This window comes from Peromyscus leucopus, chromosome 8b, assembly GCF_004664715.2.
Source record: "Peromyscus leucopus breed LL Stock chromosome 8b, UCI_PerLeu_2.1, whole genome shotgun sequence".
In the NCBI taxonomy this organism is placed as follows: Eukaryota; Metazoa; Chordata; class Mammalia; order Rodentia; family Cricetidae; genus Peromyscus; species Peromyscus leucopus.
Window position 1 is genome coordinate 649,944 of NC_051086.1, and position 127,250 is coordinate 777,193.

Genomic DNA, 127,250 nt, shown 5'->3' on the forward strand with positions numbered 1-127,250 from the left:
TAGTGAGTTCTAGGCCAATCTGAGATACATTCGATCCTGTCTCAGAAAACAAATTTTTTTTTTTTTTTTTTTTTTTTTTTTTTTTTTTTTTTTTTTTTTTTTTGGTTTTTCGAGACAGGGTTTCTCTGTGTAGCTTTGCGCCTTTCCTGGAACTCACCTGGTAGCCCAGGCTGGCCTCGAACTCACAGAGATCCGCCTGGCTCTACCTCCCGAGTGCTGGGATTAAAGGCGTGCGCCACCAACGCCCGGCTAGAAAACAAATTTTTAAAATTCAAAGAATAGGGGCCTGCGAGAAGTCTAAATGGTTAGTGGTGTTTGCTTTAAGCTGAGTGACTTAAGTTCAATCCCGGAGACTCACATGGTAGAAAAGGGAAGGGACCACTTCCCATAGTGGTCCTCTGACCTCCACACAAGTCTCTCTCTCTCTCTCTCTCTCTCTCTCTCTCTCTCTCTCTCTCTCTCTCTCACACACACACACACACACACACACACACACACAAAGGAAAACTAAATGTAATTAAAATTTTAAGTAAACTACTTATCATGAGAGTTTTGTTGTTGTTTGTTTGGTTGGTTTTTGAGCCATGGTCTATCTACATAGCCCTGGGTGTCCTGGAACTCACTGTAGACTAGGCTGGCCTCAAACTCGTAGAGATCCCCCTGCCTCTGCTTCCCAAGGGCTGGGATTAAAGTTATGTGCCACCATGCCCATCCTTATGAGATATTCTTAAAAGTTTAAAGAAAACACGAGGTGGTCAGTTCAATTTGCCTGTTAGTTATAAGGGCTCAGCCCTGCTATTTACTCCCTGGATATAACTGTCTCCTTCCTAAGTAAGATATTTGATAATACTAACATCATATTCTCTCTCTCTCTCTCTCTCTCTCTCTCTCTGTGTGTGTGTGTGTGTGAGTGTGTGTGAATTCGCACTGGGGAATCAAACTCAGGGTCTTGTTCATGCTAATCCCTGAGCCACACCCTTTCCCCCAGGACTCTATAATGAATGTGGGGTTAACAGCAACACCGTTTCCTTGGGTTACGCTGCTAACACTTAACTATGCTGGGCACATCACCATTGGTGAACAGTCCTGCATCAGCATCATGTGTGCCCCCATTTTGTAGAGGTGAGGGTAGCATGAATTCCATGGTATATTGCAACTTCCTAGTTTCATGTGCCAGCCTCCTGCCTCAGTTTCCTCTCCCTTGTCTCTTAGGAGCAGATCCCTTTTGCTGTGGTCGGGGCTGATCGAGAGCACCTGGTGAATGGGAGATGTGTCCTGGGCCGGAAGACCAAATGGGGCATCATTGAAGGTAAGTTTGGGGACATGGTAGCATGCAGTGCGTATGGGGGTGGAAACAGGGCATCCCCTACATCCATAGCCTCTTCCCACCCCTTGCCTGGCAGCTGCCCACACCTAGAAGGCAACCTTGAGCTTGCCAAAATTTAATGTAGCCCCTCCATGTGCATGGAAGTCGGATTTACTCCTACCTCAGCTCCCTGATTTATTATTATCATTATTAAAAACCTATGGAGCCAAGCACGGTGGCACACTTGTAACTCTAGCACAGGGAGGTCCTGGAGACAGGGGGTCAGAAGTCTAAGGGCATCCTTGGCTACATAGCAAGTTTGAGGCCAACCTGGTCTATCTGGGATCCTGCCTCAAAAAGAAAAAAAAGCATGAATTTTGTCTTCGGTGAATGCTGCATTCAACAGTTTAGCAACTATTTGTAGGAGCCAGGCCCCAGAGATGAATGAATGAATGAATGAATGAATGAATGAATGAATGAATGAATGAACTAATGAACGAACGGGGGAGGAAGAGGTAGTGGGGCAGGGCAATGGCAGGTCTCAGAAGGCACCGTAACGTGTAGCAGCTGTGTACTCGTACTGCGAGTGCAGAGCCGTGCCAGGCCCCATGTCTTGCAGTGGAGAACATGGCACACTGTGAGTTTCTTCTCCTGAGAGACCTGCTCATCCGGTGAGGTGTGGGGTACCTGGCATTCGGGTGGCTGAAAAGGGGGGTCTAGGACCATTCTGGCCTCGGCTGACTGGCCTCCTATCATTCAGCTCCCATCTCCAGGACCTGAAGGACATCACCCACAATGTCCACTATGAGAACTACCGGGTCCTCAGACTCAATGAGAGCCACCTGCTGCCCCGAGGGCCGGGCTGGGTGAACCTGGCCCCAGCCTCCCCAGGACAGCTCATGTCCGCGGGACCGGGGAAGACCCGAAAGCGAGCTACCAAGGATTCCAGGGAAGACGAGTGCTGAGTGGGCGTGGCCCTGGCCTGCTCGGCTTCACCACTCCTCAGCCCCCAACTCAGACCCCAGTGCTAGAGCATCTATGAGAAGCCGATGTTACTTTGTACAAAAAGCTGTGCTTTGACAACTAAAGGCTTTGTAAATGAGTCCTCGGAGCCAGTCTGATAGAAAAATATGATTCTTGGCGCTGTGGATGGGGCTCAGTTGGTAGAATGATTGACGTGCCTGAGCCCTGGGCTTGATCTCCAGCACCACGTAAAGGCAGCAGAGTGCACATCTTCAATCCTAGCACTCTGGAGGAGGAAACAGGATAAGAAATTCAAGGTTTGCCGGGCGTTGGTGGCGCACGCCTTTAATCCCAGCACTCGGGAGGCAGAGGCAGGCGGATCTCTGTGAGTTCGAGGCCAGCCTGGGCTACCAAGTGAGCTCCAGGAAAGGCGCAAAGCTACACAGAGAAACCCTGTCTTGAAAAACCAAAAAAAAAAAAAAAGAAATTCAAGGTTTAGTGGCTCATTGCTCCAGGGGTATGATTCTCCCTTACCATGTGAGAGGTTCCTGGTTTATATCCAGGATGAGCCCAACTTTTGACTAGTAAGTTCTCTTTGAAAAAAGAATCCAAATTGGGCAGTGGTAGTACATGCCTTTAATCCCAGCACTTGGGACTCTCTGAGTTCAAGGCCAGCCTGGTCTACAGATCAAGTTCCAAGACAGCCAACACTACACAGAGAAGCCTTATCTCGGAAAAAAATAAAATTAAAAAAATAAAAATAAAGAACACACACACAAGGAATTCAAGGTTATCCTCAACTAGATAGCCAATCTGAAGCTATCCTGGGCTACAGTACAGTGTGTGTGTGTGTGTGTGTGTGTGTGTGTGTGTGTGTGTGTGTTCTTGGACTGAGGATATAGTTCAGTAGAACAGTACTTACCTTAGAATATGGTAAATATGCTGGGTGATGGTGGCGCACGCCTTTAATCCTAGCACTCTGGAGGCAGAGGCAGGCAGATCTCTGAGTTCGAGGCCAGCCTGGTCTAGAGAACAAGTCCAGAACAGCCAGGGCTACCCAGAAAAACCCTGTCTCAAAACACCAAACCAAACCAAATATGATGAATAAAGCAGGGTGGTAGTGGCACACACCTTTAGTCCCAGCCCTGGAGGGGGCTGGGGGGGAACAGAGGCAGGCAGATCTCTGAGTTTGAGGCCAGCCTGGTATACAGAGCAAGTTCCAGGGCTACACAGAGAAACCTCATTTCAAAAAAAAAAAAAAAAAAAAAGAGCCGGGCAGTGGTGGTGCAGCAATCTGGAGGCAGAGGCAGGCAGATCTCTGTGAGTTTGAGGTCATCCTGGTCTACAGAGTGAGTTCCAGAAAAGGTACCAAAGCTACACAGAGAAACCCTGTCTCAAAACACCAAAAGAAAAAAAGAGAGAGAGAGAGATGATAAATATATGTATTTATATATTGCTACTCAGAGGATGAGACATATTATATGTCCTCCCACTATACTTTATATACATATATATATATTAGTATTTTAAATATGTATTTATTTAAATATTTAATTATTTGTGTGTGTGTGTGTGTGTTTTCAAGACAGAGTTAAGATATTTAAGCTTTTAAATACACTTTAATAACTGGCCCTCCTGCCTCAGTCTCCCTGTTTCTGAGATTTGAGACCCATGACTCTTTCAACAGTGTGAGAGTAGAGATCCGAGGCAGGAGGAAGGATGACCCCCTCCATCCTGTGCCTCCTTTCTTCCCCCAACCCCTCAAACCAGAGCCTAGGTTCCAGTCCGGCTCCTCCTGCTGTCACGACCTCTCACCCTTGGCCCAGGCTAAGCCCTGAGAACTTATGGCTGCCCTGCCCCAACGTTACTGGTGGCCTGACCTTTGTCTCCCCTGGATCTGAGCCACCAGTGCATTGTAGTTGGTGGGAAATCCCCAGGGCACAAGACGCTTATTCTTCCTTTGCCTTAGTCTCCAAATCCATGCTGTGACCCCATCGCAAGACCCCCGAGTAAGACCACCACAGAGCCGATAGCCGATGCAGAACACACAGGGGTTTATTACAAGCCCGGGCTTGGTCCACGTCCAACACACTGGCTAGCCGGGTGAAGGAGGATGGCCCTGAGCTCTCAGGGTGAGGGGTTTTTAAAAGGAAAAACCACAAGCAGGGTGGCCCAAGCCTTGCCATCATATGATTGGGTGAGGGTGTGTAACCTTTGAATTTAATGGTTGAGGGTTACAGTTATCACCTTTCGGGCAGGCCTGGACAAGTTCCAGGCTCTGTCCTTGAGCTGCCGTGGGAGCTGCCCTCACACATTCACATTGACTCATGCACGTAGCTCTATGTTGGTGAGGGGTCCCAGGCAGTAAACCACTGGCTGAACCTTGAGCAGTCAGAATACGTGCAGAAAGGGAGCTACTGCAAGGACTATGTCTTTTGTTCACGGCCCTTCCAGAAACTGCTTGCTCAAGTCTCAGGAAACTGAAATTGAGGCCTGACCTCTGAGAGGAGACTGAGCAGTGTGTCATGGAGTCCGCTTGGCCCTTCACCCACACAGCAGGGATGGCAGTACCACACTGAAGTACCATGTCTTTTTCAAAGTGAGTCCTAGAACTTACCTGCCACACTCAGTACACCTGGAAGGGAGACAAGGCTCCACCAAGGATGGACCGTGGGCCCAGGGCTCAGGGCCCATGGCAGAGCCTATGAGTTGTGCTCTCATAGAACTCTCTGGAACTCTCAAAAATAGATGGGCTGGGCTGGGGAGAGGTCTGCTCAGTAGGTCATGTATTTGTTAAAGAATCATGCAGATTTGAGTTTGGATCATCAACACTCATGTAAAAGAAACTGCCGCCCAAGCACTGGGGGGCGGGGGGCGGGGGGGGGGGGGGGGGGAGTGACCAGCCATCCTAGCCCAACAGGTGAGCTCCAGGTTCAGTGAGAGAACCTGTCTTAAAAAATGAGGTGGATCGAGGCCAGCCTGGGCTACAGAGGGAGTTCCAGGAAAGGCGAAAAGCTACACAGGGACACCCTGTCTCAAAAAACAAAAACAACAAACAAACAAACCAAAAAAACAAGGTGGAGAGTGACTGAGAGACACACCTGACATCTACACCTGGCCTCCACATACATGTGCATGCACACACACACACTACATACACACACACACACACTACATACACACACACACTACATACACACACTACATACACACACACACTACATACACACACACACTACACACACACACATACTACATACACACACACACACTACATACACACACACACTACATACACACACACTATACACACACACACACACACTACATGCACACACACACACACACACTACACACACACACACACACTACATACATACACACACACACACACACACACACACACACACACACTACATACGCATGTAGCACCCATGCACAAAACAGATGAGCCTCAGACCTGGGCCTGCAGCTCATGGGTGGAGCTCTTGTCCAGCATGCACAAAGCCATGGGTTTGATCTGCAGCACTGAGAGCAAGACAGAGACCCAGCCAGGAAGAGACAGAGAAACGTGCTGAGGTGCACAGATCCACGCGGCTGGGCTACTTCCAGAACCCAAGAAGCAGAGATGACACTTCACATCCAGGAGTCAGGGGACACTGGGTGGCCATAGTTAGCAGCAGTATTGTCCCAGCTACCAAAGTCCTACCTACCCACTTGAAGAGATGCTTCAGCTGTTAAGAGCACTTGTCATTCTTGTAGAGGACCCAAGTTTAGGTCTCAGCCCCCACATGACAGTAATGACCGTGGGTAACTCCAGTTCCAGAGGATCTGACACTTCCTTCTGGCCTCTTAGGGCCCTGTACACACACGTGTGCACCCACACCTGTGCAGGCAAAACATCTATCTAAATAAAATAAAAATAGATCCCTTAAGAACTCGTATCCTTTCATGAAGTCCTCTGTGCTAAATAGTTTTATATCAACTTGACACAAGCTGAAGTCATCTGAGTGGAGGGAGCATCAGTTTGGAAAATGCCTCCATACGATCAGGCCCCAAAACTACACTGAAAAACACTGTCTCCAAAAACAAAATAAAACAAAACAAAAAAGATCAGGCTGCAGGCAAGTTTTTAAGGCATTTTCTTAATAAGTGAATGATGGGGGAGAGCCCAGCCCATTGTGGGTGGCTGTCCCTGGGCTGATAGTCCTTGGTTCTATAAGAAAGCAAGCTGAGCTGGGCAGTAGTGGCACATGTCTTTTAATCACAGCACTCGGGAGGCAGAGGCAGGCAGATCTCTGTGAGTTCAGGCCCGATTGGTCTACAAAGTGAGTTCCAGGACAGGTTCCAAAGCTACACAGAGAAACCCTGTCTTGAAAAAACCAAAACAAAAAAAAAAAAAAAAAAAAAGAAAAAGAAAAGAAAAGAAAAGAAAAGAAAGCAGACTGAGCCATGGGGAGCAAGCCAGTGAGCAGCTCCCTCCATGGCCTCTGCATCAGCTCTGCCTCCAAGCTCCTGCTCTAGCTTCCCTCAGTGAACTATGTTTCAAGAAACTCAAGCCAAATAAACCCTTTCCTCATGGAGTTGCTTTTGATCACATTGTTTCATCACAACAATAGAAACCCTAACTAGGACATCCTCCTTAACTTAAAAAAAAAAAAGTTGAACTGGACGTGGTGGCACACACCTTTAACCCCAGCACTCTGGAGGCAGAGGCAGGTGGATCTTTGTGAGTTCTCTGTACTGGGAATCAAACCCAAGGCTTTGGGCATACTAGGTAAGCACTCTTCCAAGTGAACTGCATTCCCAGGATTCCTCCTGGCTGTGCTCAGGCCTTGCTGTGTGTGTGTCCTGCGGGTTTTTTTTTTGTTTTGTTTTGTTTTTTTCTCATTAGTCTCCCAGGATTGGGGAGTTATGTGTCTTAGTTAGGGTTTCTGTTGCTGTGAAGAGATACCATCATCATAGCAACTCTTAAAAAAGAAAACATTTAGCCGGGCGGTGGTGGCGCACGCCTTTAATCCCAGCACTCGGGAGGCAGAGGCAGGCGGATCTCTGTGAGTTCGAGGCCAGCCTAGGCTACCAAGTGAGTTCCAGGAAAGGCGCAAAGCTACACAGAGAAACCCTGTCTCGAAAAACCAAAAAAAAAAAAAAAAAAAAAAGAAAACATTTAATTGGGGTGGCTTACAGTTTTAGAGGTTCAGTCCATTATCATCATGGCAGGACATGGTGGCATGCAGGCAGACGTGGTGCTGGAGGAGCTGAAAGTCCTACATCTTTTTTTTTAAAGATTTATTTATTTATTATGTACACAGAAGAGGGTGCCAGATCTCATTACAGATGGTTGTGAGCCACCATGGGGGTGCTGGGAATTGAACTCAGGACCTCTGGAAGAGCAGTCGGTGCTCTTAACCACTGAGCCATCTTTTCAGCCCCAAGTCCTACATCTTGATCAGAAGGCCACAGGAAGTAGACTGTGACACTGGGCTTAGCTTGAGCATAGGAGACCTCAAAGCCCACCTCAACAGCGACACACTTCCTCTAACGAGGCCGCACCTCCTAATAGTGCCACTCCCTTCAGGGTCCATTTTCTTTCAAACCACCACACTGTGGGAGGACAAACATTTGTAAGTTTCATCCCTGTATCTGTCTTCATCCCTGTCTAACACACAGATGGTGCTCGGGAAACAATGGACCCTGAACTGCTTTTTCTTAACTGTTTGCTTAGTGAATTCACAAGCCTGCCTCTCCATCCTTGCCCTTGGCTGACTCCAGGCTTAGGGAACCCCTATCTCTAGGGCTCAAATGGACACACACCACTCATAACCACCATCTCAGAGGTGGCATATTGCCACACAGAGGTTGAGACATTACCCACGAAACAATAGGTTCGGAAGCTTCAGATGCGCTTCGGGCAACTTGGCAAAGCCCGTAGTATTTCAAGAACACCCGCCCTTTGGCTCAGCAATTGCATTTCTAGGAACGGGTATTACACACACCCCTGGCGGTCATGGCCTCAGCACTGCTCCCCAGTCTCGGCGGTAAAGGGGCTGCCCTTCACTCCTGCAGGATGGTTACCACCACCCCTGCCTTTCACCTGCAGGATGCCAGTGCTAACTTCCTGTTCTGACAACTGAAAATTAACCAGGACATTGCCACATGTTCCTAAGGCTATCCAGTGTAATAAAAGGTGGGGAACAGCCTATCTGTCTGTCCAAGGACAGCAATGCCATGAGGATTAGTAACCCGTGGTTACTCTGACAAATTAGCACAAACGGGAGGTTTGTCCGCAGAAATAACTCAGTCGTCGCTGGGCCAAAACTAAGGTTTCAGCTGGAAGTAGGAGAAAGGCATCAACCCGCAGCTTACATTTGTGCTGGTTTTGGGTTTTGAGACAGGCTCTCACAATGTAACCCACGGTGGCTTTGAAATTGCAGAAAACCTCCTGACATGAGAGGCATGAGGCCCTCAGCTCGGTCAGTGTGCACTTCTGTTTTGCCTTTTGTTTGTTGGTTTGTTTCCAGACAGTGTTTCTCTGTGTAGCCCTGGCTGTCCTGCTCTGTAGCCCAGGCTGGCCTCGAACTCAGAGATCCCCCTGCCTCTGCCTCCCAAATGCTGGGATTAAAGGCATGCCACCACCACCTGGCATGGAGGCATGGATTTTCTTTTGAAACAGAGGTCTCACGTATCCCTGGCTAGCTCCAAACTCAATAGTTGATGAGCTTGAACTTGGCATATGTGTGTGTGTGTGTGTGTGTGTGTGTGTGTGTGTGTGTGTCCGTGTGTGTCCAGTGTTTCTTTGTTTCCCAGGTGGTGTTCCTCAGGATCCATTTATTGAGTTTCTGTGCTTTGGCCTGGGACTTGTCAGGAAGGCTAGGAAGGCTGGATACAGAGCCTCAGGCATCCCCCTGTCTCCGCCCTCCTCCTGCTGAGATTGCAAGAGCAGGCTGCCACAGCTGATTTGTTCCGTTCTGACATGGATGCTGGGACTCAGACTCAGGTTGCCATGCTTCCATGGCGAGGCCTTTAGCCCTTGAGCAATATCCTCAGCCCAGTGAGACCGCAGACAATTTCAGGATGAGTCATCGTGATACAAAGTTAGAGTTTCTTAAGAAGAGAGTTTACAGGGCTGGAAAGATGGTTCAGCAGCTAAAACACTAGCTGCTCTTCTAGAGGACCTGGGTTCAATTCCCAGCACCCACATGGCAGCTCACACCTGTCTATAACTCCAGTTCCAGGGAATCTGACACCCTCACCAGACATACATGCAGGCAAAACACCAATGTACATAAAAATAAAATATTTTTAAAAGAAAAGGAGACTTTACAGGCAGGCATGGAGGCATACAACTTTAATCCCAGCATGTGGGAGGCAGAGACAGGTAGGTCTCTGATTTCAAGGGCAGCCTTCTCTACACATAGAGTTCCAGGTATGCCAGGTTACATAGCGGGACCCATTTTCAAGACAAAATTTTTTGAGCTGGGTGGCATTAGTGCACACCTTTAATCCCAGCACTCGGCAAGCAGAGCCAGGCAGATCTTGGTGAGTTCGAGGCCAGCCTGGTCTACAGAATGAGCTCCAGGACAGGCACCAAAACTACACAGAAAAACCCTGTCTCAAAACCCCCCCAAAAAATTGTTTTTTAAACATAGATTTAAGTACAGAAGTTGATAGGCACTCAGGGAGAGTACACACTCAAGTATGGGTGTGGGGTTCTCAAGGTACAGTCATGCCTAAGTGTCTTAGCAGTAACCATATACAGTCTCAGTAGTTTCTGAAATTACACTGTCCTCAATGATTCTAAAGGAGTTTTTTCTTTCTTCTTCTTTTTTGGGAAATGAAATCACAGAGTGGTTCTTGGGGTGCATAGGCTTTGAATAGGATTACAATAAAGGAAAAACCATGGGTCATAAGGTTGCATAAGGGAATTCAGACATCTTTTACTGTAAATAGTCTTAGAAAACTGCCTGTTTGTAGCTGGGAAAGGGGCCATCTTTGTCATGTGTGCTTAGGCATCAAGCAGCTCATCGCATTTGTATTTGAAGCGTCTATGGAAGGAATATTGTCTCCATGGGGGGTGATCTTCACGGCATTTTTGAAAATTGAGCCGGGTCCCCTCCTCTGTCTCTGAGTGCATAGACCCTGGGCTTCCACCCCAGCTCAGGAAAAGGAAGAAGAGGCAGGCAGAGCTGATCTGGGAAGGGACAGTCAGGGTGGCACTCGCTGAGGGCACATGGGAATTGACCCGAGGGACCACTGTCTCTGGGCAGATGGTGGCAAAGGCAGTTAGCATCCATTTCTTTTGCTTTGCTGCCAACTGGTTCTCTGTCACTCAGGCTACTCAGCCATCCTCCTGCCTCATCCTCAGGAGTAGCTGGAACCAGAGGTGTCTGGCATTGCTCCCAGTTTATTTTGAAGTTTTACTTTTTGGAAATGAGAGCCTCAAGGGGGCATTTCCTACTTCCTGAGAACAGTCTACATGCCCGATGGGAAGAGGAAAGACTCTCATGCCTAGGTATATCCCTCGGGTATACACAGCCTCCCGGCCTCTGCAGAGTGCTTCAGTCCCTAGCAGGGTCCCGGGGAAGCCCGCTCTTGTTTCTTTCCCTTAGTCCTGACACCCACCCTTTCTAAGGAAGCCTTTAAAGAATTAAAGCTTCCCTTCTGAAGTAGCGTTTAAGTGAGTTGGGGGTCCTTTCTGTAGTTGGATTGTTCTTTGGGCCACCAACCAGCCTCCCAAATAAAGACACAGATACTTACTATTGATTATGAATGCTGGGCCTCAGTTTAGGCTTCTCCCACTAGCTCTTATAACTTAATCTAACCTGTTTCTATTCATCCATGTTTTGCCTTGGGGCTTTTTAACCATTCTTTCATTCTGTAAGTCCTACTTTCCTGCTTCCTCTGCGTCTGGCTGGCCAGCCTCTGGCATCTCCCTCTCCTCCTCTTTTCTTTCTTCTATTCCCTCTGTCTCCCTCTGTCTCTGTCCAGCCTAGATTCCTCCTCTTACTTACTCTGTCTGCCCAGAAGTCCCGCCTATACCTCCAGCCTAGCTATTGGCCATTCAGCTTTTTATTAGACCAATCAGGTGCCTTAGTCAAGCAAAATAAACAAATGCAACACATCTTTACATAGTTAAACAAATATTCTGCAACACCTTTTCTCTAATATTTTCTCTCTCCCAACAACATCCTTCCTTTCTCTCCCCCTGCTGTATATTTACTCCCAATGCCAACCCAGTCACATCATTTTATATGCTCGTGTGCACAAGTTTGTTTGAATATGTAGATACAAATTACAAGTGTACTTCTGTGTATTTCCCACAAGACTTAAAAATGGATGTCCAAAATAAAGAGACTCACCAAAGAAATTTGAAATGGGACTGGAGATGTAACACAGGTAGAGTGCCTGCCCAGCATACACAAAGGTCTGGGTGAGATCCCCAGCACTCTACGGACCAGTTGTGATAGAGAGTGCAGGTAATCTTAGCACTTGTGAGGTCGAAGCTGGAGGATCTGAAGTTCAAGGTTAGATTGACAACATAGTTAATTTGAGGCCTGCATGGGTTGCATGAGACCATCTTTGAAGAAAAAAAAAATCAACATGCACGCCTTTAATCCCAGCACTCAGGAAGCAGAGGCAAGAGGACTTTTGTGAGTTCGAGACCAGCCTGTTCTACATAGTGAGTTCCAGGGCAGCCAGAGTTACAGAGAAAGACCCTGTCTCAAAATAAATGAATAAGTAAATAAATAACAAACTTTCAAGGTTTCTTCCATTACGATTTTCCTACCCCCACTCAGGAATGGATGAAATGGAGATTGAGTGACTTAGCAACTGAAGTGTATTACCCACAATGCATACTGTGGATCCACCTGTAACAGCCACACAATGTATTGTAGGCAATGTAGTCCCCTTCATGGGCTGAGCAGCCTGTCAGGTCTAGAACTGAGGCCTCAGGAGCCAGTCTATGACAGGCATTATGGGCAAGGTAGTCCTTACGTTGTTGGCTGAGTCCGCTGCTGAAGGTTACCACCTGGTACCCCTGAGACGACTGCGCAAGGAAAATCAGTCCCATGCCAGCCACTGTGCCTCGTCCATTCTGCAATACAACCCCAGTGTGCAGACCAGGATTCTCTAGGCCAGAGCCTGAACAATAATGCATGATGCTCTCCACAGCCAGAACTTCTCCAGAAGCCACCAGGCCCAGAGTCAGTGCAGCAACCCGGACCTGGAAATATCTTTGGACTACCTCTCTGTGTCCTGTGGCCACCATGAGGACATTGCAAAGTACCTTCAGTGTACCCAGGGCCCAGAGCAGGAAGGAGTATCTCCTGCATTACAGGACCACATAGCCTAGTGGCTTCTAGAACGGAAACCTCTCATCGTTCATCACGATGTTGGCAGTGACGGTTGTCCCCACAGGACATGGTAGAGAATCCATCCCCTTTTCAGCTTAAAGTGGCTACTGCTGCTAATGGCCCTTTAATTGGGCCCCACGACACCTTCCTTTTTTTTTTTTTTCCCATAGGGTTTCTCTGTTCTGGAACTTGCTCTGTAGACCAGGCTGGCCTTGAACTCTGGGGTCCACCTGGCCTCCCAAGTGCCAGGATTAAAGGTGTGTGCCACCATACCCAACTTTAAACTTGTGTTCTGAGGACTAAGGGGGTATGAATTTTTTTGGGGGGGGGGTCTCTGCAGTGAACTCAATGGCAAACGTAAGAGCTGTGGGTGTTTATACTGTGGTATTGTGTAGCTGACCCTGACTGCTGCCCAACCAGCATTCTCCAGCCAGAACGCAGACTCTCCTTCCAGACATTACAAAAAGAAAATGTAGGGCTTGTTCAGGAGCCAGTAGGGTATTAGGTGAGTTTGGGTCCCCTTTGCAGATTCAGAGCTGCTCTGTAAAAAGGGGGTGGCTGGGTGGGAATACTTTCCCAAGATCTCATCCTCCTGGGAAGCCTGGGGATTGAGGACCTGTCCCTGGGGTGAGGAGCCTGGGTTGCCTTGACCCTCATTATCCTCTTCTTCTCCAAGCCTCATTGGCCTGTGATCAGTCCACACCCATGCTTGGGTGAATGACTGAGAGCTGAAGTAGACGCCTTGGTAGTAGTTACTGAAGTTATGAGGCAGCTTTTGAAGCTGTGAAGTTCTGGGATGTTCCATCCAGGTAGTATGTCTCTTCCTCATGGCTGAATACATTTTTTAAAAAACATTTATCATGTGAAGGGTCCAGAGAGATGACTCAGCAGTTAAGAGCACTGGCTGCTCTTCCAGAGAACCAGGGTTCAATTCCCAGCACCCAAAAGGCAGCTTACAACTCTAACTCCAGTTCCAGGGGATCCGACACCCTCACACAGGCATACATATATGCAAAACACCAATGCACATAAAATTTTAAAAAAAAATGTAGTTGAGCTGAAGAGGTGGCTCAGTGGTTAAGAGCACTGGCTGCTCTTTCAGAGGACCAGAGTTCAATTCCCAGCACCCACATGGTTGTTGCAGAATATTTGTTTACACTGTGAAGATGTGTGTCTTTGCCAAGGTGCTTTCTGATTGGTTTAATAAAAAGCTGAATGACCAATAGCTAGGCAGGAGGAGGTTAGGCAGGACTTCCAGGGACAGAGAGGATTCTGGGAAGAAAGGCAGAGTCGCCAGCTAGACGCAGAGGAAGCAGCATCAGCAGTACATGAGGATGAGGTAACGAGCTGCGCTGCAGAATGTAGATTAAACTAAATGGGAGACAGGCGATGGCGGTGCACACTTGTAATCCCAGCACTCCAGAGGCAGAGCCAGGCGGATCTCTGTGAGTTTGAGGCCATCCCAGTCTACAGAGCGAGTTCCAGGACTGTTACACAGAGAAACCCTGTCTTGAAAAACAAAAAATACAACAACAACAACAACAACAAAAAAAAATGGGTTAAATTATAAGAGCTAGTTAGGAACAAGTCTAAGCTATAGGCCAAGCTTTCAAGTCTCCATGTCATTATTTGGGAGCTAGCTGGTGGGACAGAGAAAGACTTGTCACACACAGTGGCTCACAACCATCTATAACTGTAGTCTCATGGGATCAGATGACCTCTTCTGATGTGCAGACAGATGTACATGCAGACAGTGTCCATATACATTAAATAAATCTTATTAAAAAACATTTATTATGTGTATGTATGTGCAGGAGGTGTGTGCACCGTGTGTATATGTGGAGGTCAGAGGCCAGCTGGTCGGATGTCTCCATCGGCCTGTAGGTCTCAGGGAGCAAACACAGGTTACCAGACTTAGCAGCTGGTGCCTTTACCTGCCGAGCTCTCTCCCCAGGGTGTCATTTTTGATGTTTCCTCCTGTTTGTTCTGTCACCCACCTTGTGCTTTCCCCATCACTCAGGCCCAGGGTTGTTCCTTGATTTTCTTCACTCCCATAATAGATGCCGGCCCTCGCCCTGACCCCATGTGCTCTGCCTCTTCTCTAGAGAATGAAGCTTTGGTATGGCGTTTCTCTCCTACACCAGCCTCAAGAGCACTAAGGATGCGCATGGGAACAACAGAGGCTCCCAGCCCCGCCCCCCACCCTCCTGAGCTAGCAGACGTGCAGCATGATGGGCATGTGCATTTCTTGGGCTTCTCATATGGAGCCCCCCCCCCCCCCCCCGACACACACACACCACCAACAGGGCCCTTCCTGTTTGGGATCCCATCTTCACCTCATGGCCTTGTCATTCCTGATGTTTCCGGTGCTAGGTGTGTTCCATGATGGCACTTCACCTGGTCCTATAGGTGACCTCAGTTGTTTTTTTTGTTTGTTTATTTTTTGGTTTTTGAGACAGGGTTTCTCTGTGTAGCTTTGCGCCTTTCCTGGATCTCAATCTGTAGATCAGGCTGGCCTCAAACTCACAAAGATCCGCCTGCCTCTGCCTCCCGAGTGCTGGGATGAAAGGTGTGCGCCACTACCGCCCAGCTCTGACTCGGTTTTATAACCCCCAAGACTCCCACCTTTAGTGTCCTTTTGTACTTGTTTTCTCAGCCATCTCCTGCATGATCTTCTGAGGCATGATGACGTTGCCCAGGCGGTAGATCTGGCTTTGAACCTATGTCTGCCTGCCCACCCACACCCTCCAGCATTCCTTGAAAGCCAGTGATTGACAGGCACAGTGGAATTGCAGCAGAATTTATTTCCTACCACTAGGATTCATTTCCAGCGGGTTTTCTAACATCAAGTGGGGTGGGGCTGGGAGAAAGCAGGGTTAGGAATAATGAGGCACTTTTGTTCTTGATGGCTAAGTGGCTGAAGCAGAAGCTGCTGGGCAGAGCAGGGAGCCATGCTGCCCTGGAGTTCAAGCAAGGCACCTTTGCACTTGGACAGGGCAGCCTGCCCTGCACAGGGAGGCTTCCTGTGGCCTTGGGGGAGGCCTGACTTGCACGTGGCTTCTAAAGGATATGTCTTGGGGTTGGGATTAATGGTTCAGTCCCTATGGCCATATCAGACAGGGTCTGTGGGTCAGGATACTGTGGGCTTGATGCTGGCTACCAGTGACAACAGTGATCTGTTTGTGATCCTGCCATAGGACCTGTCTGTCCTTTGTGTGGCTCAGGACTTGACACTAAGATCTTTGCCTATCTTCAGCAGCAGGGCAGCTGGCAGTGACAACCACCACCACAGCTGACTGCTAAAACATTTGTCAGATGCCAAGTATCCTGCCCTGTGACTTGAACTCTGCCATGCCACCCAAGCCCTGCCTTGGTAGTGGTTTCTCTGCTCATCCACAGAACAGGTGGGGAAGACTCACGAGAGATGAGGTGGCATGAAATCAAAGGGGCTGAGAAAGCAGGTACAAAAGACTCTAAAGATGGAGTCTGGGGGTGAGATGGGGGAGGGGGCAAGCTTGCAGGTAACCAGGTGGAGGAAGTTCAGGTGTTCCCTGTGGGGTCAGGCCTTGGCTGGTCACACAGCTTTCACTGGATACCAGGGAGGGAGAGTGGGTACCATTGCATTTCACACAGAGTGACTTCTGGTGTTGGAACTTCTGGTAGTATCCTGGATACAGTTCCCAATGCCACCACAACAAAAAAGTTTACATATGCTTAAACTGGCTGGGTGGGGTCCAGAGCGAGGGTCTCAGCCTCCAGAGGCAGACTATAGAGGGAGCACCAGGGCTGTGTGGATCGAAATCTGCCACCCAACCTGCTTTTCAGGTCCTTTACCTGAGTTGAATATAGCTGGCCCGTAGCAGGTAGCAGCACCTCTCTGGAGGGCTGTGTCCCAAGAGGGTCCCCTAGATCCAGGGCTTTCTGCTTCCCAGCCCCGAGTTTTATGTGTTTCTTCCTCCTAGTGTGGGATCCTGTATCTTCTGGGGCCTGAGCCTTCTGGCCTCTAGGACTGTCGCTGGTGGGCCGATGGGATGGAACAGCCCCCTTCCGAAACGCCCTCAGCTGCTGGAGAAGCTGGCTCTTCCCAGTACAGTCCCTGTGACACAGGAAAACCAACCTAACCCCTGCCACCTGAAGGCCAGACCTCCCAACCCGGAAAAGAGGAATATCGTATGTGGTTTCAGCTCCCATTCCAAAGTAAGGGCATGCTTGCAGCAATGTCTACAGCCACTGCAATCTGGTTGGGAAGCATGTGAGATGATAATCCTTCTGGATTTCCCCTTAGCAATGGGCATTGTTCTGGCTAGTTTTATGTCAACATAAGCTAGAGCCACCTGAAAGGAGGGAACCTCAATTAACAAAATGCCTCCATAAAATCCAGCTGTAGGGCATTTTCTTAGTGACTGATGGGAGAGGGCCCGGCCTGTTACAGATGGTGCCATCCCTGGGCTGGTGGTCCTAGGGTCTATAAGAAATCAGTCTGAGCAAGCCGTGAGGAGCAAGCCAGTAAGCAGCACTCCTCCGTGGCCCCTGCATGGCTCCTGAGTAAATTCCTACCCTCACTGCTTTTGACAATGAACTATTATATGAACTACGAGTGAAATAAACCTTTTCCTTCCCAAGCTGCCTTGGTCATGATGTCTCATTACAGCAACAGCAACCCTAAGATAGGCAGCAAGCCTTTGTCAGAAGCAGCTGCACAGTGACTCCACCCCACAGGAGAGGCAACCGAACAAATGTTCTCAGCTGGGCTAACTCCAACCGATGGAAATGTCTGGAAAGCATGTGGGCTGGCATGTGACACAGGGGGACTGCTGTGAGTCTGAGGCCAGCCTGGCTACAGAGTGAGACTCTTATCTTGAAAGAAAGAAAAAACCAAAACCATGGACCAGAAATGTTCTTATGGCAAGCCTTCTCCACAGATGTATGGCTAATTTCCCATCTGCACAAAAGGGAACATTTCTAACATCCAAATCCTGGGCCACCACAGTTGCCACCAACAGCATTTCCCATGTGCATTGCCTTGGGGTCCTCTAAGGTAGGAACTAGTTTTCTCCTGTATCTGAAGAGATGAAGTGAGAAGCTGAAGGGCCAGTTTTGGGTGTGGCCCAGATCTAGCTGGAGCTGCAGCCTTCAGAGGAGGACCTGGGCCTGGTGCCTGGCAACCAGGCAGCCAGCATCTCAGAGCAGGACAAAGGGCCACACTGACCTTGACTCCCTCTCCTTGAATGAGCAAGGCCTTACCAGGGGTGTGTAGGAGGAGGAAGGGACGTCTATGGGCAGGTGCAAAGGAAAAGCCAAAACTTGGTGTGGCTGAGGCTCCCTGGGGTGCTGCTGTACCACAGGCTACGGCAGGGGACCTTCCAGCACTTCCCACCCTGTCTTTCTGGACGTCCACATCCCATGTCTGAGCTGTTACATCGTCCTGCAGCCTGGCTCTGACATTCCTGGTGCTTCAGGCAGCTGTGACCCACAGTTCTCGTTCATCCTGGGCCACAGTGGGGCCCCGATTGGACACTGCTCTTTAATTTACCAGCTCTTTTTACATTTGGCCAACAGCTGGCCCTACACTTTCTCTTTACTTCTGCTGGGACCAGCAGCAGGGGCAAGATAAATTGGGGAGCTGTTTTCAGGGGCTGGACTAAGATGCCATGGAGTGGGAAGCCTGATGTCACTCACAAGGCCTGGGAACAGCAGGTCTGGCCACACCGGCGTCCCCTATGCCAGATTATAACACAATGATACCCATTCTCACCACACCACTGCTGGCCCACGTCTGGGGGCCTACAGCACGGGAAGGGGAGACCCCGGAGTTACCTCCGCTCTTGGGAGGATGGCCCCTGCCCTGGGCCTGCTGTCTCCACGTCTGCCTCCTCGCTGTCAGAGGAGCTATGTTCAGAGCTGGAAGTGGAAGAAATGGCTTCTCAGGATGCGCCCCCGCCACCCTGCCAGGCCTGCCTCTCGCCTAGGGACCTCCCTGGGTACCCAAGAGGAGTGGTAGCCAGCCATAGCTAAGGGGCCCCTGGGTTTCCTGCCATGTGCTGAAGGGAAAGCCAATGTGCTCAACCCTGATGAGCTTTGCCTGTGTCCCTCCTCTCCACCTGCCGGCAGTTCTTAGCATCACTTTGTACCTCTCCTGGGACTGGCGCGCTTGTGGTTCTGACGGCTCCGTCTGCCGTAGGTCAAGGAAGATGGTGGGAGGCTCTGTCTTCAGCCTCCTGCTCTCTGCCCAAGCACTTCTGCAATGGAGGGTGAGGTGGCCCCTCTGTGACTCCTGCCGATTGCTAGGCAGGTCCCACCACTGTGCTCAGGGCAGCTACTCAAGGTGTGTCTTTTGTGTGCTGGTGGGTACTTGGAACCCATCTGTTCTCAAGGCCACCTCCGGGACAGGCTAGCACTTCCTCATAGAACTGGGCAAGTCTGACATGCTGTGTATCAGCTAGGCTGGTGGGCAGGCCTGTCCAAGTGCTCAGGAGGCTGAGGCAGGAAGACAGAAAGTTCAAGGCCAGCCTCAGCAACTTAGCAAGACTTTATTTTATACATGTACTTTTAAAAAGATTTTTGTGTATGAGTGTTTTGCCTGCATGCATGTTTATCCACTATTTGTATGCCTGTTCGTGGAGGCCAGAGAGGGCATCAGATACCTGGAACTGGAGTTGTAGACAGTTGTGAATCACTATGTGGGTGCTGGGAATCAAACCTGTGTCCTCTGGAAGGTGCCCCTAACCACCAAGCCATCTCTCCAGCCTTAGCAAGACTTTAAAGATAAAAAATAAATGGGAATGGGGGGGGCGTGTTGGAAGGGGAAGGCTGGGGGGCGGGAGGAGGGAGGAGAGGGGAATCTGTGGTTGGTATGTAAAATGAACAGAATTTTTCTTAATAATAAAAAAAAACCCAAAAAGATAAAAAGTAAAAAGAAGACCTGGAATGCCACGCACTGGTAGAGCATGTGTCTAGCATGTGTGAGGCCCCGAGTTCAGTCCTCAAATCATAAATAAACTGTCCACTAAGTTGGGGACGGCTTAGCACAAGCTAAATCATCCAAATAGATCCATAAAATTCAACAGCTCTCCTCCCATTAGCCACATTTCCAGTGCTTAGCAGTCATGTGGAGCTGCTGAGTCTCATACCGGGAAGCACAGGCCTAGCCATGTCTGTTCCTTCCGCCAGCCAGGCAGAACCCACAACAACTTCGGGGAAAAGTCCCCAGACTCCTGAAAACTGTGGAGGAAAACTGTGGGAAAGGGGACCCCCATCTCCATCTCTGCCCCCCCAGCCTCACTCTGTCCCAGCCTGCGCTCCTCCTTGTCACAGGACAGGCGGCTGCCACGGCCCTTCAACCCAAGCCAAGCTACAAGGCTCCAGGGAAAGGTTCCCACTGGCCTGGCTGGGTTCACCAAGGTCAGACTAATCAACTTGGCCAGAGGGGCGGGTTATGTGATAATTCTGTTGTTCCCAGGGAAGTCAGGTGGGTATAATGTTATCGAATGAGACAGCTTTGGGGCTCAGTACACAGCTCTGTCATTAATGGCCTGGAGAAGCATAGCAATCTGAACCTCAGTTTCCCCATCAGTAAAAATAGAGATAATGGAGCATTTGCCTAATTAGATTCCCTATTCAAAGAGAAAGTGCATGCCAAGTGTCCCACTAATGTCCCAATTAACACTGCCTAGAGGCAGGCTGGCTCTAAAGAAGCGGCCGGGGGTGTGGGTGGTGGGGAGTCCCACCTGCTTCTGGCTTCCTGTTCTTCTGGGTCTTGGGGCTTGTCAACAGGTACCTTCCAGGTATGGTTGCAGACTCTGGACTGAGTGGCACACAGGAGGGCCAGCTGCTCCAGGATTGTGTCCTGGGATAGTCCACTGGTGTGCCCTGGGGATTGCCAGGAGAGGGAGTTACTTAGCTCGGGGTCTGCCTCTCAGTGGCTAATCTTCAGGCTCCAATGTGCCTCACCCCAGATCTTTCTAACACTTCTAGCTCCACTTGGCAAAGTCAGGGATAGTCATGGCTTCAACAGAGGCTGATACACTGCATTGTGACACAGGGGTCACAGGTGACCACAGTGAACAGATGTTTGTACCTTTCAAAAAGTAGCAAACAGGCTTATATAGGGGTGTGTGTGTGTGTGTGTGTGTGTGTGTGTGTGTGTGTGTGTGTGTCAGGGATGGGGGCACTAGGGATTGAACCTAGGGCCTTGTGCATGCTACCAAGCAGTCTGTTGCTGAGCTACATCCCCAGTACCCCATTCATCTTTTTACACACTACATATTCTATGGATAGACTTTGTTCATTGAGCTGAGTACACTCTCTGCTTTAGCTAGACCCCTATTGAATATAGGCTGTTCCCAAGTTTTCGGAGTTTTTTTTGGAGGGTTTTTTTGTTTGTTTTTGTTTTTGTTTTTTTGAGACTGGATTTCGCTGTGTAGCCCTGGCTGTCCTGGAACTCACTCTGTAGACCAGGCTGGCCTCGAACTCAGAGATCTGCCTGTCTCTGCCTCCCGAGTGCTGGGATTAGACACATGCCACCACCGCCCAGCAAGTTTTCAAGAGCACAGCAGTGAACATCCTGGCGTATGTGTTTATACAAGAGCTTTTCCAAATGGAACAGCTTGTCTGGTGGAAGTGGCAATCATCTCACCACTTGGGAGGTAGAAGCAAGATCAGTTCAAGGCCAGTTTCAGCTACATAATGAGTTGAGCCAGCTTGGACTACATGTCTCAACAAAATAAAACCCAACAAAAGGAATAGCTTATCAAAGAGCCATTAGCATTTCAACAGAGACCAGAGAAGGTGCTTGTTATACAAGCCTGCCAACCTTGTGGACCACTCCACCACACCCTGAAGCTCTGCTGAAGCAGGACATGCTGTCACATGCTTATTAGTGGCAGCACTTTGACGTCTGAAGCAGGAGAATTGCCAAAAGTTCCAGCCAGTCTGGGCTACCATATAAGACCTTGTCTCAAAACAAAAGCCATGGTGGTGCACACCTTTAATATCAGCACTCAGGAGGCAGAGACAGGCGGATCTCTGCGAGTTCAACATACCTGGCCAACATATCAAGTTCCAGGTCAGCCAAGGCTTACCAGTGAGATCCCATCTCAAAAACAAAACAGAGGTAGGGCTGGGAAGAGATGGCTCAGTGATTAAGAGTACTTGCTGCTCTTGCAGAGGATCTAGGTTCAATTCCCAGCACTCACACAGTGGCTCACAACTGTATCTAACTCCAGTTCCAGGAGATTTGCTGCCCTTTCCTGGTGCATGCATGGATGTGCATGTGGTACATAAACGTATATACAGGCAAAACAATTATACAGATGAAAAATAAAAATAAACTTAAAAAAAAAAAACCTTCTTGCTTCAAACATCCCAGTGGCTGTCAGTCTAGTGTGTAGCTAGAGTTTTCCTGCCTGGCCCACAGCCTCTCAGACCCAACCAAGTAAATACACAGCGACTTATATTGTTTACAAACTGTATGGCCATGGCAGGCTTCTTGTTATCTACTTCTTCTATCTTAAATTAACCCATTTCTATTCATCTATACTTTGCCACATGGCTTGTGGCTTACCAGTACCTTACATCTCCCTTGTCATGGCGGCAGCTGGCAGTGTCTCTCTGCCTCAGCCTTCCACTTCCCAGAATTCTTTTCTCTCCTCATCCTGCCTATACTTCCTGCCTGGCTACTGGCCAATCAATGTTTTATTTATTAACCAATCAGAGCAATACATTTAACATACAGAACATCCCACAGCACTAGTGAAGTCTGTGGTCTGGAACTAACTGGTCACTGACATCTAGGCCATCCTTGCTCCTCAGCTCAGACATGCGTCCATCTGCTCTTAGGGCCTGCATGGGTGGGGAGAATGTGGGGAGGTTTGCCTTTTACAGAGCTACTCATAAGCCAGGTAGTGGTGGCACATGCCTTTAACCCCTGCACTTGAAAGCAGAAGCAAGGGATCTCTGAGTTTAAGGCCAGCCCAGTCTACAGAGAGTTCCAGGACAGCCAAGGCTACAAAGAGAAACCCTGTCTCAAAAAATTAAAATAAACAGAGCTGTTTGTAGCAAGGCCGTGAGCACAGTGAGAGTATATCCTCAGCCTTCACTTTCAAATAGGATGAGGGATGTATGAGTGTTAAAGCTGCCTGAAAGGGAGCAAGAGACAGGTTCTGCTCCCCCCAGAAGAGGAGGAGGAAAAGGAAGGAAACTGGAGGAAGAAAAAGGGTGGACCACAGGGCAAGTCCAGTTGAAGGCCTGAACATCTGGCTGAGCAGGCAACCACATGTATGATGAACGACTGAAGTCTTTTGTAAGACTGGCAGTGAGTGTGCTGAGGACAGTAAGGGCACAAGAGCTCTTCCCATCCCATACCCTTGCCACTGAGAGACTAGGAAGGGGATCTTTATGGGGATTCACTTGGACTTCAGTGCTGAAGGTCAGACCTTGGTTTTGGTAGCGTTCAGCTAACCACCATGCAGTCCTGGGAGCACTGTCACCCTGGCTGTCTTGTCGCCCTGGCAGGCTCTGAAGGATGTAATCCAAATCCCAGTCTTCCAGTTGCTGAAATGATAAAACTGGTCATTCCGAGGCTGCAGGAGGGTCCTGCAGTAGGAGCCCCGGCTTTCACAGCAGCTGCAGCCAGCAGAGGGTATCATGAGTCATCATCCGCTGTAGTGAGGCAGGCAAACATAGGAAACAGCCCCATTTGGTTTTGGGTTGTCCACACATAATAATTCAATTGGCAGTACAGTTCCTTCACCTGCATGTATTAGACAGACACACACTTCTTCAAACATTGCACCTAGCAACCTCTGAACCCCCCTGACACCCTACTACCTGCATTAAGCTACAAATATTCCCATCTCTCTGGACTATGGTATAAATCTTCCCTTCTCAACTCTGTAATAATCAAATTTAGACAGCTGCCATTCAAGTGTATTTCCCAGTGTATCTAGGTATGAAGAAGAGTGGGTTATCCTGCCTGAACTGGTGTCTAGGCAGTAAGGAAGAACTGTGTCTAGGTGTGAAGAAGAGTGGGTTATCCTGCCTGAACTGCTTTGGTGTCTAGGCAGTAAGGAAGAACTGTGTCTCCACTGGTCCTTCAGGGAAAACCCCCTATTTACTGCAGCCTTGTACCTATGCATAACTAGGCAGTCAGATGATTACAATCTGATGCATTATGGGAAAGGGACATGTGCAGTAGGAAAAATGATTACACGATCTAAATAGAGAAGCATCCTAATTATGCCCCTTAGTAGCCAGCCCCTTTCCTTTAGACCCCATAAAATGAAGCCCCATTAATCCCGACAGTATGTAGCTCTTTAATCTGTTGTCACGTAGCTCCACCAAAGTAGTCATGCTTCTTTTGCACATCTGTATGAAACTTGTTTTCAATTCTTTGAATAAGAGGCCAAGAGCCTGAAAGTACCCAGGCCAGACTCCAAACACCGAAAGAGAGTGGTATTGGAGGTTGGGTGCATCTGGCACATGAACGCACTGTCTGTTGTAAATGATTACGCACTAAGCCCTTCCTTTAAGGTGAGCCCTGCATTCTTTCCCCTGCATTCTCCCCTCCCCCACTCCCACCACATAAACACACAGGGTCTCTTTGTGTAGCCTTGGCTGTCCTGTCTACTCACTCTGTAGACCAGGCTGGCCTCTGCCTCCTGACTGCTGGAATTAAAGGCATGCGCCACCACCGCCCAGCTAGATCTGCATCTCTTGACACCTCCTTCCTTAAGCTTTTTTTTGGGTCAATATTTTTGGGCACAAAGGTGACTAACCTGGAGGAAACCCCATTTTTTTTCAAACAAGATCTCATTATGGCTGGCCTTGAACTCTATGTAGCCAAGGATGACCTTGGATGTCTGATTCTCTTACCTTCACCCCCAAACTCTGGGATTACAGGCCTATATCACCACATACATTTGATGCATAAAAGACAAGCACTCTACCAGCCAATACACTTTCTGGCCTTCTCCTCTGTCCGAACTGTCTAGGTTCATACCAATGTAAGATGTTTAAAAAGTTTTGCAACTTTAAGAACCTGGTGGTTCTAGCAGGAACTGGAGAGCTTGGCCCAAATGGCTCTGCAGACATAGGTGGAGGGAGGAAGCCAGGAACCTACAATGGACGCTTAAGTGAAACCTTTCAAATTTCTGCAGCCATATAGGTGTGGAAGAATTAAAGATGTGAGGGTGGACAGAATGAAATGGCTGGCTTCTATAAATAGCAATGGAGAATTCTGTGCATGTCTGTGGGCTCACATTCTGTAAGTTGTTAAAGAAAGTGATGCAGGGTTGCTTGGCCTTCCCCTGCTAGGCTGGAGCATCTTTCAATATGTCCACCTCCACCTGGAAGGAACTGAGCTTGCACAGCTAACCAGGGTATTCTTCATAGCCTTTGAAAACGGGGCAAGTATGACAGGCTTCTTTCCTGTCCAGTGGGCAGGGTGGCCTCACAGACCACAGTTGTGGGTCCCAAGGCTACCCACCCACCATAGGGGAAACAGACTTACCACCAAGGGACAGGGGGGCACTGCTGTGCTTTACAGACCCACTCTCTTCAGACTCCTTTCTAGTCTGCAGTAGCTCCCAGAATCCTCTCCTCTCCCAACCCCTGCCTGTCTCCTGCCACTTCTCGCTAATGTCTTCAGTCTGAGCAGTTGGGCAGCTGCTCCCAGTGTGTAGGGTCTGCCCACGGGGAGGACTGCACTCCAGCAGCACCTGCTTCTGTCTTATGCATGACTGTGAATTCAGCATTCATGCTTGGGGTCATCTGTGTTCTCTCTAAAGAAGGTTCGAGTTGCCTTCTCCTCCTCCTGTCACCAATTCTCACTGAGGGTGAGCTCCATGCCAGCGTCCCCACATCCTGTGACAGGAGCAGCTTCTTGCTGGCCAGTGGACCTGGGATTTGGGCCTAAGGTCCTAGAGGAGACGCTGGTTCCAGCCTCAGTAGTGTGGCAGGACTGTGGCCATGCTGCAGGGGAGAGGCCAGAGGGCAGCCTGAGCAGTGGAGACAACCTACCTGGAGTGAGAGCACTGGACATCCTTCCCGAGGCTGCTCCGAGGAGGCTTCTGGCCGGGGTCCTGACTCTGCAGCCTGGCCCTGGTCTCCACAGGCTGGGTTCTGGGCAGCCTGGGTCACTTTCTGAAGGATATCCTTCTCTATCATCCTCTTCCTCTCCCTGCGGAGGGCTTGGAGCTTTGTAGAGTTTCTAAAGTCAGTATCTGTGGGCTCTATCTTCAGCTTTCCTTCCAAAGGAAAGGTGGCCTCTTCTCCCTGGGAAGTCCATGGGGGACTCTGGGGTCCTTTGGGGTAAGACAGGCTTCTAAGGTTGCCTTCCAGCCAGGATGGGTCCTCCTCAGCCTCCACAAGAATAGGGCTGATTTTGACACAGCTCTGGTGAGACCAGCCAGGGCCTCCTCTTTCCTGAGGGGCCAAGTCCTCCTGTCTTACCTTCTGTCCACTTCTGGGTTCTATGGCTAGTCTCCCAGGAATCGGAAGTGGCTAGAGAAAAAAGGTATCCTCTGTGACAACCTGCAAAGACATACTTGAGACAGACAGACAGACAGACACACACACACACTATGCACGATTAAGTGGAGGTCAGAGGGTGGCTGAGAGTCACTTTCCTTCTACTATGTGGGTTCCAGGTATGGAACTCAAGAGTATCAGGCTGAGCAGCATGTGTCTTTTCCCATCGAGGAATCTCATGGGCCCCATTTTGACCCTTTTTAGTTCAATAACTTGTCCGTCATATAGACATCACCACTATTTCCAAAATGATTCCACTCCCTATTGCCCGTCTCCCAGAGGATATGGTAGTCCTTACAGAAAAGGAGAAAACATCTCATGAAAATCATGTTGCCTAAACTGACTAGAGTCCTAGTTGCCTTTCAGGTTCTCCTGGGGAGAATGAGGGGTATTATTTTACACTTGCTCCTATGAGGGCTGGGCTTCACACAGTGTTGTGGTGGAGAGGGATCAGGTGGTCTCCCACCTTCAGTCTTTGCATACCCAGTTTGCCACAGTGATGCCAGAAAGACCTGAACAGAGGGAGGTTACCCAGGGCTGAGTGGCTTCTGAATCCTAGCCTGGCCTTTAGAGATGGGTATTGGCCTCTGCAGCAACTTCATTGGAAAGTATGTTTAGCCACAGCACATCAAGAAGAGTTAACAGGTCTGACAGGTTGGGGTGGCCAAGGATAAAGGCTGCAGATGGGATCTATTAGTAATTCATTCTCACCATCAAGTCACTGATATGTTTTGGAGTTTGGGTTTATTTATATTTTTATATGTGTGTGTGTGTTTATGTGCACCGTGTATGCAGGTCCACAGAGGCCAAAGGTGGGGCATTGGATCTGCTGGAACCAAAGTTACATGTGGTTGTGAGCTACCATGTAGGTGCTGGAAACTAAACCTGGGTCTTCTGCAAGAGCGGCCAGCTCTCTTAATTACTGAGCCATCCTTTCCAGCCCCTGCCTCGAACTTTTGATGCTCCTGCCTCAGCTTCCAAGTAGCTCAGATTGCATGTTCATACCATCAGGTCTGGAGGGATCATTGGGTTTAGATAGAGGCATTGGTCTCCCCCAGGGACCTGAGAGACAGAGATGGGTGCAGGCAGTTCTTGTGACTGGGAAGCCCAAGCCTGTGCTGTTTCCACTCCTCCCCTCCCCTGCTACTAGGCAGCCAGCACTGGGCACCACTGTGAGGGCATTTATGGAACACTTCCCTTCCACTTTCTGCTCGAGCACTTAGTGGCTGAATATTCAGCAAGCTTGAGTGGCTATGGATTAGCTAGTTTAAGGAGACATTTGAGAGGGCAGTTGTGACAATGGCCAGGCAGTACAGAGTGTCTTGGAAGAAAACAAGAAAGGTAGCAGGTGGCAAAAATCAGAGAGAAAATCAAATGTGCTTACAGTGTTGGGGGGTGCCATGCTTACGTGCTGAATACCCCAACACTAGGCTGTCCTTGAGGGAGGAAGAGGCAAAAGCAGTGGTTTTAAGCATTTAGATCTTTGCTGTTGGTGGAATCCTTTGGAGACTTGCAATCACCATCCCTACCCAGCTCCAGGGTACTTAGCTTAGTAGGTCCCCAAAGCGTGTGTCCCACAGACCTCAGGTGAAGAACTCCTCCCTACAGCAATCCAGGTCCCAGATTCAATACCAAAAGGGTCTTCAGCCAGCTCCTCGGCCAGGTCTGGAATCAGGACAGGCTGGTTTCGCTGAAAGATGAAGGGTTCTTCCTCCTCACAGTCAGACTGCAGAGACCAGGGTGGTTGAGAGGAAAAGGCAGCCATGCTTTGCCCACCCTCCCCAGGCCCATCTGGGGAGGTCAGTTCTCTACAAAGGGTCAAGCCCAAACGAGGCTCAGCAGCACCACCTCCTGTTGGTGAGATGGGAGCTTCCCCTTTCACAGGCTGTGCTCAAGATCTTGCACACAGCAGGCACTGCATTAATGCTGGCACTGAATTACGGTAGTGAAGGGGCAGCTAACAGTGGAGGTCAGCTCACTTTCACACTGACTTATCACTTAACACAGGAGCTTTGGTTGGCTGTCTCTAATGGAGAGAGGCTGGCACTGGCCTGCCACCTCAGAGGGACTTCTTCACAAAGCGATGACAGCGCTGGGCACTGAGGTACTGTCATCATCTGCTTCTGCTGCTGCACCAAGCACTGGGTGATGCCCGAGTCTCAACTCTGCCGTGTTCATCTTTCCAAATGCCCAGGTAGGGCACACTCAGCTGTCTTGCTTCTAAACCCTTGTCCTTCACTCTAAATATCCTATGCCAACCTGTGTGCCGCGTCTCTGACCAGTGGACAACCAGGGGTCCCTTGCACCTGTGCAAGTGGACACGGGTACTGTCAGTGTTCCTCAGGTGGCAGAATCCCTCCAGGACCATACCATGGTGTCCTGGCAAGGTTACTACTCTCAGAGGTTGGCACTGGTCCCAACCTCACCCAACCGAGCTGAGAGCAGCACAAGAGCAAGTTGGAGAGACCTGGGGGTCAGGACCACTGCAGGGGAGGACACAGAACACCAATACCCACACTCAAGAGCTCTGGCAAACCCAGACGGAAGCCTGAAGGAAGTAGGTACCCAAGAGCAATCCCAGGGACTGGTGATGAAAAGCAAGCCTATAGAGAGGAGTGCCCAAAGCTGTCCTTGCCCAGGCTGGACAACTGACATCCAGGAAGAAGAGCTTGCTCACCGGGGAGGAGTCTGAATCCAGGGATGGCAGCTGGTCTTTGGCAGCCTTAAGGATGGCATCCCAGGGAGAAACCGGCAAGGACACCATGTCTTTGTCTTTAGATGTCATGAGGGACCAGGCTCAAAGGATCCTTTCTTTGTATATCGTCATCAGAGGAGCCCTGTGGAGCACACGGGGTGAGGTGGCAGTGTCTAGGTGTCCAAGGACAAACTAGCATGGGTAGCCTTCCCAAAGCCTTGATCATCTGAAGATGAAAACACATCTGTAGCTTTCTATTTTCCACCAATTTCCTTCTGGTTCTGCAAGCTTGTGTTACTGTGGGTGTGTGCAGTGATGAGTGCACAGGAACATGGCATCTGTACATATATGCATGTGATGTGCTTAATGATGTGCATGTGAAAACAGAGGTACATATACTGATAAGAGATATATGTATAAATAAAAATGACATATATAGTGGATATATATACATGTATATTTGTGGTGGTTTGAAAGAAAATGGCCCCCATAGGGAGTGGCACTGTTAGGAGGTGTGGCTTTGTCAGAGTAGGTGTGGCCTTGTTGGAGGAAGTGTGTTGGCTCTGAGGTCTCCAGTGATCGAGCTACACTCAGTGACACAGTTCACTTCCTGTTGCCTGTGGATCTCTCAGATGTAAAACTCTCAGCTCCTTCTCCAGCACCATGTCTGCCTACATGCCACCATGTCCGCCTACATGCCACCATGTCCCACCATGATGACAATGGATTAAGCCTCTGGAACTGTAAGCCAGCCCAATTAAATGTTTTCCTTTATAAGAGTTGCTATAATCATGGTATCTCTTCACAGCAATAGAAACCCTAACTAAGACATATTATTATCTCCATTTTATAGGCATAGAGAAGTTGATAAATACCAAAGAGAGGTTGAATCAAAGTTAAGGTCTGGGAATGCACCTCTTTGGTAGAGCATTTGACTGGCATATATAATGGACAGGACATGAATCCAGTCCCCAGCAATGAGAAAAAGGATTTAGGGCCTGAAGAGATGGCCCAACAGTTAAGAGTGTCCTCTACTACCCTTGTAGAGGACTGGAATTTGGTGCCCAAAACCACAACTACTTGTAACTTCTACTTCAGGGAGAACTTATGTCTCTGGTGTCCACTGGTACCTGCACCGAAGTGCATAGATACCTACCTTCACACATATACATATAATTAAAATATAAACTTTAAAAGTTAGGGGTTTAAGATCCATTATCCAGAAGATTTTGTTAGTTATCATTCAAATATTTCGCTGGCTCAGCCCCGCTCCCCTTTGTATCTCACCCTAAAAAAAATTTGCTTGGCCCTCAGTGGACAAAGGGACTTTAGGATTGTGGGGTGAAGGCCAAGCGGACCAGGCAGATCAACTAGCGGTGCCAAACCAGGGCAGCGGCAGGGAGGTCAGTCGGGGCTTTAAGCCTCTGAATCTTGTAACCAAGGACAGGTGTTTGGCGATCCTGAATTGAGAGCGCAGGTGGGACCGCTTCTGGTATACCCACCAGCCGGATGTTTCCTAACAGGGGCTCTGGCAGTGAGGTACAGAATCACGGAGGTGAAGAGCGCCATCCAAGACTGATCGTCCTTTAGGTGCGCAAAGCGTTGGGGTTAGAGGAGGGCTTGACCACAGAGGGAAGAGCATGGGCGGGATCGGAGGACCAAGGAGCTCACGGTTTCTCCCCGAAGCCCGTTGGCCCCGCCTCGCTCCGCCCCGCGCCAGGCGTCGTTGTCAAGGGGACTGGAAGGCGGCGGGACAAACCTGCTGGCGCTGAAACAGGAGGATCGCACTCCCCGCCACCCGCAGCGGGATCAACCCCTCGCCTCGTGGGTTTTCGCGGTCTCCCACTCGCTTCCGGCCGCTCCGCTTGTCCACTTGCCCTGTCTCCGGGCTGACCAGGGCCACCGACCGCGGCCGGGCGACCCGGCCCTGGCAGCGCCAGTCGCGCCTCTTCTTCGCTGGGCTCCGCCCACCTCCGGGCCTCAGGCTCGGCTCGTCGTATCTGCCATCTCATTGGCCGTTGTGGCGGGCCAATAACAGGACGCCCGCCTCTTCCCGGGGTGCTTCGCGCGCTCCGGCAGTCACTTCCGGGGTGGGCCGGGCGTCGGGCCGTGGGCCGGTGAGGGGACGTGCCGCGGCATCTGTCTGAAGGGTGGCGCGGGAAGCCGAGGCCTTGCAGGTAGGCCGGGCCCCGGCGGGGCTCTCCGAGAGGCGCTGCCTGAGGCGCCCTGAGTCCGCTCCGGCGCCCAGCCCTGGCGCTCGCCGGGCTTGGGGACGCGGGCCCGGTTCCTTGGTTGCAGAGCGGAGGGGTCACGCGAGACCCTGCCAGAGTGTTCCGCCACCCGGGAGCCTGTGGTCGCGCACGGTCGCCGGGACCGCGTCACGCGTCTGGGCTGCAGGGGCTCCCTCGAGTCCTTGACGGATCTCTTGAAGGAATGGAGTGGCATCCAGTTGCCACCAGGATGTGTTGTTGTTGTTGTTTTAAAGAAGATAATTTTTTTTTTTTTTTAAAAGAGTAACGTATCATCGCTGCTACTGAAGCTCTGGTAGTGAGGTGCAGAAGACATAGAAACATTTGGTTTACTCGAATCGAATTTTGGGGAGTTGTTTTTTGAGATTGGGTGGGTGGGGTTCTGTGTAGACCAGGCTGTCCTGGAACTGACAGAGACCTGCCTCCCAAGTGCTGGGATTAATGGAGTGTGTCACTACGCCCGGCAGGTTGTGTGTTTTTTGAGTAAGCATTTCATGTATCCCAGGTTGGCCTTGAACTCCAAGGTAGTCCTGTCTCAGCCTCCCAAGAGCTGGAATTAGAGATGTGACCTTGCCAGGATTCTGCTAATGTTTCTCCGTTGGGGGAGCATGTGTCTGCTCTGTTGGTTCAGGTTCAGGAGTATCCCCGTGAGCCTGAGGTACTACTTGAGCTCAGGTTGTGCAGTGTGAGAAGCTAGTGGTTCCAGAAAGCAGTCTGTTTTTCCCCTCAGCACACATGCACATGTATCACTCATCGGGGGTTTGCAAACTCACCCCCAGATTGGTGGTTTGTGTGTGTTGTCCTTTTTTTTTTTTTTTTTTAAACTTAGGGGCTTGCAAGCTATTTATATGTGATTCTTATCACTGAGATAAATCTACATCCTCAGCTGTCTTTCTGCTTTTTAAATATTTGGATGTCACTCAGCTGCCCAGGCAGGCTTGTGATTTTGACCCTTCTGCCTCCATGTGGAAGTGTGCTACCAGGCCCAACACTGTCTGTTTTGGCAGTCACCAGCACTGAAGAGTGCTAAGGTGTTTAGGAGCAGGGAATTAGTACTTTGTGGGTACCTACTTCCTTCAGGCTTCCGTCTGGGTTTGCCAGAGCTCTTGAGTTGAGTATTGGTGTTCTGTGTCCTCCCCTGCAGTGGTCCTGACCCCCAGGTCTCTCCAACTTGGTCTTGTGCTGCTCTCCACTCGGTTGGGTGAGGTTGGGACCAGTGCCAACCTCTGAGAGTAGTAACCTTGCCAGGACACCATGGTATGGTCCTGGAGGGATTCTGCCACTTGTGGTGGTTTGGGGACACTGAGGTGGCCCCCAAGGATCATTAGTACCAGTGGCCATTTAGCTGAATGATGGCACATGCTTTTAAACTCAGCAAAGACAGATGTATCTTTGTGAGTTCAAGTCCAGCCTGGTCTACAAATTGAGTTCCAAACCAGTCTGTGCTACACAGTGGGAACTTATCTCAAAACAAAACTGGCCATTTCCACAGGGGAGAGTAGAACAGCAAACTGGGGTCCTGTTTACTGCAAACTGCCATTATATCTTCTCCCATTCCCCCCAGCCCTTCGTTGCCATGCTGGGGATTAGATTCAGGACTAAAGGCCCTCTGCAGTGGGCAGGTGCTCTGCCAACTGAGCTGTATCCCAGAACTCTTCTCTCCCTTTTCTGTGCTAGCATGTGGCCCCGGACTTGGGAATCTACTAGGAAGTTAATGGCTTGACTTTGGTTTGAGTAGGATTCCCCAGGATAAAGGACTCACACACTTGTTACCCTCGTGGTCCATCTTTCCTACTTATAAAGGGTTGCATAAGTAGATTCCCAGTCAGGTAACATTTGCTGAACATCAGGGATCACATTCTATAGTCTGTACTGGGGCTTTCTTCCTCCTCCCCTTTCTTGTCCTACTTTTTCTTCCTCTCCTCCTCTTCCTCTTTCTGCTTTCTTTTTTCTTCTTTTAGAAGTTCTTGCTATGTATCCCAGGTTGGTCTTAAACTCACAATCCTGTCTCCATCTCCCAAGTGTCATAATTAAGTTGGACATCTCCATGCGTAGCCTTCCATGTGGTTGGTTTGTGGATATGAAGTCTAACCAGTCTAACCACTGCATCTCTAGTCCTTTCATTTTTTTAACTTTAAAATTTTATTTTTGTTTTAAATTATGTGTGTATGTGTGTGGGTTTTTGTTTTGTTTTTTGGGGTGTGTGTGTGTGTGTGTGTGTGTGTGTGTGTGTGTGTGTAGGGCATGTGCATATGAGTGTTGGATTCCCTGGAGCTAGAATTAGAGGCAGTTGTAAGCTGCCTCAGGTGGATGCTGGGAATTGAACTCAGGTTCTCTGTAAGAGCACTGTATGCTCTAAACTGCTAAGCCATATCCAGCCCTGGTTTGTTTTAAAAGACTTAAAATTATATGTATGCATGTATGGGGGGTGGTGGTGGTGGTGGTGGTGGTGGTGGTGGTGGTGGTGGTGTGTGCACACATGAATGCAGATCCTCAAGGAAGCCAGAAGGGGCTCTTGGATCCCCTGACACTGGAGTTCCAGGAGGTTGTGAGCCACTGGACATAGGGTCAGGGAACTGAACTTGGGTCCTGTAAGAGCAATACATGTTCTTAACACCTAAGCCATTTTTCTGGGCCCCACTCTTAGTTTCATTGAGAGAAGATCTCTGTGTAGCCAAGCTGGCCTTAAACTTATGTACTCCAGGCTGCCCTTAAATTAATAACCCTCCTGCCTCTGTTCCTCCTTGCCAGTGCTGAGATTACAGGGGTATGCCACTACACCTAGCCCCCATGTATTTGCAGCAGCAGCCCTTTTCAACATCTGTGTCATTAGTGAGGAACTAGGGGCTGGAGATGCTAGACACAGAGCTCAGTTTTGCTGCACACCCAAATTCAGCCAGTAGTGCTAAATAACTCAACTTGCACTGTTTTATTATCAGTGGAGAGGTTATCAGGCTCCTCTAAAACCTGACTGTGGAGCCTGTGGTGTGAAGCAGAGGCTCCCATCTTCAGTCTGGTGGCCCTGTGGTGGCGCTGCTGTTTGAAGAAAGCTAAGTCATCTTTGGTGGCTTTATTTTCTTAGGAATGAGATGATAGTCTGCCATTAGTAGGAGTATTTCATCCTTGGAACATCCGGGGAGGAAGAACTAACCCCTGGGCCTCCCTCTGCAGCCATGTCTGAGCTCAGCGATGAAGCCAGCGAGCCGGAGCTCCTGAACTGCAGCTTGTCCATGTGGTATGGGCTTGGTGCTCAGGTCAGCCGAGAGGAGCTGGATGTCCCCTTGGATCTTCACACAGCTGCCTCCATTGGCCAGTATGAGGTGGTGAAGGAATGTGTGCAGCGGTAAGAGGTCTTGGGGAGCATCCCTTCACCTCACATTTTAATTAGCATCTCAGTTCCCACAGGCTGGAGTCTTGCAGAGCTCAAGCCCCTTAATACATATGGATTAGGCTCATCTGATTGTCAAGATGCCGTTGATGGCTCATGTCGGACTCTTAGAAAAAAGGACTTGATTCTGAGGAGGAAAAACATGCTTAAAACTTAACCTTGTGGTCTATGTTATAGACACTAATTTATAGTTTACTTCAACCAGAGAAAACAAAAACAGGGATGGGAAGCCAGCACTCTGGGCCTTTGACCACAGGTTTGTTGTGGTTCCCCCAGCTCTTGTCCCCTCTGGCACAGAGGTGAGAGGCCGGCCTTCTGTCCTCACTGCCTACCTGCCAGCTTTACCAACCTGCATCGGAGTGTTTAGTCCCAGAGCCTGTGTCTCAGTCTATGTGGTCTGAAGGTTCTGTAGGACTCTTCACTTCCTTGTGCTCCACCGCACTTTATACTTAGTTTGCCTTGAGTGCTCCTGGGGTACCTTGGTGAGATGATGTCTCCCAGACCTCTCTGTGCCTTCTCAATTCCTGATGAGCAGAGCAAAGCCTCATAAAGCCCTGGGTCTCTGGTTTCAAGTCAGAGTCACCCATCACCCTTGGTCAGTAGAGTATGAGAGCTCTCAGTCTAGGACTCCTTTACTTAATGGCCTCAGAAATGGGTAGCTAGGTGTGTAGTCAGTACATGTCCTCATAGGATCACCAAGAATCCTGCTATTAATCTTTGGAGTCTTGGGTTCTTACATATTGAGTGTCCTGTTAAAAAAAAACAAAAAACATAGCAGCCCAAAGAAGAGACTAGGAAGAGCTCTGTGCCCTCATTGGAGTTGGGGGCCAGTTGAGATGCAGGCTTGCTCATGGAAGTCCAGGCTGGGGCTGAGGGAAATCGGAGGTCTCAGAGAACAGGCTGAAGGGAAGTGTTAGCTTTGCTGAGGCACTTGCCACTACTCCCTTTGTGGAGACAGTGCTGGATGCCAAGTCATTCTAGTGACTTCAGAAGTATCTATGTGTAACTCTCCAGGCAGGGAGGGCTTCAGGCCATTCTGGAATGGCCAGATGGCATATACCAGAGGCAGCAGGAGTTGCTAATTTGTGGGAAGTAGCTGCCTGACTTAGCTTAGTATGGATCCCACAAGAGGCACTGATCATACAACAGATTATCACTTGTCAGCCACCACTGGAGGTGACACTATGAAGGGCAAGGCAGAGGGCGGCATTAACTGTACCTTCTTTGGAGTAGGTAGTGGGTGTTATTCTAGAATGGGATGCCCATCCCCAAGTCTGAGAGCTCCTCCCCTCTGCCTCCCTGAGTGAAAATGCATTTCCATAATTATAGTGGAAAGCAGTAAGGAAAATAGGATACTCTGGTGACAGATTTTTCTGTAGGGTGAGGTGGCAAAGGAGAGGTCTGACAGTGGTGTTCGTTATCCTCAATTCCTTTCTCTTCTCCTGGGATATTGGTTATTGATTTGGTGGCTGCTGTTTAGGGTGTCTCAGCCTCGCTTATACTGATAAACTAGGCAGCTAGTCTTGTCTGTGGTGGGTCCTTTGTGTTGTAGGGTGTTTGGCCAGCTACCTAGTCCTAACCTGGATGCCAACAACTAGCTACTCCCCAGATATGGTAACTAAGGAATGACCAGACTTTGCCTAACTCCTAACTTGAGCATGGTCTATATTGCTGTAGGTACAAAAATGGAGAGTTGTTGGCCTTGTCAGAAGATGGTAGGAAAGATGAAAGTATTAAAATAGAGATGGTTATATTAGTCACTTTTCTTTTTGTTTCTGTTTGTTTTGTTTTTTTTTTTTTTAGATGGGAGTCTCACTATATAGCCCTGACTGGCCAGGGACTCACTTTGTAGACCAGGCTTGCCTTGAACTCCCAGAGATATACCTGCCTTTACCCACCAAGTGCTGCGAGTAAAAGTGTGTATTACCATACCACAGAGTCACCTTGCTTGTTGCTATGACAAATACTGACAAAAGCAGCTTAGGGAGGTAGAGTTTATTTTAACTTGGTTTGAGGATACAGTCCATCATGGCGAGGAGGCATGGTGACAGAAGAGGAGGGCAGCTGGTCACACTGCATCAGGGAGAGATGGATGTTAGTGCTCTGCCCTTTCTCTTTTTTATTTAGTCTGTTAGCACAGCCCATGGAATGATGTTTCTTATATTTAGGGTGGCTCTTCCCACATCAATTAACCCACCCAGTCTAGAAAATTCCTCAGACCTGCCCAGAGGGTTATCTCTTAGTCAATTTCAGGTCCGGTCAAGTTGACAAATCAAGATTAACTCTGCAAGAGTTTAAGGCAGAGGATGGAAACGCCTGCCTGCCTTCTCCCTCCCTGGGAATGCCCCGGGGCAGGTGATTACTGCTTTCTGGAAGATCAGCTTGTCCCACCAGGCCTGGCACCTGGCTCTGATGAAGCCCACATGTGGGATGCTGAGAATATCTAGCATATCTTGCATTTGTTTAGGAGAGAGTTAGATTTGAATAAGAAGAATGGTGGTGGTTGGACCCCGCTGATGTATGCCTCCTACATTGGACACGATACCATTGTCCACCTGCTGCTCGAGGCAGGGGTGAGTGTGAATGTGCCGACCCCGGAAGGGCAGACTCCACTGATGCTGGCCTCCAGCTGTGGCAACGAGAGCATCGCCTACTTTCTGCTCCAGGTGAGCTACAAGTGGGCATAGGCCCAGAAACCCAGGGGCTCCCTGGCTGCCCTGACAGGAAGGACATGAAGTGCTGCGGGCCACAGTGTGCACATGTAATCACTTAAGATTCTTTCAGCTGAAGGCCTGGTGGGTGCCTCCTACCCACCCACCTGCTCACCTTTCCTGGAGACATGGGGCATAATCCACATCCTATTCTCTTGAAGCAAGGTGCAGAGCTTGAAATGAAGGACATCCAGGGCTGGACTGCACTCTTCCACTGCACCAGTGCCGGCCACCAGCAGATGGTCAAGTTCCTCCTGGACAGTGGAGCCAATGCCAACGTGAGGTGATTATTGCGGTCTCAGGAGTGGGCTGGGTTTTAGGCAAGGAGGCAGGGTCATCCTGCCCCAGTCTAAGAGGTAAGAGAAGGAGGGGAATGGATAGTCCATGGGACTTCGTGCATATCTGTCAGTCATCAGTGCATCCCTGGGCCCCGAGCCTTGTTTTATCTCAAAACTGAAGTTAGCAAGGCTCATGTCAGAGCATTAAAAAATGGTATTTGGATGATGTACATTAGATGCTAATTTCTTTTTCTTTCTTGTCTTTTTGATTATCATCATGGAGATGAGGCTTTAAAAACAATCATAAGGGGTGTGTGTGTGTGTGTGTGTGTGTGTGTGTTAATGGAAACAAAACTCTGGACCTCGTACTTGCTAAGCAGGCATCCTGTCACTGAGTCATACCCAGTCCCACCATGACCAACCAACCCATCTACTTGCCTTTCTTTCTTTCTTTCTTTCTTTCTTTCTTTCTTTCTTTCTTTCTTTCTTTCTTTCTTTCTTTCTTCCTTCCTTCCTTCCTTCCTTCCTTCCTTCCTTCCTTCCTTCCTTCCTTCCTTCCTTCCTTCCTTCTTTCTTTCTTTCTCTCTCTCTCTTTCCTCCCTCCCTCCCTCCCTCCCTCCCTTCTTTCTTTCTTTCTTTCTTTCTTTCTTTCTTTCTTTCTTTCTTTCTTTCTTTCTTTCTTTCTTTCTTTCTTTCTTTCTTTCTTTCTTTCTTTCTCTCTCTCTTTCCTTCCTTCCTCCCTCCCTCCCTCCCTCCCTCCTTCCTTCCTTTCTTTTTTTCCTTACCATGATGAGAGAGAGTGAACACCTGCTCATGGTTCAGGGTGCAGATACATGTGTGTCATGGCACGTGTTTAGAAGTCAGACAACCTTCAAGTCTCGGTCCTTGCCTTTCTACCTTGTTGGAGACAAGCTAGGTACCCCAGGCTAGCTGGCCTGTGACCTGTGTCACACACTTCCTGTTGGTGTGCTGGGATTGCAGACACTTGCAGGACTTTATCCTACTTTTACAGTTGTCAGGCTTACATAGCAAGTGCTTCTACCCACCGAATATCTCACCAGTTTCCATCATTCTTCTCATAAGTTGGTTTTACTGTGGTCTGACACATATTATGTAAGAACCTCTTCACAGCAAGTACCAACTGAGCCCCCACCTGATGTTGGCATGGCAACTCTGGCTGGCTCTTGGTGCCCATTGGAAGATATAATTAATTCTGAGTGACTCTAAGGAAGAAAAAAAAGCTACTAATTAAAATTCAATCTCTTTTTTTTTTTTTTTTGGCTTTTTGAGACAGGGTTTCTCTGTGTATCTTTGTGCCTTTCTTGGAACTCGCTCTGTAGACCAGGCTGGCCTTGAACTCACAGAGATCCGCCTGCCTCTGCCTCCCAAGTGCTGGGACTAAAGGCGTGCACCATCACCACCTGGCTAAATTCAATATCTTAAAATGACTTTAAGATCTATTCTCACTTGAGCGATATTAAGATGTGAAGAGTATATGTCTTACAGTGGTTGAGAGCCAGGTTTAGTGTGACTCCTGGCTTCTGGTCCAGCAGGGAATGAGGAACAGTAAAGGGGCCCTTTGAGAACAGTGTTCTCAAAAGACAGAAAACAGACAGGATTGTTAGTGTATGGGCTTATCAGAAATAATAATTCATGGACTGATGACTCAAAAGATGAGACTTGGGGAGGTTGGAGGAGACACTAGCATCCGTGAGAAGTGAACAGCAACTGCTTTAATGTTTGTTTGCTTACTTAGGTTTTTGAAAGAGGGTCTCTTCAGGTAGCCTTGGATGTCTTGGAACTCACTATGTAGACCAGGCTGGCCCCACTGAGATCCACCTGCCTTTACCTTCTGTGTGCTGGGATTAAGGGCAAGTTCCACCAGGCTTGGCAATAGCTGCTTTTTTAGTGGGATTAAAGTGTGGATTTAGAATGAGGTAGGAATGGCCTTGAGGGAAGGAAGATGGGAGAGCTTGGTCCTTGGGACTGTTAATGAGCCAGAGGGAGTTAGTAAAGTTCACGTAGTCTTATTGTCTGTTCCCATCGCAGCTCATTAGTTTATCTGTGTGCAGTTGTTGGGGCGAGTGTTGGGGGTAGGTGTGTGTGCAAAAGCTAGAAATGGTATTTGTTGTGAATCATCCACCTTTTCTAATTGAGACAGGGTCTCTTACTAGGACTTAGGGCTCACAGTCTGAACTAGCTGCCTGGCCTGGGATCTGCTTGTTTTTCCTCTCAGCCCTATGATTACAAGCACATACAACCATACCGACCTTCTTACCTGGTGCTGGGGATCAAGCTCAGTTCCTGATGCTTATGTGGCAAGCACTTTACCAACTGAACTGCCTCCCTAATCCCAACACCCCAGCGGTCCTAAGTGCATGAGAGCCTAGGCCTGAGCCTGCACCCACTGCTCTGCCTGTCCGGGGCTTTGCTTGGTTGTTTTTGGTAGGAGAGTTGGTTCATTGACTCACTCCTCTCCACTAACTGTCTGTCTGATCTCATCTTGCAGGGAGCCTGTATATGGATTCACTCCTTTGATGGAAGCAGCTGCCTCTGGCCATGAGATAATTGTGCAGTATTTTCTGAATCATGTAAATAACTATTTATTACCTTGTAATTTAGTCACAGCAAATGGGAATCATTGATGAAACTATAAACTCTAACTGGGGTTTCTTTTACATGGAAACCTACGTAGTCAGCACATATGTGTGTACACACACATATACCTATGGAATAGAGGACATTTGTGGGAGTCTCTTTTCCCCTTCAATAAAATAGATTCTGGGAATTGAACTCAGGTCTTAGGCTTGGTGGCAGATTCCTTTACCCACTGATCTGTCTTGCTACCCCTTAGGTGGTACATTTTCATTGAAAAATGTACAGTGATGAGTAAAAATAAACACAATTCTGTATTTATAATGATTTTAAAGACACGTCTTTGTTTTCTTGTTTGTTTTGTCTTGTTTTTTAGTTTTTTGAGACAGGGTTTCTCTGTGTAGCCTTGGTTGTCTTGGAACTCACTTTGTAAACCAGGCTGGCCTTGAACTCACAGAGATCTGTCTGCCTGTTTCCGGAGTATTGGGATGAAAGGCATGCACCACCACCACCACCACCACCACCACTGTCTGGCTGAAGACAGGTTTTAGCAGTTATGGGAACTTTTCAATCCTGGTGCAGGAGAGTAAGACCTGACTGACTTGCACATGCTATGCAAGCTGTCTGTCACTGAGTTAGAGCCTCAGCCCTTTTTAAATGTTTTCTTTTGAGACAGGATCTTACCAAGTTGTCCAAACTGGCTTTGAACTCACTCTTTAGCCCAAGAGGACTATGAATTTCTGATTTTCCTGCTTCAGCCTTCTGAGTAGCTGGATTATAGGTCTGTGCCAGCTAAGCTACATGTCTGGGATAGCACAAAGGGAGGGATCAGGTGTTAGTGACAGTGGCCACTGTGAACCTCAGAGGACTTCCAAGTGGCATAGCTTCTCAGGAGGCAGTCTGTTAATTCCTCCAGTAGATAAATCTAGAATCACCATAGCATTCCTCAGTTTTCCCAGGTGTGTACCCAAGAGAACAGAGAACCTGTGTCCACATAGAACTTTTACCCAGTGTCCACAGCAAGAGTCTTCCTAAGAGCCCCCCCCCCCACTCCTACCCCTACCCCTGTGGTATCTCAAACCAGAGGAAGTGATCATAAACCTACTCTGTTTTCTCATTCCTCCTGGCCGGCAGTCCACTGCGCTGGGGGATTTGGTGAGGAGTTTCTGACTCTTCTTTCCTGAACCTTCTTAGGGAGTCAAAGTAGACATAAGAGACCACAGTGGAGCCACGGCCCGGATGCTGGCCAGGCAGTATGGTCACATGAAGATAGTGGCCTTGATGGATACTCACTCGCCTGCACTGCCTAAGAGCCTTTACCGGAGCCCAGGTACCTGATTTGCCTCTGTATCCTGATGGAGTCAGGGCTGCCCTGAGCATTCGGGATACTAGGAGACAAGGAGAGCCCCTCTCTGGATCCCCTGCTTTGCTTAGGTTGCCCTCTACCAGCCCCACCCTGAGGCTTTCTCTTCTTACCAGTTCCACTGTGGAGCTGAGGTTGTTGAGGTCCAAGGCCTAGGGCCAGAGAGAAGCAGACTTTATACCATTGACAGCAGTCCCTGCCAACAGAGATCATGCACAGCACAGGCTGAGTAGTCTAAGGATAAGGGGAGGAGGCATGCCCCCCAGAGAGGCTCCTCTGGCTTTTAGTTCTTGGTTTTGACAATCTTGTGCTGTGTGTATGCTTTACCTTTATAAAATCAGGCATCCTTTATTGTCTCTGGATGTTGAATCATAACCAGTTTTTCTCAGGGCCCCACTGGTCATGATGGTCATGTCCCTCCTAGCATTTGTATGTTTTAATTTTTTACATTTAGATGTCTGACCCACTGATAGCTGTTTCTCTTTTGTGGTGTGAAGTCTGAAACCAATTCTCTTTTCCAAATGGCCACACAGTTGTGCCAGCATCATTCAGCATGATTGACATGGGGGTTAGATACAGCATCTTTATCACACATTGAATTTCCATCTTATTAGGGTTAGAATCTCCCTAGAGTTAGAATCTGGTGGTCTCTGTATCCATTCACCCAAACCACAGTTTGACCTGAGGCCTTTTTATTTTGTTTTGTTTTGTTTTTCGAGATAGGGTCTCACTGTGTAGCCTTGGCTGTCCTAGAACTCGCTGTGTAGACCAGGCTGGTCTCAAACTCAGAGATCCTCTGCCTCCTGAGTGCTGGGATTAAAGGTGTGTGCCACCACTGCTCTGCAATCCCAGGATTTTGGATGAGAGGCAAAGGTAGGGAGATGCAAGTTCAAAACCAGGTGGGCAACACAGACCTGGTCTCAAAAAATCAACTAGTGCCAGGCGGTGGTGGCGCACGCCTTTAATCCCAGCACTCGGGAGGCAGAGGCAGGTGGATCTCTGTGAGTTCGAGGCCAGCCTAGTCTCCAAAGCGAGTTGCAGGAAAGGTGCAAAGCTACACAGAGAAACCCTGTCTTGAAAAACAAAAACAAACAAAAAAAATTCAATTAGCAGATGTCAAAGAGACTATACTATAGGAAATCTGAATTTACTGTTTTTATGGTGTCAGTTTGTCCCATCTAAGAAAACAGGCTGTGTTTTGTTTTTAGTATACTTTGTGGTTTTTTAGGGAGGCTTAAATTTTTCCTAATATATTTTTTGTCTGTAACTAAGTTTATTCTGAAATATTTATCATCTTAACTGTTCTTTTTTTGTTTGTTTGTTTTGTTTTTTTGAGACAGGGTTTCTCTGTGTAGCTTTGCGCCTTTCCTGGATCTCGCTCTGTAGACCAGGCTGGCCTCGAACTCACAAAGATCCACCTGGCTCTGCCTCCCGAGTGCTGGGATTAAAGGTGTGCGCCACCACCGCCTGGCATTCCTTTTTCTTTAGTTATTTTTCAGGGTCTAATTTATTATTGACTGGACTCGTGGTTAGAAGTAGAAGCTCTCAGGACAGTCTGTATCTGTCAGTCTGTTCCTGGCATTTTTCTTTGGCTTCTTTCATTCTCTTGACCAAAAATTTAGCATATTGTGAAGCCTCCTCATTTTTCATAGTGTATTCCTTCAGAGCAGTACATCTGCAATGAAGCTGCGAGACATATGGAGGAACAAGACACTGAATCTTAGGTGCTCTGGCCCTGGGCTTCTTACCTTCTTTGTTTAAGGGCTTTCTGACAAAAAAGTGGCAGACATCTTTGTTAGAGGGACTGAAAAGTTTTCAGATTCTGCTAGCTCTTTGGGCCCCATCTCACAAAGCATAGTGCCATCTGTCAGGTCAGTAATCCTCTCTCTCTCTCAACAATAACCAAGTTGAATGCTCAGATTGGCTTCCACAGTACATCCCCTAATAAACTCCAGCTTCCTTTCTCCAGTTCTCCTTGGTCTGTAACAGGAACGCCCCTCGTTCAGCAGCAGGCGCACTGTGCTATGGGTCAAAGCACCTTGCTTCATGGGGAAGCCTTGTCTGTCACCCCAGAACTGATCCAGACCACATAACCCTTCCGCTCTTCACCCAGAGCATCAGCAGCTCCTTTTGTGGTCACGCGCATCTCATAGAAAGTACAAAGCTTGCTTTCACGGTCCACTTCTGTGAGTTTCTGACCACTAGTGGCTTCCTCTTGATACAGCCTCGGGAGTGCCACAAAAAAAAAAAAGAAGAAGAAGATTCTGCTATTCTTGGAGGCAGGATTTGAACCCAGGTCATCATTCTTGACTAGCAACCACTTTACCCAGTGAGCCATTTCCCTAGCCAGCTTATTTCTTTTTCACTGTTTACCTTTCATTTTCTACTGGCCATATTGGCAGAAGTTTAGAATATAATTATTATTCTCCAGGAAATCTGTAGTTTTTATTTGTATTTTTCCTTTCACTTAAAAGTTGTTTAATAGAGATTTTGCTATATTTTTGGTAGTTTTTAAATTTTTAGATTGAAGGTCCTTTTTAAATTGGTTAATGTCTCATTTTATCCTATTCAGTTTTATTCTAACTTATCTGCCTAGAGAGTTATTATTCTTTGCACTTTATGGAACCTACCGATGCCTTCTTTGTCACCTACTAGTCAGTGATTTTAAATACTCCATGTGTGGGAAAAGGAACTGTGTTCTCTCATCTGTTGATTGTATTTCAGTTTTCCTTGCATTTCCTGTAGTTTCTGGGAGCCTTGAGAATGGCTCGACTATAGAGGACTGGAACTTGGTTCCCAAAGTGCATGCACATCTGGTGGCTCAGAAACCTCTGGAACTCCAGGAGACCCAGTGCTTCCTACTGGCCTCTCTGGGTATCCTTAAGCCTGCATACACATGCCCACAAAAATTTGTGCGCATGTGCACACACACATCACTATTTGACCCATTTTGAGAGCTCTAACATAGTGAAGGCTGTGGGCATGCTGAGCTGGCAAAGCTGGGTGGCAGAGTTTTGAAAGGCTTTATAAACAGCAAACGGATGTTATTTACTTCCTTAGAAGTCATTTAGATTGGAAATACGAACTTGTTTATTTAACAGGTTGTGACTAATAATATTTTTATGAAGCCACCAGTTTATTTATCTCTTCAACATAAAGATTTTTGATTATAAACAGGCTTACAAGAAGCATTTCTTGAAGCTAGGTAAAGAGTAAGAACTAATGAAGGTTTCAGCTCGCCGTTGTAGAGCAGTGGCCCAATGGTTGTGGTGGTTCCAAGTATAGTCCTGGTGAACTTTGTTTTCTTTTTGAGACAGGATCTGTCTCCCAAGTGCTTAGATTAAGGGTGTGTGTGTACCACCATGCCCAGCCCAACACACTCTTTTCTGAATATAATACTGTTAAGCTGTTTGGCTGGAGAGATGGCTCAGCAGCACTTAAGAGTATCTATTTTTTGGGGGTAGGGTGGGGCTGTTGTTTGTTTGTTTTTGAGACAGGTGCACAAGGAGGCCAAAAGAGGGCCTTAGCTCCCTTGGAGCTAGAATTACAGGTATTTGTGAGCTGCTAATGTGGGGCCTGGGAGTTGAACTTGGGTCCTCTGCAAGAGCTGTATAAGTACCCTGCAGGAGCAATAGATAGAGCCAGGTGTGTAGCACATACCTTTAATCCCAGCATTCGGGAGTCCGAGGCAGTCGAATCTCTGTGAGTTCAAGGCCAGCCTGGTCTTAGAGGGAGTTCCAGGACAGCCAGGGCCACACAGAGAAACCCTTCTATATAGGCCCAGGCTGTCCTTGATCTTGCTGCAATCTTCCTGCTCTATGTCCCTAATACTGAGGTTATGTGTAATGCTACCATACTCAGTTTAATATTCTCGTAAGATTTTATCTTTAGTTGTGTGTGTGTGTATTACAGCAAGTTCAAGGCCAGCCTGAGCCTACATAGTGAGTCACTGTCTCAAAAGCACACACAGACACATTCCATTAGAGTTTAATGTTGGCAAAAGAGCTCATCATTGAACCAACTCTTAATTTTCATGTCTGACTTACAGAAAAATATGAAGATCTGAGCTCATCAGACGAGTCCTGGCCTGTTCCTCAGCGCCAGAGGCCCTGTCGAAAGAAAGGCCTCAGCATCCACGAGGGCCCACGTGCCCTGGCCAGGATCACAGCTATTGGACTTGGCGGCAAGATCCAGACCAACTATGGTGAGATGAGAGCCACAGTTCCCAAAGCTCCTTGGTATCATGTCCCAGGACTGCCCTGAACATGGGCCCCTGGCCTCAGGCTACAATAGGATTGGGTACTACAGGCGTGAGGCTCAGAACTGACCCAGGGACAGGCTCCAGGAGTCACTGCTAACTCCTGACGCTTGGTTTCATTCTGTGGATTCCCTTTTTGGTGGATGTCCCATCTGCATAGCAACTGTAATGTATAAGGATTTTAGTTCACTGTTCTGGCTCTGCCCACATTCTGATCCAGAGTAGCTGGGACTGCAAATGTGGGTCCTATTTCTTTGCTTCTACTTCCTTCCCTTTCTCTTCCCTTCTGGATTTCACCCAATAGCCTGGGCTGGTTATGGACTTGCCATCCTCCTGTCTCTGCCCCCTGAGTGTTGGATTACAGGTGTGTGCTGTCTGTCATGCATGGTGGATTTGGAGTTTGTTGTTTGCAGAATGGAAGCCCAAGGCCTGGGAATGCTAGGGACGCCCTCACCATGGGGCCACATCCCATCTCTTTGCGTTCTATGGCAGCACATTCAGGGAGTCTGTGACTCTGTACTGTCCCTTTCTAGGTCAGTCTCTTCCTCCCTGTTCAGGCAGGTCTTTGGCGGGGGTTGGAGCTCAGGAACAGTACTTGTCTAGCACATAAGGCCTCAGGTTCCATCCCTAGTACTATCAGAGAGAGAGAGAGAGAGAGAGAAATCCCGAGTTACAAGACATATGGGGATATGCATGTTAGTTTGGGGGTTTTTACTAAAAGTGCCCAGATAACCTTTCAGTTGAGAAGTCTGTAGATCCAGCCTTCTACTGTCTGTAGGAAGATTTTTCTGCACCACCTGCCAGCTCCCAAATAACCACACAGAGACTTCTTAATGCAAGAAATCCACAGGAGTCTGCTTAAGGAGTATTAGGGAAATTGATTAGGATAAATTGAGAAAATACACTCATAAATACAGAACTGAGTAAACAACTGAAGTAGTCCTCTGATCTGACTGGGAGCGAACCCTTCTGGCAGTTTGATCACACCAGGAAGCAGGAAGCAGAAGGGTTCCTTTCCTTTTAAGAGGTCATGTACAATGGCAGGAAGCACCGCCTCCTTCGGCTGTATAGCCCAAAGTCACGGGCGGAGCAAATACCACTACATGGCTGATAGCTTAGGCTTGTTCCTAACTAGCTCTTATAAATTAACCTATTTCTATTAATTACTCTGCCCGTGTTGCTTTCCTGCTTCCTCTGTGTCTGGCTGGCAGCTCCTCACGATTCAGCCCTTCTTTCCGGCCTTCTCTCTGTCTCGAAAATCCTGCCTAGCTATTGGCTGTTTAGCTTTTTATCAAACCAATCCCAGTGAAATATCTTCACACAGTGTAAAGGAATATTCCACAACAACTGTCTGCTTCTGCCCTTAGAAAAGCAGTGGCAGGTGCTAATGGGGACTGGCCTTGCTCTGGGTGCTAGCCTTGGCTACACCAAGCTCATTTTCTGTGATGTGCAAAATAATTTCTCTTGGAGCGTGACCAAGTTACCGTACAAGGAGAAGTGGTAGCTATGGGGCTCCCTCACCCCAGGAGCCCTTAGAGGGGTGATGCCTTTACTCATGTCTGAGGGGTCACATGCCCATCTGTACACAGAGCAAGTTCCTCCACGGGGATATGTGACCTTCACCAGCAGTGATGAGAACACCCTGGAAGTTGAGGGCCTCTGCTACCGAGATGTCACCTCCCCCATTAATGAGCGGGATGTGGAGAGCAGCAGCAGCAGCAGCCGGGGTATGCACCTCCATCCTGTTGGGTTCCCATAGAGGAGATAGAGAAGGCCCCAGTTCTTGTGAGGTAAGCCAGAGCTGGCCATGGGCAGGTGAGGGCAAGCATCCCAATCCAGGGTTCCCACAGGCCAAGGAAGCATTCTGTACTCACAGGGTCTGTCCAAGGGCTTCTTGGAAATCTTCCCAGCAGGAGGCATGTGCTATGACCTGGCAGTGCTTTACCAAGTTCCTGCTTCCTGACAAGCTCTGTTGTACGTGCGTGAGATTTAAGAACACACAATTAAAAAATAGAAGCTCTGCCCACCCTACAGTGTGGGGCTGTGACAGGCAGCCAGGTCAGACCAGCAGTGCTGAGCTGTGCTAATAGAACACAAGCAGCTTCACTGGTGAGACTGTCATCAGGTGTTTTCTGTTCCCAGAGGAACCCACTTTCTGTGCCAGTCTTGGACCTGTGTGGAGGAGCAGCAGCAGCGATGGCCTGGCAAGAGCCCAGGGGCTCAGCAGTGAAGCCTCCATAGAAAGCAATGAGGTAAAGGTCCTTCCTCCTTCCTCCCTTGGTGTTGTAGGAGATGGTGAATATTTAATGTGGCTACACCATGCCTAGAGGACTCCTAACTGGAGTGTGGGGGTCCAGGCTGCAGGTAAGTCAGGATAGATTTCACATCCTACCCCTGCCTGAGTAAAGGGGGCTGGAGCTTTACAGCCAGGCAAGGGCTGCTCCAACACACCCTTTCACTGCAGGATTCTGATCATACCCGCAAAAGCTCGGTTCGCAAACAAACCAAGAGTTATTTGAAGAGTAAGAGTCGTTACAGCAACAGTGATAGTCAGTGGCCTTCCAGCACAGGGACTGCATGTACCCCAGGATCTGAACCCCAAGCTGAGAAGTCCTCCTACTCAGGACCTCAGGTGAGACCGTTTGAGAACCCGATGGCTGCTTGCTTAGAGAGGTGGCACTTCTATGACTGCAGGGTGGAGGTGGGGTGTTGGGTCATTTACTGTGTATTCATGACAGGCCAGGCACTTTCCAAAGAAGAGGGTACTGGGTTCTCCCCACAAGGCTCAGATTCCTGGGCAGCAGGCCAGCTGTGGGGTTGGTGTCCTTTTCTTTCTAGGAGCAGGGGTTGTCTGTTCCCTTGCTGTCCTGCTCTCTGGGCCTCCCAACTTAGGGAGACAGTAAGAGGATGCTCGTGAGCTGGGGACAAAGTAATGGCATGTGGTATGTACTTAGCAGAAATGCAGCCATACCCTCACTGTGGACCACCCTGGTGGAGCAGCCTCTCTGTGGTCAGAGATGAGCAGCTCAGGGTGTGACACACATAGGCCTAAGTCCTAGCTCTGCTGCTCTCCAACAGCTTGTAAACTGGGCCGGCTTCTGCCTTTGGTCCTTTCCTTAGGTCTTAGGTACACCTCTCAGTTGGACAGGCATGTTACCACTTGTGCTGGGGTCTTAAGGCTGTTTCTCTGAGGAAAGAAAAGTGGAGCAACCTTGGAACGTTTTTTTCTCCATCCTAAGCAACCAAGCATGGGCAGAAATGGAAACTGGACATTCTGGTGTTGAAAGCTGGTTGAGAGGCCAAGCAGTTGAGCTCAGCAGTAGCTGACACGGCAGGGCCAGCAGGCAGCCTGGGCTGTCAGTAGCCATCTAGTCTGAAAAATGAAAAGCTCGCGCCATCACCAAGCACCCCCTCACATGGTGTTTTGGAAGTAGTGCTGAGTGCTAGGTGGAATCAGGATAAGCACAAGGATGGCCACTCAGACATGGGATCAAACTGGCCCCAAGTTCAGCAGTGTAAGGGGCTGAGTAGGGCCTTTCTGAGGGGATCGGACGTCTCTGGACACAGACCTTAAGACCAGGAGGCAGAATAGCCGGGAGTCCTGAGCCCCCTCCTGAACTCTTCAGCCTTTAGCTGGATCAGCACTCATTCTCCTCTGCGGAAGCACTAACCCTGAAGAGGGCAGTGTAGGGGCTCTAGTCAGGCTTGGGGTCAGAATTGGGAAGAGACCAGTTCTCCCTTCCTGGCCCCAGGCCTCCCAGTTGTCTCTTCCCCTCAGGACCTTGCCACACTGCTGGAGCAGATTGGGTGTCTGAAGTACCTGCAAGTGTTTGAGGAGCAGGATGTGGACCTTCGTATCTTCCTGACCCTCACCGAGAGTGACCTGAAGGAAATTGGCATCACGTGAGTCCCCTAGTGCCGTCCCCCACCCCCAATCATCTCAGCCATCCTTCCAGCCTGTCCTCCAGCAGGTAGGATGAGCAGCCTGTCTAGACAAGAGGCTTTCTTCCAAGTTGGCCTTTGTGCCCACATAGCTCCAAGATGGCTTTGCCTGCTGTGTGCTGGACCTTTGGACTCTGTTTTTGTCAGTTCACTTTTTTGTGGTTTTTAGTTTTTTCCAGTCACAGTTTCTAGAGTTAGTATTTTATAGCACAGGTTTCTTCTTTCCTAAACGCTTGTATATAAAATCTTTTAATATAAAGTCCAAACCATGCAATATGCCTTTTGTCCCAAACATTCCATGTACAGAACTGTAGTTTGTGTCTTGGCTGTAACTCCTCAGAGGTGACTCTCACACTTGAAGTGCTCTCCTCTAGGTGGCTCTGGTGCAGCAGGTGACGCAGGGCTTCCTCAGTGTTTGCCTATCTGGGAATGTCTGAAACTCTCCTGCACTTTGGAAGGACAGTTTTGCCAGGTAAAGGTTTCTTGGTGACGGCTGTTTGCTTTGGCACTCTGGCTGCTCAGCCTTCCAGAGTTTTGAATGTCTAGGTACTTTTACTGAGGATCCCTGCATGGAACAGGCTGCTTTTTTTTTTTTTTTTTTTTTTTTTTTTCTCTCCAGTATTCTGTATGTCTTTAGTTTGGCTGTGTGTCCTGGTATCCATCATCTGTGAAGCTCATTGGGCTTCACTGATGTTCATGTCTTTCATCAATTGTGGAAGTTTCCAGCTGCTAGCTCTTCAGACCATTATTTGCCCTTCTGCCTTCCTGAGGTACTCACAGGAGAGACCTGGCCCCCACGTGGTCTCAAGCTGTCCTTCTGGTTTTCAGTCTCATCCATTGTGCTCCAGTTTGCTGGTCCCCTCCTTTGCCTGCCTTGGGCTGCATCTGCCTGTTTAGGCTTTACTTCAGTTACCATACTTCTTTGCTTACGTTTACATTTTTCTCTGTTGTATTTCCATTTTGTATTGAGTGTTTCCACACCATCTTTTAGGTCTTTGATTATCCTTAAGATGGTGTTTCAAGGCCTTTGTCTAGCAGATCTGCTGCAGGGCTTTCTTGGAACTCCTGTGGTTGGTTTTCCTCTAAACGAACCATACTCTACCTGTCTTTTATTACTGGAAATGGAGATTTAGTAAGCATCAAAGTCAGGACCTCCCCTCTCCCTGGGATTTTAGGTTTGGTTTTGTTTTGAACTTGTTGTTGTTGGCTGCCTCTGTGCAGAGGACTAGCTGGAAGTTGAAGCCTATAGGCCCCTCAGAGCTTGCACCTTTCCCTAGGCACATGTCACGATGCTAACTTTCCACCCATCTGTACTTACTTTGAGACAAGCCGCTTTTATGTAGTCAAGGGTGATCCTGAACTCTTGTACCCACCTTCCAAGTGCACAATGTTCTAGCATGCAGGTGCTTTTCAATGTCCTAGTTGTTATTGTCTGGCTCCTACACAGGAGAGTGGAGAAAGGTGCTGCCCCTTAGACCTACTGCTCATCCCCTACCTCATCTTTTCAGCTAGAGTGAGTGAGTGTGGCTGATGGCAGTGGCCCTCAGTAACCACTATACTTGTATCCACTATACTTGTATTCCATGCTTGCTACTGGGAGAACAGGGTCTGCCTTGCCTACCCTGCTTCTTGCATGCTGGGTCTGGGTGGGTGCTGCTATGCAGAGCTGAGCTTAGACTAAGCTGGCTGTACTCACAGTCAAAGCCTGCAGTGACCTCCAGGCTGCCAGGTGGCCCATACAGATTCTGCCAGTGCATTTGTCTTGGAGGGGAGAGATTCCTGGAGATCTCCCTTAAGAGCACAGACATAGTTGTCCAAGCCTGGAGCCAGTGATGGTGGAGGCTTATTGGACACTCTTGTTTCTGTCCTCAGCCCCAGGATCTTCTGCAACATCCTTCCTTCAGAGTTAGGTATTCCCTAGCAACTGGCCGTGGTGGCAGGTTTGTACCAAGGTCCACGCACATGACAGAAGCTGACTTTTCACCTTCTGATTTCATTCCTTCAGGTTGTTTGGGCCTAAAAGGAAGATGACCTCTGCCATTGCCCGCTGGCACAGTAGTGCCCGCCCTCCTAGTGATGCACTGGAGCTGGCCTATGCTGACCGGCTAGAGGCCGAGATGCAGGAGCTCGCCATCCAGCTGCACAAAGTGAGTGGAGAGGTCCAGGTGGGCTGTGGACACAGGAGGCAGGATACATCTACAGAGTTACACTTTTATAGCAGAGGAGATAGTGTCAGCAGGGGACTAGAGACAGGAAACTTGAGGGGGCGGATGGAACAGTCAAAAGTCAAATGAATGTAGGAGGGAAGAGCAAGTAGCCCACGCAGAACCTCGAATCTGTAGGATGGAGCCAAAGGAGCAGTTCCTAGAATGGGCTGCAGAGAAGCAGACAGGCATCCTAACGGACTTGGCCGCCCTCTGGGGGATCAGCAAGCGTGGGTCTTGGCCCCCTGGCTTAGGCCCTCTAGCCTGGTATTTGCCTGCAGTGCTGTGAGGAGGCAGAGGCTCTCCGTGGCCAGGTGTCCCAAGAGCAGGAATTGCGGGCTGTAGTCGAGAGCTGCCTCCTGGAGCAGGAGAGTGCCCGAAAGGACATCTATGCCCAGCTGCAGGAGGCCCAGACCCTGGCCAAGGATGCTGCCCTTGTCCTGGACCAGCTGCGGTAAGTGGGCTCACACACTCAGGTGGTCAGCCCCCACACTTGTCATTGTCCCTTCTTAATCCTCTAGGCAGGTGGTGAGTAGGGGAAGGAAACCTTAGTGCCTGCACCTAACTTTCCTGGGGCTCTGTCCCCAACACTACAGACCCAGGCTTGACTAAAAGCAGGCTGGGGATCAGCAAGACCGACCGGTGTGGGGCTTCCAGGGCTGACCACAGGGCTGAGGTGGTTTTCATTGTCCTGTTTGGGTAGAGGTTGGCAGCAGGGCCTCTTCCACACTAAACTTAGGCATATGTCCGGCAGGGCCTGTCAGGCTGAGCTGTCAGCTCGAGTGAGGCAGGACCAGTCCCCCAGCGAAGCTACCCTGAGGCCACCCTTTCTCTCAGCAGGTGAGAAGAGCAGTAGCCTGGCTTTGGACTAGGCCAGGGTGCCTGGCTGGTACAGTGGCAACCCTGTCCCCAGAACAAGCCCACTTGTGAGAAGAGATGCACTGTCGCACTTAGGGGTGACGGCAAGTGGGAGGGCTTGTTGGTGGCTGACCACACGGGACCACACGGTCTTTAAGGCCTCCAGTGGAGTTGGGTGCCTGGGACCCCCAAGGCTGAGCTCTACCTAGGCCTGCGCCTTAAGTGGCAGTTGTTAAACCTTGTAGCTGGGCACATCCCTGCCTGGGGTGGTCACTCATGCATCAGCAGGGAGTGAGGATATACCTATGGCCAACTTGCCCTTTTGTACCACAGATTCCAAAGGCTGGACTGTTCCCCTGCAGGCCTTGAGTCTCCCTGAGCTGTCAGGGGCCCTGGAAGACTGTGTCTGTGAAATGGGTAAGTCTCCAGGAAGGCAGCCAGGGCTTTAATCTCACCGTTTCCCAGACCCTCTTCTGAGGACTGAGGCTGAGAGCTGGCCATACCCAGTCAGCTCAGACCCCTGGGTAGTCTGACCCCAGCCTGACCCCAGGGCCACCTATTCCTAGTGCCCTGAGTTTCCCTTCTCCCTGCTGCTGAGACTTGACACAGAACACTAATTGGCCCTATCCTTAGGGCAGGCACTGTGCTCTGTAACACAGAGCCTGGAGAAGCTACAGACGCTGAATGGGAAGAAATGGCGGGAACCGTAGCCAGGAGGGATGGTGAGAGTACCCACATGCCCATGGGCACCCTGGACCACCTAACCTTCCTGTCCCTTCTTACCAGGTTTTTTAAAATTTTCTTTTCTTCAGATTCTGACGTTGGGTGATGGATCCACCCTGAAGTTACATGTGCCATGCAAGACAGGGCAGTGAGCAGATGGCTGCAGCAGCCCGGGGATGGAAAGCCAGCCCAGGGAGCAGCTTGTGGACAGGAGGACAGGACTTCAGTCCCTGCCAGGGCAGCTTGGGCCAGCCCTGAGGCGGGATGAAAGGCCCGGCACCCGGATAAGCGGGTAGGCAGCTGTGGCCTAGACAGGACTGTGTGAAAAGAGTGTGTCCCCGCACATGCAGGTGCCACACTGAGGTTTGTCTGGTCTTAAAGGTGAGGTCTGGGGTACTTAGAAAATGTTGTTTGTTGGAAAATAAAATTACTTGCAAGTTGGTGGAGGCTCATTTCTGATCATATGACATGTAACCCTGGCTGTCACCAACAGACCCTAGTAACCCATCTATAGTCGCTTCTGATCTCTTCCCCTGCTTGGTAACTGTTCCAAGTCTAAAGTGGAGCTGGCAGACAGCTTTTCCTGAGCTGTGGGAATTTTCTAGTGTAGCAGTGGTTCTGGACAGTCTGTAAGTCGGCCAGCAGCGACATCCTGTCCTACGGGGTGCTTCCATCTAGGCCACCACGACAAGGGCTGAACTCAAGTTACCAGCCAGACTGGTTATCCTCAGTGCTCAGAGGCTCCACACACCTCAAAGAAAGATGTGGCCATGCCACCCAGAAGCAAACACGAGTATCAGAGGAATGGCTTTATTGTCTTCCTGCTTCCTCAATTCCAGAGTTGAGCCAAAGCCCTCCTGGGGAACCAAGCCATGTGGGGCACAGCCACTCTGCAACCAACCCACAGTTCACACACCAAGAAAGAAAACTCTTAACAGAAATCCAACAACCCAAATGAACAACAGCCTATGGCAAGCTGGATCAGGTTCTGGGCTAAGGGAGAATGATCTACCAAGGGTCACCTCCATTGAATGAAACCTCTGACCAGTCCAGGAGCCATGTACCAACCAAGTGGTTGTTACCTTGGAAAAGTGGGCTCTAGCTGGGCCTTCACCCATCATGAACAGACTCACACAGGACAGTCTGAGCCTTAGGATGGTTGAGAACATCCTCAGCTTAAAAAGCCAGGCCAGGCCACCCCACTGAACAACCTGAGAGGGTAGCGAGGTCCCAGGGACTGCTTGGGACAGTAAAGATGAACAGCTGCCGGCTTGTCCCTTGCAGTCAGAAGGGGAGCAAAACCAAACACACTAGAAGGCACGCTTCTCGGGAATTCCTGGGCCTGTGGGCAGAGATGGCCAAGGGAGGGCAAGAACCCCCACAGGAACCTCCTCAGGATGAGGCCGGGAGCAGCTTTTCTAGGGCCTTCTTCTGTTTCTCTGTGGCTGAGGCCAAGGCCTCAGCCAGCTTTTCCGAAGGCATCATGTTGAGTACCTTAAGGGCAAACAGGAGCTGGTACTTGGCAGTGCTGACGAAGGCATTGCTCAGGAAGTTAGGAAAGCCTCCTACTCGATCCTTCTGTGTGTACAGCGGGACACGTACCAGGCCCAGCACCTGTGGGACAGAGGGCATGGGGTAGGGCTGGGCTCTCCTTAGAGAGGTAGGACCTGGCAGAAAAGCCTGTCCACCACCAGTTTGCCAGCGAGATGGGGAGACCCAGGCAGGATCTGGCCAGGCAATCCAAGTAGCAGTAAAGCCTATGCACTCCCTACCCTGTCTGCCACCACCCACCATCCCTGGTCTCACTCCAAACCCCTTAGGCCAGAGAATCCACAGATCCCGAAAGCTTCCACATTACCTCTCAGGAGACAACCCCAAACCCTACAACCTAGCCTTTTTGGTCTGTCCTCAATTTCCCGAGCAGGCCCTTGACAATCCCTTCTTCCCAGATCCCATGCCCCACTCCCAGGATTGACAATGGCAGGCAGCAAGGCAAATGTAAACAACCCCGGACCCAGATCCCAAGTCTCTTCCTACCCAGCGTGGCCAGGGTGGGGACCCTGAGGGGCACTTGTTACCCATCGGTGCCTTCTGTGGTGCCAGAGCCAAACCTCAGGAGTGGGAATGGGGGCGGGCCCCAGGCGGTGGTCCCACCTCCAGACCGTGGTCCCGTGAGTGCACAGCGCTGATCTCCACAGCATGCAGCTGCTCCAGTGTCAGCTGCCGTGCATACAGATGTGCCACCACGCGTTGTGGACCCTCAGTCAGGTGTGAGCTCAGGTAGTCAGCTTCGGTGAGGCGCAGGCCGCCCAGGCCCAGGCCCAGCACCCGGTTCAAGCCATCCTCCAGCGACCAGAAGCGCCGGTCCACAAACCCCCCAGGGAAGCCCAGCAGCCCGTCGAAGCGCATCTGCATCTGCAAAGCAAGCCGGATCAGGACGAGGGGTCCACAGGGCGTCCCGAGTCTGTCCACCCGTTCGCCCACCCAGTTCCTCACCAGCACTGAGAATCGCATGGGAATACGACCGAAGAGCTGCCCGGGGTTAGCGGCATACAACATGGCGTGGCACGAGTGGCTCCAGCCGGGCCCCAAGCGCATTGCTTCCTCCCGGCTGATCTGCTTCAGCTCCGGAACCGTCGTGGTCGACATCTTGATACGCTCCAGGCCCACCGCCCAAATGAGCATGCGCGACCCCGCCCACGACACACAGGCCCAATCCGCGTGCATCCACGTGCATGGGCCCGCCCCCACCAATCCTGAAAGCCTGGGGCTGAACACAGAGCAGACCGGAGCCCCTGGCGAGAGGGTGGAGTTCGCCACCCTCCAAGCTGCACAGGAGACCTCACCCTCAGACCAGAAAACTACAATTCCCAAGACGCACCGCGTGGAAGCCAGGTCACCAGAGGGAAGTACACTGAGCATTAAGATGTGCCAATCTCCGAGGCCTGGACATCCCTGAGAGGACAGCTTCAAGTTTCAATATCCACCTCATCTCTTAGAGTGCAGATTTTCCCCTGGGCCTCCACCCCGAGCTTGTGACACAATAGCAATGAACCTTTGCCTGTGTTTGGAGGGGGGTACTCGCTGCCCCTCTCACACAAGCAGATGAAGGCGACACCAAAATCTGTCAGGAGCTACCAGAAGCCACTCAGTGTCCTGCCACTACATCAAGGAACAACTGTCTGCCCACGGTGCTGTGCCAGAACAAAGGCACACGCAGAATATTGCTGCATGATTTTATTACTATAAATATACAGTAAAAACAAACAAAAAACTAGCCAATCAGAGTACATCAAATGATAGCACATGTGAATCTGAGACATGAGAGTCTGTAGTCTGTATCCCATCTTTCAAAGTACTGGCACCAGTACCACGGCCAGAGGCCAGGGTTTTGGCAGGTGAGGGGTGGGCATGCACATGCTGATGTGTGTGCATATGTGTGCGTTCAGCAGGAGAGGGCTGATGGATGTTCAGACAGGGCTCTGCTCACTGGCTTACCAGAGTCCAGGCCAGCCACTGCTAAAAAGGAACAGAGGCAGAGCCAGAGCTCAAGCAACCCTGAGCCTAAAAGGGGGCTCCATGCATTACTACAGGTTGTCACCTGGGTGAGTGGCAGGGCAGCTCCATACCCGCCTACCAGGGTAGCTGCACTGCCTAGGCACCTCTGCCCTGGGGCCACCCATGGGCCCTTTGCCTTAGAGGCTAAGTATCACCGGGACCCTGCTCCTAGGTGGGCTATGACAGGATCTCAGACAATAAACCAAGGAGAAACGCAAAAGGACGTGTAACTGCCAACGGGTTTGCTATGGGAGCTGCTCAGGCTCTTCCCTGGCAGGTGGTGGGCAGTGGCAGTGGCGCCCTGCAAGCGCGAACATCTCCATCTTGGAGGCATGTGAGGAAGTGAGTGAAACAGGACCTGTGAGGGGTACTGGATACCAACCACTGCAGATGTCTGTGCTGTTAACACAATCTCACCACCCAGGCCTTGCCCCCAGCTGCCCCAGCTGCCAGAGGTCACTAGTAGGGAGGGTCACCCATGGACAGGACATACATAAGGTGACAGAAGCAGCGACAGCCTGGCTGCCCTGGAGGACACACACGGGACAGGTAGACAGGCACCGTTTCCTTCATCAACCGTAACCTGGGTTGCCCACCTTCCAGAACTTCACTCCATGGGTAGATTCTCTTCTGCTGGTTTGCCAAGTGCTTAGAGCATCAACCTGGGCAGTTGGGGAGCCCCTCTAGGGCCTACGGCCCATGGAGAAAGCTGTCCTTCATCTTGTACCATTTACAAATATATCGACCATAGAAAAGGAGGGGTGGGGGTGGCGACCCACCGTGCACTTTGATCAAGGTTCACTATAGCCCCTCAAAGCCCAGTGGCCACATCAGGCTTGCAGACAGGAGAGGCCAGGGTCTCACTGGGCTCCAGGGAAGCCTCCTGGCAATTTTGGGGATACTGAGGGCTCTGTGCTGCTGGCTGAGCCAGGCTCTCAGAGTGGGGTCAGCTCAGTAGCTCCAGGCTCAGAACTAGAGCCACTCAGCAGAGGCCAGGGGGAGCTGGTGGTGCCAAGGCTGTGTGGCGTCTCCATGGAGATGGACCATCCTGTAGGGGGGAACAGAGGAAGGAGGGATCATGATGGGCTGTTGGTCACATATCTGTTCCCAACAACCCAGAGCCTCATGAGGGCAGGACCACCTAACACCCTCTACCTTGTAACCCAGGTACATGCCATCTGGCAGGAATAGTAGATGTGACATCATAGAAGGCTAGGGACCCTTCAGTCCTAGGCAGTAAGTTACATCTGTCACCTATACTGGGACAGATCACCCTTCAGCACTGGACAGTATACCTGGGTAGTCTCCTGCCCTGGACTACCATTCCTGGACCTCAGCAGCACAGTCTGGCCAAGGGCTTTGCATGTGGGTTAGCTGGAGCTCAGCCAACTCTAGCACAGGGAAAGTGAGCAGACGGGAACGAAGCAGGTGGGACTTGGGTCACCTGAGCGGGCAGCTCCACCAGAGCAGAAGAGGCCCCCGAGCCCGTCTGTCTTCCAGAGGCCCACTCTGCTTAGTCCCAGATGTCAGCTCTGTGGTGCTGTGTGGTGTTATCCCAGCAGCATCGGTGACACAGACAAACCAGTCCTACCCTCTTTTTTTAAGAGCTGTGGCTTCACGAGAGCCAACTTTATGGTGCAGTCCCCAGCTGTGACCTAAGTTTTAACTGAAGTCCAACCTAAATCCCAACACAGCTGCCCCTTCCTCCTACAGAAGCTATAACTAACAGCCTATTTGTTTCAGGAGCACAGCTCCAGGGGGACAAGCAAGTCCTGGGAAACCACAAACCCCAACAAAACCAAAGAAACCACACCAGGCCTGGCTCCCTGGCTGATGGGAGAGAGCTGCAGCCTAGACCCCAACTGGGCACTTTCCAGACAGGCTGTGTGAACCTGCCACGTGCCATCCTTCTGGGGAACCCCGACACGAAAGGCTACCAGCCCCTCTTTAAGAACTTTAAGAAAGAGTCCCGCTATAATATAGGCCTAGTCTTCAGGGGTGCTTCTCTAACCAGCAATCTGGGACACCTATGGCTAAGCAGCTACCTATCCAACAAGGCCCCAATCCCATTGGTCCCTAAGACTGTGTGTGTGTGGTGCTGCAGAAGGTTCCAGAGACAAGATGGACAGGTTCTCAGTGACAATGATGGTCTTGAGACAGGAAAGCTCAGCTGTGCATGAGAGAGTTGTATGCCAGATAAGGGAACAGAGGCCACAGTAACAAGTGAAGGGAAGCATGAAGAATGCTCCCTGGACAGGAATCAGGAGAGTTGGTGACAGGGCTCCTTTGTGTAGCTCTGGCTGTCCTGGAACTCAACTCTGTAGACCAGACTGGCCTCAAACTCAGATCTGTCTGCCTCTGCCTCCCAAGTGCTGGGATCAAAGGCGTGCGCCACCACACCTGGCTTTTTTTTTTTTTTTAGTACTTATTTTTATTTTCATTTTATGTATGAGTGTTTTGCCTGCACATATTTCTGTACAGAAGTTGCATGCCTGGTGCCCACAGAGGTCAGATAAGTGTGTCCAATCCCTTGGAACTGGAGTTATAGATGGTTGTGAGCTGCCATATGGGTCCTGGGAATTGAACCGGAGTATTCTGGGAGAGCAGCCAGAGCTCTTTAGCCCCACAGGATACAACAAACCCAGGAGAACATACATGTTCCACAGACAGGAGTGTTGATGGGAACAGGTGACCTAGAGTCTCCCATGGTTTGTGCAAATTTCAACAACTGCTTAAAGCCACAACCATAGCTGAGGCAGGAGGAATGTATATTAAAAGCCTATTTGGGCTACTTAATAAGTTCAAGGCCAGCCTAAGGAACTTTGTAAGACCCTATCTCCAGGGATAGAGACCTGTAAACAAGGAAAGAGGGCTAGGGATGTAGCCCAACAGTAGAGTGCCTCCTACCTAAGTTCAATCCCCAGTACTGAATTTTTTTTTAAAAAAAACCACAATGAGACTACTGCATGTAACCCCCAGGGTGCTGTTCCACACGTTCCTAGGCTCCCTGGTCCTCTAACTCCTTCCTCCTACCAGGGATAGCAACTCCAGAAGCCTGGGTTGAGTCACTGTTCGAAGGACCCTACATTATTACTTTGGAAGAGCCTGGATGGGAACCTATCCAGATGGGAGACCCTCTGGCTCCAAAGCCAGGACCCCAGGAGGCCACCTTTCAGACACGAAGGTGCAGTAGCCACCAGTGGGCTCTGGACTCTGAATCCAGAAAGAACCCTCAGGGGATTGGGCTCTTCTCTGTAGATATACCCAGCCAAGCCACCAGAAGTGTGGAGGAGAGGTCACGTACCAGCTTACTCCTCTATACCAACAGAGCAGGACTCGGGACCCAGGGCTGTGCAGAGAGGAGGGAGAGACAGATGGAGCTCAGTTAGCAGAAAGACATGGACTTTAGGGTCAAGGGTGGGAACTATCTAGAAACAGACTGCCCACACATCGGCTGCTGCAACCAAGTAGTAGTAAGTACAATCAGGACAGATCCTGGACAACGTTCTAACCAAGAGAGACATGTGTAGGTGTGAAGGCAACAGACATAGTTCTTCTTGTGGCTATGGAAGCCAGGCCTCTGGACCAGGGACCTAGCAGAGGCCTACTTTTTCACTGTTTTATGGACTTCCCCCAGCCTTGTTTTTTTCCATCTCCAGGGGACATGTATTCCGTGAATTCAGCTGCATCCAGGGGGTAGTCACTGGTGCCACTGTCAGAAAGTAAAGACACCAGCTGCATGTATGCTTCTCACAAAGACGAAAGCTATGCAGCCTTCTCTGACAAGAGCCAGCAGAAAAGACAGTAGGTGCCATCATGTAAGGAGAAACATGCAGGTGTGAACAAGAACCGCGCAAGCCCCTCCCCCACTCTCCACCCTCCAGGGCTGACACACATCAATGGTAGCTCCAACAGGAAGTGCAGAGGGAGCAACCTGGCCTGCTGTCACGGAGCAAGTTGTATAATGGGTGGTTCTCAGAGAGTGGCTAGGATCCAGGAGCAGTCCCCGCACAAAGCTGGCCAAAGGCAGCTCTTCTCCAGCTGAGCACGCAAATCTAGCTTCTCCAGGTGACTGCCTCCTACCCCCTCAGTGGACGTCAACGAGGACGGAGACCCTTGCCTACAGCTCTCTCTGTGGCCAGTCCTGATGGACTGAGGCCACAGAGGGGATTAAGTATTCTGTGCTGGACAGTAAAGGTGCCTTCAGGTGACCTGCAGGAGCAAAGCTCATACTGGTGACTCAGGAGACCCAGGGACCTCATCCAACTCCCTGCTTAGCCAAGTTTACAATAAAGATGGGTACTTGAGGTGCTTCCAAGAACACACTGGAACTGTACCCTGTAGGACATGCTGGTTCCAAACATGCTTCACCTATGGGTTTGTTTTGGTTAGGTCATGGTGATCCAGCAAGATGATCCATAGCTACCCTCCTGCCACCTGATGACCCCTGTGTTCCCAGTCAGCCTCTATGGGTCACTTCACATCTAGAAGAAAAGGGCAGATGGGAGGCCCTTTTCACCAAAGGATGTCACAATCACCCAATACCAAGCAGCTCTGGAAAAGTGAGCAACACTGACCTCAGGGCCAAGCAGGGAGCAAAGGCTTTTCCCTGACATGTGGGAGTAGCCCATCTCCTTAAGTAGCTGCTTCTAAGAACCAGTCTTAGAAGGTATAATGGCTGTTTATCAGAATTCCCAAGACCAGAGCAGTTTTAAGTTTGAGAGACCCACTTCTATACCCCAGATTTGGAGTCCCAAGTGTGAACCCCAAGTGTGAAGCTGAGGACCTCATCCCTGCAGAGCAGAGGACAAACCTTTAGAAAAGAACAGCAAGGCCCACTGCCTGTGGCCCAACCAGTATACCCCACACCCAGCCAGCTCTCTGGCCTGACCGGCAATGTGCTGCTGTACACCTGGGCAGTGGCCTGGGTCAGCCACAGGGGATAATAGGTCTCTCTGGCATGGGCCACAGATGGAGACTGCAGTCTCAGCAGAGTGAGACTGGCCTCCCTGGGCCTCAGCAGGCAGTACCAGAGAAAGGACTTTGTCCTGCAAACAGCTTGTCCTGCCCTCCTCAAGCCAAGTGCAGCTAGGTAGAAAAGAACCCTGAAGACTAAGCCTGGTCTGAGTCCTGCTGTGGGCCTTAGCAGAGTTCAGCTTAGAGTCAGAGAGATGACCTGGACTCTGAAGAGGTCCAGTAGGTCTCAAAGACTCCCCTTCCCTTCCCCTACCCTCAGAGACAGAGGTAGGCTCTGCCCAAATGTCTATACAGGACTTGGTTACCTGGTAGGTAGATGTCAGCAGGAGGTGCTGGCTGGCTGCAACCATGGTGCTGGGGGCTGCCATCCTGCAGGACATCATCAACAGAGGGCACACGACTCCCTGTAGCAGATAGAGGAAAGAGATCAGGACACACAGGTAGGGACAGGTCCTTGTGGCCCACTCTGACCAAATAAATTCCAGGGACCATAATGATGAGCGTATGCAAGAGGTGGGAGATTTTGTTTCTTTCATTTCAAAACCAATCTGTCTGGTGCCAGGTGGTAGCTGTCTTTTGATTTTCCTTGTAACTAAGTAGTCAGAGACTGACCCCATTAGCTGAGTGGTAGTGGGCTGCAGGGCAGACTTCTGGAGCAGCCCTGAGGACCATGGCTACTTTTGCCTCCCACAAGTCCTCAACAGCTTGAGCCTTTATTCCTGATGATTCCTGTAGGCGACTTTTCTGCCTAGGTCAAGAGCTCTCAGAGTGTGGGAGGAGCCTAGGCCCCTGGTGGGAAGCTGAGGTCCTCCCTACCTGAGACAGAAGATGGAAATACAAGGATAGGCTAGAGGGGCTGAAGACACAGCACATTGCTCCAAGAGGATGCCACCTCACTCGCACCCAGGGCCCAGGGCCCTGCAAGTGGGTCTCACATGGGGATGCAGAGCACAACAGAGCAGCTGCCATCACACGGGTCGGGAGTGCATCACCGCTCTATGGGCCTCACTGCCAGTCAGAGCCGTGTCCTCGTCAAGTGGTCTTGGGCATCCCCTAGATGCCAGCCATGAACCTTGCTTTACTTTTCTGTCCAGCAGTGACATGGTAAGGAATAGCAGAGGCAGACTTACAGGGCTCCTTAACCAACATGGCCAGCAAGAGGAGCAGGAAACCCAAGCCTCCTAGACTACCCATTAAGCCTCCACTACCTGGAGGTGAGGTGACACCAGCTGTCCTCAATTCATCAGGAACTAGACAGTCAGGCAACTCCAAAACACACCGGGACAAAGAACTCCAACACCTGGACAGCCCTTCTGGACACACGAGGTGCTGGCCAGTGACACAATGCCCTTACCGTCCCTGTACACTGACCATCCAGGTTCCTGAAGGCAAGAGCTGGGGGTCTGTCCCTAGCCAGAATCCAGAGCTTACCAAGGGCTTGGGGACAGACCTGAGAGAAGGGACTCACCTTGCTTTAGAGACGGCTCATCCACCTCCTCTGTTCCGAAACTCTAGGAGACAAAGAGGAAAGACCTCTGGTGCAGACATCCTCAGGCCAAAGGGGCCAAATTTCTGAGACTAGGCTGAGGGCAGTGGGCAGCAGCTGCCACCAAGGATACAAGCATGTTACTGGAAGCTAGGCTCCACATATGATCTTGCTTATAGGCCCTCAAAGTGACTCCACCACAGGGCACCCAGTGCACAGTCAAGGACACTGACTTGTCTGGCTGTGATGTCACAGTGTGGCAGTGCCTAGAGGGCTAGTGGGGGCTCGGGATCAGTGAGGGAGCCCAGAAAAGGCAAGCCAGGGCCTCATCAGAAGCAAGCCTCACCTCAGGGGAGCTGCTCTCCCGCAGCGCAAGCTCCACACCACTTGGTGGGAGAGGAGCATCAGAGTCCTCCGAAAGCTTCTCCTCATCCTCCTCGTGGATGGGGGATGATGGAGACCGAAGGGTGCTGGAGAGAGGAAGGAAGAAGGGCTGTAAGGGGCTAGAAGAGGAATGCAATCCTACCAAGAGCCACACGGGACCAGCAGCCTTTGCATACACACCTGGAGACCTGGGAAAGGCCTCTGGGGAGAGGTGGCTCCTCCGCAAAGATTCAAAAGCAGACCTGCCCAGGAGAGGCTCCCCAGGGAGAGGTGTACTTCAGCATAGGCCTGAACAACCAGAAAGGTGGACCTGCCCAACAACCTCCCACCCTCAGAGGTGACACCTGACATCAGAAGAGACGCACTGAGCCCCAGGCGAACAGCAGAAGGGACTGTGTACCTCTGGAGCTGCTCTGCCAGGGACAAGCAGAGGGGCCTGGGCAGTGTGCAGGACACAAACCTTTCTTTTACTTTTCTCCTTAAGGGAGTCAAGACAGTAAGACCGGCCAGCAACTCCATGCTAGTCTCCAAGGGAGCAAGACTGACTCTTGGCCAGCTGAGGAATATGACGCTGGAGAGGACTCTCGGGACACTGAGGGTGACGCTGGAGCTCAGCTCTGAAGCAGAGCACTGGCCTGGCATGTACATGGCCCTTGGATAAACTCCAGAAACACAGATACACAAAACCCACCTCTGACAGAAGATTATTATCTAGGGCACATAGAAGCTCAAAAAGTTGTACCCTAAACACCAAATCATCCAATCATTAAATGAATTCAAGGCAGTTTGCGAATGTAGCTCATAGCTCACAGTGGTGGCACATGCCTGCAATCCCAGCACTTAGGAAGTAGAGGCAGGAGAATCAAGGCTTCTAGGTCAGCCAACCTAAGGTGCATGAGAGCGTCTCAGAAGAATCAAAAAGAATAAAACTGCCAGGCAGAGTGGCTCACGCCTGTAATCCCAGCACTCTGGAGGCAGAGGCTGGCAGATCTCTGGGTTCAAGTCCAGTCTGGTCTACCCAGCTAGTTCCAGGACAGCCAGGGCTACAGAGAGAAACCCTGTCTCAAAAAACCTAAATGTGTGTGTGTGTGTGTGTGTGTGTGTGTGTGTGTGTGTGTGTGTGTGTGTGTGTGTAAGTGATTTGCATGTGATGGAACTAGAAGTTAAAGAAAATGAGCCAGATTCTGATTCTCTCATACGCAGAACTGAGATTTTAAAATAAGTATATTAACATGTAGAACAGAAGGGGACTGTGGGGAACAAGTGGTCAAAAAGGGGCAATGACAATATAGGGTAACAAGATGTACATGCAATGAGACTATTCAGGCAGAGGAAAGGAGCCAGTGTGGGGTGTGCGGGAGGTGTATGAGCACAGTAATGATACAGATGTAAGAAAATGTCACAGTGATTACCACAGTTGTGTATGCTAACTTAAACTATTAACAGTTTAAAAAAAAAAAAAAGGACAACCTAGCAAAAATATCCATTTAAGTTCTCATGCTATCATAAAAACAAAACATTGGTTACAACCTGTTGAAGTAGAAAGCCAATACAAATAGATACACAAGCAATGGAAAGAGCCACTACTCAAAACCTGGAGAGGGAACACACATTTGGCTCAGTAGACATGGTGGCGGCGGCGGCAGCAAGGTGTGCTGGCTAGTTTTTAGTCAACTTGATACAAACTGGAGTCATCTGAGAGCGGAGAGCATAAACCTTAAAAATGCCTCTGTAGACTGGGCTGTAGGTAAGCCTGTCCAGTATTTTCTTAACGAATAATTGGTGGGGGAGGGCCCAACTCATTGCAGGAAGTGCCATCCCTGGGCTGGTGGTCCTGGGTTCTGTAAGAAAACAGGCTGAGCAAGCCATGAGAACCAAGCCTGGAAGCAGCACTCCTCCATGGCCTCTGCATCAGTCCCTGCCTCCAGGGAATTGAATTGACACAGTAAGAAGAGAAGGTGTGAGCCAAATAAACCCTCTCCTCCTCATCCTTCCTTTGGTCACGGTGTTTTATCACAGCAACAGTAATCCTAAGACACAAGGTATATCTGCTTCACACCTCAGTGTCCCAGTTTCTGCTGTCACTGCTGGTTCATTGGTGAGACAGGTTTATGTGACCAGCTGCCAAAAACTCCTAGATTCAAATCAGCTCCCTGGGCAGGGACATGGCACAGGCCTGTACAATTTACTGACAGCAAGCAGTTGGTGTGGCTTTGGGGGCACTGGGAGTCTCAACCCAGCGCCTTTCCTGACATGCTGTTCTGCTCAGTGTTGCTGGCTGTGATCAACTAGAGAAGAGTCTGACCTATCAAGAAACAAAATGCATTGTGAAGTTCTGCAAGACCACAGAGGGACCTTGCAAGTTGCACGTGCACACTGAGCGCATCTTCTGACACCCTCTCTCACTCTATGTGATGACACACCTCACCAAGGGAGGCGGGGCACTGGCCTCACCTGTCTGGAGATTTGCTCTGTGGCTTCCCCTTCTGTAGGCCACTTTCTATGATTCGATCGAGTCCAGCGAGAGGACAGCTGGCCTGGGACAGACCATCTGAGATGCCTGAGTAGGTGATCTCCTCATAGAGGGGGGCTGATGGGATAGCCGGGGAGACAGCCCGTAGACCATTCAGTGCCTCAAGCAAGGAGATGGGTTCATAGCCAGGTGGGACACTGTCCGAACTCTGTGGAGACAAAGCCGGTGAGGAGGGCCCAGCCAGGATCCTTGCCACAGCCATAAGGCCCCAGAAATGGGACATTCTCCTCCTGAGACCTGCTTTGCTGACTGTGTCTTTCTCATGCCACCTTCCAGGGATTTAAGCCCCAACTCTTGGCGAAAGCTACCTTGCAGAGTGGAAGCTCTCCTGTTCAGGAGTCTCTCGGCCACCAGCTCCAGCACACACCCAACACCCAGATGTCCAGAATGATCAGCAAGGTCTGAAAAGCCACTGTTCCCATCATTGCCAAGCGTTGCATGGCTTGCTCTTCCCAGCTTGCAGGAGTGGAAAGTGTGAGTGAGGGGTTAGTGACAGCAAGAGCACTCGGGAGCAGGCAGAGCAGAGCCATGCCAGAGGCAGGAGAACATCACCAGTGCTGCTCTGGACCAGGGGAAGTATGGCCTCCGGCGACCCCAGCAGGGGTCAGTGGGAGTGTGGACGGGCACTAGCTACTGCAACCCTCATTAGGAGCAGATGGATGTGGCAGGGGTAAAGGAGAAGGAGCGTGCTCAGCTTGCAGAGAGGAGCAGTCAGGCCATGGAGTGCTGTAGGACTGTGCTGCACTGCCCCCACAGGCTCTCACCATCAAGTACAAGACAGTGCTCATAGTGCTTCCGACAGGAAGCTGGGCCTGCCCACCCGCAGCACTGTGGATAACGGGATGGGGTGGCACCCCTAGAGAATGGGGTGTGCACCAGACTGGTGGTGGGTCTTAGTCCTCTGGCTAACTCTCACCTATCCCCACCTGCCTTCAACTTAGAGGTGAACAACTGCCCCCAGCCCCACACCCTCCACAAAGGACAGACTCAGCTGTTTCCCAAGCTGCTTCCCTTAGTTACACTCGCTTTCAATGGGTTCTTTGCCAAGCCAGTGAAACTCCAGGAAGAGGTCCAGTCTGGCTGCTACCCAACTTTTGCTCTTCCTGTCTGGTCCCTGGGGTGCAGGGGAAAATGTCAGAAAACCAGAGTCCTTGGCCCAAAGAGTCAAACTTGAAGGGACAGCCAGCCAGGGATGCAAGACGAACAAGCATGCGGGGACGCCATGTGCAAAAAGAGCAGAGATGTCAGTTCCACCTTCAACATCCATTCCGCTGCCAGCAAGAAAAAAAAGGGAAACAGGGCACTCAGAAGCCACGGCGAGCAAAGCTGGCGAGGCGGCCGGTGCCTGAGGCTGACTACCACCTGGCACCAACACCAAAGAACGGGCTTTGTGCCAACAGACCTTCAGCTTTGCTTGTTCCACAAAATTCCCTTCCTGGGCAGGGACACCGGGACTAGGGAGAGCGGATTTGACAAAGTGTGTTAAATATATTAGCCTGGGGTTAAAATGACCTCCCACACTTGTTGGTTTAAAAATAAGGGTCTGGGGCAAAAACAGAGCTATATGACCAAACACACTTACTGTTTCCCTTTTAGGTTTCTTGCTGGCCAGGGAGGCAGGGTGCGACTTTGATTTTTTAAAGGGACACTGTCAAAATAAAAATCACATGTTTTACAACTTCTACCTCCACATGGCATGGGAGTTGGTGGGGCAAGGCGGGCCTCTGGTTTACTGCCCTCCATGCACGCCCAAGAATTCTAAAACTATAGCTGACCTTAAGACTACATTCAACACAAGAAAAATTCTGCATCAGGGCCCTGCACAGGCTGCCTGCACATACATAACCAGTTCCTGGGAACCCTGTAGTGGGTCTCACTCAGAGAAGAATCTAAGCTCAGCCTAACCTACTCACAGTCTGGGTCTCCCCAGAGCAAGAGGTCTTGGCCAAGGTGACCTGAGAGTGGCTGGGCTCACCATTACCTTAAAGACTCTCTGGAGACCTCATTTGGGCACTTCACAGGGCAGGGGGCAGAGAATAAGAACCCACTTAGGTACTTGGAACTCTGCAAAAGGCAGGTGGTTCCCAGGGCAGATTAGAGCTTCTGGCTAACTACAAATCAAGGTTACACTCACCCCGTAACTGGCTCACTCAGGATAAGAGGGCAAACAGAAGGGACCCATCTGACCCTCAACCACCCGTACAAAAGCGACATCAAGGCCAGCACTGCGGAGCACAAGCCCTCTGACACTCGGACCTCCGTCACTGGGCAGCCCCACCTCGGAGTCATTTCTCCTGCAACCCGCAGACACGTGGCTCTTCAACGGAAGCCCACACAGTCTGCTAGACGGCAAAAGTATTTTAGGGGGGTGGTGGTGGTGGTGGCGCACGCCTTTAATCCCAGCACTCGAGAGGCAGAGCCAGGCGGGTCTCTGTGAGTTTGAGGCCCGCCTAGGCTATAGAGCAAGATCCAGGACAGGCACCAAAAGCTATACAGAGAAACCCTGTCTCGAAAAATCAAAAAAAAAAAAAAGGTATTTCAGGGGCGCGCACGCGCACATATGTGTGTGTGTGTGTGTGTGTGTGTGTGTGTGTGTGTGTGTTGGGGGGCATGACCCATTGGAGGGGGTGTGCTACACCTCTTGTCCAGGCCCTGGGGCTCATCGCTCTTTCCTCTTAAAGTGGAGGCAAGGCCTTCAAAAGCCAGGAGTTCCTTCAACAGATGCACATGGGAACCCAAGAAGGCCTTGGCCCAGACTGAGCTCTCCCTCACCCCCCAACTACCTCAGCAACTCCTGCAGACTCCCACCCATTTCTAGGCATCTCTCCTGTCTCCGAGCCCTTCTGTAGGAGTCTTATGTCTTGCTCTTTAGGTCCTTTAACTGACAAGACCTTCCTGGTCTGCCTGAAGCCAGGCCTCCCCAGGCAATCAGTCTACAGAGGGACCCCAGGCTGAGACTGAAGGAGCCCACGGGCAGTGACACAGGTGGCCTTCAAAGAGCGTTGCCTAAAGCAACAGTGGAGATGGTGGAAACACTCAACAGAGCTCCGAGGAGGCCCCACCCTTGCCCAGCGGAGCCTGGTTCCTGATTAACAGTTCACAGGCCGCTGTGGGGGCCATGCCTGCCTAGGAGGCAAGCTGGAGGAGAAGAAAGCACTTACAGAGTGTTCATCGTGGTCCACACTCTGGGCCAAGACAGGGCTGAAGGAGATGGGAGACAGGGCCCCTGGCTTCTTCCGAACAGCCCGGATCTGCAGGAGAGCTCGGAATGCTGTGGCAGAAAGAAAGAGAGACATAAGAACAAGAGCAGAGTCTTCAGAGGCATGGACAGACACTCTAGACTGTGGACACTACCATTCACAGTGCCCAGAAACAAGGAACATGTTTCTAAATCAGTCAGAGGGGATCCTTAACGGACAGAATCCTGGACACTTTCTAAGGGTAGGCAGCTAGAAGACCAACAACTATTTAAGGACCCCTCTATTCAAGTCACAGTGGCTGTGGCCACCACTCACTCCAGTAGACTCAAACAGTGGGGACCACAGAGATCTCCGGACTACAGGCTCCTGCCTTTGATCTCTTCAGAAGGCAGGACAGGTAAGTGCAATGTCTACCACATAGACAACTGGGACAGACACTGGTTATGTACCAGAAAAGACAAATTAGGATAAAGGTCATCTCCTAGTGCCAGTTCTGCCTACAAGAGTGGCCCAGCAGGAGACAGGGTTACATTCCTAAGACACAGCAAGTGGAGGTGAAACCCCTGAATCTGTGACGAATGTGCCTTAAATCACTATCAACTAAGATATGCCATCAACAGCCGGGCAGTGGTGGCCCACACCTTTAATCCCAGCACTCGGGAGGCAGAGGCTGGCGGATCTCTGTGAGTCTGAGGTCATCCTGATCTACAGAGTTCCAGGGAAGGTGTAAAGCTACACAGAGAAACCCTGTCTCAAAAAAACCAAAACAACAACAACAACAACAAAAAAGATAAGCCATCAACAACCTGCACTCTGGTGCTGAGGAATCAGAGCAGGCCACACTACAACAGCCTCACTTCTCCACAACCATCCATACTTGGACACAGAGCAACCAGGTGAGGAAGGGCATGACGGAGAGATGGAACTGGGATTTGTGGCTCTGTATTTGCAGTCTAGCCTAGACACACTTGCTCCAGCCCTGCTCTGACCTCTGGGTCCCACCAGCACACTCCCAGACCACTCGAGGAGGCTGGGACAGCTGGGAACACTGGTGCTCAGCTTCCCTGACAGCATCAAGTGTCACAGGCTAAGGCCTGCAGTGAGGTCTTAGGACACCCTAAGCAGCTGTGTAGATTCAGGACGTAAGTTCACAGTGGGACAGTGCTGAAAGGACTGTTCCAGAAAGATGGCAAGTCCTGGCCACCCTCTTGACTGGAGACCACCTATGTAAGAAAAGGACCTCTCCTCTGTCACATGTGGGCACCAAAGCCTGCAAAAATCCAGGCTGGGACAATGTCTGCTTCCCTTGCAAAAAGGGCTATGAACTCCCTAAGCCAGCCCTAACCTGTGGTTTCCTGTTCTACCTCAGCTGAGACTCCCCTGGACACTGGGAGACCCAGACCAGGTACCACATTGCCCCTGTCTGTACATGCAGCCTGTCCTAATGACTCAACAGAGCTGCCCCAGTGCAAACTCACACAGTGCATGGACACACACCCGACTCTGAGCGGACAGGTACCATGATGTGCTACTTTCAGACAATGGGATCAAAAGCAGGAGCCAAGGGGGCTGGAGAGATGGCTCAGAGGTTAAGAGCACTGACTGTTCTTCCAGAGGTCCTGAGTTCAATTCCCAGCAACCACATGGTGGCTCACAACCATCTGTAATGAGATCTGGCGCCCTCCTCTGTATACATAATAAATAAATAAATCTTTAAAAAAAAAAAAAAAAAAAAAAAAGCAGGAGCCAAAACCCTACCATGTCTGAATGAAAAACCCATTTCTGACACTTGACTAGCCATGAGCTTGGGTGAGTTTCTCAGAGTCTACAAATGTTGGCAGACAACCTGACTACCACCTAGCACAATGTTCTGCTTTTGACTCACTTTAAGATTTTCAAAAATAGTTCCTATGTAACCTTGACAATAGATTTTGTTCAGAGATTAATCGGCCTGGTTCAAGTGTTATCGCACTTCCATGTCTTCCTTCTAATCTTTCCCTGTCCTGGAGGCAGGGGATCAACGTCACGCCTTTCACGAAAAGCTCATGGACTTTCCATTTCTTGTGTAATAGGGAGTGGTGGTCCCCAGACTGCCTGGAACGGGCAGCCGCAATTCTCCTGCATCTTCTCACAAACAGCCCTGGGTAATGCTCACGCAGCCGGCAGATGGGGCAGTTGTTGGCTTGGTACCGCAGCGTGTCAGCACAGGAAGTGCAGAGGCACAGGTGGCGGCAGGGCAGGATCAGTGTGTCCCTCAGGTCCGACAGGCACACCACACACTCACTGCTGTTGTCACTGTTCTCGTCATCGGACGGCTGTGGAGACAAGCGCCTGGGTGTCAGTGGCTTCACAAGAGCCTGAGGGTGGCTTGATGCTGCCTGGAGCATGCCCTCCTGTGTCTATGTGTGGCAAAGGAAGTAGGAAGTGTCAGGGACACAGCAGAGCTCTTCAAACGCCATGGGGAGAGCACCAGGCTCACACAGGGAGAGCCCTTGCCTCTGCCAACCCCAAACATGACAACTCCTTCTGCTGCAAAGAAAGGAAGGACAGCACTGAACCATGTGTCTTTCAACCACCATCAGTGAGCAGATCTCATTTGGAAACACTTTCGTTTCTATCAGCTTTCAGAAACCACACCAGGGCCTGGAAAGTGAGTGAGCAAATGTCTTAAACATGAATTGGGTTAACTGAACCTGCTTGGTTATTGGAACACTGCCACATTTAGCTATCTTTGCACTGTCTGGGGGTGCTTCTGAGCTATGGCTGCAGCACCAAGCAGCTGCCCTAGAAACCAGATGGCTAACTCGGCATAGTGGCACACACCTTTAAGCTCAGCACTTGGAAGGCAGAGGCAGGCAGATCTCTCTGCGCTTGAGGCCAGCCTGGTCTACATAGTGAGTTCCAAGGCCAGAGCTACAGAGTGAGACCCTGTCTTGAAAAACAAATAAACCAAATGGCTCATAAAGCCAAAAATACTATCTGACAATTTAGTGATTTAAACAACATGCTGGGGAAAGGACAAGACATTTCGAACACTGCCGTCTCCTGCTGTGGTTGGGGTGTATCAAGTGTCTGTCCCTCTAAAAGGCTTACGGGTTGGAGGCTCTGAAACCCAGCCATTAGGGGAGGTTCTGGGAATTCTAAAGAGGACCTACCTGGAGGAAGTAGGTCACTAATGGCAGGTCCTTCAGGGGGCAGGTAGCAGTCTAGCCCTTTCCATCTCTTCTGTTCCCTGGCTGCCATGACATGAGCTACTTTGCTCCACCTCATTTTTCCTGCCATGGTGGACTGACACTTGTAAAACTGTGAGCTGAAATAAATCATTCTCATTTGAATTGTTGTTTCTCAGGTAGTCAGTCAGAGACACACAAAAGCCTGGTTGGCTTAACTGTTAAAAAGGGACTAAGGAAAAATGATGGGGTCTGGGGTTCTGGACCTCCAGGGAAAGGCCTCTTTTCCATTAAACCTTGTAGGCCCTGGGTCAGGCCTGGGAAAGCCTAGTATGTCACCAATGAGTGGGCTTCCATAAGGCAGTTAGAAACCTGAGGCATGCTGCCAATCTGGAGTCCAGTTAGCTGCCCACATGGACACACCTTGGTCTCCTGGTTGTTCTTATTCTCGATGCCGTAGATCTCCTGCAACAGGTAGCTGACACGGTCCACCTAGAGAGCAGAAAGATGTGCTGCTGGGCTTCCCTGTGTCTAGACTACCACCAGAGCCCCAGGTTCCCAGGAAGTGTGTCTGGGAATTAAGTCTGTGGGACCTGGAGAAGAGCAAATGCCAGGAACAAGAGGCAGGAAACCCCGCCCTGTGCTGAGCTCAGCAAGCAACACATGGAGCAGGGAATGAAGCCAGCGGCCCCCCATCCATCTATCCCCGAAGGCCTGGCTCCAAGCTCCCCACAATCATCCCCACTACCAAAGAACAAACACTTTGGACCCATTCTGTCATCCACAAGAGGGACAGAGCTGTTGTCTGTATGCAGCAGATAGCAAGCCAGGCAACCGTTCTTTCCACAAGACACAAAAGCCATATCTGGTCTTAGACACAAAACCAAAAGGCTTCATGCTGACCTGTCCTGAAGCGCCCTAAGTTATTGGTTCCAAAGTTCCATGGGCCACAGCACGCCTCCAGAAAGCCACGATCCTGCTAGCTGGCTTTCAGGAAACAAGTGCCCCCACCCATAGCCCATGGGCTCTTCTGCCCAACTAGTACTGTCAGGGTCTGAACCTGCCAGGGTTCACTCTCTCTCTCTCCTTTAAAAGGTTAACAAACTATAACCCCACACTGGAACCTTAAGCCAGTCTCTGGCACTTGGGTAGCTATACACAATACAACTACTCACCATGGCCTTAGAACACAGGCTCCTGCCTGTTAGTCAGTCTCAGGATCAAGGTCTTAAACAGTTCTAGGTAGGCATCCCACTAAATTCTTACATTGCTTGAGTAGGCCAGCAGGAGTAACTGCCCTATACTATATAGAATCCCAGAATGTGTGATTCCCAAGAGAAGCCTTCCCAGTCTCCCAGGTTCCTCCCCTCTCTGGTACTACAAGAGTCAACTGAGTCTTTGCCCAGGGCTGCTTTCTTTCCAGTAATTCGTAAGCAAGAGGTGGCTGCCATATTTCTGTATCCTGACTTTCCTTACTTCCTCTGCCCATTCATTTAGAAAATACTCACCAAGAACTAACTGCATTCCATGCACCATGGTTCAAACTGGGCAGGACTCAGGGACCTGCACTGGTTGCTGCAGCACAGGGTAGCTATACAACCCATGCACATAAAACACAGACCCCAACAGCCCAGAGCACAAGAGGGTAGACTCAGGCAAGCAGCTCCTACATGACCAGAAAGAACAGCCCATGGGGTCTGGGCACGTGTTCACACATGCATTATGTGTGTGCTTTTTGCAACCCAAGGGCCCATGATGTCTGACACTTACAATTTGCTTCTGCTTTAACGGCTTCACAGAGAAGCTGCCATCCACATGCTGCAGGGGAGAGACACAGTTAATCTCAAACTGGCCCCTCCAAGCAGTCTTGCCCAGCCAGGTGGAGGCTAACCTACATTCATGGCTGAAAATAAGAAAAAGATGAAGACGAGGAGCCAGGCCACAAAGTCTTCACTCGTGGCCTCATGCCTGCCTTCTACAGTTCCTGGAGCAGCTTCTTCAAACATTCCCACAGAATCCAACTATCCTGTGTGGTCTCTAGCATGCACAAACTGAAGTCACTCACCCACATTCTGATATTGGCTAGCCACTCCCATGTACCCAGAAGCAGTATTTACGTAATAGGAGTGAATACACAAAGGTTCTTAGGTTTGGCTATCAGGAAGATGATATAAGCAAACACTCAGAGAGCTAAAATGTGAGAAAAAAAACTGAAGAGAACCAATGTGTTTAATGATATCCAGAGAAACAGATTGGTCAGAGTTGGAAAGACTTATTAAAGTATTAGAGCTGAGATTTTTGTAATAATTAGTGTTATTATATTTTGAGCCAACCAAGACAGCACTCAGGATCATCCAGTAAAGTCGATGGGAACTTATAGAAATTTCTAGAATGTGGTACTATAAAAACAAGCAGTTTTTCACTGAGCTCTAAACTACAAGCACTAAATGGAATGCCTGTTGGGGACAGCCCATTTGCCTCACCAGATCCTGTTGTGAGCACTTCTCCCAACAAGATCCAAACACAGGGTGCTCAAGAGGTGCTGGCCTCTGTTCAGCACACTCCTGTCACCCGCACTCCTGGCCCCAGAAGAGCAGTTCTAGGCTTATTACAGAACAGATGGGCACAGCTGTACAGAGCTGGGCGTGGTCCAGAGACCTGGGTCACAGCAGGAATGGGCTCTGCACTGAAAGCACACCTTGGCAAAGACCCCAAGACTGCAGGACTCCAGATGAGTCAGCAGGAAATAAGTAATCCCAGGCCATTCTTGGTGGGGTCCTTGTCACCTGGGCTCCAACCTGAAGCTGTCTTAGTTGCAGTGCTGAGAAATAACAAAGGGCCTAAGGGAGGGTGGGGTCTCTGGGAACATCATCAGGTAGGCATGTAACACCCAAATCTCTGACAAGTGAGGATATACACAAACACACATCCATCCATCCATCCATCCATCCATACATACATACATACATACATCCATACATACATCCATACATACATGCATGCCTGGGGTTGCACTAGCAGGTAGCAGACTCTCATCCACCTCACTATTATTCACTGATCATCTATAGTGCAAATTAGGTACCATGCCAGCTCTGAGATGACAAATCAAAGGCCACTTCTGCCCTGGCACAAGTAAGAACAGTAAACAACTGCCCAGAGGAGTCAGGAAGGCCTCCTTGGGCATGAAGCCTGCCCAGCCCTATCTGGACTGCAAGCTGCAGCCAGCAGGAGGGGCAAAAGGGAGCAGATCATAAGTGAGGCAGACACACATACCAGGTATGGTCAGTACTGGATGGCAACTGAGGATACTGAACTGGTGGAAAGAAGTGATGTCTGGAGGGAGGAAAGTTAGTCTGTGGCAGGGTCTTCATGGGGGCATCCTAGCCTGTGCTGGCGGGTTCTTAAGGGTCCTATGGGGCTGGCCTCAGGAGAACACTCTGCCTCACCTCTCTAAAAACTCTTTTAATAACTCCCAGGATGATCAGCCTTAGGACCAGTGTCTTGGGAACTAAGAATCTGTCACTTAGTCCCTGCACCAAGCCCTGACCCCCTTACTCAAACCCCACCCTGCCCCAGCTCCCAGGTTACAGGTGGTGGCCAAGATGGCACTTACCTTCTCAAAGGCAGCCAAGAGCACATGAGCATGGCCAGTCACTTCAACAACTGAAGCAGGAAAAGATAAGAGAGGAGGCCAAAAGTGAGGTCATGCTGGGACTCTCTCCCTCCCCGTGCAGGCATGATTTCTAGGTGCCAGAGCCAGCGGCAGAGCCCAGAGTCCACCCGTGTTCTTGCCCTAGCTCACCCTCCTCTTCTGAAGGTGCCCACATGGCAATGCCACTGTCATGAGCCTGTCTGTGGGCCGTGATGGACACCTTCCCTTTCCGGAAAGAGGCCCTTTGACAACTCTCGGAGAAGGAAGCCACTTCGTCCCCAGAGGTCCCACACACTTGGAAAGGAAGATGAGGAAAGACCAACAATGCTCACCATCTCCTTCGTCCACCACAGCCTGGATGACTACTGGAAACACACCCCGATCCAGGTCAAAGTTCAGCTGAGGAAAGGAGGCAAAAATGGTCAGGCTCATGGACATCAAGTAGTGAGTTGGTCAGCCTGAAATGGAGTGGACAGACGGAATCTAGGACACTCAGTGACACTAAACCATGTAGACTACACAGTTCCTGACTGGCTCTCCAAAGAGAAACTCCTTCAAGAGGTCATTAAGTCCCCATTCCCTCAGTCCTTGACAACCACTCATCTGCTTTCCACAGGTGTGCCTGCTCTGGACAGTTCTATAATTGATCATTTAATGTCTGTCTTTTTGTACCTAGATTTTTTTTGCCACTGAGCATGCTTTCTAAGTTCAGTTAGAACCCCATTCTTTTTTGTGGTTGCATAGTTACTCTAGGGGTTGGGTAAGCTGCACTGTGTCTGCCCAATCACCAGTTGATCCCAGGCTGTTTTTACATTGTGACCACTGTGGACAATGCTATCATGTATCTGCTTAGCCTCTGCCATCCAGTCTCCTGGGAATATTCCTCCATGTTTTGGGTTAAATTTAGTTATGCAATTGTTTGATGAAAAGCATCTGGCTTAAGCCCCAGCCCAGATGGAATGAGAGTGAGAGCACCAGTTACCCCACCTTCCTGGTCCATCTTCACCCGCTGCCCTGGCCCTCACCCCTGCACCTGCTAGCAGTGCAGTACCCTGGGAGGCACCTATCCACATCTGTGAGCTCTTCCCTGTAAACACTTAGCTCCTGCTTCTTCCTGTCACTAAGCTGTCCTCTGTCCCCAACTACCTGATAGACAAAATCCAGCCTGCCCAGTCTCCAGAACCCTCCTGGTGTCTCAGGGAAGCAGCACACATTTCCATTATTCTCACTTAGGAGTTACTCAAAGAATGGTCAATGGGCCAGGTGTGGTAGTACACAAATCTAATTCCAACTACTCAGGAAGCAGAGGCAGAAGGGTGGTAAGCTCAGCAGTGAGGCCCTGTCTCAAACAATGGTGGTGTATACCATTAATCCTAGGCAGGAGGATCTCTGTGAGTTCAAGGTTAACCTGGTCTACATAGTGAGTTCTAGGCCAGCCAGAGATACACACTTGACCCTGTCTCAAAGAAAAAAAAAAAGAAACAAACAAAAAAACCTTGTAAACTCTGTGAACATACTAAAAACCAGGAACGCCTTAGAATGAGTAAGCTGTGGCATGTGAATCACAGCACAATTAAGTTAAAACCAAGACCAAATACAGAACATGTTTCGCACCTAGAGATAGGGTCAGGAAGAGTAGCCCCAGCCTACGCCCTGTTCACGGGGGCCTCGGACAGTGCCCTCTGCCTCACAAGTAGACCTTAGCCAGGAGTCCCACAGGCTCACAATAGAGCTGCTTCTGCTCTGTGCCCTAGAACCCTGAGCCAATGACTAAGCACACACTGTGAATGGAGACTCACTGGCCAGAGGCACATCTCTCAGCAGAACACAGAGCTCCCTTCTTCCTCAAGATCAGCATGGAGCACAGGACAGACAGACCTGTCTTTCTTCACCAGAAGAGCTGTCTCTCGTGGAGTGTGCAGCAGGAACAGAAGTTGGACGCTTGTCTCTGCCTCAGCCCACTTGCATTTTTAGCCCTATCACCCCGAACCTCAGTTTTGTGTTTCCAAATGGGGTTGCCACACCAGTCACACTGACTTCTACAATAAAAGGCATGGAAATCCTCTCAGCAGCTCGGCACAGAACACTGCTGCCAAGGCCATGGATGCTAGTGCTGTTTATAAAACAGGAAAAACATTTCTTCCTAATCGTTATCAACAACCCAGGGTGGGGTGGGGGCATTAAGCACACATCTTTAATCCTAGCACTCTAGGGACAAAGGCAAATGGATCTATATGGCTTTGAGGCCAGCCTGATCTAAAGAGACCCTGTCTCAAAAAAAGTTAGCAACGCAGGGAATTTCCCACTACAAATACGGTGAGAAAGGAATCAAAACACTACAAAAAAACTTTCAGGAGGATACAGTTATTTGAACGAGAACACCCCCCAGGTTCATACAGTTGAATACTTGATCCCACTAATGAAACTCTCTGGGAAGGATTAGGAGGTGTGGCTTGTTGGAGGAGGTATGTCACTGAGCTTTGAAGTTAAAAAACCCACCGCTGGGCCACGGTGGCAGGAGGCAGAGGCAGTCAGATCTCTATGAGTTCGAAGCCAGCCTGGTCTACAGAGTGAGATCCAGGACAGGCACCAAAACTACACAGAGAAACCCTCTCTCAAAAAACAAACAAACAAAAAACCCACACTCCCCCAGTCTCTTTCTGTCTGCAACTTTTGGTAAGATGTTAACTCTCAGCTACTGCTCCAGGGTCATACCTGCCTGCTGCTGCAAATCCCCACCATGATGGTCAAAGACTAACCCTCTGAAATTGAAAGTAAGCCAAATAAATGCTTTAAAAGTTGCATTGGTGCTGGGTGCGCATGCGCATGCCTTTAATCCCAGCACTTGGGAGGCAGAGCCAGGCAGATCTCTGTGAGTTCAAGGCCAGCCTGATCTACAGAGCGAGTTCCAGGGCAGGCTCCAAAGCTATAGAGAAATCTTGTCTCCAAAAAACAAAAAATCAAGAAAAATATGAGTTATGGTCTCAGAAAGAGTTTACTATAAAGTTAAAAAAAAAAAAAAAAAAGCTGCATTGGTGCCTGGCATTGGTAGTGCACACCTTTAATCCCAGCACTTGGGAGCCAGAAGCAGGCAGATCTCTGAGTTCGAGACCAGCCTGGTCTACAGAGTACATTTCAAGACAGCCAGAATTACACAGAGAAACCCTGTCTTGAAAAACCAAAAAAAAAAAATTGCATTTCATCACGGTGCAGGAATGAAGCCACACTCAGGACTGCTGGCTTCCAATCCAGCTCTGTGCTCACTCACTGTGAACAAGCCTCAACCTGAGCCTCAGTTTCTCATCTCTAGAGGAACAGAAGCCAGTCAGCACAAGGCTGAACACAATGTCTGGGCAACATGTTTAACTCAACACAATTCCTTTTGTGTTGAGTCTATGGAGTCAAGGAAGACTTGTGAGCAGGAAGGAGTTGCTCTGGTCCTTGGGAAGGAAGGAAGATACGGGCAGTAGACAGGGGAGTAGCAGGTAGTCATGCAGGGCAGTTCCAGCACCAGGCTGGGCAGGGGCACTGTGGAACAGCAAGATGGAGACAAGCCTGTGCGTTTACCCAGAGCAGAATTCCCCACGGACTGGGTCTTAAAGTAAGTGGCCTTCCTGGACTAGTGCTTTGCTCTGCGATGAGGCTTCTTGTGAGCCTGCGCCCTGCAGCAGAGCCACTCCAGAGTGATCTTGTTGTCGATGATGCTGGCTGCATGCTGCGCTTACAAGGTCCATACACTAAGCCCAAGGAGAGGAACTCTCACACAGGAACTGCTTGTTTGGGCATCAGTTAGGTGAGCTAGCTAGGAAGAGCAGAACCCTGCACCCACCCTAGGCTGAAAGCTGACAGGGCACAAGCCTGAGTGCATTGGGGTCCTTTACGCTCTGAGTAGCCTCCAAGCATTCTATGCTGTTCTCAGCTGCACTCTGCATCCTGGAAGGAGCCAGCTGTGCTGGGTGAACTTGGCACAGATAACAATAGTCTGGGGAAGTGTTCAGTGACTCTGATCCTGTCCTCCTCTCCCTGTGGTCTCCCAGGGCTTACAGAGCACTTCACATATCACTGCTCTCTCAGACTCCCACTCCTGAAATCTGCACACAACCGTGCATCAACACATACATGTAGTAGCCTTGGACCAAGGGAGTGACAATGGACGAAGACAGGCTTCCACCACCAGACAGAGCCTAAGGAAGCTGCTTGGTTTTGTTTTTTTTTTTTTCACATTTTCTGTGCATGGGTGTTTGACCCATGTGTACCAGCTGAGTGCCTGGTCTTCAAGGAGGCATGAAGGAAGAATTAGAATTACAGACTGTTTTGAGCTGTCATGTGGATTCTAGGGATCCGAACTCAGGTCCTCTCCAAGAGTAACCAGTACTCTTAACCACTGTGCCATCTCTCTAGCCTGTTTTTTTTTTTTTTCTTTTTTCTTTTACTTTTTTTTTTTTTTTCTCGGAGCTGAGGACCGAACCCAGGTCCCTATGCTTGCTAGGCAAGCGCTCTACCACTGAGCTAAATCCCCAACCCCTATTTTTATATCATTATTATTATTTTGGTTTTTTGAAACAGGATTTCTCTGTGTAACAGATCTAGCTTTCCTGAAACTCACTTTGTAGACCAGGCTGGCCTTAAACTCACAGAGATCCACCTGCCTCTGCCTCCAGACTGCTGGGACTAAAGGTGTGAGCCACCATCACCCAGCTGTTTTATTTTATTTAATTAATTTATTAATTTTGGTTTTTCAAGACAGGGTTTCTCTGTGTAGTTTTGGTACCTGTCCTGGATCTTGCTCTGTAGACCAGGCTGGCCTTGAACTCACAGAGATCTGCCTGGCTCTGCCTCCCAAGTGCTGGGATTAAAGGTGTGTGCCACCACCATCTGGCCAGCTGTTTTATGTTTAACATAGAAACCCTCATAGGAAAAGAGGATGGTGGGATAGGAAGGAGGCCAGGCAGCTGCCACCAGCATGAGTCACACCCAAGTTCTTTTATTTGGAGACCAGTGAGAGACAGTCTTGGGGTTTCACACAGGGGCTCCCAGGCAAGGGTCTCTGCAGATGGCTGCTGGGAAATAAGGACAGAGAAGAAAGGCTCTGACAGAACTAAGTAGACACCACGGGCAGAGCCAGAGGGAGGAAGGAAAACTAGCTGAAAAGCTACTCAAGCTGTAACCCACAAGAGGCCTGTGAGGAAGGCCTGTGCTGTGACACGCAAAGCTGCGCTGTGTGACTCAGAAACAAAGGAAAGGCAACGAGGGACAGCAGCTAAACTGTCACGCTGCTGGGCGGGGACAGTGACAGTGGGGACCTCTATCTTTGCACTACAGCCTCCATGACCACCACACTTGTGGCCACTAAGCCTCACTCACACCTTACTCCTTAGTCCCTCTGCATTTATGACCCAAGACCAAGACCTGGCCATTCCCAGGCTGCCAGCACCAGGAGGAATCTCCTTGGGCCCCAGTACAACATACCAGCCAGAAGACAGAGAAACCAGAGAAGGAACAAGAGAAAGCAGGGCTCCCCCAGAGTTACCTCATCATCCTTCCACTCGGAGAAGTCAATCTTGAAGGAGGGCAGGGAGAACTGCTGGCTGACGCCCCTCTTGTAGTGGACGGTCTCAGACTGCAGAGAAGGGTTCTTACAGCTGTACCTGCACAGCGAGGGAGGCAGCACCTGACTTCTGTGGAGCCCAGCGAGGCTCCCTGCACCCAGCCTCCCACCTCCTTCTGTTACTCATCTGACAGCCAGCTGAGCTGGCAGCCATTTGTTCTACAGGGATTGAGAGCCTCAGTCATTCCAGATGGGAACAGGAAGCAGCCCACTTGGCCAGGTGGCCCTTGCTCTTACAGGAGCCTCCCACTACCAGCTCTGCTCACCATGATGCTGCCCAGCCCTGCCAAGTAACCATTTCTTCAAGAGCCTACGCCAGCCCAATACCTCTGCTCTCCTCTGGATGGCAAGAACATGCCTACAAGGTATTTAGAGCATTTACTTTTCCAGCATGATCATGATCATAGCGAAGAACTCCCTGTCCCGATGCTTGCTCCTTGCTGCCTGCTTCTAGTCCCAGTCAGGCATTGGCCTTCACTTCAGTGTCTGCTCACGTTCCGAAGCACGCTGCCACCCTCAGGAGGTCATGTTCACTGAAGCCCCATGCTGTTTTACTGCAGCTCTGCTCTAGTAACCCAGAGACCAGCTCTCTCTGCCTTGCTGGTCCCCACCGTGCTCCAAGGACCATTGTATTTATGCAGAAACTCATCTCATACCCCAGGCTGACCACTAGAAAACAAGAGCTGAGCCAGTGTCCTCATTCATGAACACAAGCCATGACACTCACTATTCCCACCGCCACCCGTGCTTACTGTCCCAGGGCTTCTCTGGGCATCTAGGACAAAGGCCACAATCAGAGCCTGGGAAGTGGGGGGAGTGGGGGAGGGATGTCCCTGCTGTCCTTACTGTCAGTGCCAGTGTAGGAGGGAACCCCACAGAGAGCCAGCCTGGGTATAGTAAAAAGGCCAGCCCAGGAGAGGAATCTCAGCAGCCTGGGCCTTCAGTCATAAGCTGTGGAACCCAGAACCACCCTATTTCAATTTTCTTGACAAGAAGTTAAGGAACAAGAAAGGAACAGGAGGACTGCCTGCCCTGCAACTCAGGACAGTATTCTTGCAGGCTGGGTTTAGGTTCCCAGCACAGCCTTTAAAGCCTGGCTCCTGGAGCCTCCTGTTTCTCTGTCTTGGTGACTTGGTACTAGTATCGTACAGACCAGCAAACTGGGAGGCAAATAGGCCTCATGCAGGTCTCAGGAAAGGTCTACCAGCATGCATCTCTGGGCAGCCATGGCTAGTTGGCCATCCTAGCTCATTGGTGGCAGCAGGACCCTGTTATCACATATCTCACAGGACACAACAGAGAACAGCTGATCTAGATGGGCTGGGGATGGAGCCCACTGGATGGTGGCCCTCACTTTCTCTGGAGCAGCTCCAAGGCACCTACCCAGAATCCAGGGCTCATCTGCTATGGCAGCTGTGCCCAAGGACAGCTCAGAAACAGGAGCTCTTCTTCTCAGTTGTCATCACACTGGAGGCCCAGGGAGGGCAGCACACCACGAGGGTATACTGCCTCAGGCTGTAGCTGGTGAGTAGCTTAACCCAGGGCTTGTGCAGGAAGAGGGCTTGTGCTGGCCACTCTGTACACTCCCTGCTGACAGTCAGTACACACACTGGAGTACTGTAAGTCAGTAACTTAGTAAATGTAACTAAGTAACCCACTTTTTAAGCCACAGTGAAATCCTCAAAGAACCAACTGTGGAAAAGGCATTAGCTTCCTAATTGCCCACTGCTACTCAGGAGGGAGTCTGCTGGTCACCCAGGGCCAAGTCCCGAGTCCTAGAGGGAAACCTTTTCTCAACCAGCAGCTAGTTTAGAGCAGCTATTATGCCTCCTTCTGTATGGGGGACTGATTAAAGACACCATTTGTGAGAGCTGACCTCCCCACCTCTCATTCCCAGGTGAGGAAACTGAGGTGGAAGTGGTTACGTGCTCTGATGACATCAGCAGACACAGAGCTGAGAAACACTCAAAGCCAGTGTTCTCAGTCCTCCTCACCCCAATGCTAGATCTGAGCCTTGGAAAGGACACAGACATGTTTCTGCCCATCTGTGAAGCCGCTTAGGCCAGGGCTGGCTTTCCTACCACAGTCATGCTGTGACTGCAGGCTGCAAACTCCTGGGTCTGTCAAGACTCATATTCTAAAGAAAATCTCCAAAAGTTCAAATTTGTAATTGTGACACAACAAAATACATATATTTGGTATCTGCCCAAACTCAAGTCTTCTGGGTGCTGGGTGTCCCTCTATCCAAAGGAGGTGACTCTATGGAGGCTTTTGGAGGAGGGTGGTAGCCAGAAAGACCAAGCCACCATCAGCAGCAGGGATCTTCTGGTCCAAGGCGCTCTCCAGGAAGGGGGGAAGGCTGCAGAGTGAACTAACAATAACACCCACAGGATACTGCAAAGCATGCACAAAGCCCAAAGTGCTGCACTTAAGGACTCACACTGCCATGCCGTTCAAGAACTCCTCTACTGCCTGGCAATAAATGGTGATAGCCACGCGGGCGTCGGCATCAAAGGTGAATTCCAGGCTGTAGAGCACACGGGGCTTCTCACCGTCCTCGGTAGGGCTGTCTGCGTCGTCTTTGTACCTACCAAAAGTGGGCAGAAGAGGGCAGGTCAGGAGTCATAGCCCCCCAGGAACTGGCCTGCCCACACAGCTGCAGGACACATGCAGCTGCTTTGCTAGCAAGGTAGGAGGAGGCCTGTTCCCTGTGATACAACAAGACCCATAACCCACAGTCTGCTCCCCTTTCTTCCTGCCCCCAGAAAAAAAGGGACAAGTGTTCTTGGTGTGGATGTCTTAGGTTTAAAGCAGTTTCGTATACTACTGACAACTGGACTGACTCATCCCAGGGGTACCCGCTCCAGGCACAGCAGGAAGTGAGCGTATTCCCTGGGTTCCACATTTTACATGCAGCAGCACCCAGAAACCAGTGCTTTCCACACTTAGGCCAGTAATACAGAGGCACAACTGCAGGGGTGGGAGAACCCCTGGCTGGACGGCCCAGGGTCCTGGTGCAGAGTCTGACAGCGTGTGAGAACAGAGCCTGGGCCCTTTCAAGATCCCTGCCCCTTCCCAAGCACTAACCAGAGCGTCTGCACCACACAGGGTCCCCAGAGGGCAGCACTAGGGGAGTTACCTCACAAGCCGGAGGGAGTCTTTGCGGATGTTCACCAGGCTCCTCAGTGTCTTTACTGGCTCATGGGGGGCAGGGGTGACATAGGGAAACTAGGAGAGAAATACAAGTGACGTAAATGACTCTCTAAGAAGCAACAGAGAACAGGAGATAGAAGCCAAGGGAGACCCCAACAGGTATACTTGGTCTCTGGTCCCCGTGTGAGGGGTTGAACTGATACTGGACACACTGCTCAGAAGACCCTGGCCATTTGGCCAGGGTGTGGGCAAGGACTGACCCTACACCAAGTGACTTGGTTATCAGCCAGTGTCCTCAGCTCCATGCAGGATGCTCAGAAGTGGCCAGTTAGGCTCTTAGGGCCTTCTCCTGTAGTAGGTTACAACTCACTGCTGCCCACAAAGACAATCAGTTTGTATAACACACCAACCAGCAAGTATTTGGGAAGACAACACATGTACGTGTTTACATGCTTATAATTATGCCCCTATATAAAAATACATATAACTGGTGACATGAAACTATGGCTGTATCTTCTGCCAGCAATACTGTGTTGGACCTTGAAAGGAGAGATTAAGCTGGGTAAAGGCACATGGATTGTACATGTTCTCTACCACAACCCAAGTGGATGCCCACTCTCTCAGCATGAAGTAAAAATAGAAGAACTGGAGGCTGCAGAGATGGCTCGACAGTTAAGCACACTGGCTGCTCTTCCAGAGGATCTGGGTTCCATTCTCAGCACCCACCTGTAACTCCAGTTTCAGAGATATGATGCCTTTTTCTGGTGTCCATTGGTACTGCATGCACACACCTCATACACACACACACACACACACAAACACACACACACACACACACACACACACGCACACACCTCATACACACACACACACACACACACACACACACACACTCAGGCACACAGATATATACACACAAAATTAATAAATCTTTTAAAAAAAATAAAGATTCACAGAGAGCCTGCAAAAAAAAAAAAAACAAACAAACAAACAAACTCTGGGAGTTGAGGTAACAAATGTGACAAAGAAAAAGTCCCAGGCTAGTTCCCAGGTAGGAGAGCACAACGCTTGCCCCGTACCCAGCCTACAGGATATACACTACAGGTCAAGATTTTGTGTCAGCTACCTGCTCTGTGACTAATACACCTAAAAGCCTCTGGTCTGAAGGCCACTCACGAGGCCTGAAGCATGTTCCATATGCAGTCATGTTACATGTTGGAGAATGGAGCTCAGTGTTCCTTAGAGGGCCTCCTGTCTTGCCTATCATTTAAAACCTCTGCTCAGGGATTTCCTCCCTGGCCCTTGTTTCTCTCCACTGGACCCTCTTCCTAGGTATCACACTCAGACCTAGTCTTACTGACACGGCCCATCAGTGCAAATCTTCGGCCTCTTGGTGCTCCTTGCTCTTGCACACTTTCTTTCTTGAATACTTCCCATAGGAAACCTCTGCTCTTTCTCATCCTCACCTGACTTCATCCACCCTAAGACATTTCCACAACCCATCCCAATACCTTTCTTGCCCTAGGCTGAGCCTCCCTCACCTCCTCAAAGCTTACTGAAAGGTCCATTTGAACACCTTGATTCTAACTCATAGGAGGTGTGCTGTCTGGTTTGTGTCAGCTTGACACCAGCTGGAGTCATCAGAGAGGAGGGTGCCTCAATTGAGAAAATGTCTCCATAAGACTGAACTGCAGACAAGCCTGTAGGGCATTTTCTTAATTAGCAATAATGTGGAAGTGCCCAGCACATTGTAGGATGGAGTCTATAAGAAAGCAGACTGAGTGAGCCATGAGGGGCAAGCCAGTTAAGCAACTCTCCTCCACAGCCTCTGCATGAGCTCCCGCCTCCAGGTTCTACTCTGTTTGAGTTCCTGCCTTGGCTTTTCTCAATCGAATATATAATTCAGGATATATAAGCCAAATAAACTCTTTCCTCCCCAACTTGCTTTTGGCCATGGTGTTCCATCACAGCAATAGTAACCCTAACTAAAACAAGAAGCATACCCTCTGGCATTAGAGCTTGCTTCTTCGGGATTCGGCATGTACTGAAGACCAGCTGAGACATGCAGCCTTGTGGACTGAGTAACTACTGGATTCTTGGACTTTCCGTTCACAGCCAGCCATTGTTGGATTAGCTGGACACAGCCTGTAAATCATTCCAACAAATCCCTTTCTACAGAGAGAGATTCATTCTAGACCTTGTTTCTCTAGGGAGCCCTAAGAAACCTCCAACTAGCCTGCAGACCCATACCGTGCAGACTCACTGCTTGCTGGGAGCCTGCCTGGTTTAGGCCACTCCAGCTCCTCCTCTCCATCCAGCACAACTCAGCCCAGCCATGGACTCTGCAGTAGGATCTTTTCCTCTCACTTTTTGTTTCTTCTTCTGTCTCTCCTTTTGTTTTGTTTTGTTTTGTTGTTGTTGTTTTCCTGTATTTTCTTCTGTATGATCCTTACTGCCTGAGAAATGGGGAAAGGGTCTGACTTCAGTCTTCAGTTCCTACGGGAAAGCCCTAGACATACACTAGCTGCCAAAGGCGTAGTAAAAAAATAGACAGATATGCTTAAATATGTGTTTCTTTGGCAATTAGTGGGATCATGGCTGTTTTCCACCATTCCACAGAATATGGCTGTTCTTTCTGCTCATACAAAAGGCCTAGAATGAAATCACTAACTTTGTGCAGCCTGGATGCACTAGCTCAATAATAGCTGTTCTGTCCCTCAGTGACTCAATCCTGACTGACTGTGTCTCAGAGGCAGCCACAGGACACACTCCAAGTCACATGCTTACTTCCAGTTCTGCTCAGATGCTGGGTACTCTGTCCGATCAGGGGTAACTTGGTGCCTGCTCGTCCTCACAGCTGTACAGAAGCAACTGAGACAGTCTTCCCACTACTCACCCCAGCCACAAGTGCCAGCCCTGCTGAGACCCACCTGGACTGGACGACTGCCCAGGAAGTTCAGATCCATGTTCTCTCCAAAGAGGTAACCTTCAGGATGGGGGGTGTCAAATTTCTCGCCTCCCATGAAAAAGTGCGAAGCAAAGTAGTTTCCTGCTTAAAAAAGGGAACATGTTTGTCCATAGAACGCAGTGCTCAGCACAACTCTGTGGGGACAACCAAGAAGCCCCCAGGGCTCCATTCTAAGTGGCTCATGTTATTCTGGTTCTGCCCTCCACCAGCCTTCCATAAACAACTGGCTCTATAACCTGCCTCTCCCTACTCACAGATGACAGCAGATTCTGGATTTGAACGTCAGTGCCCAGGAGTCAGTTAAGCCCTACTTTTCCTAACTGCAAAAGACGTGTTCAAGTTGTACCCTGGACCCTCGCTTGGAAACAGCTGGGATCTCTATTGGTGTGGTTAGTCATGATGAAACCCCAGTGGACTAGGGAAACTCTACACCCGGTGATGACACACGTATGAAAGTGGGAGATCTGAACACAGATGTACAGGAGGAAAGAAAGTGGGTGAAGATACAAGCAGAGACTGGAGGGAAGCAGCTACCACATCAGGGGTAGGATGGATCCTCCAGAAGCCAAGAGAGCAGCAAGGAAGGATTCTCCTGAAGCCTTCACTGGGAGCACAGCCCAGCAAGATCTCAATTCCCGATTCCTGACCTCTAGAATTGTGAGGGGACACACACAGCAGTGGTTTTAAGTCACTGTTGATGGTCACTTGTCATAGTTTCTCCAGAAATCCTTGCATAATTCTTGCCCTCACACTGTCTGTACTCTGCCTTCCAAATCTGAGCCCCATGAACCTAATACCAGTGATGATCAAAGTTTAAAATTTGATGTTGATCTGGATTCTTTCTCACAAGTACTGAAACTTTTAAGTGGTTTCTACCTAGACCCCAGAACACTTAGCACACTAAACTTACAGGTCAGGAGACATGGCACAGTGGTTAAGAACACTTGCTGCTCTTGAAGAGGAGCAAGTTTGGTTTCCAGCATCCACATGGCACTCACAACCACCCCTTACTCCAGGTCTAAGAGATCCAATGCCCTCTTCTGGCCTCTGTGTGCACCAGGCATAGATGTGGTGCATATACATACATGCAGGCAAAAATACTCATACACATAATATAGAATAAATATATCTTAAAAATAAAAAAATTAAAAACCACCAAGCTTTCATTTCTCCTGAGGAAAAAGATGAAACTCTTCAGATGTTGAAAGAATTGGGCACACACACCCCTGAAGAAAACCAGAAGCCAGGCCTCTCCCAGACATCCAGCCTGAGGCTGGCCCACCACACCCCAGTACTCTCCAGCACAGATGACCTAAGCAGAAGCCTAGGTGACCATGGACCCATGGATGTTAGGGCTGTTCAGACTATATATCCCTCAGCTTCATGAGCATCAGGAACTTCTGGGCCCCTAAATCCAAAAGTTCTCCTTACGAGTCCCAGTGGGCATTTTGGGCTCCAGGAATACCCAACATGAACCTGTGACTTTCCTGAGAATCACAATCCCAGCTGCAGTAGGAACAGACAAGGCCAGTAAGGTATATCAGGGCCCAGGAGATAAGGCTAGGCAGCTCTTGCCAAGAAGCCAGCTCAGCTGTCTCGGACTATGGGAGCAGAAGGCAGGGCCTAACCTCAACTCTAGTGCTAACCTACTGTGTGTACCAGACAGTCAGCTACAGCCAAACAAACAGAACAATGTGACAACTAGTTCAAGACATACTCCCTGGGCTTTATCGATTGCCTCACAGTGCTCCATTGAAGACATGCACATACTGGCATGGAGCAGAATGACTCGCACATCTGTAGAATGATATTTGCTAGTGAAGTCAGAAAAGCATGCTGCATGTACTCCTGGATCCTGTTTGGACACACACAAAACAAGCTGTGAGAACAAATAGAATGGTCTCAAAAAGATATGTCTGGAAAGCTACTAAACAAAGCCATGTGAAGTCTAAGAAAAGGACCAAAGCCCTGGCTTTCTGCTCTGCAGTGGGTCTTTGTAGTAAACACATACCATGGTGGCTTTGTCAATAAAGAGGATGACTGCAACAAAGACAAGTACAAGGACATCTTTCCAAATCACCTGCAGTCACATGTAGCCCTGCTACCAGAAAAGCACTGGTATATATGAGCACTTATGGGGAGAGAATCTCAAGGCACAGGTGGTTTCTGATCATGTCTGGCCTTGGCTTCAATCCTAGCCAACCTCTATCCATCTAGTAGTGAGTCTGAACCACGGAGCAGAAGAGTGGGACTTTGACCAACAACTGCAAAACAGCCTAGTCTGTCCTCACATACACAGTACATCAAATGAACGGCTGCTAGGAGACCCGCCTGTGCTAAGATCCTTCTGATAGGCTGGCACTGCACTAGCTGGGCAGCAAGAGATGCAACAGGGAAATATAAGGAAGATGCAACTGGATGTAAGGAAGCCTACCGGTACCACACAGGACCTCCGGCCCGACACTGAGGTGCCTTCTCGATACCTAGTCATTTGGGGCACACTCCACAGCAAGGGTAGCCTCGGCCTGAAAGGAAGGCTTGAGAGAAGGCACAATGAGCATGGGAGCAGAAATGCCCTAGAGCCCCAAGCAGGATATAGGGACCTGACTGGGAAACCTCCTACTCCAACTTCCTCCTGGGGTCCTTTAAGAAACAACCACACTGTGAAGCCACAGACTCTAAAAATTGGTATAGGAGCCAGCCTCCAAGATGGCTTTAAGGGTTCTCACCTCCAATAGAACCCCAGAGGAAACAGAAAAGGCTGAGCACATAACCAGGAGCTCTTGTGGAAGTGGTGGAGTATGATTTCAAAGACTCCAGGCAAGGCAGATGTTACACTTGAGCACATTCAAGCAGCTAGCCCATAGAAAGGTCCTGTGGCAAGGAGTGGGGAATCCTGCTAATGACCCATATTAACCTGAAGGACATGTGCAAGCCAGCCCTCAACTCCATGGCAGCCTGCAAGAGATCCAAGGCAGAACCACCTCCAGATGGTTCCCAGACTCCTGAGTATTCTTATAAGCTGTTAAACTCCTTTTATTTTTTGAGACAGAGTTTCTGTATGTACTCCTGGCTATCCTGGAACTTGATCTGTAGACCAGGCTGGACTCCAACTCAGAGATCTGCCTGTCTCCTGAGTATTGGGATTAAAAGCATACGTCATCACTGCCTGGCTTAAATTTTATTATTTTAATTATGTGTACGTGTGTAAGTATGTGCAGGTATCTGTAGAAGCCAAGTGTCAGATCCTCCTGGAACCACCTGACATGAGTGATGGGAATTAAACCTGGTCCTCAGGAAGAACAGTATATGCTCTTAACCACTGAGCGATCTCTACAGTCTAGGTGTTGAACTCTGAAGTTACTGTTACATTGGCAGAGAAGACTGGTTCTTCCCACAAAGGGACTCCTAAGAAATTTCTGTGGTCACTAACCTGATCAAGGCCACCAGTGTCTCCTACCTTCCAGGCTCCACACTACCACTAACCCACAAGTCTTCCCCATATCCTAGCACCTCCAATGGTTTTAACCATCATCACACCAGTGCCAGCCCCGTGCTCTCCTCTATAACACTCATAGCCCCACTCACACCTCAAGACCTCTGTATGTACAGTTCCCTTTGCTCATGGAGTTCTTCCCATGAGCTCGGCCTTCACCCACACCCTTCAAACTGTAGCCTCCACCACCCACATGCCCCTTGCTGTACTTCCTTCCACAATGTCTTCAGTCCAAATGGACCCTATATTGGAGGCTCCAAAGACCTATAGTTCTAGGTTTCCATTAGCTTCATAAAGTAAGAAGGTACACAGTTTACTTTATTTATACTCTGTCACTGTCCTACAAATAACATAACGGGTAAAACAAAAATTCCAAATGATCTGAGATATGGGAAAATATGTCTGTCACAGCAGTGATTATAATATCCCAGAATGCCAGGCAGTGGTGATGCACGCCTTTAATCCCAGCTCTCAGGAGGCAGGGGCAGGTAGATATCTGAGTTCGAGGCCAGCCTGGTCTACAAAGTGAGTTCCAGGACAGCCAGGGCTACACAGAGAAACCCTGTCTCAAAAAAACCCAAAAGTATATAACAACAACAACAACTACAATAATAATAATAATAACAATAACAACAACAACAATAATAATAATAATAATAATAATAATAATAATATCCCAGAATGACCCAATTTCTATCTAGAGTGAGATAACGGTGATGACCATACAACTGAAAACACTAGAAACCACCAACTAAACTTAGGAACTTGGTATGTGGGTAACGTCCCAATAAAACCATTAAGAAGACAGTAACTAGCAATTAGATGCTATCTGTTGGGCTGCAGAGGGAGCTCAGCAGGAATCTGCCTAGCACCTCAAGACCAGGGGTTTATCTCCTCACCTTCTGCACCAACACACACACACACACACACACACACACACACACACACACACACACACACACCACAAAACTGAGGACATGACTGCTTTGTGGTGTTGTTAATGAGAAAATTTTTAGTGTAGATATGAGAGCGAGAACAGTCAGAGGCATCAGGAAGAGTCTGGAGCAGAGAGAGAAAGTAGACTGAGTATCTGAATATGAGCAGCAGACTGGACCTGGCCATGAGAGGAGGAAGAGCAGGACAGAGAGAAAGAGGGACATAGAAAAAGGGACTATGAGAGAACAGAAGGAAACTAAGAGTGAGCACAGCCAAAATAGCAGGGTTATAAGGAGAATGAGTACCTGGAGGAGGGGAGCCCATGAGCTGGGGAAGTTCAGGGTAGGGGAGGAGGTGAGAAGAGCTTGGATGCTAGCTTAGACTCTGAAATGTGTAACAACAGGTACTTGAAATACTGAGGGAGCCTAGAGGCCAGCATGTGCTTTGGTATGCTAATAGTCACAGCTAGCCATTTGTTCCTTCTGCCTTTTGGAATTTAGGGAAATGGGAGTTTCCTTTGGACTGACACTGGGAAGACAGCTCAATGGATAAAGCCACTTGCCACCAACCCTGATGACTGAGCTCTATTCTTAGGACTCAGATGGTAGAAGGAGAGTCTTTTGACTGCCATCATTGCATATGCACACACCCACAAATGAATTAATAAAATGTAAGGAAAATTTCTAAAAAGGATAAAAAGAGAATGAAAAGGCAAAGCATGTCCTGGAGTCCCATCCAGGAATTTAGGACAATCTGGGCAGTACCAACTCAAAAAGGAAAAGCACAGAGCAACCTGGAGAGAGCTGAGGAAAAAGATCTGGAAGGATCCACAGGAAACCCTGTTGACAAATCTCAGAGAAGTCAGAAGACATGGAAGTGGGAAACAATCTCAATACCCTTTGCAAAACCAACTACACTGCTGATTCTCACCCATTCATTCAGGTTCTTGTTGCTGTTTTAATCTAATTTATCAGGAGACTCTGGGACTAGGTAAGAGGTTCTTGTTCAAGACCAGTGATTCTCAACCTTCCTAAGCTCTAACCGTACCTCATGTGTAACCGCATGGGGACCCCAAACTGTAAAATTATTTTTGTTGCTATTTCATAACTGTAAGTTTGCTTCTGTTATGAACTGTACTGTAAACATCTGATATACAGGATATCCTGATATGTGAAAGGGTTGTTTGACCCCAAAGGGTTGAGAACCACTGGTCCAGACCCTTGAACATTTGCAACCAAATCCACTAAGCCTTCGAATCAGACTTGGGCTGAAAGCAACTTACTCAGAAGGGCCTTCTCTCAGTACTTCAACACCCAATAACCTCCAGAGCATGAGGGCAGAGGCCCTGCATCTGGGTGTGAGGTACCTCTCACCTTGCCTGAGACCTTCATGTCTAAGGAGTGTGGACTCCTGATTCACGGGTTCCAAAGATTCCAGTTCAATCCCTTCTCCTCATATTCCAGCCCCCGCCCCCCAGTGGAATAAACACCACTACACTTACCTGGTCCTATGGCGCCTTGCCCTGACCTAGCCCTATGCTCCCTCCACCCATTTACTTAGCTTTCCACCTGCCCTCTAGTCCAACAGGCTGTACCTGCCTTGAACTCCCAAGTGATGTCAACCTCAACCACCTAGAGGCTGCTCAACTGTCAAAGCCACCCTGAATCACAGCATATCTCTGCTATGACGGCCTATGCAGTTAGAGCTCAACACACACCAAATGAGGGAAAGCAGAGAATGTTGTGTCCAGTGTTTGACAAGAGAGGAAACTGAGGCACAGAGAGGTCACAAGTTCAGGTCATATAGCCAATGAGCTATGCTTACTGTCCCCGTGTCCTTGTCCTTCAACCACACCAAGCAAAGTGATCTGACAAAGGCACTTAGTGTGCATCCGCTAAGAAACACAGCAGCCCCTCAGGCCCAGTGAGGGACATTCAGCTTGCTGGGTGGTTTCAATCATCACCCCCTGTGAGAAGGAAGCAAGAAAGGCAGGAAAAAGGTGGTTGTCACACATGGGAAAGTACACTAATTGTACCTGATAAAAATTCTTCTTGACCCCTCAAAGGACAGGTGTTGCCAGTTCACAAAGTGCTGACATACTGACCCTAAACCCAGCTCCATGAGGCAACTGGGGCAACCTGCAAGATCGGAACATCATGGGTCCTAGAAAAACACTGCTCTCAGGAAAGCCACCCCAGCCCCAGGCTAAGTGGGAGGCAGTGAGAGCAGCAGCCCCACAGCTTGCCAGTTGTCAAGGGTAGAGCCAACTCGCTCTAGTCACCTGTTCACTGAACCCTGAGCTGAGTCCATATGTGTGCACAGACCAGCACCTCTCTCTGTTCTACGTGGAACTTCCCAGTCTACTCCCCTCTAGAGCTCAAACCTTTATGTGACCTGCCACAGGAAGGTCTGCCAGGACTGGCAGGATAAAGGAAATCACCCTAGATGGAATCTTGATTTATCTGCAGACTAGAGAGAAGAGACCCAGCCATCACCTTGCCTCACTCAGGATACCCTGAGGACAGGTAGGGGTGAACATGCAGAGAAAGCTCTGGCAAGTGAGAATACTTCTGGTAATGTTACCCACACTGCGTTTGCCTGTGGATACCCATGTCTCCCCACTCCCACTCCAAGTGCAGAGGAGGGAGAACAATGGCAAATCAAGCTAAGCACAGCAGTGACCACCAAAGATTCTAGCTCCTGTGTTGACACAAGCTTAGCCTATAGAGCCCTTTTCTGGAAAAAGCTTCCACAGCCTCCAGGATGGCCCTAGCTGCTGGGCACAGGAGGTGGCTGAGTGCAGGGCAGATGGACTAATTCTACAGTTCTTTATGGAAAGCAGTCAGCGGGATACACCAAGGGTATGGAGGTAAACACTCAACATCCCAAGTAACAAGACAACCCAGAAACAAGTGTCAGGTCCCAAAGTAATTCAGAACAAATGGCTCTTATCCCCACCTCCCACCCTAAACCTCTCCAGCCCCTCAGCTTCATTTCCTTTCCCCAGCTTCTGGTTCCTATAGAACCCAGCCATTTTGGCCACACAATCTCCTGGTTCTCTAGGTCCTCCACTCTTGACTCCTGGTCCTCTCTCCTCTTCCTCTCTCACCCACCCGCTCCCCCCGCCCCAGCTCAGTTCATTCCATGCCTCTGGCTGAATTCTCCCTGTATCTACAATAAAAACCTCCTCAGCCATACCTTGAAGCGGTCATGTCCTCATTTTCCTTTATTTGGTGATGAACCAGAAGGAGCATATGTGAGTCCCATTCCAAGGGGCTTAGTCTCCTAACTAAACAAAGCTGCTAATTTGACTCTCCTAAGATATGTATGGATCACTTGTTTCTGCTGGCTTCTACCATCCACCAAATTCTAGTGTCTGCCTCTTCAGCCACTTCTTCCCTCCACCTGCTCTTATCAACCATCTCTCATCATCTAGTCATAAGTGTCTCTCTGGCTCCTGGAGCCTGCTACGCCCTCCTTGGGCGCCCATCACCTGCACCTCTCCCTCTCTCTGGCCTGCTATGTCCTCATAGGTATCTCTCTACTAAGACACTTATTCCTCTCCTTCTGTTGGAAACCTCTCTTTCCCCAAAAGCCTCTCTCAGTCTACCTCTGGCTGTTTTCTCCTCTACATGTTCTAACCATTCAAGCCGGGCAGATCTCTGTGAGTTCAAGGCCATCCTGGTCTACAGAGCGAGATCCAGGACAAGCATCAAAACTACACCGAGAGGGCTGGAGAGATGATTCAGAGGTTAGGAGCACTGACTGTTCTTCCAGAGGTCCTGAGTTCAATTCCCAGCAACTACATGGTGGCTCACAACCATCTGTAACGAGATCTGGTGCCCTCTTCTGGCCTGCAGGCATACATGCAGGCAGAACACATTATATGTAATAAATAAATAAATCTTCAAAAATTAAAAAAAAAAAAAAAACTACAGAGAAACCCTGTCTCGAAAAACCAAAACAACAACAACAAAAACACCATGTTCTAACCATTCATTTCTCCTCCTCTACCAGGTGTCTGTCATCCTGGAGCCGCCTGCTTTGTGCACTGTTACTACAAAAGCCACACTGGTGTGCCAGAAAGCTCCTTTCACCCTCCTGGGCCCTATCATGTGGAAAAGGACATCTGTCCTCTGTGATTTGGGACGTTTCTCTGTGACAAGTCTCTCAGTTCATTCGGGAATGTCCTGGATTGAAATTCTTGTCACCATGACACTTACCCTCTGCTCCCTTTGCTCTCAGCTCCTTCCTGGAGCTTCCTCGCCTCCCCAGGAGCTGCGGTCAGTCCCACAGCTTCCTTCAGCCCTTGTAACCTTAGCCCTCAGCTGGAGCTCCTATCTGTGACCCTGGCCTTCTGTCTCTCAGCTGTCTCCTGGAAGTCCCGCTGCACCATTAGACCTCCCGGGCCTTAGGTGGCCATTTCTCTCTTCCTCCTCTGACTCAGATTTTAAAGCCTCACTGTCTTACTGAAAATGACCTGACCTCAGTACAACTGGATGACCAAAGACCGCACACTCAATTTTCAGATTCTCTCCTATGGTAACAACACCTGCCACTGCATAAACAAATGATCTGCAAATATCTTCTATCTAAACTTTCTCTGCTCTACCCTTCTAAAAGTCTCTTAAGTCTAAGGTTTCTCTACTTTCTACTCTTAAAAATCTTTTACTTCTAAGATTTCTTTGCTCTCTGTTCTCCAAACATCTCTTAAGACCATGATGTAAAGGATCTTAGGATGTGTAAGTTCATTAGGTATGGTTAAAAAAGTCTGAAACAAAAGCCAGCGTGGTGGCACTCGCCTTTAATCCCAGCTCTCAGGAGGCAGAAGCAAGCAGAAGAGGCAACCTGGTCTATAAAGTGAGTTCCAGGACAGAGAAACTCTGTCTCAAAAGCAAAAACAAAAACAAACCCCCCCACCACCGGCCAAAAAAAGAGGCAGGAGGAATTCTGTGAGTTCGAGGCCAGCCTGGTCTACAGCACAAATTCCAGGACAGCCAGAGCTGTTACACAAAGAAACCCTGTCTCAGAAAAAAAAAGAAAAGAACAAAGAAAAATAGCTGTTTTTAAATAGCAACCATGTGGCTCACCTCCATCTTGGCTGATGACCTCATCAGGATAGAAGCAACCATGTGGCTCATGGCCATCTTTACTGAGGTTAAAAAGAGTACACGCACTGTAATTAAGACGACTGTGTGGTATAAACCAACTAAAGCAACAATTATGAAACACAGTCCTACTGAGCCCTCTGCTTATCACTGTTTCTCCTTTTAAACTAAAAGCAGATCTCCAAAATATTTTGGATTACGATAGATTTTGTATTATGATACATTCTTAAGATTATAAAGATATGCTCAGGTTATAATGACTTAGAGATGTATGTCTTATTATTTATGTCTTTGCCAACTGTATTCAACACCAGGCTTCCAGAAAATTTAAAAAAGGAACATATGTTTGATGAGTAAGTTATGTTTAATAAGTAAGGTTTATAAATTCCTAAGGTTATAAAGGTCTACTCAGGTAAACAGAAACTGACTTAAGAGATGTATGCTAACTATTACATCTTCGTTAACTGTGCAACACAGGCTTCTAGACAATGTAAATAAGAACATATGTCTGATGAATAAGGTATGTTTAATAAATAAGGTTTATAAATTCCCAATATCTACTCAACATTAATTGACTCGAAGATATGTCTAGTCTCTCTGTCTTTGCAATTTTGCTAAGTTTTAACTACTTGAATAAACTGAGTCATACAAAAAACTGATATTCTGTAATGGTATACTTTTTTTTTTTTTAAATCAGAAAAGTTTCCAGCCTCTGTATGGACTGCATTTCTGATTTAAACTTTATTTATGGTTTAAAGTTTTGTTTTTGTTTTTCAAAACAGGATTTCACTATGTAGCCCTGGGTGTCCTGGAACTCACTATATAGACCAGGCTGGCCTCGAGCTCAGAGATCCGCCTGCCTCTGCCTCCTTAGTGCTGGGATTAAAGGTGTGCACCACCACTGCCCAGCTAAAAAGAAAAAATCAAATTCTTTAATGTGCTCAGAACTATGCTCATAGTCATGCTAAGTACAAATGTAATTCATTTGCAGGGACAAGCTTTATTTAGTCTCCTGTATGTGTTTTCAAGGTTAAGCCTAAAAGCAAGTAACTAAAAACAAGTAAAGTTTGTTTAAAATCAGATACACTTAATAGATGGTCCTCAGACTCCTCAGAGATATGCCAAATATGGCATTTAAAGTGATTAATGAAGAAGTTTCCCATGGGAACGCCAGCTCCTAACAGCAACCCTAAGGTCTGCTAAGACAGTGTGGCACAGACAACTCCACCTGGATTGTGGTAATGCTAACTAACCACTGGGCAAAGAACTGCCAAGGCCCTGCCCAAACTGTGGACACTGTTGGGTTGACTGCTCTGCTCTGCTGGCTAATGTAGGTCAGTTTTCCCAAGTTCCTCCTCTATAGGAAAATCTCTGGACCTTCTGGGTCTGACCACTACAGGCTCATGCTGTTTGTGTGGCAGCTGAAGATTTACTGATGTCCTGTATGACAACTGAAGACCTACAAACTGCTCCCAATGAAACCATCGAGATTACCACGAGAAGCCTAGGGTGACTGTCCAGGTTGTGACTGATACATACACAGGCCATTTGGATTATATTTCCTGCTATAATTTATCTTCTCAGATCTCTGATGATGTTGATGGCTGTAGCTCTATCAGTTTGGCAGCAAGCAAGCAGCCAGCTATTCCCTGCAAGGCTGCAGCTGCCTGATCAGCTCCTATCCTTTGTAAAATCAGGTCTCACTTTTCTAGAGCCATTAGGTCTCCTGCTGAAAAAGCCAACTTACTGACTTCACTCTGAAAGAGATAAACTGATTTCAATTTAACTTTTTACTATTTCTTTATTAACGGAACTTGCTTTACAATGACTGCTCTCAGTGATCAACCACTTGTGTATCATAGTAAATGATTGGATGCAAAGAAATGGTTTGAAGTTTATGTAAGTTGTGAGAGTCTAAGAAAATGTTTTAAGGTGTATAAATGCAAGTTGTAAAGGTCTAAGGAAGTGATTTAAGGCATGAAAAAATGTGAAATGTTTCAGATTTCCTTCCCTCTTTATGCTACTGTTGTATTAAGACTTCAAGGAGCTGGAGAGATGGCTCAGGGTTCAGAGCACTGGCTGCTCTTGCAGAGGACCTGAGTTCAATTCCCAGCACCCACATGGCAATTCACAACTGTTTGTAATTCCAGTTCCAGGGGATCTGACACCTTCATACCAATGTACATAAAATAATTTAAAAAAAAAAAAAAAGACTTCAAAAGTTCAGAATTTCAATATCAATCAATGGAGTTCTAGCTGGGTGGTAGTGGTGCAGGCCTTTAATCCCAGTACTTCAGGAGGCAGAGGCAAGTGGATCTCTGAGTTCGAGGCCAGTCTTGTCTACAAAGTGAGTTCCAAGACAGCCATGACTGTTACACAGAAAAACCCTGTCTCAAAAAACAAAAAACAAGCCGGGCGGTGGTGGCGCACGCCTTTAATCCCAGCACTCGGGAGGCAGAGGCAGGCGGATCTCTGTGAGTTCGAGGCCAGCCTGGACTACAAAGTGAGTTCCAGGAAAAGGCGCAAAGCTACACAGAGAAACCCTGTCTCGAAAAACCAAAAAAAAAAAAAAAAAAAAAAAAAAAAAAACAACAAACTAACAAAAATCAATGGAGTTCTGATAACCTATTAATCTAGACCTGGTAAAGCACTTACTATCATAGTCACAAGTTCAAAATCCCAAAATTCCTTTGTTTATTATCTAAGTATAAACTTAAGGTGCTTCTCAGCATGCTGAAAACTATATATCCAATCTATATATCCAGCCCTCTGGACAGGGGAAAAAGTGTACATGCATTAAACCCAAAACCATAGCTTTTGCTATGACTCAAAGGTATGAATCTACTGCTTTTTCTACAACATGGATTTCAGTACAGATTACAAACAGTAGTTATGCTAATATATCTAAAACTTTTATCTTTTTTTGTAAACTTAAAAAATTCTTGTAAGCAAGCCAGTGGTGGTGCACACCTTTAATCCCAGCACTCAGGAAGCAGAGGCAGGCGATCTCTGTGAGTTAGAGGCCAGCCTGGTCAACACAGCAAGTTCCAGAATAGCCAGGGCTACACAGAGAAACCCTGTCTCAAAACAAAACAAAAAAACAAACAATTCTTACAGCAAGTTGCGACTTGGATCCACCTGTCATCGGTCCAATGGACTCCAGATAAGTACGCCTATTCATCCACGGCCTAAGCTTCCTTCTACTGCCTGCCCCTGAGAGCAGCTTCCCCTTCCCCTGGTCTTGGAACTCCTCCCCTCCCCAAACTACCAAGATGGGCCTGGAAGCTTCAAGTGTACACCCAAGATAAAGGTTTTCCTCTAAGCTCCTTCACTTCACCTTCTGTCCCTAGTCTATATCCATCCCAGGAGATTTCCAATCAAATGAAGAGTGTAAACTGCTCCAAAACTACCTGCAACATGCCAGCCCCAGGTGTTCCTTCGGAAGCTGCATCTCATCTAAGGACAGAGGAACATCTTCTCTGGGTAAATGGAGACACTGTTACAGAAACTGCCCCAGCGTCTACAGGTTGGTGACAGGGAAGAGAATATGGTTACTGAGCTACTGTGATGAATGGAATTCACACACCACCAGCAGGTAGGTCACAGGTGATCCCCCACCTCTCCTCCATTGCTTCTTTTGAGTGACCTGGTATGTTGTGGTTTCTTCAAATAGTAGGGCAATGCAGACAGCTCCACATGCCAGTCATTTTAGTCTGTGGCTAGAGTGCCTCCTCACCTGCTTTGGCCCTCAGCTTGGAGACGAGCCATCTGTGTGAGGAAATGGGCTGTGCCTCTCTCTGCATTTGCAAGAAGGAAACGGGGTTTGACTAGCAAGCCGCTGAGAGGAGACTCCAAGTAAGCAGGCACATGAATTCAGTGCAGAGTCCTCACAGCAACTGTTACCACACTGACCTAAGTCCTGGGGCTTCACAGAAGGGGGAACCTGTGTCAGAACCAGATCCCTGGGTCCCAGAGACCCCATACTTTCCTAAAGTATTCCCAGACTTGGGTGTCCTCAGCTGAGTTCCTGTGTGACTCACTTCCTCAGAGGGAATCCCCAGGGACACACAGCAGGACTGTTGTGTCACCCTGTCCTCTCCACCCCATAGCAGAAAGGGCACACAGGCCTGTCAGTAAGATCACAGATCTGCAAACCTGGCTTGGTCATTCTGTATACTCTATATAATTTGCCCAAAAGAGCTGCAGGACCTAAGGCTGGTGTGCTGTGGCTACCAAGTCCCTTACAGGCTGTACTGGTTAGTTTTATGTCCACTTGACACAAGCTAAATCATCTGAGAGGAGAGACCTCAATTAAGAAAATGCCTCCATAAGACCAAGCTGTAGACAAGCTTGTAGAGCATTTTCTTAATTACTGAATGATGTGGGAGAGCCTAGCCCATTGTGGGTGGTGCCATCCCTGAGACCTGGTCCTGGGTTCTATAAGGAAGCAGGCTGAGCAAACCATGAGGAGCAAGCCAGTGAGCAGCACTGCTCCATGGCCCCTGCATCAGCTCCTGCCTCCAGGTTCTGGCCCTGTTTGAGTTCCTGTCCTGATTTCCTTCAATGGTAGACTATGATGTGGAAGTGTAAGGCGAATAAACCCTTTCCTCCCCGACTTGCTTTTGGTCATGGTGTTTTATCACAGCAATAGTAACCCTAAGACGAAGACACAGGCAGTGGGGGCAAACAGGTATAACCAGGGCTGGGCCTGGCATCAGCTCACCATGTAACCCTGACGAACACTTACATTTCTACGCCTTAGTGTCCTCAGACAACTGTGGCCATGTGACAAGACCAGTGTTCCCCAAGCTGCAAAAATTGTGTTAGTACTTACATACTTAGTTATAACTAGCATTTTCATTAAAATTAACTTGTAAACAAAGGAGTTTTTATCATCCCTGGACCAGAGAAACAAGTATCACTTACTTTAAAAAAAAAAAATACAAGGGGCTGGAGAGATGGCTCAATGGTTAAGAACACTGACTGTTCTTCCAAAGGCCCTGGGTTCAATTCCCAGCATCCACATGGCAGCTCACACCTGTCTGTAACTCCAGTTCCAGAGGACCCAACACCCATGGCAAAACACCAATGCACATAAAATAAAAATAAATAAATTTGCCGGGCGGTGGTGGCGCACGCCTTTAATCCCAGCACTCGGGAGGCAGAGGCAGGCGGATCTCTGTGAGTTCGAGGCCAGCCTGGTCTACAAAGCGAGTTCCAGGAAAGGCGCAAAGCTACACAGAGAAACCCTGTCTCAAAAAACCAAAAAAAAAAAAAAAAAAAAAATAATAATAATAATAAATAAATAAATAAATAAATTTTAAAAATACAAAATGATAAGACTTTTAGGGGTGGGAAGGGAGACAGGGTCTTACCACGTAACCCAGGCTAGTCTCACACTCACTGTGCAACCCAAGCCGGCCTCAAACGTGTGCCAACCCTCCTGCTTGCACCTCCAGAGTGCTGGGATTATAGTCAGAGATCGCCATACCTGGCCTCAGCTAAGATGTTTAAAGATTTAAACAGACGTGAAGCCAGGCATGGCAGCACACATCTATAACCCTAGAAGTCTAAGGCAGGAGGATAATGAATTTGAGGCCAACTGGGTTACAAGGCCTATCTCAGGGGTAAAATTTAATTACACACATACAAAAGACTTGATTTATTATACTCACGGGTATAACCAGGCAGCATAAAGATGGCTATTCTCCCCAAATGGATGCATAATCTCTACCCAAATCCAACTGCTTTTGTAGAAATTGACAAACTATACAATTTCTACAAACAATATAAAGGATCCCAAGTCATTTTAAGAAAGAACCACTGTAGACAACTTGTGTTCCTATCTGGCCTCCATTAATCAGCCATATGCTGCTACTGGTGTTAAGCAGACCAGGCTTTCCCAGCCTTAGCACCGTGGGTTCTTGGACCCCCAAATTCTTTGTTTTGAGGGCCATTAGATAGATGCCAGTAACATAAACACACCCTGAGCTTTGACAAACTATCTCCAGACACTGCCAGATACAAGCCCCAGAAGAGTGAGTGTGTGTGTGTGTGGGGGGGGGTGTACAAAACTGTCTCAGTTGAGAAACACTGGGAAAGAATTACAAAGCGAAGGGAGAGCATGCTGTCCAGAAATAAACCCTCTCACATTTATGGTAAACTGAGTTTTGACAAAGATGCCAAGGCACTCTGATGGAAAGAGGGTGGTCTTGACATGAAATGAAGACATGGCAGCATGGCTCAAACTGCTACCATGTTTGGTGAGCTGAATTCAATCCCCTGGACGCACACAGTGTAAGAACTAACTCCAGCATGTTATTCTCTGATGTCACACTAAAACTAGAAAAAATTAGGAGAGGACTAGGGAAATGGCTCAGTGGGCCAAGGGTTTGCATGGCAAATATGAAGACCAGAGTTTGTATTCTAGTGTCCACGTAAATGCTGGGTGAGCACAGTGGCCCACCTCTAATTCCAACTTCAGGAGGCAGTTAGGGTACACCCAGAGCAAGTTGAACAGCCAAATTTGGCCAGCTCTGGGTTCAAGTGAGAGATCCTGCCTCAATACACAAGCAGAGAGCAACAAGGAAGACAAGGACAGAACCCCCACATACATTTATAAACATGCATATGACATGCACAAACCTACTGCCACCCTCCCCCAAAAATCTGTCATCTTAAGCTAGGCAAAAGTTTCTTAAATATTAAATCCAAAAGCATTATTCCCTTTAACTGTTAAACTGAGCCAGGTGTGGTGACTCCTATCTGTAATCCCAGCAGGAGAGAAGCTGAAGCAGGAGGATGTCCAAGAGGGACTTCCTCGTGGGCAACACACTAGTTCCAGGCCAGATGGCCTACAGAGTAAAACATGCTGGAAAACAAAAACAAAGTATCCAACAAACCAAAGAGCAAGAGCGCAGCAAGAGCTCAGTAGTTAAGGGCACTTGCTGCTCTTGCAGAGGACCACACTGTGATGCACAACAATCCCTAACTCCAGTTCCAAAAGATCCCATGTCTTCTGACTTCCAAGAGCACCAGACACCCATGTGGTACACACATCATGTAGGCAAAACGTTGACATAAATGACTCAATCTAAAAAGAAATTTAAGTAGTAAAGAGCTGGCAGCTCTTCTAGAAGACCTGGATTCCCAGCACTCATATGGTAGCTCACAACTGTCCATAACTCCAGTTCCAAGGGATCAGCTACCCTCTTCTGGCCTCCATGGGCACCAGGCAGGCATGTGGTACACAGACATGCATGTAGACAAAACACTCATACACATAAAATTACATTAATCCCAGCACCTAGAAAGCAAAGGCGGGCAGATCTTTGTGAGTTTCAAGGCCTAGCTACATAGAGAATTCCAGGCTGTAAGACACAGTTGAAGGTGGCACAAACATCACTGTGCTCACAGACAGGCACTAGGGGAACCTGGAATGTTCAGCACACAGGGTTGATCCTTCAAGGGAAAGGATCCCAGAACTTGAGACTGAGGCAGGAGGATCCTGAGTTCTAGTCAGCATAAGCTACACGGCAAATTCCAAGCCAACCTGACGGGCAATAGTTTCCAAAAGACATAATCATTATGTTACGTCAAAGAAGCCAACGACACATACATCTAGATTGTATGATTCCATTTATATGAAATGTCCAGAAAAGAAAAATTGCAAAGACAGAAAACTGAACACTGATTATACTGTTAAGACTGACTACAAACAGGCACAAAGTAACTTTGGGGTGAGAAAGGTCACAGTTGATTATGGTCATTGCACAATTCTACCCATTTACTAAAAATCCACTCATATTTACAATGGATCAGTTATATGGTACACAAGTTATACCTCAACAAAGCTGTTCAGGGTAAAACAAACAGGACAGAAGCAAAGCAGGTATTACTGAATTCAAGTTCAGCATTGTTGACAGCACATGAAAATTCCCTAAGACAACTGAACCGCATGAAATGTTAAACATTACTCGGGGAGCTGGAAAGATAGCTTAGTGGTTAGGGGCACCTGTTGCTCTTCCAGAGGACCTGAGCTCAATTCCCAGCCCCACATGGAGGTTTGCTCCAGTTCCAAGAGATCAAACACTCTCTTCTAGCCTTCTCAGGCACCAAGCATTCACATGGTGCACACACATAAATGCAGACAAAACATTCACATAGAAAATAAAAAATGAATACATCTAATAATTTTTTTAATTGCTTGGGCTCCAATGATGGCTCAGCAGTTAAGAGTACCTGTTGCAGTGGTGGCGCACACCTTTAATCCCAGCACTCAGGAGGCAGAGGCAGGAGGATCTCTGTGAGTTTGAAGCCAGCCTGGTCTGCAGAGTGAGTTCCAGGACAGCCAGGGATACACAGAGAAACCCTATCTCAAAATACCAAAAAGAGAGAAAGAAAGAAAGAAAGACAGACAGACAGAAAACGAGCACTCATCTCCTTGAAATAATCAAGAAAATTGGCAGAAGCCTGAAAAAACAATTTCATAAAGTTGAAGAATTCATGAGAGTACCCTTCAAATGTTCAATATTTGCCATCCCCAGTTCATACACCAAGATCTTGAGGCTGCCATGTTAAATGAAGAACTAGGGAGAAGAACAATGAAAGACACATTGTCTATATGGTTATCTAAAAGGATAAGGAACGGCCTGGCGGTGGTGGCGCACTCGGGAGGCAGAGCCAGGTGGATCTCTGTGAGTTCGAGGCCAGCCTGGTCTCCAAAGCGAGTTCCAGGAAAGGCGCAAAGCTACACAGAGAAACCCTGTCTCAAATAACCAAAAACCAAAAAAAAAAAAAAAAAAAAAAAAAAGGATAAGGAGGGGGACTGGAGAGATGGCTCAGAGGCTAAGAACACTGGTTGCTCTTCCAGAGGTCCTGAGTTCAATTCCCAGCAACCACATGGTGGCTCACAACCATCTACAATGAGATCTGGTGCCCTCTTCTGGCCTGCAGGCCGAACACTCACTGTATATATGATAAATAAATAAAATCTTTAAAAAAAAAAAAAAAGGATAAGGAACAAACTAGCACTCTCTAGGTGCCCTCCCCAGCACCAAAAACATACCAGACAAACTAAAACCTTTGGATTGGGCATGCCCAGAACTCAGCAATATACAAATGGCAGCCCAGCCAATCCCAGGTGGCCAATGGGTTTCAGTTCCTGTGCCAGCACTAATTGATTAGCCACAGCTGGCTAGGATATTCTGGGATGGATCCAGGTTGGAGGAGTGTCTTAAGCAATCAGAAATGCCTGCTACAACGGATCTGTAGTGTGTGCACATGCCACACATTGTTGTTTTATCCAACGGCCTAAGTAAAGGGACGTTAAGACTGCTCAGGGGTCAGGTGAGGGGAAGTGCCACAGTAAGCTAGCTTTCCAATAACTGTTATACCACTGCCAAACACTGTCAGGGTCTGGGTCAGTCACCTAGTTACCTTGGAAGCAGTTATAGTAGCTAACGTTTACAGAAGAATTCTTAAGAGCCTAGCACTATAAAATAGCAACCCATTTTATAGAAGGGGAAATTGATATGCAGGTATCAGGCCTTGAAGTCTCCAAGGGAACTTCGGGAGCTACAGCCTGTACTTGAGATGCACACAGGCATGGAGTCTCCCAAAGCTAACAAGTGACTCCATCCCATGCTAAGTGTCACTAAACTGCCTGTTTCCTTTTCTTTCACTGGGCAGTTCCCAGATCCTCACATAAACAGAGTACTTTCTCAACCTTGAGTGGACATCAGACATACCAGAAAAAAAAAAGCTTAAAATGCATGTCCCTAGACCAAAACAAGTCTTGAAGTATGGCTCGAAATGTTTAACAAGCTGTCCAACTAAGGAAGCAGATACTTTTGGACCACACAGGAAATCTGGCCTGGCTGGTCTGAAAACATCTGAAGAGCAAACATCACACTGGACACTCAGAAGACTGGAACGAAAGGCCCATTGGATGTTCAGAGTTCTACCCCACCAGGAAACTCTACCGAAATAAATGCAGCTGAAGTTCTGCCCAGCCACATCATCCATCCTCAGGGCAACAGACACTGCTGGGTATGGTGAGGCACACCTGTCATCTCGGCACCAGAAGCCACACAGTACCAGGCCATCCAGAGCTACATAATAGGGCTTTTGTCTTTTTTTTTTTTTTTTTTTAGGGGGGGAGGGGAGTAGGTTTAGGAATGTGACTAAGTTGATAAGAGTGCTTGACCAGCATGCACAATGCCCTGAGTTCAAGTCTCCAGCATCTCATAAAACCGAGCAAAATGGTTCACACCTGTAATCCCAGCACTAAGGAGGGTAGAGGCAGGAGGACCAGATGTTCAATGTCACCCTCAGCTATATAATGAGTTTGAGCCAGCCTGAGCTACATAAGACGACCCTGTCCTTATTTTAAACAAACAAAAGGAAACAGAATAGGAGCAAGCCTCCTCTGGGAGCCCACATCTGATGCTGGTCCCCTACTCTGTCTCCAGCTTCCATAATCTACCAGAGTGCCTGCCCTGAACAAGAGGGGAGGGTGCGGCAGTCTTCCCCAACCATTCCAACTATTATCCTGTCCTCCAGGGGAACCCAGGAGCTCCCTATCGATAATCTCCTTGGGTCAAAGACCAGTGTCCCTCACCCGCACGCTAGGAGAAAAAGCCTTGGTCCAAATCCCCAAGAGTTGTCACAATCCGGGGCCGGTCTTCATGCCTCCAAAGCCGGCGACCCCCGGGGGTAAGGCAGTCCTCACCACAATGCACTCTGATCGCAGAGATGCCAAGCTCGGGTGCACACTGAGGCTGTGCAAAGGGACTGGCCCAAGGTCACCAGTCAGGAAGGGACCGCACAGAGTGCGACAGCGGCCAGTCGGGATAGCCAGGGCCGCCGCCACGCCTCAGACTCCACAGGTACCGGGAAGGGGCACCGGAGGACGGCCCGCCGCGGGACAGGGCGCTCGCCGTCCGGTTCCCAAGCCTCCTGGTGTCCCCAGCCCCCGTTCCAGCCCGCGCCCCGCGGTCCGCGCCCCCGTAAGCTCACCGGACTTCGGGGGATAGCGATAGGCCGAGTTGGCCTGAATGTCGATGTCCTCCACGCCCGCGATGCGGCGACTCAGGATGGAGCCCATGGCGCTGGCCGGCGCGAGAGCAAGGGGTGACGGCTGCGGCGTCCTCACACGGACATGGCCCTGACCAGGCCGCACAGACGCGCGTCCACCGCCGCGGCCGCACCTCCCCTCAGCCCCCGCCCCCGGCCGCCCCGGCCTAGGCCTGGCGCCCCGCCCCGCCCCGTCCCGCAGCTCCAGGGGAAATGGAGTCCACTCGGGCCCCCGGCGCGCCGGACCACGGGGCGCCTGCGCACTACGCTTCCCAGGATGCCCCTCACGTGAGCGGCCACGGCGGGAGGAACCAAGAGGCCCAGGCTGCGAGGGGGTATCGCCCTCAGACGACGCTAACCTCTGCGGCCGGACTGGATGTTGACCCAGGAATGCCTCAGTGCCTTCATTTGCTGTCCACGTTTCGAAACCTGCGGAAGCTCCAGCGTCTCCCACACGAACCCAGTCTGAAAATCTCTACATGCCACAGTGGGTCTCCCCACTTCCCGAGGCTCTTCTCCCATCCTCAGCTGCAAAGGGAACACCTTTTACCTGCCTGCAACTGGGTGACCTCAAGCTCATAGAGGAATACAGAACTTGGTTGGGCCTTGGCCAAAAAACCCAGGTCATCACTGTCGGTCAAGACATTTACAATGGTTACATAGTTTTACAGCACTCACAGATGACACACTTCTCCCCATTTTACACACAGGGAAACTGAGGCACAAAGCAGGGTGACTGCAAGTAAAGCAAGCTCAGAAGAATCAGGATACTGATTGCAACATTACAACTTACAAGCTGTGCCCTGGCTTTTGACTCTCATACACACTTCTGTAAGGATGCCAACAAATCTGTTTTTGTGATTTTCAGATAAGGAGCTGAGTTTCTTAGACGTGCTTCCCAACTTGGACCTGCTGTACTAGAGCAGCTAGGAATAGCAGCAGCAGGTGAAGTGTCAGATGGTAAAATCACCATAGCCCACACTAAAATATACTGCAGCTGAACACAAAGTCCTCGGTTTCTCCCACAATCCCCTGCAGAGAAGGTCAACTGCATAGGCCTTGGCTAGCTCATTAAAGAAGGGAGCAGAGTGAAGGCAAGAGACAAGTGGCCAGAGGAGGGAGGCAGCAAAAGCACTCAGATACCAAGAGTAGACAGGCTGAGAGCAGGGTGAGGAGGTGATGGAAATGGCTGGATGATGGAATAATAGATATAACATATAATTGAATATTATACTATTCGAATGATGAAGGGCTAGCAGATAGAGTGAGTAGCTGTCCAATTGGAGGTCAGGCTCAAGGTTGCCATTTACCAGGACAAGACTTCCCTCAAGACAGTGTTGCTGAGATTAGCAGAGAACCTCCAGGACACGGGAGGGCCATCCAAAGTTCAACTAAGGAGCATGAACGAACATCCTAACAAGCTACATTTCCTAGGTGGGAAACTCTTCTTACATGAGGAACCAAAGCTCCAGACTCTAAAGTCAATCTGTCTGCTGGACTGCCTTTGTCCCTCAGGAGCAGGCTCCACCACCCACCTCTACTGTACCTCCCATCCCAGCAACCTCCTCCATCCCTAAAGAGTCAAGCTGTTGGTTATCCTTTGGCTAGTGCTGCTCCAGAGATCTCCAAATTTCTTCATACTCAACACTACACCAGCAAATCAGCACTACTCACCAGCTGGGAATGAAAACCATAATCGCTTTGTAAACACATTTAGAATCACAAGGCTTAACACACTGATGACTACAATGGAGATGTGCCTGGACTAATCGAAGCAAGGCCCTGATTATCTAATTGCACCAAGGATGCAATTCCAATACATCTACCTCACAGGCTGCATTGAAGACATTCCACCATGCTTTCTGTGACCATAGTACCTATTGCAACCAACTTAAGCTGCAGAGGAACCATGACTGCCTGCCTCAAGTATGACGGCCACCGCAAAGCTGCATAGCAACACACTCTTGCCAGGCATCCCATTCCATCCATAGGAGGCTGTGAACCCACGGACAGTGTGGGTCACTGAGCTTGCATGTGCAACTGCACCAGGATATCTGAATTACTCGGGGTTTCAATTTCACCAGGAATCTTGAAAGCCAAAGTGAAATGACTCATATATGACAATGAAGAGAATTCAGGTGTTCAGCGTAACCTGAGCACATTTCCTACCCTATAAGATTTACTTTTTGGGTTTTTTTCCAGATAACGCCTCTCTGTAGCTCAGGCTGGTCTCCAGTTCCTGATTCTAAGTGCTGGGAATATGAGTATGCACAACCACCCCCGACTCCCGGACCAAACACTTTTTATGTGCTGTCATCTTGGTAAGGGGTCCACACATATTCTCTCACTTAGTTCTCTGGCATAAATTCTATTTTCACTCCCAATTTACAGAAGAAGAAGAAGGCTCATGCAAGTCAAGTGCCCCTACTCCAGTCACACAGTAGATAAACAGTATGATGGCAAGTGTTAGCTGTCAACCTGATAGAGTCTCCAGTCACCTGGGAGATGGTCCCCTGGACATGTTGGTGGGGGACTGTCTTGATTATATTAATTGATGTAGGAAGACACAATCTCACCTGTGAGTGGCAGCATTTCCTAAGCTGTACTGATCATTTAGGATGTTGACAGTGGGATCCCAGATTGTATAAAATACAGAAGACTGGGCCACTGAGATAGCTCCACAGGTAAAGGGACTTGCCATTGGGGCTGGGTTCGATCCCTAGAATCCATATGGCAAGAACTGACTACTCCAGGAAGGTTTGGGTTTTTTTGTTTGTTTGTTTGTTTGTTTGTTTTTGAGCTCCACTTATACCATGGCAGCCACACACCCACATAAACTCACAATAAGTAACTATAAAATGAAATGGAGGTGAGTGAGCCTGGATCCTGTTTTCCAGACTGTGGATATGATGTGACTAGCTGCTTCAAATTCCCACCCTTGACTTCTCTGCCACAGTGGACCATCCCCTGCAACTGTGAGGTGGGATAAACCTTTCCTACTTTAAATATTTTGAGCTCTTAGACCAGGGAGCTTAAGACACACTAACTGGTGTAGTCTCCAAAAATAAAAAAAAAAAAAAAAAAAAAAAAAGTTCCTTCTGGTGGATCCTGACACTCATGTGCATGTGGATCTCCTATGTGTTATATGACTCACACACATGCACGCACTGCATTGGGTTTACTGCTCGCCTTGATCATGGACAGGCAAAGTCCTGAGGGCTCTGATACTCTCACTGAAGAGCCTGGAAGGCAGGTGTCTCACCAAGGGGACATGGTATTAAACATTATTCTTAGAATTTGAATTCAGGTGCTTCAAAGCCCCTCCAGCTGTTTATTCACACGCTGCTGGAAAATAAGCTCCACTATCAACATATTGAGTGACTAATTTTATTCAACAAACATTTATCATGTGGCTACTAAGTGCCAGGTGATGAGTCAGGCAACGGAGACCAAAGGGCAGAATACAGGAGCCTGTGGACTCGTGAGGAAGCAACAATCCTCCATTGACTAGTTCTGGGAACTGAGAAGGTTCTCAACTTCACTGGCCCTCAGGCAGGAGAAGGGCGTACCGGAAATGCCCTATTCTCCCTCACACACACTTCTAGCCCTGCACTCAGATCACATTCCAGCCTACTAAAAAAAATCCCAAGCCCACCCTTCAGCCAGGTGAATGCCAGCTGAAGACACGCTGGCTGAGGGAAGCTGGAGCAGGGTGACATTCCCCTCTGTCAGCCCTTTCTGTTCTGCAGATGTAAGGTCCACAGTAGTTCTTTCTAGACTGATCAAGTCACTGAGGTGCCTAGATAGGGTAGGGGTGTGTGTGTTGGGAATGGGGGTACTACTGTTCAAGTCACTGAGATGCCTAGATAGGGTAAGGGTGTGTTCATACACGCGTGCACGACATCTTTGAACAGAAAGATCCCCCAACACAATACTCAGCTTCCTATGCCAGAAAGGTACTGCTGGACCAAGGGATGCTGCTGTTTTCTTCTAGCTATATGTCACAAGTGTAAGGCTGAAATACACCTTTAAGTTTGCTTATCTATAAAAATGAGACTAGCACTCCCTAGAGTGGCCAACGCGGTATTCGAAAAGGGATGCGTGCCGGATCTGGTACACAGAGTACCAGGCCCTTTGCTAGGCCCCTCCTAATCATCCATCCCACACAGCACAGCTAGGAAAGCTCCCACACAAGAGAGGGACTTGAGGAAACAGCAGTCAAAAATGCCATCCAGGTCTGTCTAGCTAACAACCTGCCCACCTTCCTTCAGGCTTTGTAGCAGTCTCCATGGCAACAAAGGAAGCAGCGCTGCCTCGTACTTTCCTTATATGCTGGCTTTGCCTACAATAATACACATGCATGATGCTTCCTAGAGATGAAGGCGTGTTCTCAGCAAAAGCAAAAATATTTTGGTACTATCGCTTTGCAAAGATCACTGCTCTGAATGACCCTCAAAAGGCAGAAAAGAGGCTGAAATCCTAGTTCCTGTGGACAGATGGGAAAGATGCCTAAGAAAGGGAGACACTCTCTTGTCCCGCACCTACCCATAAGCTAAACTCCCAGCTCTAAGTGTTGGAGTCCTCCAGGGTCCAGACTTCTTTTTCTTCCTTACTGTCCAACCTGCGGACCTTTCAGTCCCTGCCCACCTGCCTTCCCCTTTCCTCCAGTCCCCCCATGGGGGAGCCCCTAGAAGGAGTGAAGAGCCAGGTAGAGCTCATAAACTTCCACAGCCATCAACTGGGCTCCACACCTTCACAGCCACAGCCGTCCTAGTAGAAAACAAGGGATCAGGTGCCTTAAAATGCCCGAGTGGCCCGCAGTCTGCGCCCAAGGCCTGCGCTTACTTCCTCGGGGCAGTGTGGGTGTCATGAACGCCGCATTTGTTCACGGGGTTTCTGACCTAACGCCCCCATCCCGGGGGGTTCCACCGCAGCTGGGGGCCAGGAGCGCACACAGGCCAGGGAGAGCAAAGAACCCAGCCAGCGTCACTCAGCCCAGGGAACCAGGCCAGCTCTCGCCCCCAGCCTCGGAGGGACTCTGCCCGCTTCCGGCCCGCCACCCTCCCACCCGCGACGCCAGCCGGAAGTGGCATGTGCGGGGCTGTAAACACGGCTTGCAACACCCCACCCCACCCCTCCGCTCCCGACCCCGCCTCCACGCCACGTGACGCGCCCGCCCCCGCCGCCGCCTCATTGGCCGGCCAGCTTTGTTTACCTTATATGGCCAGGTCCTAACACCCCGCGGCGGCCCATTGGTGCCGCCGCGGCCTCACTCAGGTGACGTCACCCGGGACCGAACGATGCAAATAAACCGAGGCATTCTGGGAATGGCAGTTCGTGGCCGCTCTCCTAGGTGCTCCGCGCGGTCCTGGCGCCCGCAAGATTCCGGAGGCTTTTCTTTTTTTTCTTTTTCTTTTTTTTTGCTTGGGACAGTGGGAACTGAAGGGAAAGGGACTCCAAGGCTGCAGAGAACACTGGCCTGGCCAGAGTTCCACGGGGGCTGTCCTTTTTTGTAGACGCTCCTCCTGCGCGACAGGCCGAGAGCCAGGCAAGGCTGCCTTGCGAGCCCCGGAAGGCTTCCTGGAGGTGGTGACTTCAAGCAGCGCCTTGAAAGGCAGATGCTGTGGTTCACCGAGCGCCTTCTAAGTCTCGGGACTTTTCGGAGCCTTGCAGCCTAGGGCAGTGGAGTTGGGCCAAAGCTTTCGGAGAGTCCCCTAAGAGAGTGCCTGCTAACACTGTGATGCTAATGCTAAGCACAGCAGGCTGCAGGACCCCTGGGACCCCGTGACGTGACACGCTGGTGCTGTGGTCCCGGTCCCAGACTTGGCATCACAGCCTGGGGCAGGAGCTGCGCGCCCCACTGAGATCCGCCCGGGAAAGGGCGTCCCCTCTCCTCCCCGGCCCGTCCGGCGGGGGCGTCGCGGACTACACCTCCCAGCATGCTCCGCAGGCCGCCGGGCAGCGAGGCGCGGTGAGTCAGAGCGCACAGTAAATATTTGTATTAGCCGGGGCCGGCTCGCTAATGGTGGACGCGTGAGGCGAGGCGCGAGCGCGCAGGGAGGCCGGAGCGGGCTGCGCGGCGGCGCCATGTCCGTGAACATGGACGAGCTCAAGCACCAGGTGATGATCAACCAGTTCGTGCTGACGGCCGGCTGTGCGGCCGACCAGGCGAAGCAACTGCTGCAGGCGGCCCACTGGCAGTTCGAGGTGCGTAGGGGGACCGGGACCGGGCGCGGGCGGTGTGGACACGTGCCGGGGTGCGGACTGCGGGCTTCACCGACGGCCAGGCCCGAGCCCCGGAAACGGGGCTGCCCCGGGGACCCCGCGATCAGGACAAGGACCCCTCCCCTTTGTCCCGGTAACGGCTGAAAGCGAAACAGGCGACCGCCTGGAGGACGTCCAGGGCCGGGCCGGAGGTGGAGTCGCTCCGAGCAAGCGGCCCCGGGGTCGGTGTGCCCGGTGGGCGCCTCGCGGCGTGTGCGCACACGTACATGTGCATTTGTATTTACGCACGCTCCGTGCTTGGGCGTCAGTAGGGCACATCGAAGGTTGTGGGCATGTGGGCGCGTGTGTGGACGCGCAGCCCGGCCCGAGAGCGTGTCTGATGTACGGATACCGTGTGTCATGTTTGTGTGTGTGCATGGGTGGCGGTTTGCGGATGGTGGCCATGCTGGGTATGGTGCGGTGTGTGTACACATACGGCATGGAGCGTATGGGTGGTGTTCAGGGTCCTCAAACGAAATTGTTAGGATGTGTATATGTATATACCCCACCCACTCCAAAGGTGTAACTGGGGCGGGATCCTTATGAAGGCCTGAATGTCCTCGGGCCTGACAGAGAAACCTGTACCTTGGGATGGTGTACTGCATACGGTTCACTAATTTTAGGGCATTCTAGACAGGGGGCGGAATGCCAGTCTGGCTCCCAGCTACTCCCAGGTTTTTCTTGGCCTGTAGAGTAGTAGTGTGCCCAGTCTTTTGTGTTACTGAGTTGCCTCTTATCCTCTAACTCAAACCTCCTCCTCCTTGCTGGCATCTAGAGACGAGGCCAGACGTCTTGAAGCTGTGTCCCTCACAGGTGTGAAGTCACAGCGAGAGCCAGTCTGTGTACTGTTGGAAACCGCAGAACCTGGTTTTCCAATGGGAGCCATCCCAGAGAAGCCTCTGGGAAGAGCCAGGAAACAGACTAAGGCTTAGCTTCCTGGTACAGGGGTAGGATCAAATCGTGCCCTCCCTCCCACCTCTGTAAAGCAAGCCTTTGCTCTGCTAACCTCCTTCCTACCAGACTTCCAGGCCATTGTCCCTGTGCAGGAGACAGGAGGCTTCAGTCTCTAGCCTCAGTTTCCACACCCCTGAGGGTAGCAGTGTTTGAGTCATCCACCTCTAAGGCCTGAATGGTCTCCCTCCCGCCCCTCCCCCTGCAGCCCCACCCCGGGGAAGTGCCCTGCTCCCTGCCTCTGCCACAATCCTAATCTGCCCTGTTCGTCTCTGGGGCTGGATGTGGTAAAACTCGTAAAACCACATTCATGGCAGTTGCTGGAGCCCAGTGCCTGTGCTTTCGGGGTTCCCTCCTTGCCTGAGGCTGGGCAGGCAGGTGTCCCATGGGAAATGGGCTGTGTGGAGGACTCCTGGCCCATCGATCCGTGTGGAACAGTGTGTCCCTCGAGCTTGAAGGAATGGACTGAAAAATACGGCTATAAAGATCAGGGAGAACTGGCCCCGTGGGGGTGAGGGCTTCCTGCAGCCTGGAAACAGAGTCTGACTGACATGGGGTTGGTTCTCCGTGCGCTTGGCTTTGCACGGTCGCCCTGTCACCATTTATAAAATGAAGAGTAGGTGTAGACACCCCCCTCTTAACCTGAGGCATCTGCCTAGGAGTTCCTCATGGTTAGCTCTCCCCCTCCCTCCTGATTTTGAGCACACTCCAGGCAGTGTTTCTGGGTCACATTCTCAGATTCAGGTGCTAATGGGGGCAGAGGCTGTGGGGGAGGGGCCTGTGTGTAGCTGGGCAGATGTTTCTCAATGGAGAACTCACAGTGGCCTTTAGAGGACAGTCTGGAGTCCTGGGCAGGGGGAGGCAGGGGAGGGTAGCTGTCCCTGCCCTGGGGTCTTGGGTATCACCGGGTTCATCTGCACTCAGTGTCTGGGGACATTGCTGTAGATCCCCAGGATAGTTCATTTGAATGTACTTGAAGAAAAAAAAAAAAAAGAGCAAGTCCTGGGAGTCCGACTGGGTTTCTGGGTGTGTTGGGGCGGCACAGGGCCTGGAGTCCTGCTGGCTTTGTGCTGGCTTACCCAGCTGAGGAGTAGTAAAGCTGGGACTTGGCAGGCTCCTCAGGACCCCTCACCCACTGACAGCCTTCCTCACCCAGCACTGTCACAAGGGCAGCCAGTTTCCTCTTTTCCTGAAGGGGCCCAAGACAGGACATGGTCAATACAGACGTCATCCTTTGGGTTTCCTGAAGCCACCTTGGAGCTCCCTCCCCGGGTCCATTTTGCTCTGCACTCTTTGGCCAGGCGTGAGAGTTTCCTAGAGCCTCAGTCCAGGGCTCTGCTCCTATTCCTGCCTCATACCAGACAGGAGTTTTAACAAAGTTGCTTCCGCTGGGCTGTGGTGGCCCACACCTTTAATTCCAGAACTGGGGAGGCAGAGGCAGGCGGATCTCTGTGAGTTCAAGGCCAGCCTGGTCTACAGAGTTAGTTCCAGAACAGCTAGGGCTACACAGAGAAACCCTGTCTCAAAAACCAAAAAACAACAAAACAAGAGGAAAGTTACTTCATCCTCAGTTTTTGTAAAGTGGGTGATACCAGTTTGGCCTCTGGGATTGTCCCTATTCTTTTTGTTTGTTTGAGACAAGGCTTCTTTGTGAAGTAGTCCTGGCTGTCCTGGAACTCACTTTGTAGTCTAAACTGGCCTTGAACTCAGAGATCTGCCTGCCTCTGCCTCCTGAGTGCTGGGATCAAAGGTGTGTGCCCCCAAATGTGCATAAAGTGCTCCTATTTTGATAGAGCCCTGCTTGGAGAGGCTGTAGCGTGGAACATCCGACAAGTGGCTGGGGAGATGTCCCTTAAGCTGTCGTGGGAACTGTCTTCAGTTTTGTGGTGGGTTCAGTTTCTGGGTTGCTCTCTAGCTTTCAGTGTTAGAGACATCCCTCTAGAGAGGGCAGTTGTACTGAGAAGCAGGTCTCCACTCTGTAGACTAAGAATAATTCCTTAAGAGTCACCTGGCTCAGGCTGGAGAGATGGCTCAACGATTAAGAACACTGGCTGCCCTTCCAGAGGACCCAGGTTTAATTCCCAGCAACCCCATGACAGCTCACAATCGTCTGTAACTCCAGTTCCAGGGGATCTGACATGCAGACAAAAGACCGACATACATAAAATAAAAATAAAATCATTTAAACTGGGCGGTGGTGACATACACTTTTAATCCCAGCACTCAGGAAGCAGAGGCAGATGGATCTCTGTGAGTTTGAGGCCAGCCTGGTCTACAGAGTGAGTTCCAGGACAGGCTTCAAAGCTACACAGAGAAACCCTGTCTCAAACAAACCAAATAAATAAAATAATAATAAAATCATGTTTTAGAAAATAAAGAGTTTGTGACTCACATATGAGGATACTGAGGCTCAGAGAAGTGTGAGGATTTGCCACCCATTGATTGGGGTGACAGACCCAGGCCATAATAGAATTCCAACAATGCTGGGGTGAGGGGCAGGGGTTCAGTAAGCCACAGGCACCTGACTGGTGGCAAACAACGTTATAAGGGTCTCCACCACCTGTCCAAACTGCCGTCAGTTCCATGACACCTCCTCAGGTGGTGGTCACAAGCACACTGCTTGACCTTAGCTCACCCTGGCCGGCCCGCCCGCCCGCCCGCCCGCTGGGACGGTTGGAGGGTGAGTCCAGTCTTTCTCCCTGCAGACAGCCCTCAGCGCCTTTTTCCAGGAGACCAACATCCCCTACAGCCACCACCACCAGATGGTAAGTGTCCCCGGAGACCCAAAAGCGGCAACACTGGCGGCTCCTGGTCTGGGCAGGGGGAGGCCGAGCTTATTGGCTACACCAAGGGAAACCTCAGGTGGAGGAGGCTGGTACATGGCCTGGGGAGGGGAGGGCTTTCCTGAGGTAGGTCTGCAGGAGTGTGGGCAGCCTGGGCCCCTTAGGACCCAAAGAACACTGGCCCTTGGTGCTCAGCTCCCGCCAGGCAGTCTGCCAGGGCTGCCATGCTGACCACTGGCTGGGAAGCTTCACGCCCAAGGCAGGAGGCATTGTGCCAGGTGGTATGGTCTCTGAAGCCAGACCAACCCATCTTGATGCCTTTTGCTGTGATCTGTTCGCTGGGTGGTGGGCCAACTGGGGCCACGGAGCCCACGTGACTCCCAATAACTCCTGGGTTTTAGAGGCAGCCAAGGCCCTACTAGAAAGGGATGCTCAGTCCTTCGTCTGTCATTTCTTCCCCACAGATGTGCACTCCCGCCAACACCCCTGCCACGCCCCCCAACTTCCCTGACGCCCTCACCATGTTCTCCCGTCTCAAGGCCTCTGAAAGCTTCCATGGTGGTGGCAGCAGCGGCAGCCCAATGGCCACGTCGGCCACGTCACCCCCACCGCACTTCCCCCACGCCACTGGCAGCTTTGCGACACCCGGCTGGCCAACTGCAGCCTCGCCCCCCGGAGGCCCACAGCACCACCAGCCGCAGCCGCCCCTGTGGACTCCGGCACCCCCTTCCCCGGCTTCAGACTGGCCTCCTCTGGCCCCCCAACAGGCCACCTCAGAACCAAGGGCCCACCCTGCCATGGAGGCAGAGAGATAAGGGAGGCCCCTCCCCCCTCCCGGAGGCCAGGGCCCCGTGGGGTGGGGGAGAGGATGTCTCTGTGGGCCCCTTCACCCTTCCTCTGCCTGCACCCACACACCCCAGAGCCCTGGAGGGGAGAGACTGGACTCTAGCCAGGCAGTCTTGTGCCAGCATGCACAGCTGCACGCACGCAAGTTCACAGCGCAGGCACCCCAGCTCGCATGGATTTGATTCAAAAGTGGCTTGGGTGCCTGGTGGGCAGCGCCTTGGAGACCAAGCAGCCATCCCAGTGAAGACTCACCTGCCTGGCCCCACCACCTGGAGTGTTTCAGAGAATCACTTGGTGGAGGAGATGTGGCTGACTCCTGTCTTGGGGCCAATAGGCCTAGATCCCCACCCTTGGGAATGCAGAGCCTTCTCCGCATGTGTGCGTGTAGCTGTGTCTATGTACTTAAACGTATGTCGCTCTTCAAAAGCAACCTAGTTTATGGGGCAGCTGGACTTTGCATGTTAGAGTGAGCCCCAAGCCCGTTGGCCCGACATCCCCTCTTCCCAAGGGCCCTGCCTCACTCCACCTCCTTATCTGCCAGCATTGCTGTTTCCTGCAAAGGATTATGGGAAACTCCAGGACTCTTCTACCCATCCCCCAGCGCCTGCCTGCTGGGATTCCCTGCATGCCTCTTCCCCAGAGCCCAGGGGTACCTGATCTTCATTTCCTATCCCCCTTTTAACAAAAGAGAAAAGAATTCCAACCTACCACCAGGCTCTGCCTCATATATATCCTAGGCGTTGCTGGCTGGCGCTGGAAGGAGATGCTAAGCTGAACATAGGCCACCCCACTCCCCTAGCTCCACACTACTGTCTGCTGTCCTGTCTACAAGGTCTGGAATCATCTTGCCCACCAGAGGCTTTCCCTGTTAAATTTCTTAGCCTTTATTTCCAGAATCTCACCTCTTACCCCTTTTCCTGATGAAATGGGTGGGTCTTATACCTGTCTGACTGGATTTCACATGGATTTCCTTGGACCCTTAGCCTAGCCACCAACTATAGGGCATGGTGGGGCTCTCGTACCAACCTGGACACCTGTGGAGGGAGAGAGTGAGGCAGGAGGGGAAGGTAGGTGTGTTGGCCCCTGAGTTCTACTCTAGAGATCTTCTACTCAGGGATGGTAGGAAATTGTTCCTAAAGGAACTAATGGTCACCTGCCATGTGGGCTATGTTATGATGCCCCTCATGGTCTAATGTCAGATTTTAAATGCTCAGCTGCCCCTGGGTGGTCTGTGGTGGACCACTCTTGCCCTGCTTAAAATAGTGTTCATGGCAAAGTGGGCAGTGGCGTCGCCCTGGAGCTTGTTGATACAGAGGGCCTCAGTGTCCGGCCCACACGCCAAGTCAGATTCTACCAGGAGCCCCTGTTACTAAATAGACTGAGAGGTGGTTTCATTCTGTTTCGTTTTTTCAAGACAGGGTTTCTCTGTATAGCCCTGGATGTCCTGGAACTCACTCTGGAGACAAGACCTCAACCTGCCTCTGCCTCCAAAGTGTGTGCAACCACCACCTGGCTAACACTGAAGTTTTAAGAAGTACCCCATAAGAAATCTAATAGGAACTGAGGCTGACAGGGGCCTAGCTGTTTGTGGAGGCTGCTGAGAGTTGGGCCTAGGGATCTCAGGTGGTTACATCCATAAAGGCATCTAGCCTCAGCACTGTTAGTATCTGGGCAGACAGTGTCCCCACAGTGAGGGCTGTCCTATTATGCAGTGTGATGCCCAGCATTCTGGAAGCCTGCCCACTAGATCAAGCAGCACCCATCCCAGTTGTGATCAAAACCCTCTGTTGTAGACACTGCTGACGTCCTCTCTGGGGATGGTGGCTGTTAGTCACATGGTTCACATGCCTGGCTGCCTAGCTTAAAACAGACCCCAGCTCTCCCTGCCCATCCGTATCAGTGCTGGGGAGAGTAGCAGGTAGACAACAATGATCCCTCTGCCTACACTGAAAGCTATTCAGTTTACACTTGGAAAAGGTGAGCTTTCTGGTGTGCCAATTATATTTCAAAGCTGTTACTAAAAATAGACCGCTCCCTCTACCAGGTGGTTCTGATGAAGCAGCTAAGCACACAGCCACCGGACTCCTGATCTCCAAACTTGAAGAGAGTATGAGTGCTTGAATCTTTTGAGAACTTGTGTGTGGTTTTGTTTTGAGGCAGGGTCTTCCTGTGTGGTTCAGGCTAGCCTTGGACTCGCCTAAATTCTGAGATTACAGATAAAAGCCATTTTACCCATTTTAAGTGTTTGCCAAACATCCTTAGTTCCAGCCTTCCTAGTACTGCCCTGGATGAGAGTCCTAGGCTGATACTGAATTTGTATGCTGGAGCCCTTCTGCAGGTGGGACCCTTGCGACAGGGCTAGAGCTGGGACCTAGGGCCTCACTTCTGGTGAAAGCACAAACCCCTCCAGGTGTACTTCCAGGGCTGGTCTGGTCTGGTCTGGTCTGAACAACTCAGAGTGAGCAGGACTAACTCGGGAGAGTCAGGTGTGGGTGGTGATACCTTGTAACAGCACAAAGCCCCTGGACCCTCCAGTAGCTGAACCCGCACCAGGAAGCTTGAGAAGCAGACCAAAAGTGATCTGTGTTCAGAGAAGGCTTAAGCCATCCTTGGTAGTGCTGCCTCTCAAGCACTTCCTAAGAGCAGCCTGAGCAACAGGAAAACCAGCCTGTGGCCTTGTGCTTGCCTGGCATACATGAGGCCCTGCTTGTGACCCCTGGCCCTGCATAAACTCTGAGGCATGATAGCACACACCTGTAATCTCCCAGCTCTAGAATGTGTAAGCAGGACCACCAGAAATTCAAGGTCATCCTCTCAAAGCAAGCCTGGGATACAGGCAACCTCCCGGTCTCAGAATAACAACAAAACCCACCCTGTTAGAGCTCATGTCCCGCTTGCCCAAATGACTCGAGTTTTATTCCTCTCTTTAAAAATGCCATTTGCAGGCCGGGCTATGGTGGTGCATGCCTTTAATCCTAGCACTCAGGTGGCAGAGGCAGGTAGGTGGATCTCTGATTCAAGGCCAGCCTTGTCTACAAAGCAAGTTTTGTAGACCCAGGACAGCCAGAGCTACACAGAGAAATCCTGTCTTGAAACGCACGCACGCATGCACACAACCATTTGCATCCACAAGCTTGCTTTAATGAGTGTGTTTCAAGCTCTGTGTGTGATTCCCAGAAGACTTTGACATACAGGAGTGGGGAAACTCAGCTTTGACGGGTGGCTGTACCCTTCCTGTGAGACTGGAGGGCAGTTCTCGGGCTGTAAACCTTGTGACGTACTCACACTGTTGGCTGTTGTGTTAGCTGTGTCAACATTTCAAAGTCAAGAGGTTTGATATAAAAAGCCTCACTTCTGACTTACCTTGGAAGACTGGAATTTGTGACCCAAATTGCCTCAAGGCCACAAGTGGCGAGAACTGGCCATCACACTAGGGACACAGCCTGGCCCACTTCTGCTGGGTTGCTCCCCTCCATTTCATTGGCTACGTAGGTAGCTGGGAATCCATTTCCACTGCTGTCTTGAAATCAGCCAGCCTCTGGCAGGGACCTTGCTTTTCACACAGCAATTGCAGAAGAAAAAGCCTGCGCAGATGGGCAGGGGGCACTGGCTGTGAACACAAGTCTACACTGCTTTCTGTAGCTGCCAGGGCACCTTTGAACAGCCTTGAAGAGAGGACTTGTTCTTCTCTGAGAGTCTGAGATGTGAGGCCACACCCAGGAGTGCTCAGTGTCCCCAGGGTCTGTCCAGTGGCCCAGCCAGAGTTCTCTGAGTTTACACCACGACCAACCCAGAGAACCACACTGTATCCGATGCTGGCTGTAGTCCTAAAGGTCTCTAAGGGGCTTTTCACAGCAGTTCTTGCCCAGCAGAGGACAGATGAACCCTTTGGGGTCTCCTGGTGTGGGGGGGAGGCCTCCTGGGCTGACTAAAACAAAGATGATTTGCTGGAATGCCATTTCCAGTTCCTATGTTTGGAAAGGTCTCGGTTTGTAGCTACTGCATATATTTAGGTACTATGTGTATCTCAAATGAGCCTTGAAATCAGCTCTTTTTCTTTTGAGGGGTGGAGGGGGCCTGAGTCCTCTTGAGATGGGCATGGGTGGGGCTGGCTCAGGACGGCAAAGCCATGTCTGACGCCAGGCAAGGTGCCTGAGGACCATTGGCAAAAGTCCTGCTCTGCTCACCAGGCCAGTTATCCCTGCTGCGGAGTCATTCTGTGGATACACCGCTAGGGCAAGGTTGATGAGAAGAGGGGTCCCTCTAGTACTGTGAACTTCGAGATCACTGTGGAGAGCGGGGCAGCATGGTGCGCCAGGTCGTCTGGTCGGAAAGGCTCTCCGTCTAGCACCAGGACTTAGCCTTAATGAACACTGGCTCTCCCAGGACAGACATTTACCTTGTCAGTAGTTTATACCTTAGGTTAATGAGTTTATGATCTTTGACATGGAGAAAGTATTGGTGACCATTCACTCACAGCAGTGTGGAACTGGGCCTCCTGGTGCAGGGTGGTTGCTGAGCAACATCTGCCCTGCTTTAACACCGCATCCAGGTGGACCCTATTTTGCAAAAGACACCTCCCTTTCTGTGCTAGCCTCTGCAGCTTACACCCTCCCTCTCACCATGCCAGTCACCTCAGCCTTTGTTCATTGTTTAAAAAAATGTTTTTATGTGGTTGCATATTTTGCCTGCATATATATATATATATATATATATATATATATATATATATATGCCACAAGCAAGCCTAGAGGCCAGAAGAGGCCTTCATTTCTCCTGGAACTGGAGTTACAGATGGTGGTGAACCACCCTGTGGGCACTGGGAATCAAACCTAGATCCTCTGGAACAGCAGCCAGTGCTCCTGACCATTGAGCCCTCTCTCCACGCCCTTGTTTGTTGTTTTTTGAGACAGGGTCTTATGTAGCCCAGGCTGGCCTTGAACTCTGTGTGGCTGAGGATGACCTTGACCTAGTATTTCTGCCTCTACCTCCTGAGTGCTAGTTTTACAGGTATGCACAGCCATCTCTGGTTTTCACCTTAATCTTAACACTCAAAGGCTGACATCCTGAGCTACCCTACGCCAACTGGACAAACCAAGACAGCTGGTCCCCACCCCACCCCATCCCTGCATTCGGTCTGGTCTTGCAGCTTACTCCCACTCCAAGTATTGTGAGCCCAGTGTGGGGGAAAGGCTGAGACAGGCCTGAGATGGGGTTCTGCTGCTCCGAGTGCCTCCCCTGTTTGAGGGGATCAACTACCCATTCCCAGCCTCCAACCTGCGGGTCCTCCACTCTAGGGCCAGGCCTGTCTTTGAAGTCAAGTTCCCAACAACATGTTCCAAAGTAGAAGGATGGACATTGACCTGCAGGACTGAGGATTTGTCTGCAGGAACCAGCTCCAGTTCTGACCACTGAGAGTCTTAACCCTGCAGTCTTAACCTGGGGTAGGACGTGAGTGTGAGGGAAAGTAGTGCCCTCTTTGAGGACCAGGGAAAGCTCCTGGATGTCCACGTGCCAGGGACACGTGCATAGTCACAGCCTAGACCCCACTTCCCCAGCAACAACCTCTGCAAGGGAGGAGAGGGCAGTTCCCAATGGGGACAGTCTCCTGGATGAGTCAGAGCTGTGTGACCCTGAGTCTGTGGAGCCACATGATCTATCCACTACACGGTTGAAGCAGCACAAGGCTGCCATGGTGGTGAGCAGCTTGTGAATCTCTGCAGACCTCGAGGGTTCAGTTAGTGGCCAGAGGAAGGGGCCAGCAAGGCCCACCCATGTGGAAAGTGGACAAGGCCGCTCGATACAGAGGGCTCCAGGCCAAGCTCCTTGTCTAAGATCTTCTTCTCCTCTGCCCCCAACCCCCTGACAGGGTTTCTCTGTGTAGCCCTGGCTGTCCTGGAACTCAACTCGATAGACCAGGCCGGCTCAAACTCAGATCTGCCTGCTTCTGCCTCCCAAGTGCTGGGATTAAAGGCCACCACCACTGCCTGGTAGAATAAGATTTTATTCTGGCCTATCTGTGGTATGGGGGTGAGGTCTCCAGGAATAGATAACTGAGTCGCCTAGGTTAGGACTGCCTTGGCCTCAAGGAGCATGGGAAACAGACAAGCACACAGCATCCACACACACCAGAGGCCTCTATGAGCCAAGGGTTTCTTCCAGCACACTAACCCTAGGCAGAATTTGCAGCTCTCCTTTCAAGATCCCCTCTCCCAGCTCTCCTGGAAAGTCCCCCGTCCTCCCCTCCCCCACTCCTCCACCCCCACTGCCAACTTGTCTCAGCTCCCCACTCAGCCCAGAAATTCAGTGCCCTCTGAGGTAGGACAGGAGCCATGCCCCCAACCTCTGCCCAGGAAGGTTGTCTGTGTCTGAGGTGGGGTGGGTTCTCCGCAGTGGGAGAGAGGAGACCCAAGAGGACCACGAGGGAGTAAGGGAGTAAGATTAAGAGGAGAGAAAAACAGACCGATAGAAGGGATAGCCCTGCTCGAGACTCCAGGGGAGGAAGCTGCCCTCACACCCTCCACCTCATGCCCCAGGACTCATCACTAATTGCCGCAGAAACGGGATCTCAGGTGAGTTTGTTCTTCCAGCAAGTACATGGGCTGGGAACCTGCTAGGCTCAAAATAGGTTTGCAGTCCTCCAGTCTTGGAGGGTACCCCACAGTCCTAGACTACTCCAATGGGGTGCTATATCAGTCTCCTTGTGGATTAGTTAAGACATAAAAATAAGCAAATGGTGGCACAAACCTTTAATCCCAGTGTTTAGGAGGCAGAGGCAGGTGGATCTTTGTGAGTTTGAGGCCAGCCTGGTCTACAGAGCGAGATCCAGGACAGGCACCAAAACTACACAGAGAAACTGTGTCTCGGGAATAAAAAAAAAAGTAAATAAATGGTTCATTAATTCAAGGGCTAGAGATACAGCTCAGTTGCTAGAGTACATGCAAATATGCCCAAGTCCCTGGTTTGATTCCCGGTCCTGCAGAAAGTAGGTAGAGCAGCATAGGCCTGTAATCCCAATCTGAAGGTAGTAGACACTGAATTACCAGAAGGTCAAGGTCATCCTCAGCTACAGAGTGAATTCAAAGCCAGCCTAGGATACATGAGACCCTATCTCAAAAATAATTAAAGCCAAAGAGAAAGCACAACAAGGAAGAGTGCTTGCTTCGTAAGCATGAAGACCTGAGTTCAAATCCCTAGAGCCCAAGGAAAAAGCTGGGTATAGTCTTACACACACCTCTACTCCAGCAGTGGAGGATAGGGGTCAGAGATAGGGTCATTGACTTGGTGGCCACCAGTCTAGCTGCATGTTCCATTCAAGGGAGTAAGGTGGAGCATGATAGAGCAGGACACTCAGCATCTCCCTCTGGCCTCTGCACACGCACAAGGGCAACCCCCCCCACACACACATACACACACATACACACACACACACACACACACACACACACACACGGGCTTACACTATAATACACCCTCTCACACACAAATAAAAACAATTCAGTTCATGATAGTGATCACTGGTAGGAATGATTACAGAAAATAAAAATAGTGCATGGTGAAATTTGCTTCCCATGAGGAACTATTGGCCTGTACAGACGACTCAAGGAGACAGAAGCCAGTCCTGAAAACATCTTAGCAGAATGCCAAGGAGAGGGATTTTTGTTTTTGTTGTTTGACACAGGGTCT

The 127,250-nt window shown here is 49.7% G+C and overlaps 6 protein-coding genes across 26 annotated transcripts in view; 3 read left to right on the top strand and 3 right to left on the bottom strand.

Annotated features, from left to right (window-relative positions):
- Positions 1 to 2,409, top strand: part of Septin12 (septin 12) — an 8,444-nt gene extending 6,035 nt beyond the window's left edge. For both annotated transcript variants that reach the window (XM_028894864.2, XM_037201233.1), the window contains exons 8-10: positions 1,213 to 1,309; positions 1,926 to 1,977; positions 2,067 to 2,409. In XM_028894864.2, coding sequence (XP_028750697.1) covers positions 1,213 to 1,309; positions 1,926 to 1,977; positions 2,067 to 2,271 — 354 coding nt within the window. In that variant the 3' untranslated portion in view covers positions 2,272 to 2,409. The remainder of the gene's footprint in view (positions 1 to 1,212; positions 1,310 to 1,925; positions 1,978 to 2,066) is intronic.
- Positions 2,410 to 15,408: 12,999 nt separating this feature from the next.
- Positions 15,409 to 30,851, bottom strand: C8BH16orf71 (chromosome 8b C16orf71 homolog). Of its 3 annotated transcripts, none has more exons than XM_028894854.2 (9): positions 30,606 to 30,851; positions 28,829 to 28,988; positions 27,734 to 27,877; positions 25,642 to 26,124; positions 23,058 to 23,175; positions 20,352 to 20,493; positions 18,756 to 18,863; positions 18,442 to 18,525; positions 15,409 to 16,720 (listed from the first exon to the last, which is right to left on the bottom strand). In XM_028894854.2, the coding sequence occupies exons 2-9, from the start codon at positions 28,934 to 28,936 to the stop codon at positions 16,339 to 16,341; spliced, it is 1,569 nt and encodes a 522-aa protein (XP_028750687.1). In that variant the 5' UTR covers positions 28,937 to 28,988; positions 30,606 to 30,851; the 3' UTR covers positions 15,409 to 16,338. The 3 variants fall into 3 exon arrangements, with proteins under 3 accessions (XP_028750687.1, XP_037056688.1, XP_028750688.1); XM_037200793.1 differs by lacking the exon at positions 30,606 to 30,851 and adding an exon at positions 30,349 to 30,574 and having other exon boundaries at positions 26,074 to 26,124; XM_028894855.2 differs by lacking the exon at positions 30,606 to 30,851 and adding an exon at positions 30,349 to 30,573.
- Positions 30,852 to 30,915: 64 nt separating this feature from the next.
- Positions 30,916 to 53,856, top strand: Anks3 (ankyrin repeat and sterile alpha motif domain containing 3). Of its 9 annotated transcripts, none has more exons than XM_037200787.1 (17): positions 30,916 to 31,023; positions 34,267 to 34,438; positions 36,951 to 37,149; positions 37,356 to 37,477; positions 39,982 to 40,063; positions 41,262 to 41,397; positions 45,479 to 45,634; positions 47,278 to 47,415; positions 47,831 to 47,940; positions 48,153 to 48,320; positions 49,467 to 49,591; positions 51,636 to 51,777; positions 52,116 to 52,288; positions 52,589 to 52,674; positions 53,026 to 53,109; positions 53,331 to 53,414; positions 53,505 to 53,856. In XM_037200787.1, the coding sequence occupies exons 2-17, from the start codon at positions 34,269 to 34,271 to the stop codon at positions 53,519 to 53,521; spliced, it is 1,992 nt and encodes a 663-aa protein (XP_037056682.1). In that variant the 5' UTR covers positions 30,916 to 31,023; positions 34,267 to 34,268; the 3' UTR covers positions 53,522 to 53,856. The 9 variants fall into 9 exon arrangements, with proteins under 9 accessions (XP_037056682.1, XP_028750667.1, XP_028750671.1 ...); XM_028894834.2 differs by having other exon boundaries at positions 53,326 to 53,414; positions 53,505 to 53,596; XM_037200788.1 differs by having other exon boundaries at positions 30,928 to 31,023; positions 34,178 to 34,438.
- Positions 53,857 to 54,209: 353 nt separating this feature from the next.
- Nudt16l1 (nudix hydrolase 16 like 1) lies at positions 54,210 to 56,541 on the bottom strand. 3 transcript variants are annotated; one of them, XM_028894857.2, is made up of 3 exons: positions 55,912 to 56,541; positions 55,570 to 55,830; positions 54,210 to 55,029 (listed from the first exon to the last, which is right to left on the bottom strand). In XM_028894857.2, exons 1-3 carry the CDS (start codon positions 56,335 to 56,337, stop codon positions 54,808 to 54,810), a joined length of 909 nt encoding a protein of 302 aa, XP_028750690.1. In that variant the 5' UTR covers positions 56,338 to 56,541; the 3' UTR covers positions 54,210 to 54,807. The 3 variants fall into 3 exon arrangements, 2 of the variants coding, with proteins under 2 accessions (XP_028750690.1, XP_028750691.1); XM_028894858.2 differs by having other exon boundaries at positions 55,494 to 55,830; XR_005090327.1 differs by having other exon boundaries at positions 54,918 to 55,029; positions 55,453 to 55,830.
- Positions 56,542 to 56,637: 96 nt separating this feature from the next.
- On the bottom strand, positions 56,638 to 108,874 carry Mgrn1 (mahogunin ring finger 1). Of its 8 annotated transcripts, none has more exons than XM_028894849.2 (18): positions 108,664 to 108,874; positions 88,067 to 88,188; positions 85,123 to 85,211; positions 84,424 to 84,570; positions 81,906 to 82,023; positions 76,708 to 76,774; positions 76,337 to 76,386; positions 74,494 to 74,541; positions 73,147 to 73,215; positions 71,709 to 71,868; positions 69,515 to 69,624; positions 67,936 to 68,001; positions 66,275 to 66,501; positions 63,783 to 63,906; positions 63,419 to 63,461; positions 62,256 to 62,354; positions 60,278 to 60,322; positions 57,922 to 58,021 (listed from the first exon to the last, which is right to left on the bottom strand). In XM_028894849.2, the coding sequence occupies exons 1-17, from the start codon at positions 108,749 to 108,751 to the stop codon at positions 60,282 to 60,284; spliced, it is 1,668 nt and encodes a 555-aa protein (XP_028750682.1). In that variant the 5' UTR covers positions 108,752 to 108,874; the 3' UTR covers positions 57,922 to 58,021; positions 60,278 to 60,281. The 8 variants fall into 8 exon arrangements, with proteins under 8 accessions (XP_028750678.1, XP_028750679.1, XP_028750680.1 ...); XM_028894850.2 differs by having other exon boundaries at positions 88,067 to 88,185; positions 108,664 to 108,873; XM_028894845.2 differs by lacking the exon at positions 60,278 to 60,322 and having other exon boundaries at positions 56,638 to 58,021.
- Positions 108,875 to 114,061: 5,187 nt separating this feature from the next.
- Positions 114,062 to 120,272, top strand: Ubald1 (UBA like domain containing 1). Its single transcript, XM_028894805.2, has 3 exons — positions 114,062 to 114,927; positions 118,641 to 118,700; positions 119,183 to 120,272. Exons 1-3 carry the CDS (start codon positions 114,808 to 114,810, stop codon positions 119,531 to 119,533), a joined length of 531 nt encoding a protein of 176 aa, XP_028750638.1. The 5' UTR covers positions 114,062 to 114,807; the 3' UTR covers positions 119,534 to 120,272.
- The last annotated feature ends 6,978 nt before the right edge of the window (positions 120,273 to 127,250 follow it).

What these genes read in the sequence shown, in the direction of transcription:
- Nudt16l1 (XM_028894857.2), bottom strand. Translation starts at nt 56,337, where the DNA reads ATGCTCAGTGTACTTCCCTCTGGTGACCTGGCTTCCACGCGGTGCGTC. An exon ending in CCATGCGATTCTCAGTGCTG is followed by an intron (nt 55,831 to 55,911) that starts GTGAGGAACTGG and finishes CTTGCTTTGCAG; the next exon opens with ATGCAGATGCGCTTCGACGG. An exon ending in CACGGGACCACGGTCTGGAG is followed by an intron (nt 55,030 to 55,569) that starts GTGGGACCACCG and finishes TCTGTCCCACAG; the next exon opens with GTGCTGGGCCTGGTACGTGT.
- C8BH16orf71 (XM_028894854.2), bottom strand. Translation starts at nt 28,936, where the DNA reads ATGACATCTAAAGACAAAGACATGGTGTCCTTGCCGGTTTCTCCCTGG. An exon ending in GGAGGAGTTCTTCACCTGAG is followed by an intron (nt 26,125 to 27,733) that starts GTCTGTGGGACA and finishes TTTTTTCTCTAG; the next exon opens with CCACTTCCGATTCCTGGGAG. An exon ending in CCATCCTCCCAAGAGCGGAG is followed by an intron (nt 16,721 to 18,441) that starts GTAACTCCGGGG and finishes CCTGTGTCACAG; the next exon opens with GGACTGTACTGGGAAGAGCC.
- Anks3 (XM_037200787.1), top strand. Translation starts at nt 34,269, where the DNA reads ATGTCTGAGCTCAGCGATGAAGCCAGCGAGCCGGAGCTCCTGAACTGC. An exon ending in TCGCCTACTTTCTGCTCCAG is followed by an intron (nt 37,150 to 37,355) that starts GTGAGCTACAAG and finishes ATTCTCTTGAAG; the next exon opens with CAAGGTGCAGAGCTTGAAAT. An exon ending in CTTGTCCTGGACCAGCTGCG is followed by an intron (nt 52,289 to 52,588) that starts GTAAGTGGGCTC and finishes TATGTCCGGCAG; the next exon opens with GGCCTGTCAGGCTGAGCTGT.
- Mgrn1 (XM_028894845.2), bottom strand. Translation starts at nt 108,751, where the DNA reads ATGGGCTCCATCCTGAGTCGCCGCATCGCGGGCGTGGAGGACATCGAC. An exon ending in TGGACCACGATGAACACTCT is followed by an intron (nt 68,002 to 69,514) that starts GTAAGTGCTTTC and finishes TTATTTTGACAG; the next exon opens with TGTCCCTTTAAAAAATCAAA. An exon ending in TGCTGACATCTACCTACCAG is followed by an intron (nt 58,022 to 62,255) that starts GTAACCAAGTCC and finishes TCCCCCCTACAG; the next exon opens with GATGGTCCATCTCCATGGAG.
- Ubald1 (XM_028894805.2), top strand. Translation starts at nt 114,808, where the DNA reads ATGTCCGTGAACATGGACGAGCTCAAGCACCAGGTGATGATCAACCAG. An exon ending in CGGCCCACTGGCAGTTCGAG is followed by an intron (nt 114,928 to 118,640) that starts GTGCGTAGGGGG and finishes TTCTCCCTGCAG; the next exon opens with ACAGCCCTCAGCGCCTTTTT. An exon ending in ACAGCCACCACCACCAGATG is followed by an intron (nt 118,701 to 119,182) that starts GTAAGTGTCCCC and finishes TCTTCCCCACAG; the next exon opens with ATGTGCACTCCCGCCAACAC.